This window comes from Panthera onca, chromosome D1 (genome assembly GCF_046562875.1).
Source record: "Panthera onca isolate mPanOnc1 chromosome D1, mPanOnc1 haplotype 2, whole genome shotgun sequence".
NCBI classification, from domain to species: domain Eukaryota; kingdom Metazoa; phylum Chordata; class Mammalia; order Carnivora; family Felidae; genus Panthera; species Panthera onca.
In genome coordinates, this window is record NC_138348.1 from 26,462,694 (window position 1) to 26,606,872 (window position 144,179).

General features: G+C 40.5%; 2 protein-coding genes across 4 annotated transcripts; one reads left to right on the forward strand and one right to left on the reverse strand.

The window, feature by feature from the left end:
- Positions 1–223: 223 nt before the first annotated feature.
- Positions 224–72,872, reverse strand: PDHX (pyruvate dehydrogenase complex component X). Of its 3 annotated transcripts, none has more exons than XM_060606330.3 (12): positions 72,637–72,872; positions 56,231–56,311; positions 43,567–43,667; positions 36,495–36,694; positions 32,974–33,072; positions 24,606–24,780; positions 22,435–22,582; positions 14,867–14,925; positions 11,347–11,505; positions 6,786–6,850; positions 3,445–3,651; positions 224–2,226 (listed from the first exon to the last, which is right to left on the reverse strand). In XM_060606330.3, the coding sequence occupies exons 1-12, from the start codon at positions 72,794–72,796 to the stop codon at positions 2,082–2,084; spliced, it is 1,599 nt and encodes a 532-aa protein (XP_060462313.1). In that variant the 5' UTR covers positions 72,797–72,872; the 3' UTR covers positions 224–2,081. The 3 variants fall into 3 exon arrangements, with proteins under 3 accessions (XP_060462313.1, XP_060462315.1, XP_060462314.1); XM_060606332.3 differs by lacking the exon at positions 72,637–72,872 and adding an exon at positions 72,048–72,132; XM_060606331.3 differs by lacking the exon at positions 224–2,226 and having other exon boundaries at positions 2,612–3,651; positions 72,637–72,870.
- On the forward strand, positions 72,826–96,676 carry APIP (APAF1 interacting protein). The gene is made up of 7 exons (XM_060606333.3): positions 72,826–73,231; positions 83,479–83,579; positions 89,015–89,063; positions 90,149–90,266; positions 91,741–91,876; positions 95,110–95,277; positions 96,357–96,676. Exons 1-7 carry the CDS (start codon positions 73,175–73,177, stop codon positions 96,454–96,456), a joined length of 729 nt encoding a protein of 242 aa, XP_060462316.1. The 5' UTR covers positions 72,826–73,174; the 3' UTR covers positions 96,457–96,676.
- The last annotated feature ends 47,503 nt before the right edge of the window (positions 96,677–144,179 follow it).

Below are 144,179 nucleotides of genomic sequence, written 5' to 3' on the forward strand. Positions count from 1 at the left end.
ACAGATGAGTGATAAAATGTGAAGGTAAGCTTTTCATAGATCAAAAAAATAAAAGACTGCTACTAACAGAGGCTAATCATTTTTCCAAACACATCTTTATGCCTTATAATTTCATTCAATATTACAAGTCTAGACAAACCACACCTTTCCTCCAACCCAGCACCTGTCCCCATCTGCTGCAACCAATGGAAACACTAGGAAGTAAAATTTAAAAGTCCACAAAACTATTTAACATTATTTTATTGGAAGACTGCTGCTTTTTCCATTTACAGAAAGCTTAAATGTCTTCTGAAATATATCATTTGCTGTACATGACTTAATTTTTTGGATGCCGGTGATGTGGGCCGAGGAGGACTGTGTTTTGGACCGGGAAATTACATTACTGTTGCTGCATCATCTGACTGCACACGCCCACTCCGAATATTTGTAATACACCGCAACAAATTAACATGTACACTATTCTTCACCTCCCCCCTTCTTTAACGTCCCCTGACCTAGTGCAGAGTCTAGTTAACTCACTCTTTCGTTAAGGCAAAAGCTTCCAGATGGTTCCTGCCGACTGCTGTCCTCTCCTCATTTTGACCTGCCTTGCATATCATGGCCAGCCTAACCTTACAGCAATTCTACGCCATTACTTCTGGTGACTGAAAAATCAACAGAAGTTTCTCATGAATAAGGCCGTATCTAAATTAACAGTTGTTACCTGCAACATATTTGGTTCTTTTACTTCTTCACATCACCTGAGACGAAGTCCGTCATGATGCAGTTGTGTGATGAGGCTACGTTTCCCTTGAACACGAAGATCTAAATGCCATTTTACTTTTTCTTCCACACTCTAAATATAATCCATTAACTCACAGCACCCCCTATCTTTCAATTAAAAGGTTAGAAAACTAGGCTTGCTTTTAACAGAATGTCTGAATGGCTGGCCTATACGATTTAGCATGAAATTAAATCCGAAACGCAAAGAAGAAGAAAAAAAAAATCTAAAAATAAAAGTTCCATTTGACATTACACATAAGATAGCTGCACTAACACATATAAATCGCTTAGTATTGTTGCAGACAAAGGAGGTGGGCCAGCAATATATTGACGCCACAAAATAGTGAACAAACTCTGTAAGGGTCACCTGGAAATTGCAAGGGGAGAAGCAGGGCCATTTGACTTATAAACAGTCATTGATATTTCTTTTCATGCCCAAGTGTTAAAAGAAATGTGTGCTGCCTTTTCCTTAGAAGTCTTCCCAACATTTTACTCATTTTCCCTGTTTAAATGAGGAAAAAGATGAGCAGATATCAAATTTAATTTTTATATCCTCTCAGTGTGATACCTCTCAGTACTACAAAAACGAGTATCTATTACACACATACAATAAGATATAAATAATACATATAAAAAGAAATAAACATATATACATATATATATATATATATATATATACACATACACACACACACACACACACACATATATATATATGTATCTATAAAAACTGGAGGACGGAGCCTGCCCAAACAGCATTCTCTAGAGCTCATTCTCTAGAATAACCCAAACCGCGTTACTCAGATCAGTGCTACGGACAATTTCCTTACATAATCAGTGTAAGAGAGAAAACGCTTCTAGTCGGAATGAATTTGTACCAAAAGCTGCGAGGTGAACCCATGAAAAATCAAAATGCCTCAAGCGTACACGGTATTTCTGCTGTGCAGTTCCCGACTTTCCAAGGCAGGCAGTGGTGGCTACGAGCGCCCAGCTCCCTGCCGGGGAAACAGGTGCATTACCATGTACGCATGTCCGTCTATGGAAAACAGAGCTCCACGCCAGTGCTTATGGCTGTCTCAAGTTCTATTCCTCAGATATAAAAATTAAGAGAAAACAAATAATTTCAGTTAAAACTGAGAGTAACAACTTGCAAGAGGTACTTTGAAAAGAGCATTTGGGGACAATTTTTAGTGTAACTGTTAATATGACAAAGGTTTTTAAGACTGCTTTGAAAAACACAGTTTGTAAAGAGTAATTGGATTAAGCATATTCTTAACAGCTGATATACTGGGGCTCCAATGGTTTTAGAAGCTCTTCGGTTAGAGCGTAGGCAGTGTGCTGTCAAACCACGTGGTCTGCTTTCTGGGGATTCCGGGTAGCAGACACCAACACAAGCCTTTCTGTGACTGGGTATTTAAATCAGCACCCAATTTCAGGCCAGTTGACGTGCCGATCGTGGTAAAGCTGTTAAAAGAGAGAAACAGGCTCTTCTAACTTTTACAATAATTAGTGAAAAGTTCATACTATTGATGGAATAAAAAGGAGAGTTCCTGCCTACTTCATAAAATTTCCCTTCTACTCTCTTTCAAAGTTTTACATTCCACATCCGTTGTTTTCCTAATGTTAGATCAAGTTTAAATTCTTCCTTTCCTCTTGCAGACTTCCTTATAAGCTGTCCCAGGCAAACTACTAACCAACTTCAAGGATTTGCTAAACTTCTGTGTCCTGACATTTAAAATACAATAGAAGCTTTTTTGTATTTTCTCACATTTTATTGCACAAAACAAACTTGATTCAAATGCACTAAAAAACCAACATTTTGTGTTTAAGTTAACACTAATTCAAAATGTTTGGTAGGAAATAGCATAATTTATTTTAATATATTCCAACTTAATATGAAGGTGAGCAGTTTATTTCAGAAAGTTTAGATATTTTAACTATAGTTTATTACTGAAACAAATGTTTTGGTCTCTCTCTTTTATTTTTGACTTTTTAATTCTTCCTCTTTATAAGTTCACAGTGTCATTGAAGTGAAAAATAAGACTGATAGAAACCACTCTAAAACCTATGGCTTTATATACATAAAAAATTCAATAATGTTGCCACAACCCCTAATACAATGTGATCCTTATTTACTTACTATTATCCAGAATACACTTCTGTACATATTAAATTGTTCAAGTATATCTAGAGCAGTGCTTATGAAAAGTGAGGTCCCACTGCTTAAATTAACGGGCTTCTCTTTGACGCTCACTTCTAATTTCGACATAATTAGTTCTAACAATTTTTCCCATTTTACAATTTATCATACATTCTCAAATAGTCTAAAATGCTCACATGAGCCAAACAATTTAATTTACATTTCACTTTAGAACAGCACCAGAGGTTAAAAATGAATCTGACGAACCAAATGTTCTCTTTCTTTTACTAGTTACGGGTTGTTATTTATTTCTGTAACATTAAACTCAAGCTGAAAATGAGGACAACTCGGAGGACAAACTCGTTCACCCTAAATAAATAAACAACTCATCCACTTCGCGCTTGTATACCTAATTGCTTTCTTACAGCGTAGGTTCTAGTACCAGCTACTCAACTAACTAAGCCAGAGACCAACTTCTCATGTTGGAGGGCTAGGCCAGTCGGATGGGGTTCTCCAGGTTTGCTTTAAAACTTTCAAGAAACCTGGTAGCCAGTTCGTCGTCCACCACCCGGCTGTCACTTGACATGGTGACCGTTATGAGCTGGTGCCGCTGCAGTTGGGCATTCCCCTCTTCGTCCCGCGTGAGCTTGAGCACAGGCCGGAATCTCCCGACGGCCAGAATGCAGGCCTGAGGAGGGTTGATCACTGCAGTAAACTCGTCGATGCCAAACATGCCCAAGTTGGAAATACTAGGGGAAAACAGAACACTCTGAACGTGGCACGTCCTCAGTCAAAGAACACTTTCCCGGAAGCCTACGTTTTTCCTTCACTAAAAAACTGATACAGAACCTAATACCAAGTTATCCAAAGACCAAAGACAAAGACAAACATACCATTCGCAACAGTATCAAAAAACAAGTACCGATACACATATAAATAGTATGTCTAATATAACATTCATTCAGCATTGAACTGGAAGACCTCGGCAGTAGAATATGACAAGAAAAAGAAACGATAAGGTACGAGAAGGACTGGAAAAAAGAAAGAAAACGGTCACGGGACGCCTGGGTGGCTCAGTCAGTTAAGCGTCTGACTCTTGGTTTCAGCTCAGGTCATGAGCTCACGGTGTGCGGGATCGAGCCCCACATTGGGCTCTGTGCTGGCAGCATAGAGACTCCTTGAGATTCTCTCTCTCCCTCTCTCTCTGCCCCTCACTCACTCACACACTCTCTCTCTTTCAAAATAAACTTAAAAAAAAAACCAGAAAAAACAAGAAAATAGTCATTATTCATAGATGAATTGACTGTGTACACAGAAAATCTAAGACTCTACAGATAAAATAGTAGGATACGTAAGTGAATTTAGCTAAGTCACCAGATAAAAAGGCCAATGTAAAACTTCATTTTATATCTATATACAGGTTGCTGTAGTTAAAAATGGAATTTAAAAACAATACCATTTACAACAGTAGCAAAAAATAAATAAAAGAAATACATCTAATAAGACCTCCATGTAGAAGATTATAAAACAGAACTGAATGAAACCAAAGAACTGAATAAACAACGGTGTATACCATGTCCACTGCCTGGAAGATTCAATACTGTAAAGATGTTAATTCTTCTCACGCTGATTAAAAGACTGAATGCAATCCCAATCAAAACCCCAGCAAGGTTTGCATCTATGTGTCTGTATATGAAAAGTGGTAAGTTGATTCTGAAATGTATTTGCAAATATAAAGAGCCAAGAAAGACAGTTTTAAGGATGAACAAAATTAAAGACCTCCCTTACCAGGTATCAAAGGTTACACCTTGGTGATACTGAGCAAGAGGGATGAACACACAGGCCAACTGAAGAGACAACACAGAACAGACCAAACACACACATGGTCACTTTCTCAGTGCTATGGAGAAGGAGTCAGCTCTTCAATAGGTGATCTTGGGTCAATGTAATTAATATCCATGGGGGGGGGGGGGGGTACAGAATCTTGACCTTTATCTTCGTACCATATACAAAATCCAATTTTAGATGGATTGTGATCTACATGTGAAAAGTTGTAAAACTTCTAGAAAATAACATAGAAAAATAACTTCATAATTCTGGGAGAGGCAAGAATTCTAAATAGAAAACAAATAGTACAAGCTGTAAAAACAAAAAAAAAACCCTAAAAAATAGAATTTCATTAAAATTCACAACTTGTGTTCATTAAAAATCCATGAAGAAAGTTCCAAAGGCAAGGGATGCAGTGGGAAAGGATACGTGAAATAATATGTATCCTATAAAGAACTGTGTATCTGGAGCTAAGAGCCTTCCACATACCATTTTTAAAAATGGACATATCAACAGGTACTTTATCTGGTAAGTTACCAGATACCCTAAAGGCTGAAAGATAATGCAAATAGTATTCAATAGCATTAATTTGCCTGACCCCAAAGAGTACCACTACATACCTTAAGAATTGTTACAATTTAAAACCTAATGTTACTAAGCGTTGGTGAGAATATGAAGCAACGAGAATTCTCATGCGCTGTTACCGGAAGTATAAATTTGTATGACTGTTTTGGAAAACTGGCAGTATCCATCAAAGCTTTTAATTCAGGAGTTCCACTTTCAGGTCTATACAACAAATATATTCACCGTAAGACACCAATGAGAATGTTCACGGCACCGTTATTGGTAACAGCACCAAACTGTAAACAACAACATATGCCCAAGAGTAAAAGCAGACACTGGCGTATTCAGACGATATGCTACAAAATACTATACACTGCAAAAATAAATAACTACTTCACATGGCAGCATGGTAATCTCACAGACATTAATGTTGAGTGAAAGAAGTCAGACACTAAGGGATATATATTGTTTACATAAAGACCAAAGGTAGCAAAACAAATCCGTGGTGATAATTTTCGGAAAGGTGGTTACCTTTGCCAGGGGGATAATTAGGAAGGGGTAAAGGGAAGCTTCTGGGATGCTGGTAACAGTCTATAACTTGCTTTGGTTGGTTACACTGAAACCTGTGTTCTTCCATTTTTTGAAACATTCACGCTACACTCAGTGTACTACATACATTGTATGAAGGTGACACTTAAAAACAGAGCTGATAATACCTAAAGGATCCAAATGTTAATATTTTCCCCTGAAGTATCTTAAAATAAAAGAGCACAAGTAGAAAACAAAAGTAGAAGTTTATAAATGTATTATATTTATAATATATTTCTTAATGTTTATTTATTTTTGAGAGACAGAGAGAGCATGAGCAGGGGAGGAGCAGAGAGAGAGGGAGACACAGAATCCGAAGCAGGCTCCAGGCTCTGAGCTGTCAGCACAGAGCCCGACGCGGGGCTTGAACCCACTTACCGTGTGATCATGACCTGGGCCAAAGTTGGACGCTTAACCAACTGAGCCACTCAGGTGCCCCTATAAATATACTTTTTTAAAGCTTCAGAACCTGCATGTCATTCTGAGAGCACACGAACAGGTTAACTAGCTAATACTAGCAGGCTCCTACCAGCCTCGATATTTCGCTTAGAGTAAAACAAAAGTGTTTCAGAACATAGATGAAAAGGACGGACTTCTAGATCTGGTCGTCTGGTTTTGCTTGTTTGTTTTTAATTTTTTTAATGTTTATTTATTTTTGAGAGAGAAAGAGACAGAGCGCGCGCGCAAGTTGGGGAGGGGCAGAGAGAGAGAGAGAGAGGCAGACACAGAATCCTAAGCAGGCTTCAGGCTCCGAGCTGTCAGCACAGAGCCCGACGCGGGGCTGGAACCCACAAACTATGAGATTGTGACCTGAGCTGAAGTCAAATGCCCAACCGACTGAGCCACCCAGGTACCCCATAGTCGTCTGTCTGACGCTACTGATAATTCAGAGTTTAAATTTTACCTAAAAGATCCGCCTTGGTATTCTTCAGGTAACAGTTTTCCATCTCTCGCTTTCTTTGATAGAGCCTGAGAAAGAAAAATACACGTTGAGCACGACAACCAGCACCATGTTATGCAGCTGATTTTGCCCCTTGTAATACTTGTCTGGGGTACACACTCATCGCTGATGTGCCCTCACTGACTCTATAAGACATATATATATACACACACACACATACATACATACATACACACATACACACACACACACACACACACACACACACACACACACACACGTCATTTTCTCTAACACAATTCAAAAATGAACAAGTTAGAGCACAGATCATCTACGAAGCTAAAAATGTGAACTGAAACTCTACAAAACTTACTTCCCTTTAAAAATTCTTCCAGTATTAGAATTACCCCATATACCATAACTATGCAGCATGTTTTCTATAGATACAATGAAATTATTCTGCCTATAAAGATTTTTTTGTGAGACAAAGTATTAGAAGAAACCACTCTTGTCGACCCAGTAGCTTTTAAATAAATTTTGTCTAATGACAACCATCACACAACCAACATATTAGTTTTCATCTTTCAATGTTTCCTTCTTTTTTATAAAACTGAAACATACACATCATATCTATCACTTCAGACAGCTGCAAAAAAAAAGCAGAATTGTATATTTCACTCTCAGTATTATAAGCATCTTCTGTGTTGTTAGTCTTTATAAATGATTTTTAAATGTCTGCTTAACATTCTAAAGACTACATCTGCCACAATTCAGTCATGCCCCCAGTGTTTTAATTTGGTCCACTGGTTTCAATTACTTCATAAAAATCTTCAGAGGTGCAATTACAAAGCTCTAGGACATACACATTTTTTGGGTTCTCGATCTACAGCTGAAGCAATTCCTGAATGAGCTAGTCCAATTTACACCTGCCACGAGGACTGTAAGAATATATTAACTTCATACCACTCTCAGCAAAATTGATTTCTAAAAACTGACAGAGGAAAAGACAGATGACACTCTGAGAATGACGTTAAGAAAAGTAGTTCAGGGGCGCCCGGATGGCTAAATCTGGCTGAGCATCCAACTCTCGATTTTGGCTCAGGTCACGATCTCAAGGTGTGTGGGTTCGAGACCTCTGTCGGGCTCTGTGTTGACAGACAAACCTGTTTGGGATTCTCTCTCTCCCCCTCTCTCTGCCCCTCCCTTTCTTTTTCTTTCTCTCAAAATAAACATTAAAAAAAAGGAAGTAGTTAAATATTCCTTGACTTGCGCTTGCAATTGACTACCCTCGTGTTAATTTTTTGTTTTAATGCTTTAAAGACAAAGAAATGGAGGTGGAGTCATTACGTATGAAAAATTAATAAGGAACTAATTCAGGAGGGGAAGAAAGAGAAAAATGAAGCCACTGTCACCTGGGGAGGTAAAATAAATCTGAGGCTTACTAAATTTTCTGTACTATAGAGCTAACATAGTCACCATCGATGATTTAATTTTTGAAAAATAAAACATTCTTTAAAAGTCTAAAAATGATCTCAACATATCACTGTGACTTACTGACAACCGAGATGACTACATATTTATCAATACTAGTTGGATACAGTTATTTACAAAACTACTTGGATCCAAAATGAATACTGAAAAGATGAACTTAGACTTGCATGGTCCTTGGACTATCAGAAATATCAGAAATAGGACAATCTCCAAATGTGTTTTTTCTGCCTTAAGCGATGTAGCTGTTCACATGATTTAAACAGACATGTATCATGAGCTTTGAAAGGTATCGATTGATTGATTGATTGAAAGGCAGTTCTTTAAAGGCAGATGATCACAACAATCCTGATGAATTACTAGGCCAAAACAAATAAAACACATGTTCATTTTAAAAACTGGACTGCAAGCCCACATAATACACTTAAAAAAAACATCTCTCTATAGACTGTAAACATATCAGCAGGATACTCCTATCAATGAACACTAAAAGCCTGGCATAAGAATAATTCTGAGGAGCATCACTGGTTTTACAAATTCCTAATTCTCACTGGGATTTCCTGGCAATGTAAACTTAAAATCAAAACACATGTTACCTGAAGCCTCGTGCCGAAAGGATGTAATACAAGATGACTTAGGAAATATTTCTAAAATATGTCACATTCCTTACTAACTCATTTAAAAAACATACCGGGTACATCGAGGAAAACTTTGCCTCTGTCTTTTAAAATGTTATAACTAATGAAGCTTGGGATCTAAGGCTTGTTACTATATAACTTTATTTAGGGAATAAAAACTTGAACTTAGCTAAGGCATGCCTTTAGCACCACACAATGACATCCTTAAGGTTCGTGAGGGTCAAGAAGTAAAAACTTAGTGCAGGTATTAACCTGGTCCACAGATGGAGCTCCAGAGACCCGCAAACTCCTTGAAAAGTTCATTTCAATACAAGCTTATCGAAAATTAAACAAATAAATTCACGGAGCACCTACTATCTCCATGCACTCTTTCTTCTAGAATTGGATATATGGCAAGAGCAAGACCGTCAACATCACACAGGAAGGAACAGAGAAGGATCAACAAATAAAGAAATGAGGTGATCTCAGAGAATGACCAACTGCAGGAACACAATAACACAGGATAATGTCAGGAAGCTACTTCAGCAATGGAAGCCACAGGAGCCCTAAGAAAATGGCTCGTGAATTGAGAAAAGCCCCGATTTAAATAAAACCTCACCTCTACTGCTTTCTAGATGCATCACCGTGGGCAGATTTCTTAACGGCACTAAAACTCCATTTCCTCCATTTCAAAATGGGGGAATTAAAGTTTCAACTAAGATACGGGGCTGATTAAATACAGTGCTTAGCCTGGTGTCTCACACATGCTAAGAAGAGAGAGTGGAGTGTTGGTCACAGGCGGCAGGGTGGGAGAGGGTGGGAGAGGGTGGGAGAGGGTGGGAGAGGGTGGGAGAGGGTGGGAGGGAGTGGGAGGGAGTGGGAGGGAGTGGGAGGGGGTGGGAGGGGGTGGGAGGGAGTGGGAGGGAGTGGGAGGGGGTGGGAGAGGGTGGGAGAGAGAAGCAGGGAGAATAAGAAGCATAGAGGAGCAGCCAGCGCACACTGAAACTTAAGGGTTGCCAGGAATTACAGGAAAACCTCAAGGACTGTCACAGAGGCCCTAGAACATTCCAAAGGGTCAAGGCTGCCCTTCCCATTGCGGAGAGGCTGCTCACACTGCTTCCTTACACCTCAACTTAGCTTCTTTCAGGATATAAGAAAATGGGAACGCTAACACTGCTAATCTAAGAACATGTATTATCATAGTAAAATTAGTAAATTGGTCAAAAGCAAAGAGACTTTCCTATAATGCTTAATTTTAAAAATTTAATATATAAGAAATACATAAATATTAAAAATAAGAGATATAAAAATACGTAAGAAAATTCTAACTTTACAGTGAAATTTAACCTCATTTGAATTTCACAAGAACACTAATAATACATGTATTCTCATTGTTGTTGAAAACTTTTGATGACTAAAAGGCACACAACTATCTTAGTAAACCAACGTATCTTACTTTGACTTCTGAATTGGTCGAACTAAGTCACCACTCAATTAAGAAAAACAGTTACATTTTTATCTATAAAAACACATTCTGCTAATCTTTTCAAAGAGGAGCAAAGAAAGAGCTAACAATGTCCATTCCACTAAGGCCAGCATTAACTGTATCTAACTCGAAGATTCTAAGAGTATGCTTTTAAAAGCAGATTAACTTGCGTTCGTGTATCTTGGGCAAGTACATCTACGACGTGTATACTGTCAGCTCCCCAAAGAAATCTTATCTTCTACTTTTAAAAGTATACTTGCTCATCCACTATGTATATACAACTGATCTTGGTAAATAAAAAAAAGAGAAGAATCATTTATCTAAATGAGTCTGAAATGTTCAATTCTAACGCTGTAAGAGAGGTGACACTTCCGTCAAAAAATACCTCTGGAAATTATACAGGCTGTCAGAGCCAATCTATTGCCCGTGTTCCCACGCTGTTCAATGGGATATTCTGGGGGAAATCACACTCCTCCATATTGGAGCTAGAAAAACTGCTTTTAAAGAAACTCAGGAAAAATCCAGTACTTTTGCTTCTGGAAAATGAAGGGCTTTTAGTGGTCTCAATTGTAGAGAGGAAATGAATAAAATTAGTTTTGAAGAATAAAACACTGTGAACAGTGAGATCTACTCACCACCTTCACAGAAATACAGTTTCAGCTTTAACTTTAAAACTATCTAAAATATCATCTTTAGAGTGGAATTCTAGACTTTGGGAAATAAAGCATTCACCTGTAACTTGAATACAGTAGACCCTAATCTATCTGTATGTTATTTCTGAATTTTTGAATATTAAATTTTCTTAAAATGGTTCCTACCTAGATAAAACCTTAAAAACTTTCATACACAATTGACAATCACTTGAAAATACTAATACATAAATATCTCTATTACAGTGTGACTAGATCATGTCAAGACTTTACCAGAGAGTAAATACTAACATTTTGAAAGCACAGGATTTCCTAAGACATACCTTTACAGAGTCAGCAATTTCCCGTATACCCTTAGCGGCAGCATCTTTTATGATTGGCGTAATTAAACCTTTATCTGTTGCCACAGCCACTGAAATGTCAATAAAGGGCAGTTGCTTTGGGCCCTCTCCATCCCAGCTTACATTAACATCTGGCATTTGCTATGAAACAGAAATAGAAAAAACATGTCACTAAAGAAGCAGCTTTAGAGCAAGGCGGTTACAGAAAAATAACTAAAATTATTCTGCATTTTTGAAAGTGAATATAGGTGGACAGAGCAAACAAATGAAGATCTGGTTTGAAACAATGATTTGGATCTCAGTGTTAAATGTCATCTTTGTTTGGGAAGAATAAACATACCATCTTTTTTGAAGCAAGCTTCAGGAAACACTGATGGACCTGTTTTGATCGCTGTATACTAAATCATGGCTAAAAAAAGGTCTCCCTTTGTTAAATCTGATTACTAAAAAGCATTTAACATTTGCCATACTTCCTGCCTCATACAGTGATCAACATGGCCTTAAGGAGAAGAGAAGAAGGGAGGGGAGCGGGTAGCAACATTCAGCCACATAATTCCTGAGGCATGTAGACGGCGCAATTATCTAGCGCAGCCCTGGCGGATATCATCCGGCCCCTAATAAGTGACTTCTGTATTTAAGAGAGATTTCCCAGGCTTCACCAACATATGACAGGTACTGTGTATGAGCATGCATGTGTTTAATATACATACAACTACACAGAAGACGAAAAGAGCAGAGGAAATGGCTAAACGCCTGGAGCCCTGTATACTGACACTGTTGCCAAGTATCGGAGAAAGTGATGGTGAAAAACAGCAAACACAGACGAATTTCTCTTCCCACTCTTCACTTGGGTAACAGCCTACCTAAGTGTACTTCTGAGCCCTCCCCGAAGAGGCCTTTCCCACTGTGCTCCTCCCCGGCCTGTTATGTTCACTCCTGCTGCTTGTTCATTCGAAGTCATCAAAGCTCATTTGTCAAAAGCAGACACGGCGAAGTCGCAAAACCCCCGAAGATTTTAAATTCTTACAGAGGACGCTAAAGTAAAAGAGGGGGAAGAAAAGCCCCTCCCAAGTAAGGAATATCTGGCAAAAGAAGTGTAATTACGCAGCCATGCAACAAAAGCCCAGGGGACATGGTCTCAGTTGTAGGCAAAGGAAAATTCATACCCTTAAACTTTCTTATTCGTATTTATAATCATTATTTCACATTTTCTAATAAAATATTTTCAACCAAAGTCTAATCTAATTCTACTCTGCAGCTAAGGAAATGACGGAAGGAATACATAAACAATATAAAAGACTGAGCACACAAATATACATTAATAACAGTGAGACAGGGTCTAGAATAATGCCAGCCTTGAGGACATTACGATATTAGAAGAAACAGATTTAAATAACATTAGGCTAGTTAAGTTTGGGAATCCAGATGAAATGAGTGATTTTCTGGGAATATAGAAGTTTCCAAAAGTGATTCAAGAAAAAGCTGAAAATTAAACAGCTCAATAATTATGGGGGAAAATGAGAAAGTCATCAAGTCTACCTCCTCAAAACAGAACTAGGCTGAGATATTTTTATTGGTGAATTCTATAAACTTCAAGAAATAAAAATCTTTATAATAAAGAAAAAAGTACAGAGAAAGGAAAGAGAAAAAGGATCCAAATTCATTTTAAGAAACCACCGATTTAAAAAAAACCTGATAAAACTAGCACAAAATTTAAATTACAATCATGATTCCTAATACAAAATTATGAAATGAAATGTAATGACCACTGGAGATTCACTTAAGGAGGGCAAGAATGATTCATAATTAGAAAATCACTAATACAATTCAAAATATTATTTGGTCAAAACACAAAAGCATATGAACCCTTAGATACGAATGGCTAAGAAAAGGCATGACTTTAAAATTCTCCATTACTGTATTGTCCAAGAAATAAAAACAAATTCCTTATAAGCATACTTTAAAGATAGCACTTAATACGCAGTGATCCAGAAAAATAGCCTGGTTATAGAAAGAAAGGCAGGACGGAAAATGGTGCAGAGCAGGAAGGCAGGAAGCCTGGGTTTCCAATCTACGTGTCCAGCCAGACACCCCACCGCTCACCTGCCTTCCTGGCCCCTCCAATGGGACACCATTTGGCTTCTCGAACTGAGTTACGTCCAAATCCAACTCTAGAACTCCTACCTCGAACCTGCTCCTCTCTCACATTCCCAATCTCTGCACGTGGAAAGCTCCATTCCTCCCAATGCTTGGGCCAAAGGCCTTGTCCTTTCTCTCACACCCCACATCCAATCCATCAGTAAATTTTGTTGGCTCTACTTTGAAACGTATCCAAAATCTCACCTTCACCCTAGCCACCCTCCAAGCTGCCCCCTGAGTCCACACCACTGTCAGGGTCCACAGCCTCCCAGGAGAGCACTGCTGCCCCCTGGCCTCTCTACGGGCTGCATTCCTCAAACCACCAGAACAGTCACTCCTTTTTCTTTGTAAAGGTGAAGTAGACCGTCAGTCCTCTCTCAATCCCCTCCAAAGGCTTCCTTCCCCTTCATAATAAAATCCCTAGTCCTTTCCATGGCCACCAAGGCTTCACCTACTTCAGGGCCCTCTCCACATTCCCTCTTTTAATATCATCTGTCCAATCTCATCTCCTACCTTCTCTCTCTGAGGCACACTTTGTCCCTGGGGCCATGTCTGAAAGGCAGCACTCGCCCCTCCCAGCCGTTGTGTCCGTAGTTCCCTCTGCCTGGAGCACTCTTCTACCAGGTGTGTCTGTGGCTCACGCCCTCTTTTTTGGGCCTTGGCTCAGTTATCACCTTGCCAGAGAGGCCTTCCTTGCCTAACTGTGCACAATGACACCCCTACTCCGCTTTCTCTTGCTCCTCAATACTTTCACTATCTGACAAATACCGGTCTCTTCCATCCAGAGTGTAAGCCCCAGGAGAGCAGAAAACATGTAGGCGTTCGTTCACTATTGTACCTCTAATGCCTACAAAGTACTCAGCACAACACCGGGGACCAATTAGTATTTGCTGAATGGTCTCTGTTCCGCTATAATTAGTCGTAAGCCCCACTGATTCTCAGTTTCATTTGTATTACTGAGGGGGTAAGACTACATGATATATTTTTAGCAATAACGTTATAAAATTTTGGGGACTTAAAAATCAGAGTTCCACTTATCATATAAAAATCCCAAGACATGAGACTATTTAAAATTTTTTTTTAATGTTTATTAATTTTTGAGAGACAGAAAGAGCACGACTGAGGAGAGGCAGAGAGAGAGAGAGAGAGAGACAGAGACAGAGACAGAGACAGAGAGAAACACTTCTAATCTGAAGCAGGCTCCAGGCTCCGAGCTGTCAGCACAGAGCCCGACACGGGGCTCAAACTCAGAAGCCATGAGATCATGACCTGAGCCAAAGTCGGACGCACAACCGACTGAGCCACCCAGCCGCCCCAACATGAGACTAAAAGAAGCCAAAATTATTTGGGGTCTGCTACTTACTTTAAGGGTAACAGCTGCTGCCTTGATGATAAAATCGTTTACTGATACTTTAATGTCATCTGAAAGAAAAAGAAGCATATCAAAATTAGGGTTCATAATGAAACTTTAACATTGACCATTATGATTGCAAACTTATTCATTAACAAACCATAATGAAAAATATTGTTAAGTTTTTGTTTATTCGCTTAGCAAAATTTCCCTGATTAGAAAAACTTATATGAGGCCCTGGATAAATAATATTAGCCATACATGTAGACAATTACTTCTGGAACTCGATTATAATTCTTTTAAAGCTTAGATATCATATACAAGAACTTGAAGGATACATTATAACCATAATTAGAAAGAACCAACTCCTACGTCTCTAAAAACACAAATGGTCTCCCTGTATAGATTCAGATGATTCATTTTTTTCTCTTATCCTTTTCAAATGTCTTCATTCTGCATGAGCTTTATAATATATTGATTATACTAGAACAGTGGTAACACACTTTAAATATATCTATATCTATCTATCTATCCATCCATCCATCCATCCATCCATCCATCTAGAAAGAAATTTCTTACTAATGGAGTGGACACCGAAAAAATTTAAGACCAATGAGCTGCTTTTTAACTTAACAAAACAGGATATAGCAAAGGCCAAAGATGAAGCAATGTTGGCACAGGTCCTGGTGCAACGAACAAAATGAAGTTTTCTGTCTAGTTTTATGGTGATTCCATTAAATCAATTTCCTTCCAGTATACATAATGATTTCAAGGTAAAGCTGAGGTCCCCTCCCTTCCCACAGAGCTGATCATAACTTAAGCATTTGATTTATACTTTTGCTTTTCCAGGAGGGTAGGAAAGTATTGAAAAATGTAAACTACACTTGATTCTCTATTGCAATGGCTTCTAGACAAAGCGTTTAAGATAAAGATCTCGTCAATGGTATGTGGCAAGATAAACAAATCCCGTTACTATAGTATCATGGAATTGTATATGAACAATAGCTCATTCCCAAGGCATGCTGGAGATTTCAGAAAGACACTAGATGAATTACCATAAACCCAAATACTGCCAAACTGTCATGGTAAGAGTCACCTGCTCATCCAAATCATTGCTCTTTTAATTCAGATTTCCAGAGACATATTTTTGTTTGCTTGTTTTAAACCTCTTTATGAGTAGAAATGTGAGTGGATTTCCAGTGCTTAGAGAATTTTAATGATAGCCACATATAAAAGACTTGGTCTACATAAATTCCACTATGTGGACAGATATTAGGAACTCATTATGCTTACTCTTCATGGCTCCCTCAACCTCCTTCTCACTTTATCTACTATCCATAGGTATCCACAGTGAAGACTTCCTGAACTATCCACCGGCTGATGATTCCCAATCTACTGCCTGAGTCCACAGTGCTCACCTAAATTCTCTGCCCTCATCGTACTCCAACATTTAGTACTCTTGAGTTGATCACTTTCTTCACCTCAAAACACTGTCTCTTACTGGCTCCTGTGTCACTATACTCTCCATTGTTTTCTTCCACTCTTTACCACTTACTCATTTTCTATCCCTTCCTTTCAAAGGTGGAATCTTCCCAGGCAAGAACTTCCTGTTCCATGACTTTCATACCATTCATATGCTGATGATTCCTTCAAATGCTACCTCTAATCCCCATGCATCAGGAGCTTCAGGCTTATTATATGTCCAATTTCTCACATGACATTTCTCTTAGGCACTGAAAACCAAAAAAGTGCAAAGGAGATTTTTTCAAGTTATTTTATTTTTAACTCTTTATTACGGAAATTTTCAAATATATAGAAAGGAGACTGTTGGTGACATTGACTGAGAAGAATAAGAAATAGTTTGTGAGGGAATATCAAACATTTTCATTTGCCTATCATTACAAAACAGTGCAGACAGGCTTATAGAATACTATATTATAACTATACAAGAAAGAGGACTGGAGATAAATAATGTGGGCTCTAAGAGCCCCTCCTCCCCGAAAATCCTAATTGCAAAGACATACCAAACCTGGGACCATGAAAAGATACTAGACTAATCCATCCCTCCACTGAAATAGTACTGTTTCCTGCCTCATGAAAGGAAGAAACAAGGAAAATTATTCCCCTTATGATCTCTATATCATGACTAAGCAAGTACACTTAATATCTATAAAGAGAGATTCCAGGGTTAACTTTTTGAATACAGAGAATTTTCTTTGAAGTAGCTTTCCATTTATTTCCTTGAACTTTTAAAAGCTGTCAGGCTGTCTTTGTATGAATTCTTCAAAGTGTGTATCTAAATTGAAATATCAGTTCTGTTGTCACTTAACATGTAGAAACCCAGAAGAGAATGTTTTTCCCACCCTAATAGAGCAGAAGAAAAGCAGAAGTTACAAAATCACAACTTTTCTTGAGTCCATTAGGGAGCCAAGGTTACAAGGCAAACAAGTGAACTGAACGTCAAGGGTGATGGCTCCCCTCTGAGGAAGGACGAGCACACAAAATGATTAACCGCTGTTGGAATATGGGAAAGTACAGGACAAAGTATGGGACAATGCGCATGAACAAAGGGGGTATCAGCAGACAGATGGAAACTATAAAACAGCATTCGAACGGACATCTCAGGGAAAAAAAACATGCTATCAAAGATAAAGATTTTTTTTTGTTAAGATTCACAGACTAGACATAGCCAAGAAAAGAGTCAGTGACATTGAAGCTAGATCAACAAAAATTATCCAAATGGAAACACAAAGAGGAAAAAAAAAGATTAAAAAAAAAAAAAAAAAAGAGAGAATAGGGGATCTAAGAGCTTTAGACAATTCAAACAATTGAGTATTTATAATCAGAGTTCCAAAGAGAAAACACATGAAGCAGAACATAAGTGAAATATAATGGCTAGGAGTTTTCTGAAATTAATGAAAGACAACAAACCACAAATCCAAGAAGCTGAGAGGAAACCCCAGCAGGATAAATACAGTATAAAAAAAACGCTAAAGCATATAATAATCAAACTGCTAATGGAGAAAATCTTGAAGACAACAGTGCCAGAGGGGAGACATCATTATAGAGGGGAACAGAGATATTAAGAACGGCAGCAGATATTTGGAAAGTCAGAAGATAACGGAATGGGATCTTTCTTTCAAGTAGTGAAACCAAAAATCTTTTTACTCAAAACTCTATACCCAGCAGAAATACCAAGAACGAAGGAGACACACCCATCAGGATGGTTGCCAACAAGTGTTGGCAAGGATGTGGAGAAACTGGAACCCTTGGGCACACCTGATAGGAATGCAAAATGGTACAGTCACAATGGAACACAGCATGGCAGCTCCTCAAAATATTACAAATAGAATTACCATATGTTCCAGCAATACTTCTGGGATAGACCCAAGAGATGTGAAAGCAAGGACACAGAGAGCGATGTATACCCCCTTGTTCATAGCAGCATTATTGACAAGTCAAAAGGTGGAAGCAACCCAAGTGTCCACTGACATATAAATAAACAAAACATGGTAAATACATACAATAGAATATTATTCAGTCTTAAAAAGGATGGAAATTCTGACACATACTACAACATGGATGAACCTTCAGACAATACACTAAGTGAAATAAGCCAGTCACAAAAAGACAAGCCCTATATGATTCCACTCATACGAGGTACTTAACAATAGTCAAATCCATAGAGACAGAAAGCAGAACGCTGGCTGCTAGACAAAGGCTGGGAGGAGAGGAAAATAGGAAGCTATCATTTTAGTGGGTATAGAATTTCAGTTCTGCACCATGAAGACTTTTGTGGATCAATTGCTGTGATTGCACAGCAACGTGAAAGGATTATTATCCCTAAGCTGTGCACTTACACATGTTTAAGATGGTAAATTTTATGTTACACATATTTTGCCATAATTAATAATTAAACAAAGGGAAATACATGAAGGAGAAATAGACTTTTTCAGATAAAAGCTGAGAATATATTGCCAGCCAACCTATATTATAAGACACATTAAAGGAAATTCTTTAGCCGGAAGTAAATACCAGACAAGCATTTTGTATCTACATAGAGAAATGAAGGCCAAAAAATGGTAAAAAGAAAATGGGCAAATGCAAAAAGACTTTTTTCCCCGCATTTTTAAAACTAAAGTTTATGTTTTAAACATAATTGATTTGCTAAAGCAAAAACATTATCAGACATATATGCTGGTGCTTATACCACATGTGGTAATAAAACATGACAACAAAGGCACAAAGGATAGAAGGGAGAAAATCGAGTATGTTGTTGTAAAGTTCTTACGTTACACATGAAGGGGTGTGATACAAATTTGAAGGTAGGCTGTGATGAGTTAAAGAATTATATTGTAAACCTTAAGGAAACCACCACGTAGAAAGAGAAAGGTAAAACAGAAATAAAATGGAATTAAAAAATTAAAGGGCAACCAATCCAAAAAAAAAAAAAAAAAAAAGGTAAGAAAAAACAAAGGACAAAATTACTAAATGTGAATGGTCCAAACACCTTAATTAAAAGACAGAGTATGGATTAGATTAAAAAATAAGAAAATTATTTGCTGTCTGCAAGAAGTCAGTTTAAATATAAAGACAGGGACACCTCAGTGGCTCAGTCGGTTAAGCGTCTGACTTCAGCTCAGGTCCCGATCTCGCGGTTTGTGAGTTCGAGCCCCATGTCAGCCCCATGTGCTGACAGCTCAGAGCCTGGAGCCTGCTTCGGATTCTGTGTCTCCCTCTCTCTGTCCCTCTCCCACTATTGCTCTGTCTGTCTCTCTCCCTCAAAAAAAAAATAAATTTTTTTAAAAATTAAAAAATACAAAGACAGATATATTAGAAGTAAAAAGATATAAAAACATCAATCAAAGAAATTTGGACTGACTGTATCAATATCAGATAAGGAAGGCTTCAGAGTAAGAAATATTACGCCAGGAATGAACAGGGACATTCCATGACGCATCTATTCATCAGGAACACATAAAATCCTAAATGTGTTCTGTGCCTAATAACACATCTTCAAGATGATATAATACCAACAGTACTCAAAGGGAAAACAGACAAATCCTAATCGTAACCAGGGATTCTCAACACTCTTCTTTCAAGAATGGACAGAACACGTAGGAAATCAGAAAGGATATGAAGACATGAACACTACTCCCAGCCAACTTCACCTGACATTTATAGAACACTCCTCAGAGGTAGAACACACATTCTTTTCAAATACACATGAAACATTCATCAAGATAGACCATATTACGACTCTAAAATCTCAACAAAAGTTAAGATTTACATCATACAAAGCATGTTCTCTAAGCACAATGGAGTTAAGCAAGAAATCATAAAAGAAAGGCTGAAAAGCCCTAAATATTTGGAAATTATATTTACACTTGCAAATGATTCATGGATCAAAAGACACATCACAAGGAAAATTAGAAAACATCTTGAATAGAAAGAAAAATAAAACACATCAAATTTTGTGGAATTCATCTAAAGCACTGCTGAAAGGGACCTTAAAAGCATTATATGCTTATGTTAGCATCAAGGTTTATTATATGATATTGATCTCAGCTTTCACCTTAGAAAACTAGGAAACTAAGGAGCAAATTAAACCCAAAGCAAACAGAAAAAAAAAAGGAATAAAGGTGGGAGCAGAAACCAATGAAAAGAAAATTAGAAAAACAATGAAGAAATTGTATGAAATTAGGTGACTGTTTGAAGAGATCAATAAAATTTATAAATCCCCAGCCAGATTGATCAAGAAAGTCAAAAGACACAAATTACTAACACTGAAAATGGAAACATCACTTCAGATTATATAATGTTAGAAGTACTATATAGTAAGGTAATATTATAAACAACTTTATGTCAACGACCCCTTTATCCATAGTTCTGCTTTTCACAGTTTCAGTTACCCACAGTCAACAGCAGCCCAGAGGCAGATGATCCTCCTTCTGACATACTGTCAGAGGGTCATCAATACCCTAACACTATGTCCCAATGCCTACATCATTCACCGTGCGTCATCTCACCACGTCGGCATGTTATCACCTCACATCATAACGAGAGGGGCGAGTACAGCACAGTAAGATACTTAGAGACAGAGAGACCACATTCGCTTAACTTTTATTATAGTATTCTACTACAGTGTTCTATTTTATTATGATTGTTGTTAATCTCTATGTCTAATTTTTAAGTTAAGCTTTATCATAGGTATGTATGCACAGGAGAAAACATAGTATATACAGGGTTTGGTGCCATCAATGGTTGCAGGCATCCACTGGGGGTCCTGGAATGTATTCCCCGTGGATGAGGAGGGACTACTGAAAATTTTATCACTTAGATGACATAAACAAATTCCTTGAAAGACACAAACTACTCAAGCTCATTCCAGAAGAAATCGATACATCTATTTTTAAAAACTGAATCTGTAGTTAAGTCTTCCCACAAAGAAAATCAAAGGCCTAGACAGACAGTCTCATTGGTGAATTCTACCAAATAATTAAAAAGGAAATAAAATCAATTCTACCCAAACCTTTCAGAAAATAAAGGAGAAGGAAACATTTCCTAATTTATTCTGTGAGATCTGGTAACAAACCCAAGAAAAAAACAAAACAAACATCTTTAAGAAAACCACAGGGTAGTATTATTCATGTGCACAGGTATAACAATTCTTAGCAAAATTTTAGAAAATGGGATCAAGAAATATATAAGAAAATTAGTGATTGATGAGTTTTATACAAGGAATACAAGTTTATTCAACATCTGGAAATCAACCAAAATAATTCATCAAAATAACAGAATGAAAAAGGAAAGATTATCTCAAAAGATGTACAAAAGCATTTGACAAAATTCAACATCCGTTTATGCCTAAAACTCTCAGCAAATTAGGAATATGAATTTCCTCAACTTAAGGAATCTACAAAAAACCTACAACTAACATTAAAGACTGAATGTTTTCTCCTAAGACCAAGAACGAGGCAAAAATGTCTGCTTTTGCCATTTATATTCATCATTGTACCAGAGGTCTTAGCCAGTTCAAAAAAGCAAGAAAATGAAATCAAAGCCATACAGATTGGAAAGAAAGAAAGAAAGAAAGAAAGAAAGAAAGAAAGAAAGAAAGAAAGAAAGAAAAGAAAAGAAAAGAAAACATCAGTTCATGCTAAAAATTCCGAAGTCTCCCAGCAACCTTAGTTTTAACTAATTTGCTGGGAGGTACATTACAAATTTCATAACCTGAAAGTTCATTTTGAAAAAGATATAAAAAATTAAAACTTGTATAAAGAAGAGTGATATCTAAGATATATGTAAAATCTAAAACATTTTTCAATCATTTTGGATTTTTTACTTTCTAAAATGTTAAGGATTGCTTTGTTCAGATATCATACCAAAAACATGATTTACTCAATACAATGGAATCGGTTTGTTTCTTATAAGAAAAGTGAACCAATTCTTTTCTTTAGTACTAAAATACACCCAGATGATGAAACCAAAATAAAAAGCTGCACAATGTGCCTTTGTAAGTAAAGGATTTCACAACAGTTAGCACATGTACTGTATTAAGTAAATTTAACTTTACTAACCTCTGACCAGACTTTGTCTAGCTTTTAAAACAGCTCCAAGGTCACAGTCAGTAGTAGCATATGCATGTGGTACAGTACTTTTAGATTCAGTTAACCTCTTGGCAATAACTCTTCGAATATTGCTAGCAGGGATTTCAGTGAATGTGCCCTGCAAAGAAATTGCAATCTGTCCATTAAACCATAAATGGAAGTGGAAAAAGCAAATTCTAATACTATAATCTAGTCTCAGTCACTTAACTCTTGGTAATTAAAGATTAACAGAGGAAAAATACTATTAAAAATTCTTAGTATAAGGAGGAATATAAGAAATCCAGAGAACTTTAATTTTATAGTATACAACTGTAGAAAAATTGGTAAAATCCATGTCTTAGTTATAAATGAGAATCTTATGTTACTTTGTATAAGATGATCAAAAAGAAATCTACCAGGTCATGAATAATTCTCCCATGGGTGTGTGTATGGGACAGAGACAGACAGACACACACATACCACTGTAAGCACCTTGTTACAAATATCACTTAATAAAACTCAAAGCATCCAACACGTCAACAAACCAACAACAGACAATTCCTACTTATAAAAATGGTGTGCAGTAGAAAAAGATAGTGTACTGGATAATCTGCCAAACTATTTCTATTTTGGTTTGTAATTTAAAAAGAAATCCCATGAGTATATTTCCTAAAAATTCATAATAAAAAGTATAAGTGAGATAATAAAATCTTCCTATAACTTACTATAGCTTTTCCACTCTGTTCTTTGAAACTCTAACAAAAAGCAGGATGGACATAAAACTACCTGTGATTCCTTCCTTGTCCTTCACTCCACTCTGGGACTAGATCACAGTCACTTCTAATCAAGCAGCTAAAAATATACCTGAGTCCTTAGGAAACTAAACACTTTATGTTAGTAAAGTATCTGTTCAGATAGAATGAATGCTCTCTGTATACCATAAAAATTTGAAAGTAAGGTTTACCTTCCTAATTTGAATAACCTACTTCTTAAAAACAAAGATTTGATTACACATAAATTTTTTGTATATGAAGTCACGAATCACGAATTTACATTAAAAATTGTTTCCCATGAAATTTATACTGTTTGCAAATTCTTTAAAATACTATACTGGAATATATTTCTCCATTAGAAAGAGCAAGATAGGTTTGTTTATTTTTTAAGTGCCCAGTTTTTTTTTTTTTTTTCCCTTTCAGTTTTACATGAACCTGATTATCCTGCATTTCTTCTGATGGGAAACAAATGACATGAAAGATACTAAGAAAGGGAGGTAAAAAGAGGCAAAATGGAATATTCTGACAACAAAAAAGGGCTGTTACTGCCTCCATCTGAGAGAGAATGACTAGCTATACAGTCTCTATAGTTCTTCACAGTCAGAGTATCAATTCCCTCAGTCAAGGGGCGCCTGGGTGGCTCAGCCTGTTGAGCGTCCGACTTCGGGTCAGGTCACCATCTAATGGTCCGTGAGTTCAGGCCCCACGTCAGGCTCCAGCTGACACTGTAGAGCCTGCTTTGGATCCTCTGTCCCCCCCTCTCTCTGCCAATCTCCCGCTCATGCTCTTTCTCTCTCAAAAATAAAAATAAACATTAAAATAAAACAGCCACAGATGAGGGCTAGTGGTGGCTACCAACTATTACTACCACACCGGAGAAAAGCTACGTGAAAAGCAGCATGATTAAAGAGCCTACTTATATGGCACTGGACTTGAAAGTTAGCACCACACAAACTGGGTTTGTGCTAGGAGTCTGCACGACATGAAGTATCTGGAGAATTTTTTCTTTACCACTGTTAGCTACTACTAAAATGGATTGGTAGAATTACACGTAAAACAGACAGCTGGGGTGCCTGGGTGGTTCAGTGAGTTAAGTGTCTGACTCTTAATTTTGGCTCAAGTCATGATCTTGCAGTTTCCTGAGTATGAGCCCCAAGTTGGGCTCTGGGCTGACGGTGCAGAGCCTGCTTGGGCTTCCCCCCCGCCCTCTCTCTCTCTCTCTCTCTCTCTCTCTCTCTGCCCCTCCCCCACTCATGATGTCTCTCTCTCTCTCTCCCAAAATAAATAAACTAAAAAAAAAAAACCAAAAAACAGACAGTAATGGTTCTTATTGGGTTCCTAGTTCTCACTTAAGTCCGAAAACATAAAAATCTATTCAAATGATATTACCACTACATTCGGTTGTCCAGGAGTTGAGACCGGTGGGATCATCGGCCGTGTGTATGGTGGCATGGCCATGGCCTGTGGGGGCAGAGGCACTGCGGGAGTAGCTAGAGGGGCTGGGGTGGGTCTGGATTCAGTAATCTTGCCCGTTTCTTTCAACTGGACCAGTTTGAGAGCATCCCTGAAGAGAGAGATAACCACGATTAGCAACAAGGAATAGAAGAGAACGTTTAGAAAATGGAGATAAGGAGGGAAGGTACTGAAATAGAGAGATGTCAAGGCTGTGATGCAAAATGAATTACTTGAGTTACACAAGCAAATCTTATCTGGTCTGCTGATTCATATTATTCACCCAATGGCTACAATATTTGGACATTTTCAAAAAGCAAACCATTTGAATTATATCAAAGTTTTGGGCGTAGATACCTTTAAAAAGGAAATTAGTCCTTTTCTTGGGGGGGTGTCATTTGGTAGACGAACAATTCTCAAACCATACTCTCGTTCTTTATACTTGTCAAATAATTTTCACATGGCATTCAGAAAATGCCAAGTTTCTGATGACTTTTATTAGTATATTTGCTAAATTACTGGATTTTCTAGTGTAAATAACCTTGTTATGGTCAGAAACTCATACCATTTTAAATATTGCTCAAAATGTTAACAGCATCATCTCATGAAATAAACCTACCCCACAGCATCATTCAGAATGAAAGATAACTAAACTAGTAACAGACTTACCCTGCATTAAAGGTATCTTTGTTTTTTAAAAGGATGTAAGTGGATTACTAAACATACCAAGCTTTCAATTCATGCTAAGTTATAGCGGGTATGAAATAGTACATTTTCTTAAACAAAGTGCCTTCTCGAAAATTATAATACCTGACAATTTAAAAGAACTCTTTTCAAAAACAGAATTTTATAGTAAAAAAAATGTTTTAATCTAAAAACTTTTTCAAAAAGGTTATGTAATCTAAAAACAACTTCAGGGTGACACTAATTTAAAGGCAATTTACATCCTTTAAATTTCTCAAACACGGTTAATTATTTGTTATTGTTTACTGAAAGAATTGCTGAGGGCAAAAACCTAGCATCTGCCGGGCATGTCTGAAATTATCCTTCCCCGAACAAAACGTTTTTACTTAATATGGCAACACGGTAGGCAGAATTCTGAGACGGATGACCCCAACATTCTTGTAGACACAGAATTATTATCTGGTTACACACCCTGCATAATCCCTTGTGTGGGCCTGTGAGTATGATGGATGCCGCTCCCATGATTAGATTACATGATGTGACAAACGTGACGGATTTTGTACACACGATTCAGGTCCCAAATCAGCTGACATGAAGTTAATCAAAAAGCAAAAGGAAAATTACCCTGGCAGGATCAGACACATCAGATAAGCCCTTTAAAAGGAACCAGAAATTCTTTCAAGAAGAGATTTGAATGGAGAGAGACTCTCCTGCGGGCACCGGAGAAGCAAACAGGCATTTGTGAACAGCCCGGGGAGATGACCATGGGGCAAGGACCTGAAGGAGGTCTCGAGGAGCTAAGACCAGTCAGTCCTTGGCTAAGACCCAGTAAGGGGCTAGAGTCCAACAGCCCCAAGGAACTGAATTCAGCCAACAACCACGTGAGCCTGGAAGAGGACTCCAACCTTCAGATGAAGCCCAAGCCCTGGGCCAACACCTTGATTTCAACCTTGTGACTATAAGCTGAGAACCCAGTCATGCTGGGCCCTGGCTTCTGACCTACAGAATTGTTAGATGATAAATAAACGTTGTTTTAAGTTACTAAGCTTGTTGTAATTTGTTATGCAGCAACAGAAAATTGACCCAGGCAGGAATGCTCCAACCTGGGGCACATTATTAGAGGAATCCCCCAATGGGTCCTAATAGCATTTTTAGGAAGGAGGGTCCATGCTTTATACCCGGTCGAGAAAGGGGTGCATGGAGTTAACACCAAATACAACTTACTTGCTTCAAAGTTAAAGAGCTGACATTTAATATGAGAGGTCAGCTGACGAAGAAACCTTAAATGTTTTATCATCTTGGATCCCTAACTAAGCATTCAAAGTGGGAGTAAAAGGGGCACCTGGGTGGCTCAGTCGGTTAAGCATCCAACTTCAGCTCAGGTCATGATCTCGCTGTCGTGGGTTCGAGCCCCACGTCGGGCTCTGTGCTGACAGCTCGGAGGCCAGAGGCTGCTTAAGATTCTGTGTCTTCCTCTCTCTCTGCCCCTCCCCTGCTTGTGCTCTGTCTCTCTCTCTCGCTCTCTCTCAAAAATAAACATTAAAAAAATTTTTTTTAAGTGGGAGTAAAAGTAGAAAAATTAGCCTCTTATGTATGTATTGTGTTTATGCTAATTACATAATTTCATACCAGCCTGTGAGGGAGGTATTATTATTCCCAATTCAAAGATGAGTAAGTAGGCTCAGGGAGGTTAAATTCCAAGTCTAAGTCAGTATTTCTCTATCACCTACTCTGTTCCACGTGTCAAGGATACAGTGTTAAACAAGACACTTCCCATCAAACAGCTTTATTCTCTGTTATGTTAATCAGGCAAACAAATGACAGATAGTGATGTACTATGAAAAAAATGAAGCAGAATAACAGGATGAGTGACGGGTGAGGATGGGGGGCGCCTGGGTGGCTCAGTAGGGTAAGTGTCTGACTCTTGATTTCGGCTCAGGTCAGGATCTCACAGTTCATGAGACCAAGCCCTGCATCGGGCTCCATGCTGTCAGTGTGGATTCTCTCTCTCCATCTCTCTCTGCACCCTCCCCACCACTGCTTGCGCTCTCTCTCTCTCTCTCAAAATACATAAACTTAAAAAAATAAAATAAAATAGGGCAGATGGTCAGGGAATGCCTGAGGAGGTGGTATTCACGTGGAAAGACGAAGGAGCAAGCCTCGAGAAGAGCCCGGGGAAGCATGTTTCCAGGCAGGGAGAGCAGCCAGGGAAAAGGCCTCTCTTAAGAACAGAAGGCAGGTCAGCACGAAGAGAGCAGTGAACAAGGGGAAGGGGTTAAAAGATGAAGCTGGAGAGGTGGGCAGCAAGCAGCCACCAGGGCTGGCATCAAACCCAGGTATGGCCAACTTCAAAGCCTGTGCACGTTCTACCACTTTTCTAACACCTCTATGCACATAGTATGCAAATATAAACCACGGCAGAGTCAGAATAATTTTTTCTCACATGAACAGATCAGAATAGAATTCAGCACATCTAGGATTAACAGCAAGTCTGGGACTGAATGAAAAAATGCAATCTATGTAAGCCAAAGCTAAACGTAGGACCTCCTGACCATGGTCTCCAACCCACCACACAAAAAGTTAGCATGGGCATAACCAGAGGCAGTGCTGGTTTTCAGGGCATGGGCCACAACACGGTGACGGGAACAGAAAGGACCGGGGAGAGGAGGAGATACGTGGCCTAGAGAATGACCTTGTGTACCGTTAAGGCCTTGAAGGACAAGCTTACTTCTGTTTGGAAATTAATTTTTAATTTAGATTTAGAACCAAAAGCACCAGTTTCCAGTTAATTATGATAACATTTACATATGAAGTGAATGACTGGCAGCATCATTTCTGGGGATTTATGCCATGAGCCAAAACCCTAGCCAGATAAATAAAAATATGAGCATGGATATATAAGGCCTCTCTGTTGATTCAGAAAAATGCCTTCAATAGAAGATACTTAGCTTTTAAAGGTTCTTACAAATCACAGCTGAACGTTACTAGTCTCTTCCCATCATATAAAATACATCTCTCTCACAAAACCTATTACTAATCTGGGTTTTAAATCAAATTACAGTTTAGTATCAGAGTGGCATATCTAAAATACATTTTATTTTCTTTATATGGGGATCACTAGTTTACTCTCAGTTATCAGTTAAAAATAAGCAGATAAAAATAACAGGTAAAGAGACTAAAGAATCTAAAATGCCTGAATACACTGATTTAAGACTGGTCACACTAAACTGACACATCTTTATTTTTTTTAAAATTTTTTTTAATGTTTATTTTTGAGAGAGAGTGCGTGCGAGAGCGAGCGGGGGAGGGGCAGAGGGAGAGGGAGACACAGAATCCAAAGCAGGCTCCAGGTTGAACTGTCAGCACAGAGCCGGACGTGGGGCTCGAACCCATGAGCCGTGAGATCATGACCTGAGCCGCAGTCGGGCGCTCAACCGACTGAGCCACCAGATGCCCCTAAACTGACTATCAGCATAGGTATTACTATTTTATCAAGAAAAAAAATAGTTTAGTTTCATTCTTGTAGTAATTAAGATTCCTGGGTAGAACAGCTCTTAGTAAAGAATAAAAGCAAGAAGTCATTAATCATAAACAAGAAAACAGAAAATCAATTCTGGCCACTGCTTCACAGTCAGCTTTTATTGCTAATTTCACACTTACATACCTCATAAAGTATAAATGTTAACTATTGTTTAATAACAGCCAACAATTTAGTTTCTATAATGCAGAGAATGATTTTAATGATTCTGTCCATGAAATAATTAATCAGACTAGACTGAAGAATTAGGTAGGCATTAAAAGGTCTAAAAATTAGGAGAAAAACAAATACACCACACACTTCTGCACAACGGCAGAAGGCACCTTGGTGGTTCACTCAGGGTAGAATCTTCTCTACCAGGATCCCTTAGAGAGTAATTCATTTGGGTGGGCAATGACTTAGTTTTCGAAAGAAATACTACTACAAGAATGCTAGACACTTGCCTGTCACCCTGGTCACATTTTTGATGCTGTGATATGAATACAAACATTAACTACAACTATGATTTGAGACACAGATATACCAAAGATGTTAGGTTACAGGCAAAGAACTTAAATATATTCTCTCTAAAGGTGGCCCCAGAGCTCGTTTTCCTAAAATACTACATAACACAGGCAAAACAAAGTCCATAGGCTTTTGCGCAACATATATTCTGAGCGATGTGTTTGAGCAACATTAAAATAGCAACCCTAACACTTAGGATCTACTTCATAAATACAGTGCATCGGAGGCACTTCTTCAGCAGTTGGAACTGATTTTTCTATTCCACTTGCATTTTTAGTTAACAGTGGAAAAAGGTAGGATGTCCCTCCAAATTCCAAGAATGTGCGCTAAGGGATTTGGGGGGAAGCTTATGTCAAAGCCTGCAGTTTTTCAATCTTATCAGAATATGACATTTTTGTAGATGACGGCAAGTCAAAGGTTTTCCCAAAGTCCACCTTAATGTTAAACTTAAAACACAGGCATCTTTAGTAGCATACAAAGCAAAAATCCTGAATAATGCATGCTTTCAAGGATCGGTTTTTCTCACGAAATCTTTTGTAATGTGTCAAAGTTTGAAGACCAAAGGTTGACTCCCTTAGGATGCAGAGTTAAAGAATAAGGACAGGAAAGAGAACTGGATATGAGGAGGAGGAAGATGGAAAAAACATTAAACATGTAACTCTATTTTAACAGTGCTGCCTTTGGGTATACAGCAAGACAATACCATTTTGTTCTCTTTAATAAATGTTACATTACTGTTATATCTTCAACTGAGGTTTAAAAAAAAAGGTATTTGGGGGCGCCTGGGTGGCTCAGTCGGTTGAGCGGCCGACTTCGGCTCAGGTCATGATCTCGCGGTCCGTGAGTTCGAGCCCCGCGTCGGGCTCTGTGCTGACAGCTCAGAGCCTGGAGCCTGTTTCAGATTCTGTGTCTCCCTCTCTCTGCCCCTCCCCCGTTCATGCTCTGTCTCTCTCTGTCTCAAAAATAAACGTTAAAAAAAAAAAATTTTTTTTTAAAAATAAAAATAAAAAAAAGGTATTTGTTCATCGCATATGTATTAAGCACACATGGAAAGAGAAGGGAGAAATGAAGAAAGCACTATTTCATTCCTCTGCTGTCACACCAATGAATTGCCTTCTAAAATGTCACCTGATAACCAACTTCAAAGACTTTTCTCAGATCACACGTTCTTAACTTTTTATCCAGTTCCTAGAAATCCTCCAAAACAGGAATGTCAGCCTTCTAAAAGTTTACCTCCCGATTATCTCAATTATAACTACTGCTCTACTACCTACCAAACCTCCCTCTCTAGTTCCAAAGTGTTTCCTGCAAATAACATTCACCTCGCTGATCCTGATGCCTGCACGGCTCATCAGCACTGATGATAAGCTTCAGAGCCACCCCATCACTCACGCCACTGAGACAAATACTTTCCCAAAGCCCTTATTGTATTTATGGAGCCAAAATTTCATGACCCGGATCAGAATCCCAACTTCAGTCCTTGACTGGTTGCTATCCTGGTCTATTGCTCCACATTCAGTCCTTTACGAAGGCTTCTGGATTCTGTCCGTAGAACACTGTCTGCGTCCGTAATCTCTCTTTTACTTCTTCCACACACATTCAAGCATTTTTTATCTTTTACCTGAATTACTTTATAAGCCTATTAATCTATCTCCTTACCTCAAGTATTTTCCTACTCCAGTTTATCTTATGCAAATTTGCAAAATTAATCCTTCTAAGGTACAGCTATGATTATTTGACATTTCACCAAATCTTAATCGATGATTAATGAATTAAATATAGACTCTTTGTCCCATCCCTCAGAAATATAGGTGAGTATCCCTGGTTATAAAGAAAGATGCTTTATCCCATTTTTACAGGGAGTTTACTGAAACATAGACTGGTAGATTAATAAAATTAAGGTATGAATAGTAGATACGAAATAGGGATTAATGTGGGAGAAAAACTAGGCTTAACTGGCTACCGAGATACTTAATTTTAATTTTTTACGGCTACGTTTTTAGGTCCTTTAACTAAAAATTCACAGCCTAGGATGCTCTTTTTCAGTCAGGAGTCAGGACAGCTGATTTCCTGCTCATGTAGTATGGCAGAACTTCACAGGATGTGTTTAAGAGAACCACAGACACATGTTTGATGAGCAAATCAATAAGGCTATCATACAGATAACTGAGACTATCTAAGAATTAAGGAGGTATCGCTCCCCATAAAAATAATACACAAACATAAACTAATGCTTTAATGAAGACTAAAATAACCAATGGAAAAAAAAAAAAAAAAAAAAAAAAGAAAGGTCCCTTGGTCCAGCACTGCCACTTAATAGTTTCATAACCCTTGCCCCATCGCAACTTAAAAACTTTTAAGCCAGTATCACCGATCACTTTTTATCAATATTATACGAACAGGGAATAAGCATATTGTTTTAAGACATTAACTCAATTTGAAGAATTTAATATTACTGCCATAGAAATATAACATATATCACTACTGCAATTTTACATTAGTTCATATGCCTAAAGGATTAACCTTTGTCTTCCCAATAGACCAAGTTTGAATAGAGCAGGCGCTATCTGTTCTCATACACTCCTGAAAGAAACAAAATTTAAACAAATGGTAAAACATATCAGCGTTCTTGAACAGGAAGACTCAGGATCATCAAGATATCAATTCTTCCCCAACGTAACTTACAATGCGATACAATCCCAATACACTCCCCTGCGGAGTCCCGTCAGCAGGGCAAATGAATGGTTTAAAATTCATTGGAAGAATAATAAAATAAGAATAAACCAAGAAAACTGGTCTATTGAAAAAGAAGAGCAAGGGTAACTCTATCAAATTTTAAATCTTACTTGAGAATATTTATAATTAAGAGTGTGGTACTAAGCAAGTGAGGTACTAACTCATGGACAGTGAGATCAGTGCAACAGAAGACCTAAGAGGGCCAACTGCATATGGAAATCTCTTTGGTCATATCATTGACTAAATTCCAAACAGATAAGAATGAAAGTATTTTTAAAAGTATATATCTAGGTTTTAAAAATTTAAATGTGATCGCTAACTTATTTCAAGTAAACGTAGAACAATACAAAGGTTCACCACTCTGCACTCTAATTTTCTGCATTTATCACCATTTCTAAGGATCTGGCCTTGTTACCAAATTAGAACTGTTCTTCACTAATGCTGTAATTATTCAGAAACAACCCTTGCACAGAATATAATTTTACACTGCCAAAGCAATTAAAAATACAAAAGAACAGTATACATCCTTTTAAATCTTAACACTGAATAAGCTCTTCTTAAAATACTTTCAGAAAAGGATGATCATGATAAATAATGGAATTGGTTGTTACAAAAAGCACAAACAGGGGCACCTGGGTGGCTTGGTTGGTTAAACGTCTGACTCTTGATTTCAGCTCAGGTCATGATCTCACAGTTTTGGGAGTTTGAGCCCCGTGTCGGGCTTTGCGCTGACAGTGCAGAGCCTGCTTGGGACTCTCTTTCTGTCCCTTTCCTGCTTGCCTGCCCTCTCTGTCTCTCTCTAAATAAATAAATAAACTTAAAAAAAAAAAAGCACAAACATACTCTTTAGTGAATATCCCCCGAGGGCCAGTGGCTGTGCCCTGGCTAGCATCCAGGGAGTGTTTTTCCAGAATATTACGGGCAGCTGGACTTAAACGGAACCTAAGAAGAAAACATGAAGAGATTAAGGAAACCAATAAACACTTACATTTGAATCAAATGTACATAAACGTCAACAATTTTGCTGAAACTTAGAAAAATAAAAACTTACAATGAAATTAAAATGACTCCCAGAGATAGTCACAGTAAAATAAATTAATCTGTACGAATCTGGTTTACTTTACTACCAAAACATTTCATACAAATTTACTTAGTTACTATTTCAAAATACTCTTTCAATAAGAGTAAATATTCAGGGTGCCTGGGTGGCTCAATCGGTTGAGTGTCCAACTCTTAATTTCAGCTCAGGTCATGATTCCAGGGTCATGACCCTGTGTCATGAGGATTGTCAAGGATTGAGCCCTGCGTTGGGCTCCGCGCTGAGCCTGCTTAAGATTCTCATTCTCTCTCTCTCTCTCTCTCTCTGTCTGTCTCTCCCCCTCTGCCCACCTCCCCTGCTCTCACTCTCTCTCTCAAAAAAAAAAAAAAAAAAAAAGTAAATATTCAAAAGAGGAGAGTTTCTATTTCGAGTAATAATTTTTCAAATGGTTCCTAATCAAACACATCAATATGGAACTAGATAAATCATTCCTTCATTTTTTCTGTGTGTGGTAAAAATACATAAAATTTACAATTTAAAACATTTTTAGGTGTACAATTGAGTGGCATAAAGTACAATTACACCAGCCATCTCCAGAACTTTCATTCTCCCAAACTGAAACTCTGTCCCCATTAAACACGAACTCCCCACTCCCCTAGCTCCCAGCAGACAGCTTTCTACCCTCTTTACCAATTTGGCTACTCTGGGTAATTCACGTAAGTGGAATTACATTACATCTGTCTTTTTGTGGTTGGCTTATTTTACTTAGCATAATGTCTTCAAGGTTCATCCATGTCATGGTATATGTGTCAGTGTTTCCATCCTTTCCAAAGCTGAGTAACATTTCATTGTATGTATACGGCACATTTTGGACACCTGAGTTGTTCCCATCTTTTGGCTACTGTGAATAACACTGCTATACGTGGTTATACAAATATCTCTGAGTTCCTGCTTTCAACTTTTTTGAGTATATACCGAGAAAAGGAATTGCTTGAGTATATACCGAGAAAAGGAATTGCTTGAGTATATACCGAGAAAAGGATCATATGGTAATTCTATTTTTAATTTTTTAGGAACTGCCATGCTGTTTTCCAGTGATTGCACCATTTTACATTCCTACCAACAGTGCACAACTGTTGTAATTTCTCTGTCAACACATTATTATCATTATTTTTTTTTAACAATAGCCAATCCAATGAATGTGAAATGGTAGCTCGCTGTGGCATTGACTGGCAATTCCCTAATGATTAGGGACACTGAGCATCTTTTCACATGTTTATTGGCCATTCATACATCTTCTTTGGACAAAATATATATCTGAGTACTTGGCCTATTTTTTAAAAAAATTTTCTAATGTTTATTTATTTTTGAGAGACAGAGACACAGAGCACCAGTGGGGGAGGGGCAGAGAGAGGGAGACCCAGAATCCGAAGCAGGCTCCAGGCTCTGAGCTGTCAGCACAGAGCCCGACGCGGGGCCTGAACCTGCAAACGGGGAGATCATGACCTGAGCCAAAGTCGGACGCTTAACCAACTGAGCCACCCAGGCACCCCTACTTTGCCTATTTTAATTGAATTGTTTGTTTTGTTGTTGTTGAATTGTATCCTTTATATATTTCTAAAAGACATTAGTATTTACATGAAAGCATTATTTTAGATTTACTCCAAAGAGTTAAGAGGCAAAACACTTACGTTGATTATTAGACATGGAAACTGAGACATACCAAAAGGCCACACAACTACTGAGTGTCCACTCTTCGATTATGACCTTTAGGCAAAGCAGCAGATACAAATAACTATACAGTTTGATAAAGATGTGACAATTGAAAATTGAATAAAAGGGGCTGGGTCCAGAAGTGTGTAACTAAAAAATGGAGAGGAAGGAACGTGGTACTTGCTCCAGTTTCGGGAAACAGCTCTAGGCGATATGGACTCAGTGCTATCAAATCTTTAGATTTTTCAGAAGAAACTGAAATTTTAGATTTTTTGTAAGATTAACTATAACCAATTCAGAACTTTTATTTAAGAAAATCACTGTGTGGGCCAACACTGTGCGGTTCGCAAGTCTGCTGCTTTATAACCTACACCCCCGGGTCTCAGACTCATTAAGTCTCTAGTGATGGATCGTCACAGAATGACGGAGTACACACTGTGGTCTCTGCAACAGGAGAAGAGCAGTAAACACAGCCAGGAGCCTGCCTCTGGTTTTCATGGTAAATTAAGGGAAGTTAAAGCAAGGAAGTCAGAAGTGCTGTATAAACGGTGACGGGAATTTACAACTCAGCACTTCAAAATCACTGTGGATTTTTTTCTGACAAAAGCTGACATTGGTAAGCTGAAGGAAAAATTTTTTAAAAAGGAAAAATTCTGCACTTTTATTTAAGTCTGAAAGTGGTTCATAAGAGGACCCTTCTCGATGAAGAGCTTTTTCTTATAAAGTAATTTTGTATAATTATAGAGAATGTTAAAATAAATAAATGAACTTGTTAGAATTTTCTGAGTCCATCCATTTAAGCTATGCAAAGCTGAAATGAAATGGTGTTTGCTAAGTGTGTTATACAGGGATAAAATTGAGCTCTAATCTGTGTCAGACACTCACATGCAGAATAGTTGCAAAGAAATGCATGTTAAGATGCTAATTCCATTTTACTTAAAAAAATTGTTTAATGTTTATTTTTTGAGAGACACAGAGAGAGAGGGAGAGACAGAGAGAGAGAGAGAGAGAGAGAGAGAGAAAATGAATGAGTGGGGGAGGGGCAGAGAGAGAGGGAGATATAGAATCTGAAGCAGACTCCAGGCCCTGAGCTGTCAGCACAGACCCCGACATGGGGCTTGAACTCAGGAACTGTGAGATCATGACCTGAGCCGAAGTCGGAGGCTTAACTGACTGAGCCACCCAGGCACTGCTGCTAATTCCATTTTACATCAGTTATACATTTAAAACTGGAATTCACATTATGGTAACTAGAATTCCATGGATGAAAACACGATCTGAAATTTGGTATATTAAATTCCATCCCAGAAGGCTAAAACCCAATTCAAGTTCAACATGGACAACACAGACTGCTTTGTTCTCCACCAGGTGAGCAGAGCTTTCCTACTACCTGGAACAGGGCAGGTATTCAAGAACTATTTGTTTGTTGAATGAACAATGACATAAAATAATCATTCCTAGGCGTCAGTTACCTAAGAGAAAAAAAGGAAGATCTGCCACTTCATATATAAGGTACAAAGATGTTTGATAATGATTAAGATACCCTAGGAGTTGCCATCACTTTTGGTTTTGTTTTGTTTTTTTACATCAGCATCCAAATAAACATACTCACTGCAGTTTTCCCGGTATATGTTCCTTTTTGACAGGAGTAGAAATCTGTGGTTCTGGCGAGGGGCAAGGCACTGATGGTTTTGAAGCTGGTGATGGAGGACCTACATCTTTGGGGATTTCAACATGTTTCCAATCTTCTCCTTCTTCAACTAGCAAACCAATTAGTGCCCCTAGCCGTATATTTTTAGATCCTTCTTCAACCTATATTTCAAAAAGAAAATAACTGCAGAGATGGAAAGGCTCATGACCTCACGAAGTAGTTTACATAATTCTGTACTGATTAGAAAGATCTTAATTTGAGCTAAAATCTGCTCCCCAGTCAGCCTGCCTCCTCCTTCCACCCACCACCGTCCTTTCCTGCCTTCCCCCATGCATGCCTTCCTTCACCATTCTCCCTCTCCCAGTTATTCATGCGACAGCGTGAAAAAAAAAATCCAGAATCTCTTCTCTGACAGCTTTCAAATATGTAAGAGTGATCATACCATCTTCCTTTTGATGTCAATCGTACAAATCCAAACAGGAGACTATGGTTTTATCCCTCAACTACTTGTCTTTCCCAGACAGTTTCTACACAATGGCTTAGGAATTCCAGGAGCTCACGAGGAATTAACTCTCCTAAGTGAGTCCTACTGACTAATGTTAACATAAAATATGTTCAGTGAACAGTCTCTGGAGAAAAGAATATCCCATCGCATAAACAGAATTGGTTAACTACCCTGGTTAATGTTGGTTTCTGTCTTTCCCTATATTTAATTTTTTCCCTATGTATCTATTTACAAAACCTGAGAAATAAAATAAAACCCCACGAATTTTTACAAATACAACAGAAACACACTGGTGACTCAGCTAATCAAACAATTTTTCATAGATAATGTCAATTAAAAGAATAAATAAGATTGAAGTTAAAAAAAACAATGTATTTTAAACATTTCAGCAGCATTCATTTATAAAGGAAGAGTTGCTTTTTATTTAGTTAGTAAGATAAGTCCCTAGAGAACCTTCAGATGACAATGTTTTTAAGTTCAGTACTGGAAGAAAATGTCATTCCTTTAAAATTTGTATTATTCTCTTTCAATTACATTAAATAAAGTTCATTACCGATGTAATGTAGTGAATAATAGAATGCGAGGCTGTAGGATGTTCACTAATAGAGTAATTATAAGAGCTTAACTCCTAAAATGGGCATGACATTTCTGATTAACATTAATTTTGATGGTTATCAGTATATGCACTAGTCTAAAAATAAATAAGGCATAAGTTCTGGAAGTTAGGAAGCTTTCAAAGTTTACTAATTACTGGTGGAGAAGAACAGAAATAACACTTTGATGAAGTGTTATACATATATAAGACACAGGTACATAAGATAAGGACATTTCATGAAGTGCAACCTGTGAAAAAAACACAAAACAACCCAAGAACAATTTGTTTAGCTGTCTGCCACATACTGAAAAGTTTTAGTTCTGTGGACTACTCGTTTTTTTTTTACTATTATGTCAAAAGGATAAATTAATATTATTTCAAATAAAATTTGTGTTTTAAAACAAAAAACACACTCAACATGGATCAAGAGTGGACAGGAGAGGAGTGCCCCATCGGTAAGGGTTGGAAAGTTGCGCTTGAAGGGCCAGCAGGAGGCTGGCAGGACTGGGGAGTGGACAGCGGACAGCAGCGAAAGCGAAAATAGGCAGGAAGGCCTGGGGCAAACGTATTTCTCCACAGGACCACACACCGGCTGCTGAACTCCATCCCCAGACACAGACCCCAGGGATGGGGCCTCTTTCTTTACAAGAGACATTCCCATAGGCTGAAATGAATCACCTGCAAATGTGCTCCATACTGCCCACCGGAGCTTCCTCAGTGTATCCGCTAATAGGAGATGCTGAAGTCAGCAGAATTTCCCAACAGAGAAATTATTTGAGGGGGTTCACTCCACTCAAGGTGCTGGGAAAAACAGTATTTTGATTGTGATGTTAAAAAATAATAAGTTAAGCAATTATTTAAATATTTTCTTCTGTAAAATAGGACAGTGTGAGAGCTGCTGAGCACAGAAGGAGCATGCACTGCGGTCAGTGGAGTTGAGCCGAGTCGCATGGCTGACTTGGTTTGAAAACTTAGTAACAATTTTCTATCATGGTTCAAACCATTATACAGCTTTAAACTGTATTCTTTAATATACACACTTTAACTCATGTGCACAATGAACTTTGGTCTAAAAGGAAGGCACATAGAGGCACCCGGGTGGCTCAGTCGGTTAAGTGTCTGACTTCGGCTCAGGTCATGATCTCGCAGTCAGTGAGTTCGAGCCCCGCATCAGGCTCTGTGCCGACAGCTCGGAGCCTGGAGCCTGCTTCGGATTCTGTGTCTCCCTCTCTCTCTGCTCCTCCCCAACTCAGCTCTGTCTTTCTCTGTCTCTCAAAGATGCATAAATGTTAAAAAAAAATTTTTTTAAAGGAAGACACATAAGAAATACTGACACTGACAAATCAATGGCAAGCTAAAAATGCACAGCGGGGAGAAAAAAAACAGTCATTAGTCTTTGAGTAACAGTTTGGCATTCAATTGCCAGGCACTGTTCTAGCACTGTGTCAACTCATTTAATTCTCCTAACAACATTACAAGGTAAGTGCTATTAGTATTCATGTACAGATGAGGAAACTGAAGCACAGAAAGGTTAAATAACTTGCTCAATAAGGGAGGAAAGGGACCTAACAATAAAAATTATATTGAAAAACTACAGTCTTCAAAAAAACACCAGTGACACAGTATTAGAGTGAGATGCAGCTAAGAAATTGATTGGAGAACACAAATAGTACCAAAAATAATATATCTTTGTTTTTTAATTTTCAGATGATCAAGTAAGCCCTGTCCAACGTGGAGCTTCAACTCACGACCCCGAGATCAAGTCACCTGCTCCACCGACTAAGCCAGCCAGGTGTCCCTACAGCAAGTATGTTTTACAATTTTGCTTTAATATCCATGGATTTCAGAAAAAATTCTATTCTTGAAAATTGTTTTGAATAGTAATGGTCTACCAATATTATAAAATCTATCAGTGAATGTTTTGCTAGTCAATAAATTAAAATTTCAAAAAATTATAGAAGTTCAAATAATCTTAACATCCCCACCCTTTTCACCCTCAAAAGTATCCTGGTTTGTAACAAATCATATAAGAAGCCAAACCAGACGATCTTTAATAAATTCTCCAAATATGTCATCCTAATATGCTATTTTATTAATTTATCATTTAAAACACTTGCTGTCCAATTTACCAGATAAATTTAAGACTAAGCTTATGAACTGGCATGTGTGTAAAAATTTAAGGTTTTCCGCACAGCAATTTACCAGTGATTAAATAAGACTTTTTAACAACTCCCTCATTAACTGAACTAAACTGGAAATGAATCATAAAATTATCTACACTGACAGCAATTGCTCTTTATTAACATTATTAAGAGCTTCTAAGCTTTTTTCTGGTTCTAATTAAAATGTAATAATTATTAGTTTATATCTAAAATGGAAATCAGATGCAAAAATTACGAATGAGAAGAGAATGAAATTGGGCAGGGGGAGGAGAAGAATACAAAAACCTCTCAAAGACTATGCAAACAAACCTCCATGAAGAGCAAAACAGACAATAATTTCTAATTGTTTCAAAAACGTGGGCAAACTAAAAACTAGAGCTTTTTGTCATCACTTGCCTTTTAATGAGATCAATCATCCAACTCCTTGACTCTGAAAGTAAAGATCTCTTATATGTATTCTTATTAAAATCATTTTATTATTTGCTCATATGAGAATTATTCCACAGTGAAAGACAGGTGTAACTGGCAGGAGGGTGGGAGGGCTGAGAGTGGAGTAGGGTGAAAGACTAAAAATCCCCAGTAATATCACCTTGACTTTTTTTCACCAGAAAACTGTATACATTAGGACATGAATATACTCCCATTCCTATTATCCAAAACGCATGTGGAATAATCATAAAGCCACAAGGCCCTAAAATATACATATAATCTTTTCTTTGGCAAGGAAGTAGCCATTTGTGCTGCTAAAGCCCTTAATCAATCACATACTCCCACTAGGCCCCCTACCTTTTCAGAGCATTAGGGGCCAGATGAATAGGCACTACCGACCTATAACACTGTTAGCAATGTGAAATGCATTACAAAGCAGCTAAGTGGGAAAAGCTATCAATTCTGAAAGACTTTCATAGTCAAAGGACCCAGAGCTAGGTCTAAGAACACAGCTTGCCAAAAGCATACACAATAAAACGTAGCTGGGTTTGTTACATATTGTAATTCAAGCAATCTTTTCCTTTTTCAAACTCTGCATAAATTAGTTAGAAACTATTTTTTTAATTTTTTTAATGTTTATTTATTATTTTGAGAGAGACAGAGAGACAGAGAGAGCACGAGCATGAACGGGGGAGGGGCAGAGAGAGGGAGACAATCTGAAGCAGGCTCCAGGCGCTGTCAGCACAGAGCCCAACACGGAGCTCGAACCCACGGACCATGAGATCATGACCTGAGCCGAAGTCGGATGCTTTTGGTATCAATATTTATATTTTCCTTATTATGAAGGTATAGAAATTTTAGTTTTCCATTCATGTTTCCTCCAAGGAAGTATTTTCAACAATGTGCTTTAATGTGGCCGTTAATATTGTAGATGACAAGTAAAGACAGTTTGATAATCAGAATGTAAAAAGCAACATATAAATGACTAGAAAAAAGGGGAAAGGTTTCTAGTAGAAAACACGAATGGAAAACTATATATAGATCTACATCTAAATAGACTGTAACATTCCAAAGTGTAGCCTCTGGATAAAATGTACAAAGGAAGGGGTTATATCCATGCCCAAAACAGAGGTGAGCTGGTGTCTCAGAACTGAAAACCCATCAACAATGGACTACTAATAGATGTGCGGCCTCTCTGTACCAAACTACAGCGGCCCAAATGAATACTAACCATTCAGTCGCAAACAACGAATACAAATTATTAGGTAAAAAAACAGACTGACATGCGAGCTAATGGTCACCAAGAGCTGGGTGAGTAATTGTAATAATGATGAAGACAGCAACATATATTGACACTTGGTGGGCAACAGGTCTTGTAATGAGTATGTGTGTATTATCTCAATCTCTACTACTATCCATGATGTAGATGGTATTGTCATTATCCTCATTACGAGGAAAAATGCACCGAGAGGTTAAAGAATTTGCCAACTATTACATAACTAATAACTGGCAGAATCTATTAGCTATATGAATCAGGCAGCAGTTTAACTCCAGAGCCTACAATCTTAGCTGTTACAACATATTATTACATGTTCTAGAAGAAACAAACACGCTCCATCAGTGAATATATCATGTAACCCTAAGTAGGCTTTAAGCATTTTATTTTAATTTTCACAAAAATGCTACTATTTCATTATAAAAACAATATAGCTATTATAGAAAGTTTAGACAATAAAGAAAAATAGAAAATATGGGGTAGGAGGATCTTAGTTCCATCCCCCAAAAACAACTGACATTTTTACAACACTTTAATCTTTTCTATACATGTTTTTCTTTAAAGTCCTATAAGATTGGGGCACCTGGGTGGCTCAGTCGGTTAAGCGGCTGACTTCAACTCCGATCATGATCTCAAGGTTTGTGGGTTTGAGCTCCACAACTGGGCTCTCTACTGTCAGTGCAGAGCCCATTTCGGATCCCTGTCTCCTTCTCTCTCCCAAAAATAAATAAACATTAAAAAAAAATTTTTTTTTAAGTCCTACAAGATTATAATCACTGCCCATATACAATGTTTTCATTTTTTAAAATGTTTTATTTTTGAGAGAGAGAGCAGGAGCAGGTGAGGGGCAGAGAGAGAGGCAGACAGAAGATCTGAAGCAGGCTCTGCGCTCACAGCAGAAAGGCCGATGGCTGGGCTCGAACTCATGAACCACAAGATCATGACCTGAGCCCAAGTCAGACGCTCAACCAACTGAGGCACTCAGGCGCCCCTGCCCATATACAATTTTAAAAGCGTTTTTTCAAAAAAATTGAAAAATTTTTATTAATGTATAACATGTAAAGAAACTACATTTTTTTCTAGAAGCAATTTTTAATGGCTACATGATATTCCACGTTTTCTTCTGTTAACTAACCTTTCTTTTATTGCTAGACACTTTGATTGAACGTCTGTACTAATAGCTTCCACTTCTAGTAATACCATTACAGTATTCAAGGCATAGCTCCATATTTTAAATTAGTGATAAAGCAAAGATTGCCCAGAGAGGAATATTCAAAATTACTGCATCTATTTAAATTGGGATCTCAAAGGAAATGACTTCAGTTTTGCTAAACCCACAAGTATATATATATCATTAAAAAGCTCATGAAACAGAAAATATACTATCAATAGACAAGACTGTCAACTCAACTGTTTTTAAGTGTGAAAAATACCACATATGTATCTTTTTATATAGGTATTTTTAAATGATTGCAAAAATGTCCAAACTGTAAGGATGAGTCAGAGTTGGACCAGGCCACTGAGTGAGGCTATGAAACCTATAGACAAGAATCTGCACTGGACAACTTAAGATATTCTTGTCTGGAGAACAGGAGCTGAACAGATGGTCACTTTACATACTTCCAATCCTGGGAGTCCTGGGGACAGATGAAGAGGATTTCTTGATTTCGTGTGATACAGTAAAACGTTCCTTCTTTCTGGTTTAACTGACTACAAACTCGGAAACTGCTAGTGTTGAGCTTTAACCTATTGCTTTGTCTTCAAATTCCACCTCAAAGAGCCTTCTCTCTTCTCAGGCCAGAATGCTTCTCATTCTCTATGAAGAAACCCACAACACTGAGTACCACTGTCATGGTTGAAATATTTCCATGTTGTCTGATCATCACTGGCTATTATCAGACCTTAAAACTCAACTATTTTAAACATCTGAATTAAAAATGTATTATGTACATACAGATAACACAACACTGTAAATACAGTGGTAAAAATAAAGGGTGACTCTAATTCAAGGAACTTCCCATTTAAGAGATCTTCATCCTGTTGAAGACATCAAAATATAAACTTACCACTATTTTGGCCAAGATGCCATCATCACTTGCATCTAAGGTAACCACAGCTTTGTCAGTCTCTATTTCACATAAGGCATCTCCAGCACTCACAGCTTCACCTACAAAACAAGACTGGGTTTGTTTTGTTTTTTTTTAAAAAATATGAATATTAGTACGTGGGCTGGAGTGTGCTTAAGTAAAACATGAATAATAAATACCAGGATATTCGGTAGCTAGCTCTAGGCTATAGAATTACAAGTAATTCTCATTGTATATGTGTGTGTGTTTGCACGTGTGTATAAATGTATGGTTTGCTATATTCTCCAAAAGCTCTATAATGGACATAAACTATATCTGTTATAATAAAAGACAATTACAAAAGATTACTGAGCAAATGTTAAAAAATGAAGTTTACATTTTAGAGACAATAGCAACGAATACATATTCTCCTCCAAACAAATCAATTCCAGACCCATTCCTTTCTTTTTAATATATTTTGACTATCATTCCATGAAGAGAAAAGTTTTACAATTAATAGCGCTTCTGGGTTAACATCGTAGGGTGAGTTCGGAAACCCTGTTGGCACTGCAGAGCATAAATAAAGTATATTAAACAAAATGAGACAATGTCATAGACACAACTGAGGTCAAATAAGAAACACGTCTGTGCAACAGAAAGTATGGAAACTCAAAAATGTTGAGCAGTACCTGCCTTGCTGTTTCTGGATCCAGAAGCAGGTGTGTGTGTTGTGTGGAGGGGGTGATCAGTGGGGAGAATGCCGTGGTTTTCTTTGGAGTAAAGAGAACTAAAAGTGATTTGCTGAAGTGATTTGCGAATCAGAATCTCCCCTTAAAGCCAGGGCTGGATCAGTGCCTTTACTCAAAATAGGGGGCTGATTAAGTGGGCAATGAAGACATGTTGACTAGGACTATGGCTTTACAAAGAACTGCAGTAGTCTAGGAGGTGGGGTACAAAACACTGCCTTAGTACCAGGATCTGAGCCAAGCCACCCTCTGTCCATCACTGCATCCTACCAGTATCTCCAATATCACAGCAAAATCCCTAGACTGGGAGTGAGGAAAGGGAGGGCAGGAAGACATTGAAACACAAACAAAAAGCCTTCCACTGAAAAGTAAATTACAAAATGCAATTCCAAAACATTTGAAGAAATTTAATGCTAAGAAAGAAAACCACAAAATCAATCACTGAAAAAAAAATATTTCAGATGCAACTCATTTAGTGCAGCCTGCCAAAGATTTTTAAGTAAGTATTTTGAGGATGCTCAGAAATACAAATGAAGGTAAAAGGCCCATCACAAGAACAAGAGATAAAAAACAGTGTACAGAAATGAAACAAAGTAATATCATGTAGGAAGGAAAGAACTAATTAGAAATCTTGGAAACGAAAAATATAGTCACTGAAATAGAAACAATCAATGGGATGTACTCTAGACTGGACATAGTGAAGTGAATTAGTGAATTAAAGGTGGCATTAAGGAACTACTTGGAACTTAATACAGGCAGAGAAAAAGATTAAAAATAGAAGAGAGCACTTAAGAGACACAACGTCCGTCTAATGGATTTTCCAACGGAAGAGTATAGAAGCAATACATGAAAAGATAATTGCTGAGAATTTCCTACAACGGAAAGGAAATATGTATCCTCAACATGAAAGAGCTCTGAACGAATATAGAGTAATTTTAGCCTATGGTGTATGGACTAGGAGGGGGCACCGGGAGCCTTGTAGCTAGCTAGAAATATTATGAATCTTGACTAGGCAGCAGTAACCTGGTATATATGTGTATGTAAAAATTAACTGAGCTTATACTTCATGCAATTTATGCCTCACTAAAAAAAAATTTAAACAGAAAAAGAGCATTAGACTGTATAAACATGAATCCACATGAGATACACTGTCATGAAATTCTACACAAAAACAATCTTTTTTTTTTTTTTTAAGTTTATTTTGAGAGTGAGAGAAAGAGAGAGAAAGGGTGGGAGGGGCAGAGAGAGAGGGAGAGAGAATTCCAAACAGGCTCCATGCTGCCAGCATAGAGCCCCACACAGGGCTTGATCTCACGAATCATGAGATCATGACCTGAGTCGAAATCAAGAGTCAGACACTCAACCAACAGAGCCACCCAGGTACCCCAAAAACAATCTTAAAAGCTATCAGAGAAAAAAGACAAAAAAACCAAAAACGGATTACTTCAATGGAATGACAGCTCACTTCTCAGAAGCTGTAATAAAGATCAGAAGACAAAAAAGTAGTATCTTCAAAAAGCTGGGGAAAAAGAACTGTAGAATTTTATATGCAGCCAAACCATCATTCACAAATAAAAGGATTCTTTAGACATATAAAGGTTAAGAAAATTTACCACCTATTGATGAACTATTAGAAAATGCAGTTCATCAAGAAGAAAAATAGACACAGAGGGGACCCATGGGCTACACAAAGCAAATTACTAGAGATTCACAGAATGGTAACTATTAATCATTTAAAAGCTAATTTCTGAGGGTTTAAAAAATGTAAAACTCAACTTCTAAAAAACAATAAGCTGGATAAGGGAATGTTTCATTGATAGTTAAAGCATGCTAAGAACTTTGACATAAATAGGTCAAAAAAAAAAAAAGGCTAACTAACTCTAGACTTTATTGGCAAAATTTAATTAAATATGTACCCAAAATACCTAATAGTGTACACCAAAAAAATATACAGAAATATAATCTACAGCATTTAAAAAAGCAGAGGAAAATTTAAGTAAAAACTTCATCCAATTGAAGGCAGACACATGAAAAGAAAAACAACACACAAAAATTGTAGAAATAAGTCCAAATATATCAGTAATTGTAATAAATGTAAATGGATTAAAACAACCTACTAAAAGCAGCAGAAATTATCAAAATGAATAAAAGTAAAATAAAATCTGGAGAAATGTGGCTTACAAGAGACATACCTAAAACCAAAAACACAATAAAAATACAGGTATAGAAAAGCATGTAACATACAAATACATTCCCTCACACATAAACCAAAAATAGCTGGTATAGCAGTATCAATAGGCACACTCAATAAAAGAACATGAAGGAAAATCTAAAGCCCTAAGATGAATATGCTCTGGAAGTTCACTGTACAGAAACTACTTCACTGTATTCCAAGATGTTCACATAGATGGTTATATTATCTTCAGTTAAAACAGTTCAGAACCATCAATACAAACTATTTTAATGAAATAAACATATCGGTTAGATGGTATTTATGAAACACCTGAAAGGTGATTGGCCTAACCCTAAGGAGATTTTTCTACTCAACAAATATTTATTGCAAATGCATGAGGGCATTGAGGATACAGCAGTGGGGGGAAAAACAGTTAAGATTTCTGAGCTCAGGAAGCTTGCTTACTACCTAGTGACAAATTGGAAATTATGGTGGGGATTAGGTAAAGTCAGAATGCTATAGGAACATTCAGGAGGGGTATCAAATTCAGTTTTTGCAAGGTGAAAGGCTTCCTAAACCAAGGAGACATATACAGATTTACATTACTATGTATATTATTTATGTGCATTATGTATACTATATACATATTTGTGTGTGTATGTATATATATATATATATATATATATATATATATATATATATAAATAATCTGAGCCTGAAAAGATGAGGAGAAGACAATCAAGTAATGAGGCAGTGATCCAAGAAGGCACAACATACCCAAAGCCCAGGAGGCAAAAGAGAACAGGAAACTTTGGAGGAGCTGGCTAATAGTACCTGAGAGAAGCAATGAGAGATTAGGCTGGTGAGGTAAGCAGAAATCAGACCAAAAAGGAACCTTGTATGTCATACAGAGAAAGCAGATTATATCACCTTACATGCTTCTTCATAATGACAGATGTTTCCATAGTTAAAACAGATTGTACTTCAAAAGGGAAAAAAAATCACACCCTTGTATGTTTCTGCTGTAACCATGGAAAAAACAGTTGAACTAGGCAACCTGGCCATTAAATACTTCTAGACATCTAGAAATTCTGCCCATAGGAAAATAGTAAAATGATATGTTATTACTTGTGTTCACCTATTGCAAATTCCTTTAAAAACCACAGATCAACCATCGATCAACTCAGATGTCTTTCTTCCTATTCCTGAATTCCTACAGCAGCTGTAATTAATTTGAAATGCATCACAAATTGCATTATAAAATGTTATGTTGCTACTGTTAATTTTCTTTTTCGATCGGGTTTTCCTCTATTTACCAGACTATGAGCTTCTTCACGATAGGAACAGGACACATCTTAAATGTTTTACATTCTACTTCATTACCCTGGACTCCAGCTAGTGCTTCACACATAATGATTTTGAGATTAAAATACTTGAGGACAAAACTCCAATAATTTCACAAATTCTCATGTCATCATAAGGTATACATCAAACTACCATTCACATTTCATTTGGTTCTAATATTTGATTTGTAGCATGCTTCTAACATTTAACATCTCAGGTAGCCTATTTCCTTTTTACGGTGTTCTAATTTTATGTACACCTATTCACATAACATAGACATATATATTAGCTATATGAGAATGCCAAGAGAGAAAATAGAAAGAAACAGAAAAGGATCAATTCGTTATGTGGCGAACTTTCCTCAGAGACCACAGCAAAGTTTAAAACATCATATTATTACATGAGGGCACATTACCCCTCATTTTATGAAGCTAAGCTTTGAGTTATCAATAATCAAACATAATGTAAATGCCAGAAAAATATTTTGAGACTAATAACGAGCCATGATGATTCGAAGTATCCTCCGTTTGGGCCCTGATCAACAATTTAGTGCTACAATTGAGAAAAGCTGCAAAGCAGAGTAGTTACAAGGAACTTTTCCAACTCAGACACAGGTTTGATTCCAAGCTCTGACACTTAATGAGTAATCTTGACCAAACTACTTAATCTCTCTGACTCTCAGGATGGTTTTGTTTTGAATATGTAGCTGCTTTAAAAAAAAGATCATGGAACTGGAAATGTTAGGTTAACGCTTCAAATACATCTTCAAATAACACTTCACAACACGTTTAGATAAAAACGTTAGGTATGTTATTGAGAACCATTAAGAACCAGGACTCCTCCTCACTCCCTATCCTATACTCTGTCATTCCAAACAGATCATTCAACAAACATCAGTATACAAGGCATTATACTAAGCACTGGGTAGAAACGCAACAATAAGACATGGTTCTGTCCACAAAGAGCTTGTATTCTAGAGGGGAAGGCTGAGAGGCCAGGACAGAGCATCATGGATGGTGTGAGGTGACAGACAGCTCCTCAGCAGCCAGGTTGCAGGAGATGGTGGCTCTGCAGTGTTCCTGTGTGTCCCTGCCCCATCTCCTTGTGGTGCACGTCAGCAGCCGAGGTGGAGCGGGCCCGGAGCGAGAGTGCGGGCCCCAGGAGGGGCCAGAGCAGAGGCCCGCCCGGGGGCCGCTCCCCAGCACCGAAGCCAGCATCATCGTCCGTTCCTTTGTCCAGATGGGCGGCTGCCGGAGCGGAGGACTGCAGAATAGAGAGGCTCCCCTTTCCCTTTTTAAATTCTGGGCGTAAAGTAGAGTCTCGATCAAACACAATGGTGATATTTATGAACTAAACACATCCTCTGGCTTTAACAAAAGAATTCTGTCCTGCCACAAATTAGCAATACAAGTCTTTATTTAAAAGGGGTATATAGTGGTAGTGGTGGGAGAGAGCTAGATTTTATCTGTAAGACCAAGTAAATCACACCTATATGGACATTAAAGAAAAACCCCTCTTTTTAGTGCTAAGTTGAAACAGAATGGCAGCTCTGATTAGAAACAAAATAATTCAATTGTTTACACGACAAATACTTACGAGCTGCCCCTATGTAAATGACATACAAGACTGTATGGTAAAAAATAATAATAATAAAATGAGACAGACCTGCTTCAAGAAGTTCCTAATTTGACTGAAGATTACAAACAAGCAGGCCTTGCCAATCCCATCCAATCAGTGTTTCCAGCAGCGTGTGAAGACAGAGGAGGGGGTCCTACTCAAGAGTTTGCCAACCCTTTCCACTTCATTACACCCAAAAAGACATTTGTATGACCAAAGACCCCAGGCAGCTGGGCTCCTAGGCCAACAGAGGAGGTCCTGCCCTGAAGGCTAAAGGCGTGAGTAGCAGTTAGAGAAGGAAACGTCTGGGCAAAATTAACCTTCACATCCTTCTGACCTCTTACGTCTTATTACATGGCCCATTTCAAGTGCTCAACACACATGTGCCTAGGGGTCACTCACTATATGGGGCAGTGCAGATACATAACATTTCCATCACCACAGAAAATTCTATTAAACAAAGCGGTAATCAGTAAGGGCACCCCCCAATTCTAAAATTCTGACATAACAGAAATATTAACAATAAATGTAAAAAAGTGTGCTGACGGAATGCTGTTCAGCAATAAAAGGAAGGAACAGCCTACAACATGAACGAACCTCAAAATCATGCTAAATGGAAGAAACCAGTCACAAGACAGACGACACATTACAGGATTCTACTACAGGAAATGCTCAGGAAAGGCAAAATTTTAGAGCCAGAAAGCAGATCACACTAGGGATGGAAGCAAGAAGTGAACGCAGTCAGGCACCAGGGATCTTTTGGGTGACAAAAATGTTCTGAAACTGGATTTTGGCGAGGTCACACACGTCTTTCTACTTAGTAAAAATTATGGAACTGTGCACTTGAAATAGGTGAAATCTATGGTGTGTAAATCATGCCTCAATAAAGCTGTTAAAATAGTCGTATCCTGGAAAAAAATGGTGAAGCTATTTGTGAAATGCATGTTTCAAAAGTTTTTCATTTTAGCACCACAAACATGGATACAAATCCCCAAAAATAACAGACACCAGAGCTCTTGTACGGAAGCCAGAGACCCGTGTAACTCTGCAATGGGCCCTAGTGATAACACTTCAAACAGTCATCAACCCCTTCAAAAACAGTTTCACTTCGGAATTTTATACTCTGCATTAGTGAGATAAAAGCTACTTGAGATAGTCATAATCCCCAGGAATGTCCACATGAAATGCCAGTCTCTGAGGGATAACATGAAGAGGGGCAGCAGGAGACATCACTGATGAGGCACACGCTACGTTCCAGACACTGTGGCTCAGGAAGTACTTCATGTTACTACTACCTCAACCGAGTTTTGTCCCACAGTGTTTCATGAGACAGTTCATACTCTGAAATATCTCAAGAAAGAAAACAATGTCTTTCACACCCTCAAATATGCGCTCACAAAAGGGGGGGGGGATAAGAATATTTTCTTGCTTTTGTTATTCTAACAGATTTGATTTCAATTGATTAAAAAATAAGTTATATCCATGTTAATTAAACTGAAAATATCTGAAGCACATTTTTCTGAGTAACAAACCTGTAAAATAGATGGGGAATTACAGCTCAGTTCACCTTTCAAGAGATTCTGACGTTGTATGTGTTACCTGTCACTTTTGAAGTGTCTTCTCTACCAATTTTACAGTGCATACTCTTTACATAATCCCAGACTAAAACTAAGTACTCTAATACTCATTATGAAACTGCTTTGCTAACTAACAATCAACAATAGGAAAAATGTATGTGCTATTGAGTATTTCCAAGAGATCCATCAACAAAACGAAATGAAATTGAATTACAGAATTCTAAAGCTAGAGATACTCCTTAGATTTCAACTACTTCAACTCGCCCCCAGATATTTTCATGCCAGAGTGGGAACCCCAAAGGACAAACTGTGATTCCCAGACCAGAGTTCTTCCCACTGCCTTAGCTTAAACACACCCCCACACACCCTTCACACACCCCCATGACATTAGTAATAATAGTTGTGAATTACAGTCTCAGAGAAACATAGGTTTGTAAGACCAAACTACTATCCATTAAAGGTCATCAGATCATTAGTCTTTGCTTAAAAATAAACTAGATTTATAATTAAGCAAAACACTATTCTTTTCTATGAAAAAACATTCAGTCCTCTTCATGTCTGAAGGTCTAAACTCATTGTTTTAAATAACACTGATCATGCATTAAAAAGATCTCAAGATAATTTTTTTAAAACACAGCTAATAAGAAAAAATGGTATAGTTTTATGCATGAATATGTTTTTAATACAGAATGACTGAACCAAGTGATTATAAATGTATCGAGCACCAAACATACTTAGAAATACAGTCACATGTGTACAGTACATAAACATTAATGAAGTTTTAAGTTACGCTCAAAAGATCACAATTAAATCATAAACATGGAACTTAAAAAAAAGAAGACAGCGAATTACTGAATCTTTGGACCAAAGATTAAGATTACTCTCAATTATTTATAGTCTATCAGTAAACAAACATTTCTCTTCAGTTGGCGGAACACAATTTTAAGAGCAACCTTCAGGGAAACATGCTCCAGGGGCTTAAAGCATATCCTGGCTCTTCCTATGTGAAAACGGCACATTGTAAAATCAAAAGGAAAAAAGAACAGAATGATGAGACCATATGTCTCCTGGCTCTTCATCATACTCTCCATATTCTAATGGATGTGAATAACTTACCAGATTGCCAGTGAGCTAGAAGTCTGAAAGACAAATGTGCTCCAAAGAATCCTTCTTAACTAGTTGCCTCAAAATGTGAGGAAATTTAATCTTTTTATAATAACCCTAAAAGGCTGTTCTGTGTCTGAATCATTATGTAATGACACCAACACTCTGTCATATTGAATGTGGAAATAGCCAAAGCTCTGTAATTCATCAGGAACAAGAAACCTAAAAATAGATTCCAATTGATTCCATTATTTATAAAGGTGAAGCTTTCTTAGATACTGATAATTATTTTAAAAGATAGCAGCCACGCAGAGCCAATTGCTCAGAGTGCTTCTTAATGAAGCACTGGCTCTTTCATTTAGTGATAGATGTCCTTCTCAAATTCTAGAAAATTCTCTGCTACTTTTGCCTTGAAAATTACATTCTCTCTTTTCTCCTTCTAGAATTCCTGCTATTGGATTACTGGATGATTTTCATCTTATTCCCCATGTCTCAATGTCTTGTTCATATTTTCTACTGCTTTATGTCTCTGGGCTGCATGTAAGCTAATCTTCTCAGGATAGACTTCTGTTCACTAATTCTTTGCTCAGACACACTTCAACCCAACCTTGAGTTTTTCTCTTCTAATTTTACAGACAATATTTTTCATTCTTAGAAGTTCTGTTTGTCCTTTCCAAATCTGCCTAGACATTCTGCAGAGTGTCTCTTTTCATATTTTCAACTCCTTCTCTTACATGTTTAGTCATTTCAAACATACATCTCCATGTATCTAATAATTCCAATTAACTTAAGTCCTTGGAGATCTAGTCCTGAGACTTGTTATGCCTCATGATCCTTGCTCCTAAAAGACTGCTTCCATGTACAATATTAAATTTGAGACTGTCAACTCTTCGTAAGTGGGACTTTATCTGGGAATCTTGTATGGCTTGGATTGGAGGCTGTGTCCTTCCAGAATAATGGCTTCTGCCAGGTAACCCAGGAAGATTATCAGCCCAGAACCACTTTACCTCTGCCTGTGAGTTCCAGAAAATGCAAGTACTATAAATGTGAACCTCAAAGCCTCATGAGGACATGCCTATGAGAGCAAATTTTCAAGGGAGTAGGCATTCTTATTCCATATCAAGTCAAACAAATGAATTTGCCTGTTATCATATGGCATTAAATTCCATCCATACCATATGGTTTCACTCTTATGTGGATCCTGAGAAACATAACAGAAACCCATGGGGGAGGGGAAGGAAAAAAAAAAAAAAAAAAGAGGTTAGAGTGGGAGAGAGCCAAAGCATTAGAGACTGTTAAAAACTGAGAACAAACTGAGGGTTGATGGGGGGTGGGAGGGAGGGCAGGGTGGGTGATGGGTATTGAGGAGGGCACCTTTTGGGATGAGCACTGGGTGTTGTATGGAAACCAATTTGACAGTAAATTTCATATATTAAAAAATAAAAAAATAAAAAAAAAAAAAAGAATTGAATGCTTAACCAAAAAAAAAAAAAAAAAAAAAAAAAAAAAAAAAATTCCATCCATATGCTGATGACTTCACTCATGAACTTCAAATCATACAACCAGTTGTCCATTCAACATCTTTGCTTGAATGTCTAATAAGCATCTCAAATTTACCACGTTGAAGCCTAAACCTAATTCTTCATTTCTCTTCCTTCCCTCCTCCCCGCTCAAAAACACCTGTTCCCACTCTCATTTATTCTTCTTCCAGCTCAGGCCAAGTGGGGCACATGGCTTCAACTCCCACCGACCACTACGGATGCTGCGGGCATTTGATGACTCCCTTTTCTTGTATTTAAGCGCTACTTACCATTAAGAAATTTGTTTTACAGTTTTTTATCCAGTAGTGAGCAGAGGCCCTACCCCATCTCTTTAGATAGTCATACTGACCGAAAGTCCTCAGGGTTGACTTTTCAAGTGTGAGCAGGCAAAGAGGGCTCTTAAATCACCTATAGTTTGCTCTTGATACCAGAGCGCTGTGAGGACCCGCTCCGTTCAGTGTAATGCTACTAACAAGGCTCAAAAAAGCACACAGAAACCACTTCCTATAAAATAACCCTAAGTGTGGATACCTTGGCTTTAGGATAGGGACCCTCCCAGACTGACAAACTGACGATTGGTATCGATGTTCCTTCCTATAACCTATCTGACCGCACACACGCGGCACCCTTAATGCAGCCTGAGCTACCTGCTGTTGCCAAAACATATGTCGTGATATCTCACTTCCAAGGTCTTGCCAAATCATTTACATTACCCACGTCCTTCCTCACTTTTGTGTTTATTTCTGTTTTTTAAATTTTTTTATTATTTTTTAATGTTTTTATTTATTTTTTTGAGACAGAGAGAGACAGAGCATGAGCAGGGGAGGGGCAGAGACAGAGGGAGACACAGAATCTGAAGCAGGCTCCAGGCTCCAAACAGACACCACAGAGTCTGACACGGGGCTCGAACCCACAAACCGTGAGATCATGACCTGAGCCGAAGTCGGACACTCAACCGACTGAGCCACCGGGGCGCCCCTGTTTCTCTTTTTTAAATAAAACCCCAGTATTCTATAAGGACCAAGGCAAATAGTACCTCATCTGCAAAGCTCTCTTATATCCCTGACACACCGCCTGCTTTTAGCTTACTCTTCCCTCTGCTAATACACTTACTGATCAACCACTTACCGTACTGGCAGGTGTGTTTCAATTACTATGCTAGTCATAACGGGGGAAGGAGAAGTATCAACATGCAGACATATTCCCCACTAAGGAACGGAATTAAGTAATGCTTCCAACCAAGCATGGTCTCTAGCGCGGCCAAGACCAGTCATGGTCATCTGGGTAGCCTCAATGTACCATACCTCCTAGCCTCCATATTGGCCCAAACCATAGTCCCAAGCTCCTGCCGTGAGGTCCATTCTGTAACCTATCGTATTGCCTTTCCTAGCACTCCTAGTCTCCCTCAAAGAAAGGGGGCTTTCTCTCAAAACTCTCAAGCCAATTTGGCTATGTTTCAGAAGTGAATACTTGTAGCCTTCTTCCCAATCCCCGTAACTGTCATCACTTACAAAAGTGACACCAGGAGTGTCCTGGAATCATAGCTTAACTGTCACACTCTGAATTCCTGCCTACCACCTAAATTCTCTCAGTGCCATTTTATAAGCACCAGACTAGACCACTCAATACCAGCATTTGCCTGGATGACATCTGTGCCCACTGAGTCACATACAGACATCCTAGAAGTCCTTGCCAGGGCCAGTCTCTGGAATCAGACATAGCATCCCAAGCCATGTCATCCATTCTGCTCCCCTCTTTCTGTTTTTAACATTTGGTTCACTATTTCTCAAGCTGAAGCATAGTAGTGGCTACGGGGAATTCATCTGGTCCATTTCTCTAACAACCTCTAATAGGGACTGGAGACGCATCCTCTTTCCTCCACAAAACTTTAACGTATTGCAGACCGAGTAAAGCACAGGGAAAGATGGCTGAAAGAAGCTGTCCCCCAGTCAATACCCGCGTGGGCGCAGGTTTTCTACCATCGCACATGGCAGCGGCCAGAGGGGCAAAAAAAGGAAAAGAAAGCAGCCACCAGAAAAATAAAGTCTCCTTCTCCAGATGCCTTCACAGTAATTGTCCCCATGTCCCTGCATGACAGAGGCATAATAACACACTTACTATCTAGCAGGGCTAGACTCCTTCTCCAGTCTCTTCTTTTGGGAGCTTTCTTTATTATCCTTACTTATTTGTTCTTGCCAATGACATTCATAATCAACTTGCTTAGCTTCAGGAAAAACACACACACATACACAGAATCATCATAAAGCCACAGATTAACATAAGGAGATCAACAAATTTATGATGCTGAAACTAAAAACTAAGTATAAGGACTGAAACACAACAAAAACCCCAAAATATTTTGCCATTCTCTGCTTGTGAAAAGATACAGGCTGAATCAGAAAACCTTTGCTACATTATATTGCCATGGGAAAATTTTATCTAAAAACACTTAGATTAATGAGCGGAGGACATGATTTAATTCATGTATTGTATAACACAACTGATTGGAAAAGAACCCCAAATGATGAAATAACACAAGGCATTAGTGGAGTACTTGCTTACCTTCCTTTTTTAGCCATTTCACAATATTTCCTTCTTCCATTGTAGGAGACAGCGATGGCATCAGTATCTTAATGGGATCAACTGGAATTTAAAAACAGAAATATTAGATGGGGTGCCTGGGTGGCTCAGTGAGTTAAGCGTTTGACTTCGGCTCAGATCATGATCTCGCTGTTCCCGAGTTCAAGCCCTGCGTCAGGCTCTGTGCTGGCAGCTCAGAGCCTGGAGCCTATTTCAGATTCTGTGTCTCCCTCTTTCTCTCTCTCTGCTCCTCCTCCACTCATGCTCTGCCTCTCCCTCTCTCAAAAATAAATAAACATTTTGAAAAATTAAAAAAAAAAAAAAGAAAGATTAGTCACGAAAAAAGAATGCACCCTCACGAGGCATCAATAAAAAGGCCAAATACTCTAAAATCAAATTCAATTTGAGAAGGAAAATATTCCAAAACTTAAGACTCCCAAGTGGTCAAATTCAGGGTCCAGTAAATGGCATGAAAACATAAAATTCTTACGTATTTTTTTAAATAACACTCTTACGGAATATTTCAACTCGTTTTTCATAGTTCCCCAGTCCTCTCTGTGTATTTTCAAACCAGATGCTTACAAGATTAAAAACAAAAAAAAAAAAAAGTTGATTTATGTTTCATCTCCTTCTCCTTCATGTTTGTTACCGCAACATACATATATATATATGTATATACATACACATGTACATATATATGTATGTATATTTACAAGTAAAATGATCAAAGGAAAAGATAAATAACAAAAAAAAGAAAAAAAGAAAAAAAACTAGGGTTCTCATAACCTACAACAAAGTAATCAAGATTAGACTTTAAGAAACTGATTGTCTTTTTTAGTTCCCTCTCCTATCACACTATTCAAGAATCAAAGGTTCTTACTGGTAAGCACTGAAGTCAAGACTTGCCTTGTCAAAGATGACCAGGCAAGCGAACCTCCATGGTTAAATCGACCTCAGATTGTGTTCCCCACCACAATTTAACTAGGGACCCCAAAAGGTACACCATTCAGTGAAACACAGCTTCACAGTCTAAAAGGGACACAGTCTCACAGTCTCTATATTTGTCCAGATGTGCTTTTCCAATAGTTGTCCAGTGTCCAGGACTACACTCAAAGAGCACACAGTCGGCACATTAAGTTCACATAAAGTTTATACTAATAAAACAGTTAACAGCATATTCCAGCTATCAGCAGTAGCCATGGTAAGAAATTACATTCCCTGAAACCTTCCACAGAACCTATTCTATCCTCAGATTATTCAACTGTCTGACCCAAAAAAGCAAAACACTATATAGCACATGTAATATTTCAAATGAGGAACAGCACAGAAAAGGGCTTCTTCTTTTTTTTCCCCCCATTGATGTTTTAGGGTTAAAAGCAAGGGAACTGAACACTAATGTTAAAGGAGGTTAAATAGATCCTTTGGGAAACTAATAATTTACTGTGACTTCAAGGGGAAAGTTCCTATAGCTTCATGGTAAAGGAGTTCCATCTCTGAACCATTTGGAGGGAAGTTTCTGTCCTCTCTCCACCAAGCCCACATACCTGCCTCAGCTTCTTCCTCATTTTACCTAAGAATTGCCTTCCTTAGGGAACTTGCATTTTTCTTTCAGCGCTTCCTGTGCTAGGCATAAATGCACATGCCTTTCAAAGACAGAGAGCAGGCCTACCTCTGTTTCTGCCATCAGGGTCCACTGGGTGTGAGGAAGCAATTCAGGTATGCGTGTTTGTGTGTTTGAACTCTCCTCAAACGAAAGCCCAAAGTCTAAATATAGGGTGATACTGGGGCGACTGGGTGGCTCAGTCGGTTAAGCTTCCGACTTCGGCGTCGGGCTCTGTGCTGACAGCTCAGAGCCTGGAGCCTGCTTCGGATTCTGGGTCTCCCTCTCTCTCTGCCCCTCCCCTGCTCATGCTCTGTCTCTCTCTGTCTCAAAAGTAAATAAAACATCCAAAAAAATTAAGAAAAAATATGGGGTGATATTGAGAAGCCTAACTGTAGAGGGCCACAGATCTAAGTCACATTCTCCAATACAACAAAACCGCCAGCATTAAAACTGTTACTTTGATCCCCATCTGACTTTTTTGCCTCTCTCTCAATGGGCACCAAACTCTAAGGACAGAAAAGTAGAATTATCACTCCTTATACCCCAACAATGGTGGAGTCCAAACCAAACTCTAAGTCAATATGCCCATTTCATCAATGAGAAAACTACAAGCCATTGATTAAGGGATTCGAATTCTTCCTGCCTAAACCTCAAGGCTATCCTCTACTACATGGTACTACCTCTCATCATTAATTGATGATCCTCACAAATATAGATCATTAATTAATCACTGTCTCTTCACCCAGAAATTCAAACACAGCAGATCAGACACTGCAAGTCCATGTGAACATTTTTCGTATCTTCAGTCAAATATCCCAATAAGCCCTTTCCCTACCTTAGGCTTAAAGAATTCGGGCATTGAGAAACCACTTTTCGTACCGACAATGAATATTCTGAATGTAGCAGAAAACAAGTAATCATTAAGTGCATTGTACCTTGAAAATAACGGAGTAAAAATAGCCACAATGACTTTCCTAACTCCTGATAAATCCTCATTTATTATTTATTAATAATTGACTTATTATTAAGTCACTTATTTCTTATTAACACCCGATTTATTGTTAAAACACAGTTATCTCAGAAGAGACTGGCGAACGAACACAAGCCATCAACTCCTGTGCATTATGTCTTCCGAGAACTTTCACTGAAAAACGGTTTCATTTAACTTCCAAGCTAGGTTTAGTTGAAATGCAAACCATGAATGTAACACAGCTTACAAAAATCTTTGCATTTTTTCTGTAGTGAAATAAGTCCTCATGGACTAAAAAAGGCACATTAAGATACTGAATGGGTAGAAAAGAACGCAAACTACTATGTACAACCCCAGTGCACTGTTGTCTATAAACACCAGAGTACTAAATTCTGAAGTAAATTAGAATTCGGGGAAGTGCATTTAGAGAAAGCACAACACACACAGGCAAACTTAACATTAGTGATGCACCTCCACACCCGAACCCTTAACAAGCCTATGCTTAATTGGAAGAATTCTTAAAAAGTGCTCAACGCTTGACAAACTAACCACATTTGGAAACAATAAAATGAGCTTTCTAATTCCCTACATTATGTTGTGTATGCCTTTTGCATATTTTTCATGGCTTGATTTAGAAAACAAAAACATTTGTCTTCACAAAGTTAAGCAAGTCCAAGCCTCAGCATTTAATTTTTTTAAGTTCATAGTGACAAAGGGGGTTTGAAAAAAAAAAAAAATTACCTTCTAATAGCATGACGATAAGAGGTCAGCCTCTTCTTGAAAAACACAGCTTTAAAAAAAGTCCTAATACATTGCTTCCATCAAGAAGAAGGCTGGTGTTATGAGACAGAATTATTCATAATCACATATATATTAAATTTATAGCAAATAGATTCCACTTCAGAGCAGCAATATAAATGGACTTCAGTGATTCTACGTCCAGATTCTAATTTATGACAAACCCTAAATCAAGTCTTCCAAAACAAAATCTCACTTCAATATTTTTATACCTTCGTTCTAGTTACCATGTTACAATTCATATTTATTTTATGATTCTAACTCCTATCATAATCTCACACCTACGAGACCTTCACATTTCCATTATTCCTGACGTTAAGGACTATATTACGAAACTTTTGTATTTATTAAGTATTATTTTCCAAATTACCACATCAAGAACTGAAAATTTTCATATTTTAAAAATAAAAAGAACATAATCATTCCTCACACAGCCACCCTTCAAGGATGAATTGAAATTGCTTCTCTGAATAATGACAATAAAATATAACAATTCTATAATAGATCACTACCTTTGCTCTGAAGTGAAGGTGATAAAAGACAAAGAAAGACATTTTGGACATGTCTCATATTTGGTACTATCTCTTGATTGATTACACCAGCTTACTAAAGAAAATAAAATGTGCAATGTATTTTCTGATTAATCTAGCCAATCTACCCTCAGATTCTCATGCCAGAAAATTACGTCAAAACATAAACATTAATTTACTAATAATGGTACGTATTTCATTCTAGTGTATCCTCTTTCGACTGGAACATTATACATACCTTTTCCATATGTATTTTTTCCAGTGATGAAGTATGCAATCATATCATCTTTGAATGACAGGCTGCACATAATTAATACCTGCCCTTTATGGCTGTCATCAATTCTATTCAGATAGTATGGGCTTTTCTAGACTTCTTGGAATTTTGGCCTATACCTAATATTTTTACTTTCATTAGAAATTAAATATAGTTTCTCTTTCCATTCCAGTAAGCAGTCTGTTCTACCTTTTTCCTGTCGAACTGAGGAGGCCTCGAAATGAGATTACATTTCCTAATAACTGGGCACAACTATGAATAAGAATAAAGGAAATGTGTTTTATTCTCCACTGGTCCTACCAGTTATTTCAATTAATACTCAAAAATACACACAAATTTTAGTTAGAGTTTAACTCTCTGGTAGTCATTTTAGTGTTAGCATTTTATTCCTTTGTATCAAACTAACAAATTATAGCTAATAGCTTGTGAAGTCCTTCTGTAATTAAAAAAAGAGGACTGTGGCAATGTACATTTCCAGTTTATATTTAAAACATAATGATTTTAAAAAGTGGAACCTCAAAAATCACTAGAACTATTTTGTTTTAATGTTTATTTATTATTGAGAGACAGAGAGTGAGCATGGGAGGGGCCGAGAGACGGGGAGACAGAATCTAAAGCAGGCTCCAGGCTCTGAGCTGTCAGCACAGAGCCCGACGCGGGGCTCGAACCCACGAACCACGAGATCATGACCTGAGCTGAAGTCAGATGCTTAACCGACTGAGCCACCCAGGCGCCCCTCACTAGAACTATTCTAATCTTTTGTTTTCTTTAATAGAATGACACAATCAACCTTTTTTGTTTAGTATATTGCTGCCTTCCATGTCGTTATCAGGCACACAGCAATCTATCAATCACTGAATTTTACAGCAGTTTCTCTAAGTAATTCCTATATTTCTTCAAATCTGGTCTTTCAATCTTTCTGCAGAATAATTGTCTGCAACTTCAAATAAGGTACACTAATCTACTTCTACTTCTGGTTCCCTAAAGAACTTCTTTTATCCTAAGAACAAAACATTCATACTTCAGTAATTATATCAAAGCTTTAAATTGATGATATATACATCAACTCCAAAAGATCTCCAGATTAAAAAAATAATAATAATATATGCAAACTGTTAAAATATAAAAGCAGAACAGATTGCTTTGTGGTTAATATGAAGCAGATCTAAGCCCTATCACTCTGACAAAGGAAATTAAGGAAATTCAGCAGTTTACATATGAATATTGCTTGAGCATCAGGCTCTGGTCCATTTAAGGGACTATTATGCAAATACACAAAAAATCGTGAAGATAGACCAAATGAAGAAATAAATAATTCAATACTTTCTTAGTGCGCCTCCCTGTTCTTAACACTAATTTGCTTCTTCTCTAATAGGAAGAGATGTTGCTCATTTAAGCGCCTCTCTTTCCAATGCAAGAGCTCACTACATATAATTAACCTTTAGAATTTCTGTTAAAAATAAAACAATTGTGCCACCTGCAGGCTGCATGAGATAACACAGAATGAAGTAACTAAAGCAAATTTTCTTAAAAATGAGTACTTGTCGTAGAAGTCTTCTTTATTCAAACAGTGATTTAGGTGTAGTACCAGTGTAAGAATAAATTGAAAATGTCAATGGACAACAGAAAATGTATGCGTAATAGTTTGTGAAAATGGCATTTACAGGTCCTGCCGTGGTAAAAGATGGCCCACAAACAGTATATGCGGCATCATCCATTTCCCACCTGCTTCGCTTGTACACACACGGACTGAAGGATGTGCTCCAAAATGGCACCAGTGGTTCTCTGGCTGGTGATGGTATATACATGCTTTTTATTTCTTTTGTTTGTTATAATCTACATTTTACTAGTTTTCTCTGGTAAGTTTATCCAATTTCACTCTGTGCCCAAAACTTATCTAACACTGAGAAAACAAAACAAACAAACAAAAAAGTACTTTTGTTTGGTTATTTTTAGATAAACCCCACAAGGACAGGGCAAAAAGGAGGAGTAACAGCACACAAATTTGGAGGCAGAAAAGTAAAGAGATGAGTAATTGTTGTCCAAAGAGATTCCAGTAAGCTGAATCCTAAGCCAGCAGTGGGGAAAGCTGAGATAATCACCCGTTCATGCAACAGAATTGCCCAAACGCCCAGGAACCAGCTGTACGAGGAACTGGGGAATGCTATCTGAATGCTAACTGGATCCCCTCCTGCAGTCCAGTGCTGGGTAACAACCCTTCCTCATTCAACAGAAGACTGGGACACTGGAGACTGTTTCTCTGGAGAAGGCAAAAGAGAAGACCTTTAGAATGAAGGATCAACTTACACATGTGGGGGTATACAGGAAGTGTATAAAGAAATTAGCAGATTATCTGATGTGACTGACAATACGGCAAGCTGTGCTGAGAAGCTATTAGATACTGCGGGATGAATCAGTAATAGTTATCAGAGAAAACTAAAGAAAAAATTTTAAGGCAACAATACAGGAAAAGCCAACAGTAAGAAAGGTAACAATGATAATTTGGGACAATATAGGACAATCTCAAGATGTATTCAGTGTAAACACTGAATGCGGATTTAACCAAGAATTGCAAAGTAACTACACTGGAGGAACGAGAGAGGGAAAACCTAGGGGATGGCACTGACCAGCACTCACCCACAGGTAATATGTAAAACAGAAATAGGAAGACAAACAAACGCTGGAACAAAGAGACAAAACCTGTTGCTTATAAGAAAGAAGACTGGGAAAGCAGGGAGAGATGGGGAGATCTGCTGCATTGTTATAACCTTTCAGTACTATCTGTTTAAACTATATGCATGTATTACTGTGTTAAAGTAAATATTTTATCATTTAATAAACATGTTTAGTTAATTTTATAAAAATCCTAACAAGCGGCAGCAGCATACCATAGTGATTTAGAGCACAGGCGCTGGAACCAAACCGCCCAGGTTTAGTATAGATCCACCACTTACAAGTCACCTACTCCTTCTGTGCCTCAGTTGCCTCTTCTGTAGAACAGTTCGTAAGGACTAAATAAGGTTAACACGTGCAAAGTCTTCATGGGTGGGGGTGGGGCTGGCAAACAGCCAGTCAGTCTCAAAAACGTTAGCTAATTATTACTGACAGGTAGCACAGAAACGGTTAAGAGGGTGAACTCGCACACATCCGGAGTTGGCCATATGTATTACCGTATCGTGCATTACAATTCCTTCTTCAAGTAACGAAAAATAGATTCACTGTTCCTCTCACATCTCAACCCTAAACACGAAGGTTTCCTTTCTACTCTCTCTTTCACCTAACCTGGCCTCATTCTCACAGCTACAATACACTAGCTCTTGATCTCTATTTTAACTGTAGTGTACGTTTGAAAACCAAATTCTCATTAAAATCAATAGGAAATGTGGGGGCACCTGGGTGGCTCGGTCGGTTAAGCTCTTGATCTCTGCTCAGGTCATGATCTCATGGTTTGTGGGTTTGACCCCCGTGTCCAGCTCTGTGCTGACAGTGCAGAGCTTGTTTGGGATTGTCTCTCTCCTTTTCTCTGCCCCTGTCCCCGGCTTGTGCTCTCTCTCTCTCTCAAAATAAATAAATGACCATTTTTAAAAAATCATCAGCAAATGTTTGATCTTCAGTGGTGCTGTCATAACATTCACTACCAAAGCTAAGGAGCAAATCAGGCTCTCAGTAAATGCCTCCTGAGCTCCCATTATCCTAGTCCTAGACCAATATAAGACCAGAATCTTGACCTCCAAAGGATTACAGTTTAAATGGGAAGTCAAGATATATACACAAGTACTAGAGGGTAGTAGATAAAAATGCTCTAAGAGTACTAAAGAACAATGAAAGCTGAGACTTGGGCTGATCAAGAAAGGAAAAAAAAAAAAAAAATCTGCTATGGCTATTATCAAAAAAATCAAAACCAAAACCAAAAAAAAAAAAAAAAACCAACCAACCAAACAAAAACCCCATCCTAACAAATAAAACCCCCAGAAAACAAGTGTCAGCAAGATGTGGAGAAATTAGAATCCTTGTGCACTGTTGGGGAGAAAGTAAAATAGTGCAGCTGTTATGGAAACCCATACGATTCCTCAAAAAATTAAACAGAAGTATTACCATTTTCTCCAGGCCTCCTATGTTTGGGTATACACCCAAAAGAACTGAGAGCAGGGGCTGGAACAGATATTGTACACCCATATTCACAGGAGCAATATTCACAGCAGCCAAAAGGTGAAAACAACCCAAATGTACATCGACAGATGAATGGATAAACAAAATGTGCTATAGAACTACAATGAAATATGATTCAACCTTAAAAAAAGAATGAAATTGGAATACAGGCAACAGGACAGATGAAACCTGAAGCCACTATGCTATTAGCTAAATACAAAAAGACAAACGATGTAGGATTCCAGTTGCATGAGATACTCTGAACAGGCACATTCATAGTGATAGAAAGAAAGTGGTCACCTGGGCCTGGGGAGAGAAAGGAAAGGGGAGATTTTGCTTAGGGGACACAGGGTTTCAGTTTGGGAAGATGAAAAAAGTTCTAGAGATAAAGACCGTGGCGATGGTTGCACAACAATGTGGACGTATTTAATGCCATGGAACTGAACACATAAAAATAATTAAAATGGTGAATTTTATGTATATTTTACTACAATATATATTTTTTTTAATTTAAAAACTTTGTGCTAGGTAAAAAAAACAAAGTGAGAAAATGAACAGACATTCCAGGTGAGGAGAGCATCACATCCATAGAAGGAGGTGGGAATTACAGTTCAGAGTGCCTGGAGAGTGGAACAGAATGAACATAAAAAGTGGGCATGTAAGTTAAAAACGTACGTTACAGCACTATTATAGCTTAACTTGAATACCTCGTTAATGGGGTTGACGTTATTTAAACTGCAATGGAAAACTATGAAAGAATTTTTGAGCAAGAGAAATACCACAACTAAAAACTGAACTTGTTTGCAGTTCCACATAAACAGCTGACCTTCACAAATCTGCAATTTACAGAAAAAAAAAATAACACTGCACAGTTGCTTTGACAGGGTCGCAACTATAAATCTTGCAGAAAAATTAAAATAGAGGGGCTTCATGTACCAAAAAAGCTACCCATGAATGTGTTACCTGTTCTCCTTTACTCACTGAGACCGCTTGGCCTGAGAGACTGAAAAGGCACCTAGGACCTTCCATTAGATCTTCAAATGTCTGGCCTCCATTCTAACAGTGGTAGAGAGAAACGGGAGGCATTTCTGGAAGATCATTTCATGGCAGAGGAGTGGAGTGAAGAAAGGAGAAAGACAAGGACACCTGTTTGTTCATTCACTTGTTTATTCAACAAATATTTATTCAGAGCCTACCAAGTATTAGGTGTTCTTCTAGGGGCTGGAGATATCAAAAGTGAAAACGGACAAAAATTCCTGCTTTCATGGAGTTTTCATTCTAAAGAGGGGAGACAGAAAATAAACATGACGTGTCTGGTGGTGATAAGAAATAAGAAAAGAAAGGCAGGTAAGGGAATACAGTGACAGTGGAAGAACTATTTTATCAGTTGATCAGAGGCCTCCTTTGATAAAATGAGCAGAGCTGAATGGAAGAAGCCATGCAAGTATCTGATGGAAGAGCCTTCTAAACAGAGGAAACAGCAAGCACAAAGAATGAGCAGAGAGTATGCTTGTTGCTATGTTCCAAACACACAGAGAAAGCCGGCGCACGGGAGTGGAGTGAGAAAGTGAGGAGGTACGCGGTCCGCTGAAGTCAGGGAACGGAGGGTTCCTACCATAGGGGGCCTTGTAAACCACAGTCAGAACTTCAGATCTCAGACTGAGTTTAATAAGAAGCCTTGGAGGGTTTGCAGCAGAGAACTGGCATGATCTAATTTATAATTTAAAAGCACTGTGAAAGCTGCATGGAGAACAGTCTGTACTGGGCCAAGGGTAATGGTAGGGATACCTACTGGGACACTCGCAATAATCTAGAGCAGAGATCATGGTAGCTTAGACCATGCTAGTTGGTGAGGAGTGGTCAGATTACATCTCAAAGGTAGAGCCAACAGGAATTTCTGATAGACTAGATGTGCCATACGAAAGGAGTCAGGGATGACTCTAATTGTGATACAAGTGAAATAACAAAAATCAAAATTAGATGCCACAGCTCCAAAAACAAAATCTTTCTACCTGTATAAAGTGCCCAAACAGCCTCATAAACTATATAGACTCTATTCCTATCCAGTTGTTCAAACGTATACAGAAAAATCCCACTAAACATCAGGTCAGTTACACAGACCCTGTGCTTACTCTTGTGCAAGGCACTGGCCTCAGGACACAACCCAGAGAACTTATACTTGCTCTTTTCCCCTCTCTTAGCATGAGAGCCACCATATTTATAAACAATACAGTACTTGGTATTTCAGTGCTCACCTAAAGTACAAAGTGAGATGACTGAAGGGTGTGAGGCAGGAGGGGATGGGAGAGATCTCCCATCTGCCCTTCTGAATCTACCCCTCGACTTTCCCCAGACCACTGTGCGTGCCTCAACAACACGCTTCCTTGTGCCTTGAACCCACCGGGGTTCAGCCACAGGGCAGTAGAAGCAGGAGATGAAGGGAGAGCGGAGAGGGGGGTGGTCAAGGTATTTACTTCCCCAGCTCCCTCCCCGTGTAGCCACCTGGGCTGGTTAGATCCTTCAACTGAAGAACACACCTCCATCACAGGATCCTCCCCGCAGGCTCCCTCCTTTCCAGCTCTAGCAACTGCCCCCTTCCCATGCCTCTTCATGATGCCACTCAGCACCTTGCTCTAAATAGCCCCGCAGCACAGCACCACCTCTACACCCGGAATTCACAAAAAGTAGTCATCTAGTAAACTCTCCTCAAATTACCCATTTTTACGGTGCCATCTATTCCCTGCAGGACCCTACAGAAGATTTAGGAGAATAGCATTTAAGTAATTAGAAAAATTTCAACCCGCAGAAGAGGTCACTCTATTTGAAGAAATAGTTCAAACCAAGATTTCCAAATAACTGGCTTTATATAAATGTATTCGCTAGCCATTTATTTATAATGGGAACCCCTATACAAAAACATTCACTTCTTGTTCTCAGATATGGTAAATATCCTTGCAAAATAGCACTATTTTCTGTAGGAAATGACAGACATGTTTATGGAAATAGGCTGGAGACTAACTGGTGTTTAGAGATAAATTACAGGGAGATTCACAAGTTTCCTGAAACTACATAGAAAATTTTGCACGTACACATTTTTCTGAAGAAGTGGTATAACTTTTATCAGTTTTCAAACAGACTTGTGTCTCCCCTAAAACCTAGCACTAGTACAATCCCAAGGAAGTTCTCCTGAAATGTGCCAACCTTAATTCTTCCCTAAAATTTTTCATGTAATAGAAGAAAGCCCTTGATTGCAGCAAAGTATTGAGCAGATCACTAGCTATAGTAAATGTACTGCTTACCAAGTACAAAAATAAATAAAATAAAATAAAATATAATGAAATAAAATAAAATAAAATAAAATCACCATTCCCTCCATTTTGTTTACAGAATCTGCTAATTCTTTCATACACTTAGTATCCAATGGTGCATCTGTAAGGAAGCTGGCCAGAATTGTAGGTACTCCATGGCTATGGAAATACTTCCTCTGAGTGGGAGAAACTGAACACGACAGAAGAGGTTTCAGCTTGCAATACTGGTCTTCTTGCTATTAAATTATAAAATTAAAATTCTACCTAAATCCATTTATTTTGCAATCTTGGAACAGGACAAAAAGAAATCATTACTTAAGAGTCTAGCAAAAAAATGGACACATGCGTAAGTTTGGGGATTTACACATCGGCTGTAAAAGGCAAATGAAGGTCAAGACATTAACAATTAGGCACACTCAAGAGGACAGTTGATCCTTGAACAACATGAGTTTGAAATTTACAGGTCCACTTACATGCAGATTTTTAAAAAATAAATATATTGGGAAAATTTTTGGAGATCTGCAACAATTTGAAAGAACTCACAAACCACATAGCCTAGAAGTACCAAAACATTTAAGAAAAAGTTATGTATATAAGAATACAGTTGATGATATGTATAACACACAAAATATGTGTTCATTGACTGTTTATGTTATTGGTAAGGCTTCTGGTCAACAGCAGGCTATTAGTACTTAAGTTTTGGGGCAATCAAAATTATACATGGATTGTCCACTGCGTTGGTGGGAGGGGTCAATGCTTCTAACCTCCATGTTGTTCGAGGGGCAACTGTGTATCAATTAGAAACTTGCAGATAGGAAGACATTAACATATACTCTAACTCTTAAAGGGTTCTGCCACCCTTTATACAGTCAGTCTAGAATTGTAACTGTTAAACTGTTCTAAAAAAATAATATCACGACTGTCACTGAGATACTATTCACAATGTAGATATTACTAAAATAGGTCTCACTTCACTTAAAAAAAAAAAAAAGTGGAGGTGTTCACATGGTGAACACAGCTTCAGCATGCTGACACGTTCTGTTGATGGCTACGGCCAGGCCACCACCTGACACTGAGGTAGACTGTGGTTAAGGAAAAAGGTTCTGGTGTCAGAGGCAGAGCCGGGTTGAAATTGGAGTTCTATCACCAGAGCACAGCATCAGCCACTGAGAGTATTAAGTGACTTAAGTCATGTAAAGTGCTGACAAGGGTGCATGGTACATAGTAAGCTCCAGTGCTACTTGTTCTTCTCAAACCCACTTCCCCGACTCCTTTCTTGCTGGAAGAGACCCAATTTTGTTCAATCGTGTACCTTCTTGTGAACACGTGCTCCGAGTTAGTGACCTCATTTGCCCAGTGTTAGTCCATTTGGACAGCTGTCATAAAATACTTGAGGCAGATGGCTTATAAACAACATTTATTTCTCACAGTTCTGGAGGCTGGAAGTGCAAGATCATGACGCTGGCAGATGTGATATGGTGGCTGATGAGGGTCCACTTCCTAATTCATAGATGGCACTAAGCATGGGACACATGTCATTGCTCATAAAAACGTTGCCAACAAACACCATTTAAGGAAACCAATACTCCAAGTATGACTCCCACGGACAGAGTTTAAGATCCTGGATTAGATGTATGAAAAGAGAAATTATTCAGTAAGTGTACTTAATTCCTATAGTCTATAGGTTACCAAATAGTTGTTTAGTTTTATGAAATTACAATTTCTAACAAGCTCAGAGAAAAACAAGCCAACACCATGTAATTCATGCTTTGTAAAATAAATAGTTCAAGGACCACCACCTGTATTTACCACGACAAACAAAAACCTGTATGTGGAAAGTTACGAGACAAATTTTAGCTCCGTATATTAGAAAATAAAAAAACCCAAGATTTCCAAATAACTTAAAGCTACCCAACAACACTGTCAGCTATTGAGGTAGGCAGAATAACAACCCTGCCTCCCACCCCCCACTCCTCCAAGATGTCCCACATCCTAACATCCAGAACCTGCGAATATATTATGTTACATGGCAAGGGAGCATTAAGCTTGAAGAAGGAATTAAGGTTGTTAAACAGCTCATGTTGAGATGGGGAAAGAATCCTGGTGGCCCAATATAATCACCAGAGTCCTTATACATGAAGGAAGGAGGAGCTGGGAAACTTAGCTTTCATGAGATATAGCGATCTCCCTCTTACAGATGATGTTCAGGCCGAGTGAGCCAAGTTGTTCATGGTGTGCAGGGGAGTAGGTAAAATGTCATGATGCATCTGGGGCGCCTGGGTGGCTCAGTCGGTCAAGCGTCCGACTTCGGCTCAGGTCATGCATGATCTCGCGGTCCGTGGGTTCCAGCCCTGCGTCGGGCTCTGTGCTGACAGCTCAGAGCCTGGAGCCTGTTTCAGATTCTGTGTCTCCCTCTTTCTCTGACCCTCCCCTGTTCATGCTCTCTTCTCTCTCTGTCTCAAAAATAAATAAATGTTAAAAAAATTAAAAAAAAAAAGTCATGATGCATCAGATAAGGACTGCCTAAGTGAGTTTCCAGAGGCAGAAGTCCTTAAACTGGTTCTAAAGAAAACCCCTGAAACTGCATGCACCTTTCTGTCTGTAACCACCTATGTTCCTTTTTCTGTAGAGAGAGTCTAAAGCATTCAAAGATTCTCTAAAGAATCTGTTTTCCGGGGCACTTGGTTGGCTCAGTCGGTTAAACGTCCAATTCTTGGTTTTGGCTCAAGTCATGATCTCACAGTTTGTGAGTTCAAGCCCCGCATCAGCCTCTGTGCTGACAGCACACAGCCTGCTTGGGATTCTGTCTCCCTCTCTCTTGACCTGACCTTGCTCTTTATCTCTCTCTCTCTCAAAAATAAATAAACAAACATTAAAAAAACAAAAAAAAAGAATGTTTTGCAAACAAGGTTAAGAAACAGTATGGAGTTTCCTCAAAAAGTTAAAAATAGAACTACCCCACAATCCAGCAACTGCACTACTAAGTATTTACCGAAAGGATACAAAAATACAGATCTGGAGGGGCATATGCACCCTTATGTTTATCACAGCATTATCAGCAATAGCCAAATTATGGAAAGAGCCCAAATGTCCATCAACTGATGAATGGATAAAGTGTGTGTGTGCGCGCGCGCGCACACACACACACACACACACACACACACACACACACACACTGGAATATTACTTGGCCCTCAAAAAGAATGAAATCTTGCCATTTGCAACAACATGGATAGAGCGAGAGAGTATTATGTTAAGCGAAATAAGTCAGAGAAAGACAAATACCGTAAGATTTCATTCATGTGGAATTTAAGAATCAAAACAGATGAACACATGGGAAGAAAAAAAAGGGAGAGAGGGAAGCATATCATAAAAGACTCTTAACTATACAGAACAAACTGAGGGTTGATGGAGGGAGGAGGGTGGGGGATGAGCAAAACGGGTGATGGGCATCAAGGAGGGCGCTTGTTATGAGGAGCACTGGGTATTAAATATAAGTGATAAATCATGAAATTCTATGCCTGAAACCAGTATTACACTTTATATTAACTAACTAGAATTTAAATAAAAATTTGAAAGAAAACAAAAGGATACCTTCCTAAATTATTTGCAACACTGAGATTTTACTATGTCATGATTTTCTAAGGTAGTGAGTCTTAAAGTGTAGCCCAGCAAACACCACCATAAAATATCAAAACTTGAGCTCCATCCCAGACAGAATATCTGGGAGCTACAGGAAAGTTCAATATTTCACAAAATGGAGAAAGGGAAAACAGGGAATTCTATACACAGTTAAAAAAAACCACTACACCAAGAGGTATTTTATGAAATATTCAACTGAAGAAACTGAAATAAATTGTTCCCATTACCAAAGCTTAAAATCTCAGTGTACTCATCTTTACCGTGTGACTCTGTAACTTTTTTTTTTTTCTGAGTCTCAGGTAGCTCAGAATATGTAAGCATTGCCTACTACCCCTAATTTTTTATATCAAAATTCATAGTGTGAAGTGCCAGATGATTGGCAGGTAATACATCACACTCAAAAAATGTTAGCCATATCCCCCCACCCTCATGTAAAGAAAAATAATACCCAGCATACTATATTACGTCCTGTTAAATACTAAAAGAATTATGTTAATTCTGTTAATGTCATTACTTAATGCCTACTTTCTGTAATAACTTCTTGGTATGATTCCCCTCCTAATATTCCACTCTTTCAAGCGCATGTTTTGCTTAAAACATTCTTCTCGACCTATGTCTGTGATGTCATAGGTATTTACAAATTAAGTCTCTTGCTTGTCGTCGCGCGGGGCAACCCGAGAGGCCTGGAAGAAAAGATCTCCCAATAAAGAGGGGCCAAGAGAATGAATAAGAATGGCTACCAGTGGCTTTTGAATCTCAGCAAGCTTCGACACCCTGACAGCTTTAGGGGAACCTGAGACTGGGAAGTGGCTTGAAAGAAAGGCGTTTAGGACCTCTCTCCGCGCGTCACAAATAACCCAAATTCCAAGGCAAGGTCACAGAGAAGCCACACTAACCAGGGGCCCAGGAATGGAGTCAAGTTCTCCCAACTCCCAAGAAAAACCCTTCGCGGCATGCATGCACTAGGCCAAGTCAGCGGACCTCTCCCCGAGAAAAGGCCTTAGGAACCGGGAGCCGCGGGCACTTCCACACCCAGATGGGCCTTGAATCCAAAAGCCCATCCAGGCCCATTACTCAGCTACACGGAGAAGCCGAGCGAGCCCCGACCACTCACCCCGCAGCCACTGCGTGCTGTGAAGCCATCTCCAACTAGCTCCGCGACCGAAAGACCATCCGGAAGCGCCCCTCACCAGCCCCAGTCTTCGGCAGCCGCCGGAGCCCAAGAGGTAGCGTAGCACCCGAGGGTCACAGCCCAGCCTCCAGGAGGCCGCCATCTTCCCGGCCTTGTCGCGGGCTGCCCGCAGCACCGCCTGATCGCCCAGTCATCAAGACCCTCCCAGGCCCCGCCTCTTGTCACGTTGGCCACACCCCCTGGCTCCAGTGGTGCGCGTGAGTCTCGGAATCAAGAGGTTCTCCTAGTCCCGCCTCCAACCTCGTTGGCCCCGCCCCTCAGCCCGGAGGCCGCGCCTCTGGATCTCCTGTCCGCGAGGCCCTCCAAGACCCGCCTTCCGCCTTTTGGACCCGCCCCCGAGCTGCCCTCAGCGCCGCCCGATTGCAGCGGTGGTCACGCCACAGGCTGCTCTTAGCCCAGACCAACCTCGGTCCCGAAGCCGCTCAAAGATAGGAGGCCGTGGGTTCCCCTCATCAGGGCCATGTCGGGCTGTCACGCTCCGGAGGGAGACTGCTGCTCGCAGCGCTGCGGCGCTAAGGTAGGGGCGGGGCCGCGGGTGCCCTGTTTGCCCGGACTTGAGGCACAGGTGGCGTGCGGCGGCGGGAGCGGGGCGCCGACCTGGGGGGCCTGGTACTGGTGTGGACGCCACCCCCGCTACCCGCCGCCCTGGCTCCGCAGGCCGATTCGAGGCCACGGCAGTCGCCGTTCCCGAGGCTGGGCTCCCGATGACGGGCGCTGGGCGCCAAACGCTGAAAAAGGGAAAATAACGGAGGAGAGCGCTGCGCATCTTGAGTGTGTTTTGAAACAACTTACCGGGAATACAGGGCAAACGAGGCAACAGGAGGCACTGGAGTGGAAATGGAGCTAAGACTGCCCTCGAGCTTATTTTCTGCGCCCTGGCAATCAGCCCGACGTTTGGCAGGCAGTAGGCGCTCGGGAGACGGTGGCCAAACCGAGGCTGTGCTTCAGTAGCCCCCACTTTCCCTCTCGGCCTGCCTCAGTTTAGAGTGATTATGGGATGATCATCCTTGAGCAGCAGTCAAAGGAAAATCCACCCTCGGGCTGCATCTGCTTTTCATTCACTGGGTATACACCCCAACAGCTTTATGGAATACCTGTGTGCCCAGGGATACAGCGAGGATTAAGACAAATGGCCTGCGGTCTGGAGGAAAACTAGAGGAGTAAACAATTACAATACAATGAGAGAACCCCTGCTTAAGAGGCAGGGATAGCCCCCTAAAATTAGCCCCCTTATTCCTCCTGTTCTTTCTTAGGACTGACTGAAGGTCCCAGTTAAAAAAGTCGTAACGTGGGAGATCTTATTGCGAAATACTTGTCAATCTTGTGGGAATACTCCCACAGCTTAGCAAAAGCTAAGCAAAGACAGCTTAGCAAAGACAACTGTGAAGATGGAATGCTGGACAGGAAAAATTGGATAGAAAGGGGGAAGATGTTGGATACAGGTCAGATAGCTAGGCAGGCGTGCGTGGAAACGGCAGAATCTCTAAGATGTTTCAATAGCATGTGTGTTCATGCCACCAGTAAGTGAATCTTGGTGAAATATTATCTAAAGGAGCATCAAAGAGAGCCTTTTTCAAGGGATCTTAGAATAAACAAGACCTCTCAAACCAAACGTGGCCAACAGACAGCTGGGCCAACAGCTGTGTTTGCTTCACATTGTTCATAAGAAATATCAGCCAACCTTTCAAAATGCAGAACACTTCAGGCTTCTGTTAAAACTTTGGTACATCTGATGGCATGGAGCTTGTATTCCTTCATGGGATCTGGGTTGAGCTGACTAGTGAGTACCACCTAAATGTGCTTGCCAGGTTACAGAGCTCCCCTACCCACAACAGATTTGCATATGCACTTAAATAAACCACGTCCAGTAAGCTTCATTCGGTCCGTGAGCCACCAGTTCGTAAGCTCTGATATAGGACTTTTCTTAATGTAGGAGATGTGATCTTAATTCACAGTGTTTATTGGGCAAAGCACTATCCTGGTAGGTATATATCAAGAGCATGTTCCCTACTTTGTAGGCAGCTAAGCTTAGCTGGGAAATAAACCAAGAACTACTTCTCTTTTTTTAATTTTACCTTACATATCATAGTGTCCTATATATGTCAACCCTGAGTAAATACTTGTTCTTTGCTGTTATTATAACACAAGGCCTTTCAATACCCTTCCCTTGACCTCATCAGTTCTGTACATCTTTACCCCTCCCCTCCACTCTAGCAACGCATTCCCATGGCCATACCCTTCCCTGCTCCACCACTGCCCCTTCACCTCACACCTTTTTGTGGTGAAGGACTTTTCTTTTTTTACTCCGACACTTCTCTCTGTGTAGCCCCCATCATAGGATCTATCATACTGGGTTACAAATAATTAATTGCCTTTACTTAAATGCCTCCCACGCAGACCCCCAAGGGATGGGCTTTGAGGGAGTGTCCCTCAACTACACACATTTGTGTCTCTACAAATATCATTGTGTCCTACTGCAGCTGGCTCCTGGACACCTCCTGGGAGCCCCCCCCCCCTCCCCCAGGAGCTTCCCTTCACATTACCTGAAGTGACTATCCTCAGACCTCACCATCTCCTCTCATTCTTTCCCCCAAACCTGCTTTGAAGGTGACTTCGCCTCCAGAAACACAAAGAAAATGAAGCTGTTAGTTGTGAACATCTTAACTTCGATTTCTTCCTGTTCCCACCTACATTATAATGTTAAGATTAAGAACAAGACATCTAGAATTTGCCAGCGAAAATTGGTTCTGCCAGTTGCCACGTGGGCAGTTTTGGATGCATTAATCTTTTTTTTCTTTTTTCTTTTTTTTTTTAGAGAGAGCAAGTGAATGGGGGAGGGACAGACAGAGAGAGGGAGACAGAATATGAAGCAGGCTCCACGGGGACTGAATCCCACAAACCTGGCATCATGACCTGAGTCAAAATCAAGAATTGGACCTCCAACCAACTGAGCCACCCAAGTGCCTCAATCTTTCTTAGCATAATATAGCTATTATAAGGATTAAGTTGTATATATAAGCTTTTAGAATACTACCTGGCATAAAATAAGTATTCAATAAATATTAACTATGTTTGTTATTAATCGTATTATTACATATCTTCCTTACTTTTCTTCTTCCTCCTAAGATAAATATTTCCCTGGTCTAATTCCAGCTGCTCTCTCTCCACAAAGATTGACCTATTAGGCTTTTGCTTTCCTGTGGTGCTAATCTCTCCCCATTCCCTAATTTTACCTTTTAGCATGAAAGGAAAACTGGTTATTTCCGAGTTTCCTTGACATGCTAAAACTCTTGTTATTAACCAGCTTTCCCTTTGGTTTCCCCATCTGGCCCTTCATAGCCACACTATTGAAAGAGTCTTTAGAATTCTCTGCCTCTAAGTTCTATTCACTTCTTAACCCACTAAGATCTGGCTTCCACACCCAACCCATTAAAACAATTCGTACTTAAGGTTGACCTAATTTACAAAGATAGTTGGCCTAGCAAAAACCCAAAGTGAACCCATCGTTTTTGTGATTGCACCGAGCTGCATTCCTAGAGAAAATTACATAACTGCACCGAGCGGCCTCACTTCATATTCAAGATTTCAACCCCAAATTGACCCTTAACACTGCCCAACAACCATCCCATGTTTCCCCGGTACTTTACTGTCCCACTCCCTGAGAGGACTAGTTTATAACTTTTATTATCTTTTCAAGCCTCTCATACCCCGCCCCCACATCGTTCCTCAGCTGATGGCTTTGTTTATACTTAAGAAAATAGAAGACACCAGCTATGAACTTACTTGCCTTCCTAGCACAAAACCTAGCGACCTGCTGAAACGGGAACCCATCTTCTCATTTTTCAAGATGGCGGAAGCCCAATCTCTCCTCTTGTGCACAGGATCTGCCTCCCCTCTCACATTCAGAAGTTGTTCCTGTCCCTCTCCCTGTCTCTCTTACTGTGAATCAGCCCCCTCTCGGCCAGACTGTTCTCATCAGCATGGCTTCCAAGGCTCTGCGTGACCTGGCCCCTGCAAGTTCATCCGCCTCTCTCAGCACTTTCCATGTCAGCACTCTGCTCCGGCCACCTGGCCTTCTTTCCATCAAATGTGTTAAGCACTGTCTCACTCCAGGGCCTTTACATCTGCTGTCTTCTCTGCCTGGAGTGCTTGCCGCACCCCAGACAAACCTTGTATGTGCAAGCACATTCATTTATTACACACTGGGTTGTTTGTTTGTTTTTCACATTCTGGCTTTAGATTGTCAAGTGCTCAGAGAGGCTTTCCTTAACCACCTTATTCAAAATCAATCTCTGCTACGTTTCTCTTAAGTTGCTTGTTTCCTTCTTCCTACTTATTTAAAAAAAATATTTTTTTAATGTTTATATATTTTTGACAGAGAGCATGAGCGGGGGAGGGGCAGAGAGAGAGGGAGACCTAGAATCTGAAGCAGGCTCCAGACTCTGAGCTGTCAGCACAGAGCCCGACGCGGGGCTTGAACTCAGAGTGGAGATCCCGACCTGAGCCAAAGTTGGACGCTCAACAGACTGAGCCACCCAGGCGCCCCTCCTTCTTCCTACTTATTATAATTTATTCCTCTCTTTGCTCTTTTAAAACTACCCCCAGAATGTAAATTTCTTTAGGGCAGGGACTTTGTCAAGTGTTAGTGGCTGAATTGCCAGGAAATGCTTGGCATACTCCCACCATCCTTCATTGAGACTTGACTCACCCTTCCCTCCTCTGTGAAGCTTTGCCCGACTCCTGCTCCCTCCCACCACTAGCTTCTTCCTCCCACCGGTAAGTGGCTTCCTTGGACTGCCCTGTATTATGTATTGCTTTGTCCTTTCATAACTTCTATACTAGATTGTAAGCTTCTTGAGGGCAAGGGTTTTAGCTTCTTCCTATTCATTTCTTCAGGGCCTGCAGAAGTTTGCCAAATGAATGAATGAGAAGACTCTATAATAAAAAACGAAAGGACAGGTACATAGAGCAAATGCTGTGGCATGGGATTAGAGGAAGGAGCGATCACTTCCTGCTGGGATGATGGCAGAAGGAATCACAGGGGAAGCGCGATAGGGGGCCTGGTGTTAACGCTGATAAGCAGGAGCCTGACAGCTAGAGTCAGTCGCAATAATTGAAAATCCACCACGAGCAATAACAGTGCAAAGAAAAAAAAAGACGCACTTGGTTAGAAAGAAAATATGTCTTAGTTAACTAGTGCTCTCCATAGCAAGTACCCCAAAACTTGGGCTTAAAACCCAAACACTGACTGTCTCGCAGAGTTTGAGGATTAGGAGTCTAGGGGAGTTTGGCTCAAGGTTCTGGCTCAGGGTCTCTCCTAAGGTGGCAGACAAACTGTCCCCTGGAGCTACTGTCATCTCGAGGCCTGATTGCAGCTGGAGCTGCAGGCATGCCACAGTGTCGTTGGCGGGCCTCCATTTCTCACTGATTATTGTCCATACACCTCCAATTCTTCACCACACGGCCTTCTGTGTAGGCTGAGTACCCTCTCCATGTAGCCACTGGCTTGCTCCCCCAGAGAGCAACCAAGACAGAAGCCATAGTGTCTTTATATCCTAATCTCAGAAGTGACACGCTGTCACTTCCCCTGTCCTACTGTAGTCCGTTGGCCACGCAGCCCTAGTACGATGTGAGAAGGGCCTACACCGCGGGGTGTGAATACCAGGAGGCAGAGATCACAAAGAGCCATCCTGGAGGCTGACTACAACTAAGTTGAATAGAACTGAGAGATTTGTATCAAAATGGACTGAAAGAAAATGGGCGAAAAGTAAAATTGGGGCAAGAAAGCAGAAGGACTTAAATAATAGACCAAGGAGGTGCACCTGAGCATTAAGTGATTGGAGGGATGGGGTGCAGTGATCAAAGCAGTATATTCTTTTAGTGCTCATGGGAGAGAGGAGGGTAAGCTAGAGAAGAGGGAGAGAAAGGAGACATTGTAGGCAAGGAGACCAAATAGGGACAGATAACCTTATTCCTCCCCAAATGAGTCCTTGAAAGAGTTTTTACTCAACTGTTGCAAAATAAGAAAATAAGGACAATCAAAAAGTGAATTTCACAAAATTAACACATTCGGTTTAAAGGACAACCTTTTATTTTGAGTCGAACCTTCCTACTCTTTTCTTTATGTTAAAAATGTACTTTTTGGGGGTCGCCTGGGTGACTCAGTTGGTTAAGTGTCCAACTCCTGGTTTCGGCTCAGGTTATGATCTCTTGGTTTTGTGAGTTCAAGCACTTTATCGGGCTCTGTGCTGGCATTGCGGAGCCTGCTTGGGATTCTCTCTCTCCCTCTTTCTCTCTCTGCCCCTCCTCCACTCACACTCTCTGTCTCTCTCAAAATAAATAAACTTAAAAAAAATTAAATAAAATTTTAAAATATACTTTCTTTTTTGAAAAAGGTGATAGTAGATGGTTAAATGTAATTACCGTTATAACTCGGCAACCTTATGTCAGTCCCTAAAATTTAAACTACAACAGCAACAACAAACCCTGGTTTAAAAAAAAATTTTTTTTAACGTTTATTTATTTTTGAGAGACAGAGAAAGACAGGGCGTGAGTCAGGGAGTGACAGAGAGAAAGGGAGACACAATCCAAATCGGGCTCCAGGCTCTGAGCTGTCAGCACAGAGCCTGATGTGAGGCTCGAACCCACAAACGGTGAGACCGTGACCGGAGCCAAAGTCGGACTCTCAACCGACTGAGCCACCCAGGCACCCCTGCGAACTCTGGTTTTAAAAATCAGAAGTCTGGAAATCACTGATCCAGATTATTAGCATAAGGAAACTGATACCCAGAAAGGGTCACGGACTTGCCTTAGGGCATTCAGCTAGTTGGGGGTCAAAGCTGAAGCAAGCCTCCACGCCTTCTCATTTCTTCCAGTCAGTGCCTAACTGGTGTGAAAAAGAGTTTGTAAGTGTGGTGAAAGTGGAAGGGAGAAATAGGGTCAGTGGAGGTAAAGTTGCAAAGAAAGCCAGTACGCACGGAGAGGAGAATGAGATGTGCAGAGAGAAACAAAGCCCAGAGACTGAAAAAATGCCGACAACTTGGCCGTGTCTGAATCCAGTCCCTCCCTTGGGCCAGTGTCAAGAATTTTGAAAGACTGAAATGAGCAGAAAAGATCACTAGGTGTCATGGGCTATCTTTGAGCTATTGTGCAACTCTGTAATTGTAGAATCCTGACAGTAATGCAGATGATTACTGACCCTAGAAATGCAGGCTGCATTCTGGACATTCAGTTGGTTGCTGCCTGGTAGATATTGTCCAGTTTTTCCTCATTTATAAATCCAGAATTCCTAATTACTTATATGGGTGATGTTTTGCCTTCTCTTTGGACACAGCAGTATCATGTTTCTGGTTCCCTCACTAGCTGATGGGTTAAATAATATATTTGACATGTGTTTATTTTATATTTGTTTTGAGAGTCCCCCAGGCAAACCCCTGTCCAAGCAGTACCTCTCTTATGCTTCAATTGAAAGAAAAGGTGGGGGAGGGGAGTAGAATCCTTGTTGGCTGTGAGCAAGTATTTCAGTGACAGTGAAACTGATTTCCATAAAATAACGGGACTGAAAAATCAGAAAAATTAAGTATTGCTTCAAAAACTTTTTAGGCTTTAATGTTTTTGCTATATACAAAATACTGTTAAATGTTTCTCCCTCACACTATAGGACCTCTACTGTCAGAAGTTGATTGCAATCTATCTTCAGTTATGTCTTTAAAAATTCTTACAAACCCAGACATAATAGTAACAGATAAGTAATATTATTGACATTCAGGGGAGAAGTAAATACTAACTAAGCTTCTTGTCAATTCTTAGTGAAATATACATTCTGATACTTACTTTCTTACCATTCTGAACAATTTAGATGATTGCATTTTTACCAAATATATCTGTTAGTTCCCACTGCTACAATTTCCTAAAATTGAAATTTTGTGGGTATGAACAAATGAATGAAACTTTATTAACAGGAACGGCCTTATCATGGTTATCACTGTAGTATGAAGCTGGCTAGTTGCTACAATAACTCAGGACTGGAAGACAAAAGGGAAAGGGGAGACCCATAATAACAGACTATTTTCTATAATGTTTGCAACTTTCTATGCAAATGGATGGTTTTAAGGATTGGAAAACTGTAGGAGTTTTCTCCTTATCTGTTCTTTAATATATAATTAAAATATCACTTGTATCTAAAAAAGAAAATGGCAAATTATACAAGGCATGGATAATTCTGGCTAGATTTTGTAGGGACAGATATAAAGAAAACCAACACAGCTTTATTATTAGTTTTAATTCCAGAATTTTTAACACTTTAAATGGGAGGGAGGTAAAACTTCCAATTATAAAATAAATAAGTCATAGGGATGAAAAGTACAGCATAGGGAATATAGTCAATAATGTAATAACACTGTATGGTGACAGATGGTAACTGCATTTACTGTGGCGAGCATTGCCTAAATTGTCAGAGTTTATTGTACATTGAAAAAACTAATACAACATCGAAAAAAATGGGAGGGAAACTAACATTGTCACACATTGTCCTGGATGCTTTATCTCCATTTTTTTCTCATTTTTAAAAAAACTTACTCACTCCATATCTGGAAGCCTGTAGCACTGTATCTCTTTTTAATCCTCATAATATTCTCATTTTGTAGATTAGTAAACCGATACCCGTAGTCATATAAGCAATAAATAGTGTAACGAAGGTTTGACTTTATGTCCGTTAACTCCTAAGCTGTGTTGAGTCAGAACTTTAAAAAATTTTAACATTCCCATGTTCTTAATTTTACATTTTGAAGTCTACTCCATCAAACTATTATTTATGATAAAATACAAAGTGTATGTAAAATATTAACAGTGAATCGGGGAAAACACTATAATTTCAGAAAGCCAGTGAAGTAGCTAAAAATTTGGTGTGCTCAAGAGTCAGCCCTCTCTGGGCCCAAAGGTATTTCTCCCCTTTATCCAGTGCCAAGATTTATACAGGCAAGCTTCCCAGCTGTGCTTTTGTGCACAGAGGGTCTATTTCTTGTTTACCCTTACCTGGGGGGTATAACCTCTTATCTGGTTTCAAGCCTATGGAGGGATTTTCTATTAGGTACCCCATTCTGAGCACACCCTAGGGTTTATTTCGTGTTTCTGACAGCTTGCATAGCTATCAAAATTGAAGGTCAAGCTCACCAGAGATCTGCAAATACCTTCAGGGAAATGGCTTCAGAGCTTCCCTCCGGGGTAGACTCACTCTGGTTTCTTTTTTTTTTTAACAATTATTTTTTTTTTTTTTAATGTTTGTTTATTTTGAGAGAGAGAGTGAGCTTGCACAAGCAGGAGAGGGGCAGAGAGGAGAGAGAGAATCCCAGGCAGGCTCCCCGCTGTCAGTACACAGCCCAATGTGGGGCTCAATTTCACGAATCATGAGATTGTGACCTGAGCCGAAATCAAGAGTTGGATGCTTAACTGACTGAGCCACCCAGGAGCCCCCACCCTGGTTTCTTTTATGGCCACTGTGAAGCCTTCTTTACTTTTTTGCTAGCTCAGCAATTTAATTTGAAATTTTGTTTTAAACTTTATTCAGGAAGAAAAAATTACTCAACATTTTCAGTTGTTTTCAAAGTTAGATTTCATACTGCCAGAAATGGAATTCATTGCATTTTTCATTATTGTTTTGGGTTTTATTAACTTTAACTTTAAAAAATGGGGAAACATCATATTTTTTTATTCCTAAAGAAGTAATCATTAGACTTAATAAAAATAAGCTCTTACTTTAACTAGATTTATTGTGCTGATCACTTACAATATATACAGATACCTACTCTTTATGTTATCCACTTGAAACTAATATAATGCTATATGTCAATTATACTTCAATAAAAATACATGAATAAAAGCTCTATGTTCATCCCAGCATATATACATTTGTTCCTATACACACATATCTTCATACAAATGGGCCCAGAAAGTATTACTTGTGATTGCTTCTGAGTGAGTCCTTTCTATGTTTTTTTCTTGACTTTATATTCCATAGTGAGTATATATTGATTTTGTAATAAGCAAAAACAATGTAATCACTATGGAAAAAAGACATTTTAGAATAAAAATAAAATCAGACCAACACAGAATATGAACAAATAGCTGTCATATGTATATCATGACTTAACTGAATAAGATGTTTTGTGTAAGGAAATTTGCTGGACAGACCAAAACATGTTCCTTTCAGCACTAAATTCTATTTTATTTCAGCCATTGCAGTAGATGCTTTGCATTATATACTGGGCATTTCCCCACCTTGTTCTTATAGCCTATTCCATAGTGTTGGACTATATGGCCCTATCCTGAATAATTCCAGGTTGCCAAATAACATAGATCTACTTTCTAAACATCAAAAACAAATTATGGGGGCACCTGAGTGGCTCAGTCAGTTAAGTGTCTGACTTCAGCTCACGTCATGACCTCATAACTCGTGGGTTCGAGCCCCACATCGATCGGGCTCTGTGCTGACAGCTCAGAGCATGGAGCCTGCTTTGGATTCTGTGTCTCCCTCTCTTCTGCCCCTCCCCAGCTCACACTCTGTCTCTCTCTCTCCTTCAAAAATAAACATTAAAAAAAAAAAAGTTTTATAAAAACTTTAAAAAACAAAGTATGTTTTGTAATAGTTTTCTCCCTCATGGTACCCTCTCTATAGTAGATTTTCTTGGCTTCTTAGCAAAGATGTCAGCTAGAAAAGTCACCCAATAATATAATGTCTGTTTGAAAAATCCTTATCTTCTTTTTAAGGACAAGGAACATCCAAGATACCTGATCCCAGAGCTTTGCAAACAGTTTTACCACTTGGGCTGGGTCACCGGGACTGGAGGAGGAATTAGCTTGAAACATGGGTAAGTTTCTGCCTGATGTCATTTCTGAGAATTCTCCATGTAAGTAGCCCATGAAGAGCCTAATACGTGTTATGTACAAAGAACAACTGGTACTCAGTTTTATGTGATAGTGAAAGTATCTAGTTTCTAAATGGAGAAATGAGTATTTGTGTAACTGAATGACAAGTGTGTAGAAGTTGTACATACAATAAATACCTAAGGATTTAAGAATCACAATTTCTAAACAGAATAATTTGGTCCTCGGTCTTTGGAGTCCCAAAGTTAAATTACACACTGCCAAGTATGTTTCTATGTCTGGAATTAGAAAGGGTCCCTTCTTGGGAATGCAAGCTGGTGCAGCCACTCTGGAAAACAGTATGGAGGTTCCTCAAAAAACTAAAATTAGAACTACCCTACGACCCAGCAATTACACTACTAGGCATTTATCCAAGGAATACAGGTGTGCTGTTTCGAAGGGACACATGCACCCCCATGTTTATAGCAGCACTATCAACAATAGACAAAGTATGGAAAGAGCCCAAATGTCCATCGGTGGATGAATGGATAAAGAAAATGTGGTGTGTGTGTATATATATGTGTATATATATATATATATATATATATATATATATATATATATCGTGTGTGTGTATATATATATATATATACACACACAAAATAGAGTATTACTCGGCAATCAAAAAGAATGAAATCTTGCCGTTTGCAACTACGTGGATGGAACTGGAGGGTATTATGCTAAGTGAAATTAGTCAGTCCGAGAAAGACAAATATCATATGACTTCACTCATATGAGGACTTTAAGAGACAAAACAGATGAACATAAGGGAAGGGAAACAAAAATAATATAAAAACAGGGAGGAGGACAAAACATAAGAGACTCATAAATACGGAGAACAAACAGAGGGTTACTGGAGGGATTGTGGGAGGGGGGATGGGCTAAACGGGTAAGGGGCACTAAGGAATCTACTCCTGAAATCACTGTTGCACTATATATATACTAACTAATTTGGACGTAAATTTAAAAAAATTAAAAATAAAATTAAAACAAAAAAAGGGTCCTTTCTAGGTAAGCAGGATTTGTTTCAAGGGTTCAGATACGGATTTTAAAGTCACTTAAACACAGATTACGAACCATCAAAAGTACTAAAAATTACATTTTATTAAGTCAAAAGACGACATTATGCCTTTCTAAGTGCATCATGTATCATCATTCATGGATAGCACCTGCTGGTCTTTGTTGCTCAGAAGATAAAACAAGAAGGACTGGTTGAAACAGAAAGAATTTTACTTGTTCATTAGGTATGTTCAGTGTCTTTCCTCCAAGAAGTTAAAGAAACAAGTGACTATCAGTAATGAAAATACAAGTTGTAGAAACTCATTCTTTCAAGTGTTTCTCGAATAGGATGAATGTTTTTTTTCTCCTGAACTGTTTTAGGAATAGTAATATCTGGAGGCTGAATGTTAAACTGAGTAACTTGATTTCTTTCTTTATCCTAATTCACTTTAACAAAATTGAATTAATATAACATTTATATAATATCGAGTCTATATAGTAATACCGCCAAGGGGGCTGCATTTTGTAGAAAGGAATGGAATGGAAAATTTAATCAGAATGCTTAGAACAAAAGAGATTTTTCAGTATACTACAGGATGATGCCAGTGAAATTTCATCTACTTCAAATTACCGAGTAACTCATGGAATAGTAATTGAACTGTGGGCAACGTCAATAGGGACCCAGCTGTCACAGTTCCATGTATAGGGATGCACGCAGTCTGGAAAGATCATGTTCCTCATGGTGCATCGCACATCCATCCGTGCCTCCTCTCTGACTGTCAACCCAGTGCTCCATCAATCCAATTCAGCATTTGGCAGGTTTTCAGATTATTTTGCCAAAGCTTTCAAGTTGACTGTTCAGACCAAAGTCCTAAGATAATGACATTTGTCGCTAAGATAATGACATTTGTCACTGTTGTTTCATTTATCCATTTAGTTGAGTTCCCAATAATTTGGTTTCTCAGCTATATTTGTAATAAATCATATTCTAAACATTGCCTTTAGTTAACTGCTTTTTATTTGCATATGCAGAAATTTATGTATGTACAAATATGTACAAAATACTTCTATCAAACTGAGTTCAAATAACCATTTTTGAAGTGGCTTTTTAAATAAATGGCAGTGATGGGGCACCTGGGTGGCTCTGTCAGTTGTATTTGACTCTTGAATTTTGGCTCAGGTCATGATCTCATGGTTCGTGAGATCCATACTGTCAGCGTGGAGCCTCCTTGGGATTCCCTTTCCCCCTCTCTCTCTGCCCCTCCCCTGCTCGCTTGCTCTCTCTCCCTCACTCTTTGTCTCAAAACAAATAAACATTAAAAAAATGGCAAAGTGAAAATGGAATGCAAATCTCAAAAGTAAATTTATTTATCATAAAGACATAAAAGACTATGTTCTTTCTAGAAGAACTTTACTAACCCATGCACTGAAAATGTGTGTGGTCACCCTAAAACACTCACGGGGCACCTTTTAAAATTAAGTGGTTTTTACAGCACTACAATCAATTTATGGGGACATTGCATCATAAGCGAAAATGTTTGGTCCTTGGTTAGGTTCTTAATGGGTGAGGAGCTCCTCCTGGGGGTCACGGGTGGAAATAGCCCCAGTTTTATGGCATTGTTTGGAATGTTATTAAACGTGTGCTTTGCAAAGTAAGATGGGTAATTTGTAGTAAAATGTTGAATTTTTTTCCTCATATTTAAATGACTTCATAAACCCACATCATTAACTATCTACTATGTTATTCTCGTGTTATAGGTGAAAGTTTGGTTTTCTTTGATGCTTAAAGCAAATAAATTTGGAATGAAGGACAAACCCAATAGATTATGTTTGGAGATATAAAATTATTTACTGATTCCAAGGTTTGGCTGATACCATTTTAGATTATACTACTTGTGTGTGGTACCAAAAGATGTGTATAAAAGACAGCTTAAGATACATATGAGAGTTAAATCAGAAGGAGGAAATAGAAGAGCAAGAAAATGACAGTAGTCGAAGCAATTCCAAGACACTCAGCAGCCATTGTGTTTAGGTTGGGGCACTACCATTCACATTTAGCATTTCCTGTTTTCATGGTGTGATATTGTAACGTGTCAGAGACACCAGTCCTATTCATGCTATTAAAATTAAATTTGATAAACCTGTAGTGTAGACACGATATGTGAGGTATATTATGATTTTAAATTTAAAAAAAAAAATTTTTTTTTTGAGAGACCACAAATGGGAGGGGCAGACAGAGGGGGACAGAGGATCCAAAACAGGCTCTGAGCTACAGCAGTGAGCCCAATGGGAGGCTTGAACTCAGGAACCACGAGATCATGACCTGAGCCAAAGTCGGACGCTCAACCGAACCACCCAGGTGCCCCTAGATTTAAATATTTTTAAATAGCTAGGCAGTAAATAAAAATAGACGCAACTGAACATAGATGTGTTTTGAACTCTTGAATTTTGTTTCCCTCCTTATGGAATAGTGAAAGAGCAGGCAGTACCGAGAAATAAATCTCAAAACTTAATACTTCAGATGCAAAATGCTTTTTGTTTGTGGCTTACGGCACCAAGTAAATACTTCCCTTCTAGTCTTTGGCACATTTCCCTCCTAAAATAAAGGCTCTCGGGGCGCCTGGACGGCTCATCAGTTAAGTGTCCAACTCTGGATTTTGGCTCAGGTCATGACCTCAGGGTCCTGAGATCAGGCTCTGTGCTGGGCATGGAACCTGCTTAAGGTTCTCTCTCCCTCTACCCCTCCCCCACGCTCTCTCTCAAAAATAAAATAGAGTTTCTATCATCTTTACATTTTTATCCAGGTACCTCCTTCTTTGTAGATGTAAATATGTATTTTTTCTAAAACATATTTAGCTCGTCTTTTAACTACCCAAAGTTGATCAGTTTTGTGTTCACAAAGGGAGCAATAAAAACAGATTCAGATTACGAAATCACTTGAATAAACAGAATACCCTGGATTTTCCCACTTTGTAGATGGAGTATATTTACTAACAGGCTGTTTTAAACTTTATTTGGGTCTGTTCCCAGGACTGCATACATTTCTCCCCACACAAGAAGACTTAGCCTACAAGTCCACTGACTATATATCACACATGAGTCTAGAATTTCTTCCATGTTACATAAGGAAAGAAGCTTTGGATCCCCAGTATTTGCAGAGTCCCAAAGAACTCTGATTCCACTGGTTCCAGAGGAATGCCTCTCTGTTTTCTTATGTCGTGGGTTTTTTTTATGCAACAAAGCTCTTAAGTGAGCTATTTCATGAAAACACCTGAATGTAGCTTACTGTGGTTTGGATTTCACTCCCATTACCAGACATTTCTTTTCCAGATCTTAGTTTACCCGTGGATCCTTAAAGGAACTTTCATTTTTGTCAGTTACAAGTCTATGGGTTTATTAATAACTGGATTGATGGCTTGACTCAATATAGGCCATCATCCTCATTATTCACCAGGAACCAGTGTCCCTACATCCGTGTCTCAGCGGCAGAAGCTGGAGCATTCAGGTGCTGGTATTTCTTTCAATCGCATGTATGTGGCAGCTCTTTACTACCTTCTGGGAGCCACTGAAACTGACAAAGGAGACAAAGGAACTCTGTTGAGGCTGGAGAGAATTTAGAGAAGATCTTGAAGTTAATTTCCCAATCAAATTTGAGAGTACTTTGTGACAAATGGTACATTATAGCATCTCCCCTAGCACAACATTCTGTAACAGACACATCTCCAGATGGAACCGTGCCTTTTATCCATATTTTTAACTTTCCACAGTTGTTTCAGCTTTATTACCAAATAGTTTCACAAGAAAGATGTGCTTTTCAAATAGGAAGCATATATTCCACCCAAAAAGTAGCTTAATGTTAATGCTGTAATTTAATAAGGTGTCCAGCAGGGGTCCCTGAACTTCATGTTTTATAAGCAGAGCATTTCAAGCACTAAAATTAAACTTGATCCCTTGTGAGACAGAGATCATCTGCTCAAGAGCATATCTTCCCCTGATTGGATTTTGTAGTAACTGTTCCACATTTAATGAGGTAAACTGCAATCTCATGCTAAAGATGCCAAAGACTTGTTTTATTTCCCATAATCAGATAAAAATCTGGTTACCATTGATTTTGCACTGTAAACAGAAATAAAGAAATATATATGAAAACTGTCAACATTTTACTGCATCACCAACATTACGTTTGTCATGTAATTACAGTGCGTTAGTAATTTGTTATTCTTTCTATACAGCACACATCAGTAATTAATTCAAGCAGCTTTCTGTGTGATTTGATTTATAAAGAATATTGATGATTGGACTGTAAGAATACACTTGCCTTTGTTCAAAAGCAGAACAGTAGAGTTAAATACATACCAATTTCTACATTTTGTGTTACCAGCGATGAGATCTACATTGCTCCTTCAGGAGTGCAAAAGGAACGGATTCAGGTATGTTAAAGGTTCCTTCTTGACCCCAAAGCTCTTTTCTTCTCTACTTGACTATTATTGTTTTGTGAAATGGAATTAATTTTAAAAGAAGTTTTGAGGGGGGGTTATATTGATAATTTAAATGAATAATCAATAAACATTTCTTAAGTAACTATTAAATTTTTTTTTTAAGGTGAACCTCCATGCAACTAATATTTTTGAATTGTCATTCATCCTCTAGAGGGCACAAGTGAATGGCACAATCTTAAGTCCTACTACAAAGTGATTATAATTTTTCAGCATTATAACACTGTCTTTATCAGGCTGGTAGGGTGATCACGTTGATGGTCTCAATGGACCAAACTGACTCATATTAAACAATAGCAAAGCTATTCCAATCTAAGTTATAAAACTTTATTTCAGATTTTTGAGAAGTCTCATTCCATATTAATGCTGGAGTGCTGAAAATTTAAACATAACACTTAACTCCTAAGGCATAATCCTTCATTAATAAAACATTTATATTGTAGTTTGTAATAAACCCTGGCAAATGAAAGTCACAAGTCAGAAGTATGCATGCACTACTAGGAAAAATCTGTGGATCTGCTTAATTACTTCAACTTTAAGAATAATATACCTCACTGAGATTAACATGTCTGAGTACCAGTTCACTTTCTCAGGAGATAAGAAAATTCTACTCTATATTTTTCCTCCTATGATGACATATGAAGAAAAAACTGTAACCCCCATCTTAGAATGATGATTTCTTTGTAGAGTTTCTCTGAAATATAGTTGTGAAATGACAGGGGAAAGCCAAGAAGCTAAGTTGATGAAGTATCATTACATGCATATGAAATTTTCCATATCAATTGTTTATTCAAATTCTAAAGGAAGAATTACAGCTCTCTTGAGAATATTTTTATCAGTAGAAAACAGTTTTTATTTCTCAAAATGGCTGAAACATTTTGGAAGAGAAACAATTATATGAATATTTAAAAGATGGGTTAAATATGCATACATGCATCTTAGCACACACCAGAAAGGGGACACTTCTAATTGATATCGTATAAGCCTTTTTTTTCTTCTCTGCCCCCCTCTACAAACAGCCTGAAGACATGTTTGTTTGTGACATCAATGAACAGGACATAAGTGGACCTCTGCCGCATAAGAATCTTAAAAAAAGCCAGTGCACTCCTCTTTTCATGAATGCTTACACAATGAGAGGTAGGCAGAAAATGTATTCACCATAAAGAACTATTTGCTACAGAGTAGGTTTTCTAAATAATTGTAATTATTGTTGTAGTTAACATTTCTCGAACACCTACTGTGTGCAAGAACTTTAATTATGTTAACACTTTCAGTGCTCACATCAGCCCACGTGGAAGGCCCATTGTTACTCCATTTTGTGTTCGAGAGGACAGAGGCTCTGGGAGATTTTCCTAAAATAAATAGCTAGTGAGTCCTGGGGCCAGAATTCCAACCTAGTATGACTCCACTAGATTGTCGGGTTGACTGACAACACTATATTTACAATCAGATGCCTACTTCTAGTGTAGAGGTCTACCTCCGGGAACTTGTAGAAGGTAAGTAAGATTACAAGTGAGGGAAAATTGTGGCCTTTACTTTTAGTAGGAATAGTGCTGTCTCTCTCTCTCTCTCTCTTTTTTTTAGTGTACCATATGATAAAAGTAGGAGTCTTATTTCAATTCCCAGAATTTGTAATAGCAAACCAGTCTGGAAAGGTTGAGCCTAGAGGACGGTGTGAAAATAGAAAATTATACCTGAAACACCAGAGCAATAAAGTCATTACAACCATGCTTTTTATAGCCCCTGAATGAAATCTGTTCTGAGCATGGTCTCATGCTGTGTTCTGTTCCCGGACACTGTCAGCTGCTCCCGACAGCGTAAAATCTCAGGAACAGATGCTAACAGCATGAAACATCTCTCCCAGCATAAAGCGAAATAAACTTCCAATTGCAAAAATAGCCATTACTGAATTTTATAGCATACAAATCCTTTTTTAGGTAAATCCATTAAAACCCTGCAACCCCGATGCCACCGAGACATGGCCCGCACTCTGAAGCCTAACTCCATGATTAAGGGTCACCATGACCGTGGTTTAAACCCAAGTGCCACTACTGCTATCTGTGAACCGCAGACAAGTGATTTAACATCTCTGAACCCCCGTTTCCTTGACCATTAAGTCGGGGGCATAGAATTTACATCTCTGGTTGTTGTGGGGAACTGAAGATCAAGAGATCACACGTAATGGGGATTTGCCCAGTGCCTGGCACAGAGGAACTCCTAATTAAATGGGAATATTGGACTATGATCTCCATGATTATTCTAGTTACACTTCAGACCATCTAAAAGCTATTTCTTAAGCATGTGTATTGTGCATTGCCCCAATGCTGATAAAGTTTAAATGCTTTTTGCAGCTTTGCAGCTTCTGTTAGTATTTCTCTCTTCCTACCTCCATCCCTCCCCTCCTATCTACTGCCAACTTATTATTCCATGCCAAGAAAAACAAGGTCATCATCAGATACAAATAAATGTATGTGATATATAATATATATATGATATGTGATATATAATATATATGTTATGTATATATACTATATATCACTTATCATATATATATTTTTAAAGGTATCGTTTTGTTTTCCCTGAGTATGTGACTTTCTTCTCCCTCCTCCAGGAGCAGGTGCAGTGATTCATACCCACTCAAAAGCAGCTGTCATGGCCACCCTTCTCTTTCCAGGACGAGAGTTTAAAATTACACATCAAGAGATGATAAAAGGAATAAGGAAATGTACTTCGGGAGGGTATTACAGGTATTTTTTTCTATTTTTGCTTAAGTAATTTCAAAAGTATTTTTTCTGTCTTTTGATAAAGAGGCTGCTGATCTTTTTTATGCCTTTAATGAGATGTTGTGGGATCTATGTTAAGTAATACCCCACTTAATATTACACTTCCAGATCTGTTCTCAGTGACACAAATCAGACGCCACCCTTCCTCCTCCCCACCACCACCCCAGCCTTGGTAAATTATTAGCAACATGAATAATGAAACCGTTTGTCAGAGTTAAGTGGAAAACCCTTGGCTGAGCTTTCTATAGAGATGGAAAGATTATGTTCCTGTATGGAAGCACCCTGAGAGCGTGGTCTCTTCGTGAGTTCAAGACCCGTGTCGGGCTCTGGGCTATCAGCCCAGAGCCCGGAGCCTGCTTCAGAGTCTATGTCTCCCTCTCTCTCTGCCCCTCCCCTGCTCACACTCTGTCTCTCTCTCTCTCTCTCTCAAAAATAAATAAATGTTAAAATTTATTTAACATTAAATAAATGAGTTCAAGCCCCACATCGGGCTCTGTGCCGACAGCTCAGAACCTGGAGCCTGCTTTGGACATGTGTCTCCCTCTCTCTCTGCCTCTCCCCTGCTCATGCTCTGTCTCTCTCTCGTGCTCTCAAAAATAAAAAAAAAAAATTAAATTAAATTAAAACAAATTTTTAATTTTTTTCAAATTTAGTATTTCTAGAATATTTTCATATTTACAATTATTTCAATTAAGTAGATCTATGTATTTTTATAATTTTTCAGTATGGAAAGTGGCATTAGATGGTATAGAATGGAGGCCTTCTAGATAAAATCAACCAAATCCGCCAGCCCACCAAAATGTTCGCCAATCTAGAATACAGGGATGGGAAGAAATGCGTTCTCGGTGTTCAGGTACAAGCTAAGCATTTCATTTGAATGTACTGGCATTCTTATTCCTGAGCTGCTTAATTTGCCCGAGGGCCTGATCCTACCTTACCTTGCTTAGAGGAAACGGGTGCCAGTTTTTCTAAAGTGTTCTTAACAGCAGTATCTTATTGTTAATCCACGTAGTAGAATCCATGTACATGTTTAAACGAGTGTGCCGGGAACTCAATATGACTTGATTTTAGTTACTATTTATTGTATGCCTACAGCATTACTCAGCACTGCAGAGTATCTATTTACAAAAGTGAAATGTTTAAATTATGGAAGTGTACATACTAAGGAAAGGATAGCCCCACATTGCCTTTCCATTCTGGGTCTCCAAGGAGAGGCATTGTGTGTGCTATTAATTTCATCAGCGTTTGGTTGCTTTGGTGAAGAAATAAAAGCAGGTGAGAAGGAGGCGTGAAAGGGCAGGTAGAGGGACAGCAGAGAGCCTTCTGGAATTCTGTGAGAAAAAGAATGGCCCGAACCAAGACATGCCACTTCTTACGCATCATAACAGACACGCTTCATAGATCACTTTAAACGTTTCTGATTTTAAAGAATACAAACCTTTTTGAAATGTCTTTTGCAATTCTATTTGATCCTGGCTGGGAAGTCAGTAACAGGGTCATTATCACAGCTCAGGAGGCAGTGATCTTTCTTCAGAATTTGGGGAGAATCCTAAGAGTCCAGTTTTCAAAAGAAGGGGCAGTGAAGGCTGGGCGAAGGAACAAAGGAGGGTTTTGATACTCTGTATTTTTTAAGTCCAGCTTGAAAAACAAAAACTTTCAAATACACACCTAATTCTCCTCAGGGGAGGTTACCGTATGTATGTAAGTGTGGTTGTCCTTCCTTCCGGCAGCAACACGGGTGGCCTGTGGCAGAGTGAAAAGCACACTGTTTAGAGGTCAGAGGACCATCTTGGCTCTGTTCCTCATTTGACTCAGAAGGAATAGTGTTCAGTCTGTAAAGTGGGTGGCTTGGGTTGAATTTCAGGTCTCATTTTGCTGTGATATTATTTTACTCAGGAAAAGATGTCTGACTTTTCAGTGTATGCTAGAGGAAAATATATGTTTGTGATTCTCTTGGCCAACATTAGGAAAGATCTGGGGGGCGTCTGGCTGGCTCAGTCCGTTAAACGTCTGACTTCGGCTCAGGTCATCAACTCGCATTTTGTGAGTTCGAGCCCCACGTCAGGGGCTGACAGCTCAGAACCTGGACCCTGCTTTGGATTCTGTCTCCCTCTCTCTCTGCCCCTCCCCTGCTTGCACTCTGTCTCTCTCTCTCAAAAATAAGTAAAGATTAAAAAAAAAAAAAAAGAAAGAAAGATTTAGGGCTAGCAATTCATTCTTTCCATATTTAAGAATATCCTTCAATTACCTCCATTTCACTTAAGTGAAATAATAAACATCTCCATAATGCTGCTGGTAGTGGTTGGCCAGGCTCTTTATCACGTGACAGCTCCTTAGCCTATACCTGCCCTAAAGTAGCAATTTTTGGTAAAACTTTACTTAGAACTTCTTTTGTTGTTGTGAAGTTTGGCCATTATAGAGGTAGCGAAAAAGGAGATGTTACTTTAACAAGGGAAGAGAAATTTATGTAAAAGGGAAAACACGTCCGAGTTTGACTGGGTATAAATGACCTCAGAGATAGACTTAATTTTACCAGTATCTAAGTTATTTGCGTAAATATTATTACATGAACAGAAAGGAAATGCATATTCTGATTTTTTCACACGTATTTACTGAAAACAGGTGGAAGTAAAAGAAGTTCTAATGCCACAGACTTGAGAATGTTCTGAAAGTACTATCACACCTTTAATAGTTATTTCCAGAAGGTTCTTGCTAACCCAGTACTATAAACCACACCCGTATGTATTTATTTGCCTGAGACACTTCGAGGTCTTGCAGAGATAAAATAAAATGGTTTTGTATCTTTGGAAAATCCATACTTAATAAGTAGTTCAATTGTTAATCCTTTCTATGTTTCTGGTTCTCGGATCTATCATTTCTTATCTCCTATTAAAAATACTATGATTGTCTCTGCCTCAAGGAAATACTTGTATGATCTTGATAATTTCTTTGTTAGGTTTTGGTATCCTATACAAATTTCTGCCACTTAGAATAATACCTGCCAGATTCCCAAGGCGTCTTTTGATACAGCTCTCTATGCAAGATATGCAGAATAACATGCAAAATCTTGTTCATAACGTGGAGTGGCTTTCGGATACAAAGAGGATGTCTAGTTGGTCCGTGAAAAAAATTGTAAATTTTACATATGAATACCTTTATTTGTTTTAGCGGGAAAAATGGCTTGTTTTGTCCCATAGGTATGATGATATGTTAGTGGTACCCATTATTGAGAATACACCTGAGGAGAAAGACCTCAAAGAACGAATGGCTCGCGCGATAAATGAATACCCAGACTCCTGCGCGGTCCTGGTCAGGCGTCATGGAGTGTACGTCTGGGGAGAAACCTGGGAGAAGGCCAAAACCATGTAAGTATCCATCAAAGGGCATTTGGGACAAGTCACTATACTCCAGATGTGAAGAGGGAATGAAGTGTGTTTTATGATTTGAAAGGAAGTACGACTTTTTTGTGTGTTATTGGTCAAAGTGGTTTAAATTTAAGTCATCTGGGGGTGCCTGGGTGGCTCAGTCGGTTAAGCGTCCGACTTCGTCTCAGGTCATGATCTCGCAGTTCGTGAGTTCAAGCCCCGTGCCGGGCTCTGTGCTGACAGCTCGGAGCCTGGAGCCTGGAGCCTGCTTTGGATTCTGTGTCTCCCTTTTGCTCTGCCCCTCTCCTGCTCATGCTCTGTCTCTCTGTCTCAAAAATGAATGAAAACAGGGGCGCCTGGGTGGCTTGGTCGGTTAAGCGTCCGACTTCGGCTCAGGTCATGATCTCACGGTCCGTGAGTTCGAGCCCCGCGTCGGGCTCTGTGCTGACCGCTCAGAGCCTGGAGCCTGTTTCAGATTCTGTGTCTCCCTCTCTCTCTGCCCCTCCCCTGTTCATGCTCTGTCTCTCTCTGTCTCAAAAATAAACAAACGTTAAAAAAAAAAATTTTTTTTAAATGAATAAAAACATTTAAAAAAATTTAAATTTAAGTCTGTTATTTCTAGATACTTGATTTGCATTATGTATTCATTTATTACAAAATATTTATTGGACAAGCTGTTATTTGGCGAGATACTATGCACTTGATACAAAGGAGAAGGAAACAGCTCTTTTTCTCCCAAGTGTAAGGCTAGAAGGGAGAATAAGGCTAACCCAAGTTAATAATGATTTGCTACATTTATTTCAAAAAGTGACACGGAGTAAAAAATTTAAATTTATGTAAGTAGTATATTTTAAACTCCCTTTTATTTCCTGAGATGCTTGTAATATGGTTGCATGATTCAAAATGATTCCTTTCCATGTTTTAATAATGCTGGGGGCAAAATGAGAAAAATCTGGCCTGGAATTGAGAAAAAAACAATGCACTAGGAGCCGGCTTAGCCTGATGGAGAGGAGAAATGTGGGAGGGCTGGAGAACTCTCTTTCACTAAGACCTTCCGTTCTTTGCTTTTTCTTTTCCAGGTGTGAGTGTTACGACTATTTGTTTGATGTGGCCGTGTCCATGAAGAAAGTGGGCCTGGATCCTACACAGCTTCCGGTTGGAGAAAATGGAATCGTATAAGCCAAGTGAAAATGTAATTCTGTACACCAAGCCTATCTTGATTATTATGCAAATGAAACTTGATTATTCTTTTTAATGAATTGAACCTTCCCATGATACTAGTAAGTCACTAAACACTGAAGATGGTCACCCTGAATCTACTTCTGACGTTGGACGATATTTGCTTGTATTCTTGGAATTTTAAATGGCAATGCAGTGAAATAAAAAATTTTATAATGAAGGTTTTTTTTTATGCTTACTTTTAAATCCTTAACAGCAAAATATCCTCACTTAAATTAATTCCTTTTTTACGTACACTCCCAGAGAAACCCTTTTATTCTCTAAAGTTGCTGAGGATACCCAATTCGTGAGAAAATTTCCATTCATTATGAAATGAGCATTTTCTTATTTTAATATTGGCATCATGAAACGTATGTGAAAAGTTAAAGCCAAGTGTATCTCTCCATATTGACGTCAAAACAATTTACAGGTTTCCCCTGTTTGCTGTAGTGCTTCCTTGTAACAAAGCATAAAGGCACTCATTTCATACCGGAATCAACTGTGAAATTCCCACCGACTCCAACTCTACTAGCCAAACCAACCCTAACCAAACCAGTGATATAATCAGAAAGCGTTTTCCTTCAGGAAGCCAAAAGCAACATCACCTTGATCATAAAGGTTTCACTTGGTTAGTGCTTTTTTCAGTGGGGGGAGAAAATCAATAAGGCACCATCTGCACAATCTGAAGCTCATCTACCCCCCTCTCTGTTTACTGCCCTCTCCCCTTCAAGTACATTGACCCTAGTCCTCTCACTCCAGGCCCTCGACCAGACCCTTTGTCGTTATCCAGGACCCCCTTCATGCCCTTGCTTCCCTCCTTTTGAAGCCCAGATGGCGGCCCCATATTTGCAGCATTTCATTGCAAACATCCCAACGCCCTGGGATGGGGATGGCCCGGTGGGAAAAAATTACACAACTCTGTTGATTGATCCCGCTTCAGATCTAGGACCACACACGTCAGGTGGACCCTCAATACTGCCAAGCAAACTTCCTATGATTCCGTAGTAAATTCATTCTCCCAACCTCAGGACTGTCTCTCCTGGCCCTTATCTTTCATCAAATTTCCAATATTCACCCCCCTCCCCAACACACACACACACACACACACACACACACACACACACCAGATGACAACCTCTCATACTCACAGAGATAAAATAGATCCATTCCAAAGAGAACTAATCTTTCCAGTTAACGTTTCCACCAACCTTCCTGCCTACAGCCTTCTTTGCCACTTTTCTTGTACAAAGTTGGTTCTAAGGCCAATTCTTCCACTTAGGCCTTGGATCCAATGCCCTCTAGCCTTCTCAAGGACTTTGCTTCTGCAAGGATCCCCACATCAGTCCCTTTTCTCTTTTGTACTGGCAATTTTTTGCTCTCTTAACTGGCTCTTTTTTATTGGTATAAAAACATGCTGAAATATCATCTATCTTAAGTCACACACACACACACACACACACACACACACACACACCAGCCTTCAGTTCATCCAGCACCTTTAGAGCAAAAATTTTTGAAAGAGTTGTCCACTTTTCTGTCAACCATTTTCACTTGTTCCTGACTCCCTCCAGGCAGGCCACACCACTCCACTGAAAGAGATTTACCAAGAATAACAAAACCCCCCACCTCCTCAGCCTCTTTGAATGCTTTCTTTCCTTCTTTGTCTTGAATTAAACCCTTTTCTCCCCCAAGACACAGTTTTCCCTGAGGCTCTCAAGTGGTGGTAATTCTCACTTCCTCGTACCCCTAGGCATGGAGTGAGTGAATTCCTTGAACACTGAATATTTTTCCCCTGCTCTCATTCCGCGGTACTCAGCAAACCTTCAGCCACAGCTAATTCCGGCTCTTCTGACTCCACACCTGTACCTGTGTGCCTTAAGGTGCCTGAAGGAAAACACATCACCACCTTAAGGTCAAGTGGGCCTTTAGAGCTGTTTCCGCCCGCCGCCCGCCCCCCCCCCCTGAATTTTACTGCCTTCCTCCATTCATTCCCCCACTCTCCTCAACAACTGTCTCCTCAAACTTCAAACACCTCCTCCCTGCATATTCACTCTGACGGATGACCCCGAGTGCTCTTTCATTGAAAAATAAAAGCCGTCCAGAGAGAGCATAGCATAATGTATAGAGTTGTCCAATCGCTGAATCACTATGTTGCACAGCCGAAGCTCATGTAACATTGTATGTCAACTATACTTCAATTTTTTTAAAAATTTAATTGGAAAAAAGAGCCTGTATGGGCTTGCACCTTTCTGCTTGTATTCTGCTGAGGAGCTGTCCACGCCCCCACGGAGGCTGGCCCCTTCACTGAAGCAGATCTCCGCCCCCCTCTCATGTTTAAGGACAATACCCACAACAGAATCTCGAATTTCCTGAAGTCCTCCTCGACCCCATCCTGCCAACTGCTCAGGCCCATCATCTCGATGTTACGCTAGGTGGTTTCTTTCACATGCTACAGACGCACACACCCAGCTGATCAGCAAATCCAATGTGCTTTGGATCCAAGGTGTATCCAGAGTCTCTCAACTTCTCACTGGGTTCACTTTGACCACCTGGCCCAGGGGACACCATTTCTCACCTAACCTATTGCAGTTGCCTCTTAACCAACTTCCCTACTTCAGCCTTTGCTTAGCACCCCACTCCCGTCCCCAAGAGTCTATTCCCAACACAGCAGCCTGCATGAGCCTGTTAACAGGGAACTCAGCCAGTGTCACTCCTCTGCTCAAATCCCTGGCTTCCTGTCTCACAGTGAACGCTCCCCACAGCCTCCCCCATGCCCCCGTTTGCCCCCCCTTGATTACCCTCTTCCTCACGTACTCTGCTCCAGCCAGGCCAGTATCCTGGTGAGTCTTTGTACTTTCCAGGCAATTTCTTTGGCAGGTGTTCTCCCCCTTTAAGGGCTCTTCCTCCAGGGCCCTGCATAGCTCATTCATGCCCTCTGCTCATTCAGGTCTTCAAAAGTCACCTGTGTGGTTCTCCCTGCTCACCCTATTTTAATCACCACCCTGCCCTACCCACCTCATCCTGAACTCGCTTCCTCCCTGCTTTAGTTTTCTGCAAAGTGCTTATCACCAACCAGCATGCTATTGTGAAAATTAGTAAGGGGGAACCTCCCTAAAATAAAGTCGGGAGGTTTCCACAGGGGGGAGCATTGACACCTTACCACTCAGTAGTCAATTGCAGGCCCAACAGGAAGAGACTGACTTGACCCTGCCCAAGACACTCCTCTACGTGGCCTGCTGAAGGAGGACCCGCTTTCCTTAACCCTGCCCCTCCCGCAACAGCTCAGCCAATGAGAAGCCACCGCGCTTGAACTCCCAGTTTACTCCAGGGGACTGTTAGTCCGTAATAGCCTTTCCAAATCATCCCTTTTCTTCTTAAGCATGCCTCTCCTTTGTCCCTCCTCCCCACTTGCCTAGGGTTTTGCTACAGCTAGTTTGTCCCAGATTGCAAATCCTCTTTTACTCCCAAATAAACTCTTTTGCAGGTAAAACAACAGGCAGGTCTTACTTTTAAGGTTAACAGTGTGATTTAATTGTTCACCTTCCACCTCCCCCCACCAGATTATGAACCCCAGGAGGACAGGGATTTTCATCTGTTTTGTTCACTGGTCCCTTGAGCAGTATCTAATACAGAGTTGGTGCTAAATAAATATTGAATAAAAGACCAACTTTTTGCCAAAACTAGGGATCAGTTCTCTGTATTTTACATGACTTTATATCGTAGCTTTACTAGTGATAATTCCCTCCATTTTTCTCTAGGTTTCCATGACCTCAAACTCCCGCGATTTTCCACTCACCTCTTTGGCCATGTCCGTGGTTCTTTTCTCGAATATTTCTCCTCTATCACACCACAGTGTTGGAGGGCCTCAGGGCTATCTGCCCTTAACCCTGTGCTCCATCTTTATTTTTTTCCCCCCCTGGGAAATCTCATTCAGTGCGGCAGCTTTGAATATTATCTATATGCTGATGACTCAGTGTTCTATCTCCAGCCCCGACCTCTCCTTTACACTCCAGACTTGTCTCTCCACCTCCTACTATTCATCCTTGGATGTCTAACAGGCATCTGAAAACCAGTATGGCCCAAAACAGTGCTATCGATTTTCCTTCCCTATGAGCCATCACCCTCCCCTCACCCCCAAACATTTTCTGGATGCTTATGGTAAAGATCTCTCTGAAACAGAGATTTACTACAACCAAGAAAAGTGCCTGACACATTATAAGCACTCACTAAGTATTTATTTTCTGGGTGCTAGGTTCTAGCTTTGGTTACTTCAGCTTAATTTCCTCATTAAAAAAAATTTTTTAGGGGTGCCTGGGTAGCTCAGTCCATTGAGCGTCCAACTTTGGCTCAGGTCATGATCTCACGATTTGAGAGACTGAGCCCGATGTCAGGCTGTATGCTGACAGTGTGGAGCCTGCTTGGAATTCTCTCATTCTCTCTCTCTCTCTCTCTCTCTCTTTCTCTCTCTCTCTCTCCCGCCCCCTGCCCCTCCCCCACCCAGTCTCCTTCTCTCTCTCTCTCTCTCTCTCTCTCAAAAATAAATTTAAAAAATGTTTAAAAATAAAATGAAGCTAATGAATGAGATAAAGCATTATCTCATAATAAACCTACCTTTAGTAGGTATTCTGTAATTCAATAAATATTAATTACCCTCCTTTCTAGAAGTCCCATTTAATTCTCATGAGAGTGTTTTGAGGGAGGTATTATTGTTCCATTCTTTTTTTTTTTTTTTTTTAGGATGAGGCAATTGAAACTCAGATAGGAATAATAAATATGTACAATTTACGAAAAAGTAGGTAAACATCTTACCGCAGTGCCTCAAACTGTCAATGCACCCAAGCACGCTCTAAAATTTCTCTCCTAAACACCTGTCACTTAGCTAGCCTCCAGGTAATTGTGATGCAGGTAAGTCCGCGAAGGCCTGTGACACTGTAGCACATCTCGGATTGTATGTTTCTTCCCACCAGAAGTGCAGAAAGGATTTGCAAAACCTGACTGAGCGGTGGAGAAACAGCTGGTGGGAGTTTGGGTCACCTAGTTGGTTTTTCTAAGATCCCTACGATGTGGATCGATGTGGATCGCTATGCTAGAAGCCCAGGTTCAAAGGTGAATACAGACACAGCCCTGAGAGTATTTGTGCAGGGAGGCAACAAGCATCCTTCTAACGTCCTTGTGACCTGTTCTCTCCATGATTCCTCCTTCTTCAAATAAGGAGGGGGAAAGGTCAGTTATGAATGAAGGATTCAACTGGCAAGAGATCCAGATCAAACACGTTCATTTCGTTAAGTGCGGGACATTCCATTCACTCTCCAACTGAATGAGGGATTAACGTATTTTAGTCAAGAGGATGTCATTCTTTCTCAACTGATTTCAGAGCTGTTTTGTCCCACCCAGCTCTCTTTTGTGAGAAGTACCTCAAAATGATATAGTTCCCCAGAAAAAGTCATAGGTGAAGTCCTAACCTAAAACAGAGTTTCATCTTGTATTTCAGTTTGTTCCGATACTGCCCCTGTGATGAAGAACATTTTTATCTCATCAGCAATTCTGGTCAAGGGGGTCAGATGTGGGACTCACTATTGGGAGCACGTCTCGAGACGCAATTGAAATTCTCCCTCCAAGATTCTTTAAATTTTTTTTTTTTTTCAACGTTTATTTATTTTTGGGACAGAGAGAGACAGAGCATGAACGGGGGAGGGACAGAGAGAGAGGGAGACACAGAATCGGAAACAGGCTCCAGGCTCTGAGCCATCAGCCCAGAGCCTGACGCGGGGCTCGAACTCACGGACCGTGAGATCGTGACCTGGCTGAAGTCGGACGCTTAACCGACTGCGCCACCCAGGCGCCCCTCCAAGATTCTTTAAAACAGGACTCCGAGAGAAAGAGAATTTGGTTTTTAAGTCATTGATCTGTCATCAATAATCATCGAATCAACACATTTCGGATGATAATCACAGAAAAAAAAATGTTCCTCTTGTGTGGTTATGCGTTATAAACAATGTTCATCTCTGGCTCTGTCACAGTCCTAACTGGGTAATTCTGTTGTTGGAAAGTACATTTTCTGAAAATTAAAATAAACGACTTAAAAATAGATGCAGTTTTCCTCCGTTTACTGCTGTTAAATTACAAAAATTCACCTAAGTAAATTTTAAAGATCCAACTGGCTTTATTAATTGATTTATGAATTGGGCAGCATTCCATCTAGCAAGCAGAGGGGAGCTGTAAGGAGTTGTTAAAAAAAAAAAAAAGCAGATTTATATAGGGAGAAGAAAAGGCAAGAAGCTATTGATGAAAGAAAATAAAGGATTGTTACAGGCCAGATCACCTTTCCTTCAGGGGAAGGGCAGGGGGTGTCTTATCAGGTCCAGGAATGGGGAGGCCCATGTGACAGATTGCCTCATCCGTGCTGATCAGAACATTCCTGGCTGAATAGTTCAGACTACATTTCTGGGACCATTGAAACTGAAGTTACGTTGGGTATTAAGCCCAGTTTGATGATTTGGCCTAAGTGACACCATTTGGGGCCTGTGGATTTCATTTTAATACTGTCTCCTTGTTTAAAATTCTACAAGTTTTTCATTATTGGACTTAAACAAATTTTTTAATGTTTATTTTTGAGAGAGAGAGAGGCAGAGTGCAAGCGAGGGAGGGGCAGAGAGAGGGAGACACAGAATCTGAAGCAGGTTGCAGGCTCTGAGTTGTCAGCACAGAGCCTGACGCGGGGCTCGAACTCGTGAATCGCGAGGTCATGACCTGAGCTGAAGTTGGACGCTTAACCGACTGAATCACTCGGGCGCCCCTCATTACTGGACTTTTAAAAGCCAGAGAATAAGCAAGGCAATTCTTATAAATATTGTATTAATCTCCTGTATGATTGTTCTTGAAACTTTCCCATTTACAAGTAAAGGTTGTAAGGATAAAATGAATTTATTCATGTAATTAGAAAGGCCAGGTACAATTGTAGTAATGATAGCAATTTGTATTTCTTAGGAGCCTAAGCAGTACATATGGTAAGGACCTTTAAATGCATTATATCCAATTTTTATAATAGCCCTTGAAAGTATTATTACCCCTCATTTTACAGATGAAGAAAATGAAATTTAGAAGTTAAATTACCCAAATAAAAAATTTACCAAGATCACTCAGTAAGCCCTCGGCGCTTTCCCCCATTAATTAACTTTATGTCATCAATGTAATACCAACTGTTCCTTGGGTATAAAGGGAGTTTGCCTCTTAAAGTATATGTGGCTTCTGAGATAGGCATTAGGGACTTAGGAGTCTAAGAATTTTCATATGTTTGCAAAGAAGCATCTTTAGCTTTACTGACTTAATACTTTCCAAAATTTCTTTGGGGATCATTTATTGATCATGCATTGAATTTCTTATTATTCAACTGTATGATTAATTTTTATCCTTTTGAATATAAATATCATATTCTATTCCTTCTATTAGTTTACTTATACTTTTACTAAATACCTTTTACTTTCCTACTTAATATTATTTTATCGCAATAAGGGCCACATTTTTGCAAGTAAAACCAAGGAATCATTTCTCAATATACAGTAGAGCTACATCTTAGGTTTGAAAGTTAGGGGTGCCTGGGTGGCTCAGTCGGTTAAGCATCTGACTTTGGATCAGGTCATGGTCTCACAGTTCATGGGTTTGAGCCCCACGTTGGGCTCTGTGCTGACAGTTCAGAGCCTGGAGCCTGCTTCAGATTCTGTGTGTATGTCTCTCTCTGCCCCTCCCTCACTCTCTCTCTCTCTCTCTCTCTTTCTCTCTCTCTCAAAAATAAACATTAAAAAACTTACAAGTTAATGAATAAAGTGAAAATCTCCAATAGTCAAAATTACCTTAAAATACCTTAAAAAATTCTTTAAGGGGCGCCTGGGTGGCTCAGTTGGTTAAACGTCCAACTTCGGCTCAGGTCACGATCTCGTGGCCCGTGAGTTCGAGCCCCGCGTCGGGCTCTGGGCTGATGGCTCCGAGCCTGGAGCCTGCTTCCGATTCTGTGTCTCCCTCTCTCTCTGCCCCTCCCTCGTTCATGCTCTGTCTCTCTCTGTCTCAAAAATAAATAAACGTTAAAAAAATTTTTTTTTTAAATTCTTTAAATCACCCATCAAGTATAGTACTATGTATGTGATTTGTGAATTTAGCCTAGTTTTTTTTCATTCTTTCAATAGTAAGTATTTATATATGGCCCTCATCACACTTATTTCCCATCTTAAGGATATTGACCGAGCCTATCACCAACCATTTATCTACTATTTGAACAATGTGTTTTAAAGTCACTCAAAAATTTTTTCCATTGGTTTCACAAATCTTCATTATTGGTGTTAGGTTTCATTGCATACATCACTTTTAATGTAAGAAAAAAGAGATACTGTCCTGGTATACAAGCCCTTTAAGTTAATTTGAACGTGATTCAATACCACTGTAATTGGAACTTGCTAGCTGGCTAAGATTTCTTCCCTTTCCTCAAGTATGGATGAACTATTCAATTAATAAGCTTTTCTTTCCCATGCTATAAATATAAAGCGATTGTGTGTGCATGTGTATGTGAATGTTGTGTATGTGCATGTGTAATCTTCTGCTCATTTTGGCTTCTATTATTTTATAAAAACTGGGTAAAAAGCAAAATATCCTATCCCAAGGAAATCCAATATATTAGTGCAATAAGTTCTCTCTCGAAGCAGGCAGTTCTGTTGGTGCTCAATGCATGGCTTTCTCACTTGAAATACTGGTGGTCATCTGTAAGTCTATCAGTTTGATATAAGTCAGCTAAAAGACACCACAAGATTGATACAGCAGTCAAAGGAATGAAATAGATAGACATCCTCAGGGTACTGAATGTTCCTGCCCAACACTGGGTGGGAAATCTTGACCCTTCAAATGATATGGCTACAAACCAAGGATGGTAAGTAGATGTCAATAGATGTTGAATGAATGACACTTGCCCCGTCTCCCCCATAGACATTAAAGCAGATGGGAATTAGGAGTCATGTGAAATGTCTGCCTCACCTCCTTCTCCCAATTCCACTGGGAGAGAAATGAGTCTAGGAAGAATGAATGCCCTATTAGCTTTTATATTATGGACATAATTGGTCATGGTAGTTAATGGAATAGGACTGGAAAAGTCTTAAATCCCTGGTTGAGACAGCATTGGGAGGGGGGTTATAAATACACAAATCAGTCATATATTGCATCGCAAAAGTGGGGATTAGAAAGACTAGGATTATAAAATCTTGAGTCAATGAAGCTTATCTAATATCTCCTTATTGAAATGTCTTTGATTTTATGAGTCCTCCCATTAGCAAACTATGAATCACTTTGTTCATTAACTTTATTTAATAATAATAGTTGCATAAAATCTTGTAGTTCAGCAAACACTTCTACTCTCCTAGTCAGCTTCTCAACAGCTCTGTGATTGTAGCATTACCACCATCCACCCACTCATAGAAGCTTCCAGGGAACTAGCACCCTGTCCTACTGATTTCTATAGCGCTGTGCCCACACGTAGCAGGCAATCCTTGTTTTTTTAATGTAAACCTTGATATTACAGATGAAAACATGGGTTTCGAAAGATTAACTTGCCCAGTACTCATGAGTAGCAGCGGTAAGAATATGTCCTAAGCCTTTCATTCTACATTCCGTGGCATTTGTCCAACCTGGATGAACAAACTTCTCTCGGTAAATACAGATAGATGCATTTGATTTAGACATTTTTAAAAAAATTTTTTTAAACATTTATTTATTTTTGAGACAAAGAGAGAGCATGTACAGGGGAGGGTCAGAGAAAGAGGGAGACACAGAATCTGAAACAGGCTCCAGGCTCTGAGCTGTCAGCACAGAGCCCGACGTGGGGCTTGAACCCACGGACTGCGAGATCATGACCTGAGCCGAAGTCGGACGCTTAACCGACTGAGCCACCCAGGCGCCCCGATTTAGACATTTTTAAATTATTCAAGACTTGGGGAGCCTGAGTGGCTCAGTGGGTTAAGCGTCCAACTCTTGATGTTGGCTCATGTCATGACCTTGTGGTCCATGAGGTTGAGCCCCACCTGGGGCTCTGTGCTGACAGTGCAGAGCCTGCTTAGGATCCTCTCTCTCCCTCTCTTTGACCCTCCTCCTCCTCTCTCTCTCTCTCTCAAAAATAAATAAATGGGTTTTTTTAATTATATAAATTGTCCAAGACTTAAAATGCACATAGGGGCCTTTTTTAGGTCGACAGCTGTTTTTATTATATAAATTTCAGGTAGGGACATTTTTAGGTTGACAGCTAAGTTTTTATTCCTTATTTAAATTTCAGGCGTATTCTTTCTGACAGTTTAGTAAAACTGCATACATATTTTAACAATATTCATAGAAGTGATTAACATCACAGTACTAGAATATTAGGGTATTATTAAAGAAACAATTATTTTCCTTTCTCTACAATTGCTAACAATGAACTTACGCTAACCGGTAGGTCTGCACATTTCTGCCCTTTCTCCTCTGTTCCAGTAGTTTTTCACAGATACGTAGATCCTGATAACCTCTGTCCCATGTAACTTAGAAACGTGTTGATTCTGTTCTAAATTCAAACTTCTAAGGGCCCTGCACCTAAGCGACCCTTTCCAACGGCACTTTCAAAGCCATTCGCTTTACAGCATGTCAGGTCGAATTCTGCCCTTTAAATGCTCTTATTTTCAACAATTATCTCAGTTAATTTAATCGCATGGCATCTCTAACCGGTGATTTTATCACACGACGGAATGAAGTAACTCATTCCAACCCATACTCAGCAATGTCACAGCAGCAACCCTTGTGCGTTTTTTATAGAAATTCTCTGAAAAAGACTTCTTTCCTCCAGCCTCCTAAATTTCAGAACCTGCTGTCATTTTCCCCTTTGCCTCTTTTTATCTGGGAAGCAACACTGAACTCTTACATCACATTTGCTGATTTCCCTTCCCAGCCAAGAACGACTGTTAAAAAACCTCACTCTGTTGTGAAAGCTCGCTGCTGTGAAGGATATTACTTCGGCCAGGGTGACTTCCCGAGAATTACCTCGTAGCATTTACAATGATTCTGACTCACCAAGCTTACACATGAGTGTGATTTTTTTCACCCAGGCCTTACCTGCTTCTAGCTGTTAATCTTCAGTCATTCAATGCCATTCACATATTCATCAGGCATTTTTCCTATTTACTTGAGAAACAAATCACCGCCTGTAGTCCCGATGTGAAATCAAAACTTTACCCTTAAACCAAATCCACAATACACTAAAGTACGCATGATCACTTCTAATCTTTCGTAATGCTTTCACGTCCTGAGAATGAGGTTTTCCTACTTGGTCTGCTTCTCTTTAATGTCTTCTGCCCACCCATTGTTAATAAAGGAGATTTTGTGTGTTGCTTTATTCTATCCCCCCTCCTTTTGGGGGGTGTTTTTTCTTGTTTCGCTTCCTTTTTACTCATTAAACATGTATTTTTATTTTTGTTTTATTCCTTTAAGCTTCTCTCTGGGCTACTTTCTCTCCCTGACATTTTTATCTCTCAGCGGCTAGTACTTTTAATATTTTACACTGACCTTGAGCAGAAGTACTTACGTCCACTGTTTGGCTGACATCGCCTAAGGCTCTTTTAACTAACTTCAACTATTCTTTTTAAACATAGTGGGTTTTTTTTAACCTTTATTTCTGAGAGAGAGAGAAAGAGAGAGAGAGAGAGAGAGAGACAGAGTGTGAATGGGGGAGGGACAGAGAGAGAGGCAGACACAGAAGCCAAAGCAGGCTCCAGGCTCCAAGCTGTCAGCACAGAGCCTGACGCGGGGCTCGAACCCACGAACCGTGAGATTATGACCTGAGCTGAAGCTGGACGCCCAACCGACTGAGCCACCCAGGCGTCCCTCAACTATTCTTTTCATACTCAGTACTTCCTCGGTACTCAGGTATTGGTTTGCAGGTAGTGGTAAGCTGTAGTTCGAATCTGCCCCATTCTCCTCACTTCCACCCTGCCTGCTACCCCATGATATTCTGGAACGACGGTCAGTCACAAAGTCCTGCCTGCCCTCTGGGTGCAGGCGTGAGTACATAACCCAGGCCTGGCCAGTCATAGCACACCACTCCCCTGCCCACAGGGATCGCTCCAAGTTTGAGGTTCCTGACTCAAGGAGAGCTGCTGGGTCTCATCTTTCCGGCCACACGGAGGAAATCTGTCTCTGGTTGAAGAGAATGAAACCAACACAAAGAGCAGCATAAAAAGCAGATATGAAAATAGAGTGCTGGGGTGCCCGAATGGATCAATCGATCAAGCGTCCGACTTTTGATTCTGGCTCAGGTCATGATCTCCTGCTTTGTGAGACTGAGCCCAGTGTGGGGCTCTGTGCTGAGAGCACAGAGCCTGCTTGGGATTCTCTGTCTCCCCCTCTCTCTCTTTTTCTCAAAACAAATAAACATTAAAAAAAAAATGGAGTTCTAATAGGGAACTATCTACTGAAATAGTGAGTTTCAGTACCTGGATTCAGCAGTGCCTTTGGCTTTACTTTCAGCCTTTGGAGTCAGAAGGGATGAACAAGTTTGCTTTTTTTAAACTTCAGTTATTTGGAGATGTATTCTTTCATAACAAAATCTTAACTGATCCCGTGTCTGACTAAGAGGAGAGGCTACGCAACTGTGTGAGATAAAAGGCTAACTCACACGAACGCCGATGAGTTACAGGCTTCTAGGCACATTCCTTCATACAGAAAGTGGCAAAAAGAGAAATGAGGCCCGTGCACCGGCGTGGCTCGGAAGGTGTGTCGGTTCACGCACAAGTTTTCTCTGTGCGTTGTTTTCAAGCAACCAGGGGAAGCTCTCACAATGAAGGAGAACGTCTTAGAAATGCATGAAAACCTTGGGTAAAAAGCTGAAAAGCTGCAAAAGTTCATTCTTTAAAGCAGAGGGAAGAGGGGAGGGGGCGGATAAAGGGGAGGCTAATGGAATTGTTTCGCGGGCCATCGGTATTTTCACTCTGTTAAGCTATCCAGGGCAGGTGTGGATGAAGACGCAAAGAAGAAATTTCCCCTGATGTAACATAATGGATTAATGGGGAAGGTTTCAGACTGGATCAGATTTTCAATTTGATGAAAATAGAGTCTTTTAGAAGCGAATGCCTCATAAGAACTACATCTTAAAAGAAGAAGGGCAACCCCATGGAATTCTAAGGAAATACATGATTAACGGTGTTGCTCAGTGCAAACACTGGAAGAGAGTTAACCCTGCTAGCCTTTTTACTAGTGATGTTATTGTTTTTATTTGTATTCTGGTGCCTGGTCTCATAAACATGCTAACGTGTTTAGTGGTCTGCCTCAGCCCTGTTGGCCCCATATGCCATATATATATATTATACATATATATATAAAAAATATATATATACACACACATACATATATGTGTGTATATATACGTATGTGTATATACACACACATATATGTATGTGTGTGTATATACATATATATATACATCCACATATATGTATGTGTGTATATACACATATATATACATCCACATACATATAGTGTTTTATACGTGTATATACATGTATATACATATTTATATGTATATATATACATATACAAGTATATATATACATATACATATAGTAGATGGCATTTATATTTTGTTTATACATAGCTACAATCATTCTGCAAAGGATTGAGGACCATATAAAAATTGACATAAGAAGTTGATTTGTGGGGAAAGGGAAGGGAAAGGAAGAAATAGAAATGGAAATATTAATACTGAAGGGTAAAGTTAAGGCTAAAACAAAATGAATGTGGAAAGCCCAGTGTTGGTGGATACGCTGTTCGGAGTTCACGTAAAATCAAGTGGCAGTTCCATCACAACCCCGTTTGTTGATGTTACCGTTCATCTCTTGCTGGCCAGCTGGCTATGCGGGTTTAGGTTGAAAAATAAGAACATAGGGGCACGTGAATGGCTCCGTCGGTTAAGCGTCTGTTGATCTCAGCTCAAGTCTTGATCTCAGGATCGATCATGAGTTTAAGCCCCGCATTGGGCTCTGCCTTAGCCATGAAGCCTACTGAAAAAAAAAAAAAAAAAAAAAGAACATAAACTTGGTGGAATCTAAATATTTTTACCCATTTGGTTAACAAAAGGTGTGGTAGACTTTTAGATCTCTAAGAACAGCGGTTTTATCAACTTTTCATTTTTGGAACTCTGGGATCCTGGGACATAGTAGGTGCTTAATAAATATTTGTCAAATTAGTATTTTTTTATTTATTTTAAATTTTCTTTAAAATTTATTTTGAGAGCGAGAGAGAGCACAAGCATGGAAGGGGCAAAGAGAGGTTAAGAGAGAAAAATCCCAAGCAGGCTCCATGCTCTCAGCACAGAGCCTAACATAGGGTTTGATCTCACAAACTGTGAAAGCATGACCTGAGCCAAAATCAAGAGTCAGACACAACCAACTGAGCCACCCAGGAGCCCCAGAGTGGATTTTTTAAAAAGACATTTTATATCCTTAGGAGTTGAGTTATTTCTTAACTTATTTCCACGTTTATTTATTTATTGCTTAGATTTTTCGACCTAAATTCATGTTTGCGAGGTTCGTATGCATTTAACATGATAAAAATATGCAAAATGTGCAAAGGTGCGTATCATTGGAGTATTTCTTTCTCCCACTTTGTTCTCCTGGTTGCCTGGTTGCCTCTCTTTGGAGGCAACCAATGATACAAAGGTCTTGAGCGTCCCTCCACGGATGTTTATGCAGATATATGAATATGTTTACATAAATTTGTATTGGACACAGGCCTGCAGCCCCAGATCCCTTTCCAGGGAAGGACTTGTTGCCCCAGCCCATAGGAGTGCTGTCCACAGGCAGCCTTTAGCTGTTAGCCCCATTCAGAGATTGTCTCTGCAATAGAGCTGCTCTCCCAAGGCCAGCCCACATCTAATGACTGAGGAAGCAGACCCATTCAGCCTGATACTGGACATTTCTGATGGGCCAACTTAATTCAAGAATTCTTTCTCCACGGGGTCAGCTGAGGCCATCAGGCCTGCGTTACAGCTTCACTTATCCCTCCGTTCAACCCTGATTCTGCATCCTCCCTTCTACAGATCGGGTTGCTAATAGTCTTGGTTTTCCAAGGACACAGGGCGTTTCTAGGAGGCTGGATTTTCAGTGCTACAATCAAAATGTCCCAGGAAAACCAGAATACATTGGTCACCCTATCCACACGTGTTGATCCCAAGGACACCATCAAATAGCCTGTATACTGAACTTGGTCTCAGGGTCCGCTTCCTGGGCTACTCAGCTTGTGGTAGTCGCAAGAGTAGTCTGAGAAAGCAGGTGTAAAATAGAATTTGGGAGCTGTATCTCTTATCCCCAAGCTGGCATTGGGAAAGTGATAGGTGGAGTTGATAGCCCCTGGCACAAGGGGATGGCCCAACTGGGAAGACTTTCACCAATGGTAGACTGGAATAATATATTAAGGAAGGGAAAACACTAGCACACACAGTTTATCAGGCTTTTGAAAATGATGGACACAGTAGTCACTACAAGGACAGTGGGCTGGATGGCCCCTGTGACTGTTGCTCTGGTAACAGGAGGCTGACAGTGATTAATGGACAGCTGAAAGCCAACAGTGACAGTCAGAGGCTCCCTTGGCAACCAAGGCACCCTCACCTCCTTCAGTAGAAGAGCCAAGAAGGCTGAGGAATAGGCTCAGGTTTTAATTAGCAGAGGATCTGAGATGCAAAGAATGTTCAACTCCCAACTCAGGCCAGTCTGCCATAACAAGGCCAAGGTTCTTGTCGGGAAAAAAAACAGACCTGGATATAGTGGATGGGAAATCAGCATAGAAATCAGCCTTGATGTCCCTGAAAATCTTTAATTCCCAGATTCCCTGAACGTAACGAGCCTGCAAAATTCAACTCTGCTTCCTATTAGGAGCAAGCCCTCCTGCCTGCCTCTCCCCCTCAAAACAATATCCCTCAAGATCTGTTCCCACCTCCCCTTCTGGCCGTGAGGTGCATAACTAGGATGGAGTTGTGGGATGATCCAGAGCCAAAATAGTCCTAGGCACCATAAGAGAGGAAAGGGACCCTCAGGAAGCCACGACACCCAGCTACAGGTACAGGCAGGAGCCAGAGGAGTTCTGTGGGAGTGAGTTCTAAAGACCGACGGCTGAGACATAAAGCTGGTAATAAGAGTTCATTTATTTTCCTGGGCTAAGCGGGTACACCCACGCATTCAATAACTGCTAGACACGGGGTCTGAGATGACACTGATAGATGGAGACCCAAAGTGTCATCACGATCCTCTGTTAGAGTGAGGTCAGAGGGAGTCAAGTTATAAACGGACCGTTGACCAAACTCTGGCTCACAGTGGGCCCGTAAGTCCCTGGACCCACCTACCAGTCATTTCCAAATGTGTAAGTGGAGTAGACGTGGTTGGTAGTGGTACAATCCCCACATTGGATCCTTGGCCTGTGAGGTAACATCTGTCATAATGCAGAAGGCCAAGGAGCAGCCTTTGAAACGACCACTTGCTCCTGTCCTGCCCCCGGCCAAGATGCTAAATAAAAACCAAATTCATCTCCTTAGAGGGATAAGAGAAATGAATGCTACCCTTAAGGATCCAAAAGAGGCATTGGTGGGGAGCCCCCATATTGTCTCCACTTAATTCACCGGCTTGTTCCCCTGCAAAAATCAGGCAGATCTCTTGGAAGATGATAACAGACGATCACAAGCCCAACTGCACCTGTCATACCAGATACAGCATCCCTGCTAGAGAGAATTAACAAAGCCTTAGGTACATGGTAGGGAGCCATCGATTTCTCTATCTCACAACACGATATTCATCCGCTACACTGATGACATTATGTTAACTGAGCTGAAGGAGCAAGAAGTAGCTAACGTCTGTCCGGGGGGGACTGGGAGATAAACTAGACTCTGGGGCTTGACACATGAGGGGAAAACTTAGAGGTCCAATAGTTAGAGATATGTTAGGATATCTCATCCCGAGTGAAAGACAAATGATTACATCTTGGTCGTCCTACTAAAAAGGATGCCCAGGAGATTCCTTTGGGTTCTGGAGGCAACATATTCCACACATGGAAATACTGTTCCAGTCCATATACTGAGGGTCTCGGAAGGCTGCCAGCTTTGAGCGGGTCCCAGAGCAGGAAAGAATTCTGCAGCAGCTCCAGATCGTGGTGCAAGCAGTGACAGTGCTTGGGCCGTATCACCCAGAAGACCCTGTTGTATTGGAGACAGTAGTGGAAAAGATGTCACGGCTAGGTTATGGCAAGTCTCCCTGAGAGAGTCACTATGCAAGTCCTGGGATTCTGCAATGGAAAATTATTTGCCTTTTGAAAAATCTTAGCGTGCTCCTGGGCCTTTTTAGAGAGGTAGAACTTGTCTACGAGACACCAATGGTGATGGTTAATTTTATACATCAACTTGGCCAGGTTATGGTGCCCAGATGTCTGGTCAAACATTAGTCGAGATGTTTCTATGAAGGCATTTTTTTTTAGATGTGATTAACATTTACATCGGCACACTTGGAGTAAAGCAGATTATCCTTCATAATATGGGTGGGCCTTATCCAATCAGTTGAAGGCTTTAAAGGAAAAAAATTATGGTGCTCTGAGAAAGAAAAAATTCTGCCTCCAGACTGCTTTCAGTCTCTAGATTGCACTGTTAATGTTTCCTCTTGCCTCTAGGCAGCTGGTCTGCTCTGCAGATGTTGGGCTTGCCAGGCCCACAGTCACGTGAACCAGGTTCCGTAAAATAAATCTCTTTCTCCGTATGAATACGTAGATATGCATGCGTGTGTGTGTGTGTGTGTGTGTGTGTGTGTGTGTGTGTAAGATATAAAATATATAACCAATGTTTCTCTCCTATTGCTTCTGTCTCTCTGGAGAACCCTGACTAGTATACCATGTGATCATGCATCTAGAACACCCATCACTCATCGTCATGTTGGGTTTTTCAGACCCACCAAGTTGAAGTACAGACAGGCCCAGCCACAATTCATAAGATGGCAGTGGGACACCTAAGGTCAAGCATGAGCTGGCCCAGAGGTCACAGGAAAGCTGCCACAACAGGTAGCTCAGGCTTTCGTGCCATTTATTATTGTCATATGAGCACTTCTGCCTTTGCTCACACCTACGGTCATGTGGTGGATTACTTACAACCAACTGACAGCGAAGGAAAAAGCCTGGGCTTGCTCTATGCATAGGTCTACTCAGTATGTGGATAAAAGCCAAAAATGGCCAGCAGCTGCACTCTCTTCCCACCCAGGGTGGCCTTCGAAGACAGTGGCGAGGCAAAAATTCTTCCAATGGGCAGAGTATCCAGTGATGAATTTGGTCACTGGCTTTGGGTGGACAAAAGAAGTGGGCCAGCAATAAAATATGTCAAGAATCATTGGCAGATGCCCTGACTGGCTGATGCGGTGCCTGGAAGGAGAAAGATAGGAAAATTGGGATCATATTGGTCTGGGATGACAGCATGAAGATAAACACATGAGAGCAGGCATGAAATGTACAGAGGTTTGCATCACGTGTTAATACCCACCAGAAGCACATGATACAGGAAAGGCATGAAACAAGGGGAGAGCATGGCTCAGCCAGTAGATGTCATCTAGCCTCTAAGTCTCTCTCTGATTATACCTCCCACAAGTTGTTTGATTAATTATTTAAGAATGAACAAATCCTCAGTGGACCACACCCCTAGTAACTTAAGGCCAGCCACCAACTTTGGCATCCACAGCCAAGTTTTATGGGAATATTTGAAGACTCACAACAGGAAGAGGTAACCAAGGGACAGATCTGGAGGCTCTGATAGGATCGTGACCCTTCATAGCTATGAGCTCATTATTCTTCCATGCCTAGACTTGACCTGGAATTAAGTCTCCCTGGGCATTCAATACAAGGACACATTTACCCAATGAGTGTGGTGATATTGTCACCTTCTAATGAGTGACCAGTGGCTTTCGATCCAGTGATCCTTCTTCATCCATGCTTACTTAGCAAGGACTCCACCCAGTAGCTGCACCGACACCTTCTCAAGGAAGCTCCAACTCACATCGTTGGAAGGAACCAACCTTCTCTTCTCCCGTACAGAAAGTCTATATAGCTGCCTTCAATGGGAAAAGATGAGAGTCCAAATGGTATGGCTGCCCCAGCAAACTGTCAATCAGTCTACTAGACTCTTACCACCATTTCATAGCAATGACAGGTAGCAGGAAATATTTGTCTAGACTTTGGAAAAAGAGTATCTGAAAAATCTAAGCAGGTAAGTGACTCACCCATTTAGGCATGCATTCATTCATTCAACAATATTTATTGAAAATCGACTATATATCATGCACTCTGCAAGAAGCTTGCAAAATAGGACAGATCTGGTCTTTGTGAGTCTGGCATTTACAATCTGTTGAGATCATAGAAGGGTTAACGGAAGCCATGAGTATAGGTAGTCTTTCCAAAGGTGAGGAGAAAGACTAAGCTTTGGGGCACATTCTAGGGTCTAAAAGAGATCAAAAAAACCAACAATAGAAACAGAAAGAGGATGTAGGTGAAAACCAGAAGAGCATGGCATTTCGTTTAAAATGTGAGAGTTTCAAAAGGAAAAGAGAAGGCTTTAAAATGTCATCTGCTATAAAAAAAAATCAAGAGTAAGACTGAGAAAAGGAAAGTATAGCATGATACTGTTAAGAATGTGGACTTAGCTTCAGAAAAATAAACTTTGAGTCCTGCCTCCTCCATTTACTGGCGATGTGACTTTGGTGGGGATTAAAACGCCTCCTTTAAGGGCTATATAAGTGAGATCATGTATGCAAAGTATCCAGTATACTGCTTAATAAATAGAAGTTTGGTTTTTTATTTTGCTTTGCTTTTGTTTGTTTGTTTGTTTATTTGTTTTGGCACCTTTGAATTTGGCAAAAGGGAGAATCAGTACATTCTAAAAAATGTGCCTGAAATCTTCAAACTTTAAAATCCAACAGGCTCTTCATAAAAACCTTCCAAGCTCTGTGTATCTCAGGCCAATAGTCTTTCACTACACACCCCTCTGATAAGATACAGGAAGGAGAGTCATACAGGGGACATTTGTGATAGTAATTTAGGTGCCCAGATGCCTCAACCTTTTAGCTTAGAGGATGTGGTCAGACACACAGCTGGATATTTAAGCAAAGTACATAGCCACACTCTCACAACTCAGAACTTGGGGCTAAATTGGACTCTGTCTCAATACCATATGGTTTCACTCTTATGTGGATCCTGAGAAACTTAACAGAAACCCATGGGGGAGGGGAAGGGGAAAAAAAAAAGAGGTTAGAGTGGGAGAGAGCCAAAGCATAAGAGACTCTTAAAAACTGAGAACAAACTGAGGGTTGATGGGGGGTGGGAGGGAGGGGAGGGTGGGTGATGGGTAGTGAGCAGGGCACCTTTTGGGATGAGCACTGGGTGTTCTATGGAAATGAATTTGACAATAAATTTCATATATTGAAAAAGAAAAAAAAGAAAAGAAAAAATGAAAAAAAATTGCCACAAGTAAAAAAAAAATTGAAAAAAATAAAAAAAAATAAATTGGACTCTGTCTCACACAGCCAGTGTAGCCCATGAATAAATCAAGCATGAGACTCGCTCGAAGTGAGAAGGCTACAAAATATTTCCCTCTTGCCTGTACTTGGACTCTGGAGGTAGGGACAGTGGCAGAGAACCATTAAAAGAAATGGCAGGGTGACCACGGAAAGCACTGACAAACACAGATCCAAAGGGGGAGACGGTCGAGCTTGGGGAAGACTGAAAAGTGAAAGCCTAATAATGTTGGAGGGTTAAGGAGAAGACCCTGAGGAGCACGCATAGAACACTCATTGGAAAATTCTGTCAACTTCAGCCCAAGCTTCTCCCACGTCCTTTAAGTAAGTCCTCCTTGATGAGTGGGTTTCTCAGACAAGCAGTTTGTCTCAGCCATCACCCAGGACCTGGCTTTCTCATGTTCCATAAGCAGAGAAGATCATAATCCCTACTGAGATGTCAGTAAAGACTCTCCTTTCTAGTATGCCCAGTCTGCAGATACTGATCTTGCCTAGAAGATTTCCAGGCCGTTAAGAGCAGTTAGGATGCCAGGTCACACTGTCTGTCCTTCTTCCATCTGGGGAGAGAGCATTCTTCCTATGCGTTCGCTTAGGCAAAGAAAACAATCGCTGAAAGTCCCGCTCTCTGCAGTGACGCCAGGTTTCATGTCAGCTCCTCCTCTGGGATACAGGGAGAGCAGCATCTAGGCCATCTCTGAGTCTGGCCTTCCAAATCACTGACGGGCTATGGCTGAACTCTAGGGTCAGATCATGTTCTCAACGAGGACCTGGTCAGTGATGGAGGATGAAGACTACGGTTTGGCTCAAAATTGGTAAGACCCTCCTTCTCATCCCAAATCTATCGCAGAGCCTCTTCTACTGTGGGTTCAATTGCTCCTAACCCTGACCCTAATAAACTGGGGGAGACTGGACCTTCCATTTTGGCTCCTACTTCCGACCCTTGTCCTCATTTGCTGAAGTAGCTCTAACAGTCCGTGTTCACACAGCTGGATTTACCACTGGGCCTAACTTTTGACCTGTTGTGTGCCTGTCTGTACCAGCCGGGGCAGTGAGGGGGGGATTTCCAGAATGTTCACCCCAATAGTTACAAAGCGTGATGAACAGGTGTTTATAGTGATGTCTGACTGATGGATTTTAAAGCCCCTATAGCTTAAGGTCCAAATTTCATTTTATTTTTGTTTTTATTTATCTACTTTTTAAAAATTTTTTATTTTTAAGGTATCTCTACACCCAATGTGAGACTCGAACCCACAGCCCCGAGATCAAGAGTAGTGCACTCTACTGACTGAGCCAGCCAGGCACCCCGAGGTCCAAATTTTAAGTTAATCTACATATTAGCCTCATGGCCATAAAGAGTCCTTGCCAGGCTTTCTTCTGAGTACATTTATACCTGGCATAGGTCGTTGGCTGGCTTGAGACAGCCCAGCCTATCACAGTGATAAAGTGGGATGTTTCTATAGATGCCCATTGTGGGATTTAAATAAAAAAAAATTTTTTTTTTTGACAATAGGTTCCTGGACAGTGAGGACAGGACTAAAACAAAGCATTACATTTTTGTTTTTGTTCATTCATTCGCTCAACATGTATTTGTGGAACGCTTGCTGCTGAAAACGCAGCGTGAATTTTGCAGGTTCCTGCCCTCATGGAGCAGGAAGAAACAAGGCAAATCATCTTACAAGTAAATAGAAAAGTTCAATACTATAAGAGAGAGCTATGGGGTGCTACGAGAAGGTATGAGAAGGAAGTTTGACCCGGTTTTGGTGGGAATGATGGCTCAGCTAAGGCATATCTCAAAGTTTAATCGCCAAGAATACAGAGGCCAGTAATCGCTCACAACGCTTGGTAGCCTTGGGAAAGTCTTAGTTATGGCATCCTTCCTCTGTTCTCCTCAAACCGTTCCATGTTTCTTTTTTCCTTCCGGATGGAAAGAGAAGACTAGAGAAATGACACAGGTTTAGGGGATACATTTGGACAAAGAAGTAATCCAATAATAGAGCACGATTTCTCAATTTACTAAGTTCAGGGCCAACTATGTTCATTGCTACTTTCTAAATGAAAACCTACCAGGGGCGCCTGGGTGGCTCAGTCGGTTAAGCGTCCGACTTCGGCTCAGGTCACGATCTTGCGGTCCGCGGGTTTGAGCCCCGCGTCGGGCTCTGGGCTGATGGCTTAGAGCCTGGAGCCTGCTTCAGATTCTGTGTTTCCCTCTCTCTCTGCCCCTCCCCCATTCATGCTATGTGTCTCTCTCTGTCTGAAAAATAAATAAACGTTAAAAAAAAAAAAAAAAAGAAAACCTACCAGGTAGAATCACAAGACATCGATTATATTCAATCTTTTTGAACCATAATTGCAGCAAATTCATATGGTTTGGACTACCTGTATAGAGACTTCAGATAAAGACCTTTAAAGTGCTGATACTGGAGAACGGGACTGACCTTAAACCACACGATGAGGAACAATGCCCACATGGTATTTTTGCAATACGAGGTTCAGGGAAACTCTGCAATAATAAAAAGGTATAAAAGACCACTAGACTGGGTCAGGAGACTTTGGTTCTAACTCCAGTAAGACTAGGAACATTTCCTCTGTGACTTCGCATAAGTTGCTTTCTGTCTCAGAAGCAATAGTTCGCCATCTGTGAAATTGTGGATTTGACCTATAATATATAAAGTCCCATCCCTTCAAGACTCTTTCCTACTCCTTGTGACTATAAGGAGTCAAGACTCTTTCCTACTCCTTGTGTTACTTACAGTAACACATCTTTATTGACCCCAGCTCCGAACACAAATGCCTCTCATTTCCTATGCCTCCCTCTACGGAAAGGTGTAGACAAATGGCGATATGGCCCACATCGGTCTGTCCATCACATGTGCTCCATGTGGACCAAGAGAGAAATAGATTTACCTTTCTTGGTCAGATGATTTGTGAGTTAAGAGCTCAGATTTGGATCCAAGTTAGCTAGCTTTAGCCATTTCTACCTATGGACCTCTGTAGCTTATTTCAGCTCTCAGGGACTCTATTTGCCCATCGGTAAAATGGGGACAACAATCATCATGCTTCAGGGTCGTCACATGTCTGGCATATAAGAAATGGAGGTAGATAACTTTGTGGTTATGTGCTAAAAATGCTGGACTCATATACCTGGCTCTGAATCCCACATCCACCACTCATCAGCCCCGTGCCCTTGGTTAGATTACTTAGCTTGCCTGAATTTCACTTTCCAACCTATAAAATGGACCTGATAATTACAGCGGTGGGCATCAAATGCAATAATCCATGTAAGCACATACAACGGCACCTGGCTGTTGCTGGAACTCAATAAAAGCTACCTGTTATTATTAATAAATGGTGGATAATATTTTTTATACTGGAGTGCGCGTTAGACATCAAAAATGTAAACATCGAGCAGGAAACCATTATGGAGAACATTATCCAAGGAATCAGAAAAATAATTGACCTAACCACTAGCTACATACAGCACACACAAATTAAAGCGTTTTGTTTTTCACGCCTGATGAGAATAGAGGCCGTATGACTCAGGCCTCAGAAGGAGAATCGAACAGGAGATGCTTTCTGAAGTCCAGCTGGGCCAGGGGCACACGTCGTCTCCACTCTGCTAACCAGCACGATCGCATGCCAGCAGCCAAACCCTCGTATCCCCCGGCAGAGGGGCGAGTGGTAACCACACAGGACTTAGGCCTGCCGAAAGTGAGGTCATGATTCAGGGTTTTGACTCTGTCACACAGTGCTGACAAAGACACACTGTTTTCCCTGACGGTACAGAATCGTATTACGGCACACACAAGTGTCTCACACCTGGGAAAGATGAAATTACACTGAGCTTAATCCTCCGAAACCAGCTCGACAAGAAGCCACTTAAACATTTAGGTGAGGAGTTGTCTCCTGGCAAAGAAAATACGGCGAGGCCACTGGGCAGTTTTCACTAATTAGAGGGGCCTGGCTCCGTCAGTCGAAATCATCTTTGATCCTTTATTCTCTTTATTAATTACACCTTGAGAGGCCTGAACGCGGTCTCTTTTCAATGGACACTTGGATCTTCTGCCCTCGTCCTTACTAAGGGAGGAAATCAGTCCTTCGGGGGTTACTTGAGCCTGTGAAAGACAGCACGTTGATAGCAGATATTTCACTAAAAATAGATTAATTCATTCCTTTCAGCAAACCTGAGTTTGCTTCGATTAGGGCCAGTGAAGATTATTCACATGCTGGAAAGTGTTCATGAGTATAAACCCAAGGTTGTAACCAAATGTGGCTAGACAGAAGTTTCACAATCTTTATCTCTGGGTTTAAGTCACGCTAAGGTGGCTTAAGGGTATTTAAACAAAAATCTTCCGACGAGCTTTGCTGCACGCCTTTGCCCAGACACACAACCTCTCCCACCTGCCTGTGCTGCCGGGAGGCCGATGACCTGGCCTCACATAGAGAGGTGGACAGAAGGGTCTCCTCCCCAGGCCACCGTCAGCCAGCAGCTCCAGCTTATGGCGGCCGAGTTCCTCCCTCTGCTCCCTCTTATGGGAAGATCATTTAGTTTGGAGATTTATGGAAAATTAAATCCATGGAACATCTATCAGCTGATGCGATACAATGCAAGTACAAACCAATGCAATGGTGTGTGTGTCCGGGGGCAGGGGGGAATCAACCACTATTTTAAAACTTAACAGTTAAGAATTGGATAATACAAGGCAACGAATAAAAATAAAAACAGGAAACACATGGCAAAAAAAAAAAAAAAAATCAGAAGATACCAAACCCACACGATAGTAGATCTTCATAATCCCTCTCTCCCCAGCTGCCCCATTTCCATTCCTAGAGGCACTCAGGGTTATTAGATTCTTTTGATTCGTCCAGAAGTGTTTAATGCATATTCAAGCCTCTATGTATTCATTTCCTGAAATGTACACGCACATACAAACGGTGAACACCTAACCCAATATTCTATACCCTCCTTGCCTTTTTCAGTCTATGTGGGAGATTCTGCCACGTCAGTAGGCGAAGAACACGCTTACTCTTTTTAAAGACAGCAAAGAATTCTACGGTATGGATGCATCATAATGGACTGAACTTTGCAGGTTTTTCCCTTAATCTTTCTCTGTCACACACAATGTTGTAACACACATGTCCTTGCACGCACACCATATCCATGTGTGCATACTTGCAGAATAAATTCCTAGGAGTGGAAATGTCAGGTTAAACAATACGTACATGCGTAGTTTTGAAAGATATTGCCCAATTGCCCTCATAGAACTCGTGCCAAGTTACCCTCCTACCAGCAACGTATTAAAGTGGCTATTTCCCTAAACCCTGGCTGGGCCAGTGTGTTACCGAACCTTTTGATCTTTGCCAGACCAACGGTGACAATTATATCTTACTCTTGTTTGCATTTGCCTTTCTCTTTTAAGTAGGCAGAGCGCTTTTACAGATGTTTAGTCCTTGGTCACTCGATTTGTTGGTCTTTTTTCCCCTTCTTTTTAATTTTTTTTAAGATGTTTTTATTTTCAAGGAATCTCTACACCCAATGTGGGGCTTGAACCTGCAACCCCAAGATCCAGAGTCACATGCTCCACCAATTGAGCCAGCCAGGCTCCCCTTTCCCTTATTATTTTTTTTTTTTTACATTAACACATAACATTACATTGTTTGCAGGTGTACAACATAATGATCCAATATGTGTATCTATTGCGAAACGGTCACCACAGTAAGTCTAGGGAACATCCATCACCACACAGAGCTCCCTTATTGATTTGTAAACACACTTAGCCCGTCGGAAAAAATGGACTGTGCTGTGCAGTGCAAATATTTTATCCTCTTGTGTTGTTTGACTTTTGACTTTGTGTCATTTCCTTCCATGCACATTAAAAATTTTTGTTTTGCATTGTTGAGCGTATCAAGCTTTGCTTTTGTGGCTTGGGAGGGGTGGAAGTGGGGGGAGGCCATCGACATTTAACTGACCAAAGTCAAAACTGACGAAAAGCCAAACTTCTCAAAAGGACGCCCGCGTTGATGTTTTCCCTGCTTCCCTTTCAAGCCTCTGTATCTCTATAAACCCTCCCCCCTCCGGCACATTCAATTCCATCCATATAAACTATCCGCATCTCCCAAAGCCAACCATCTTACCTGCTTGTTTCTTTTATACATGAGATGATGGTATTCGCTATTCTTTCTACTTGGGATCGATTTCTTCGTACTCTGAATATATCTGTTTGATACAAAGCAATTCAAATATCGTCTCCTTTGTGAGATGCCTGTTTCCTCTTACCTGTGCATAATCAGATATGTAGCATTTTCTATGATCCTCTCTGGTACTGGTCATAGGGTTCCGTTTATACCTTAAATGCCAGTAGCGTGGGCTCTCGGGCCAGGCTGTCTGGGTTTAAATTATGCCTCTGCTACATATTTGCTGTGTGACTGACCTTGAGCAAATCCCTTATTTGTAAAGTGGGGATAATCATAATAGGGGGGAAAAATAAGATAACAACAGAGAGAGGGAGGCAAACCGTAAGAGGCTGTTAAATACAGAGAACAAACTGAGGGTTGCTAGAAGGCAGGGGAGGGATGGGCTAAATGGGCGATGGGCATTAAGGAGGGTACTTGTTGGGATGAGCACTGGGTGTTAGATGTAAGTGATGAATTACTGGGTTCTACTCCTGAAACCAAAACCCACTGTAGGTTAACTAACTTGAATTTAAGTAAATAAATGTAAAAAAATCATAATACCTCATAGGATTACTTTGGGAATTAAATGGGTTAATATTTGCAAAACTGTTAAATAGCACCTGTGTTAAGAACATACCTGTGTTACTTGACACACAGAAAATAATAAATAAATAAAAATATATTGAACCTAGTGCTTCTCTAAGCAACAGAGAATACCTCCAGAAGGCAGCTGTGTTCTACTTTATCTGCTTTCCTGTCTATCTGCTTTTCTAAGACGGTGAACATCTTGAAGGAAAGGGCCAGGTACTATGCTTTATTCGACAAAGTCCTTTCATGTGCGATTGCTATGGAAACAGTCAAGGAGACACGTGGGGTAGAACCAAGCAACGTTCTTGGGAACATTTCCCATAAAGGTTTAAGTCAGAGAAAGAATATGGATCATAGAGACATTTCAAAAGTATCCCGAGGAGGGGGAAATGACACACACACAAGGCCACTGGAGCCTAGTAAGTCCCAGTTAGCTCTTCTTAAACATTTCATATATATCCACATCCATAAAAATTGGGGAGCAAAAACATTTGAAAGGCATTTGCTAATTGGGCTTTCAAAATTACTTTCTACACGTAGCTTCTTTGATTCACACCCATCGTAATTTCTCAGCAATCGCTGGGTACCCAGGAGACATTTTAAGAAAGAAAATCCAATCTGCACATTGATTTTCCATTGTAATGAGATCCTTCTGAATATAAAATCAAATAATTGATGAAGTTGACATATGCTGTAATTTGCTGCAATATCAGTAAACATTTTAAGATTCTGATTTCACCATTTCCATAGTTTGGAAGTGTAACATTTCTTCCTTTCTCTTTCTTTCTTTCTTTCTTTCTTTCTTTCTTTCTTTTTTTCTCTTTCTTTCTTTTCTTTCTTTCTTTCTTTCTTTCTCTTTCTTTCCTTCTTTCTTTCTTTTCTTTCTTTCTTTCTCTCTTTCTTTCTTTTCTTTCTTTCTCTTTCTTTCTTTTCTTTCTTTCCTTCTTTCTTTCTTTCTCTTTCTTTCCTTCTTTATTTCTTTTCTCTCTTTCTTTCTCTTTCTTTCTTTCTTTCTTTCTTTCTTTCTTTCTTTCTTTCTCCCCAGGTCTCAGGTATTTTAATTGGCTCTTGCAATGTTCTTGGGTGCTAGCCTAGACACTATGCCTATAGTGCCTGATGCCCGGCTCACTCAAAGGCCCAGAGGCAAGTGCAATCAAGCTTTATGCCGAATATGGCAAACTTATCTTCTCTGTTGAAGCTGAGCATTTACGTGGAGGATTAGTTAGAAATATCCTTCCTAAGGGAACCAGATATTTTTGTGAGTAAATGCCTGTTACAAAAAAAAAACAAAAACCAAAAAAACCCCCAAAGAACAAAGCCTATTTCATTTGGGTGGTGGAGGTGGAGGGGAGATATCGTTTTTCTGATCTGCCAAGAACATCATGCCCTCATTTCATCTGGAAGACTATTAACACTCAACACCAGATACAAGATCCAGGATCAAAACTACTATTTTCTGTGATAAAGCCAGTTCTCATGCCTTTTCTAGAACGAATGTCCCAGCCTCTTTGGCATTACTTAGACCCTTTTCTTTTTCACTCCCAGGTCTCCCTTGTGCCAGACGTTGCCCATCACAACCCTTGGTACTGGCCGAAAGGTCTTACCTTTGAATGATGATCAGGAAAGGGTAAAAGTAGACCGAGGTGAAAAACATCACTTAACCTGAACCAGGTGGTGGGAATGCTAGAAGGAAATATCCAGCTGGATATGAGCATCATTTTTGGCAGGCAGTTACAGGAATAGCCCCACTAGAAAGGAACAAGGATTGGTATCCTGCACAACCCTAGGGTGCAACGTTCACATGGAATTGTGAGATCTTCTGGACCTGGGAACAATGGTCACATGCCTTTCATATCCAGGGAAAGGAGAGCAGAATGGTCCAGGACAGGGCAGAGAATATTCCACCAAGTTGCCTGTATGGCACAAGCGTTCCAAAACTGCCAGTTGACTTCATGCCCAGCTCTTGCTACACCTAAGATTTGCATAACCCAGTCCTGGGGAGGTTTAGGGGGAAAACCAAGATTCCACCCCTGAACCCAAGCCAAGCCTTCAGCGACTGGAGACCGGGAAAGTGGCATTTTTTTTCCATTTTAATCTAGCTTCTCTTTCCCAATAGCATTTAAAGGACAAACATGTTCTGTTCTGCAGCCCTGGAACTCACTATTCATGGGTAAGTCATTACCTGTGAGGACTTTATAAGGGTTATTGGAAGCTTAGCTTTACAGTAAATAGAGTGTAATTTACACAATAAAATGCCGTCCCTTGCTTAATTACTCACCTCACCTATCGGGAGTTTTAACTCATTTCTCAGGTCAAGGGTTTTACTTAGGGCCATAACTGTGGAGTTGACATGGCTCCATGAAACACTTTTGAACCCCTCAGAATAAGACTTCTTGACTACACCTAAAGAGTAACTCGCCAAAAACAATGAATGGTGTTTCACAATCCAAGTGGGTGTACTTCATCTAACTAACGTGTAAACAAAGGAGCGGTGAGTTAACAGCTCGGATGTGGGGGAGCGGCCGGGGGGTGGGGGGTGGGGTGGGGGGAGGCTTGCAAGCATGCTTAGCTGCTGGAAATTAAGGGCAACTTCACTCAAATCCTGTGACACTGCAGGATGTAGGCACAGGAAGGTGGCTGGGTCTGGACCAAGGGGAGGACAAAAACCTCCTTTCTGTCTCTGGAGCTCACCCGTGTCCATAAGGATGTGATGCCCAATTAGGCCAGCATGACTTAAGGCAGCAGAACTGCCCAGGCCCAACCAGACACAGAAAAACAGAAGCCTTGGAAGAAGAAAAATAATATTTGAAGGCACTAATGGAATCACGATAACAATAATGATTCAAACGTCAGTAGCTAGCACTTACTTGTCCACACTTGCTTCCACAGGGACCTCAGGGACCTAGCAAATTCTGCCCATCTTCCGAGGTTTCCCGGGAGTCCCCACGTAACGTTCCTTAGGCACTTATTTTCCACTTCCGGCCTCTGTGTTGATGATGTTTGGTTCCCAAGATTCCCTCCATGGTCTCCATGACAATTCTGGTGACTGGGCTGAGGCTGTCTCATGCTGCCGCCAGAGCTGTTAATCTGAAAGGGGCCAATGTAATACTATCTTTTCACCCGGGCATCAAAGCATCCCAGGTCTCATGGAGCCCGCCGTGAAAACAGCTGCTTCTGCTTCTCCTGAATCCCTTCTCTCTGGAAGAATTCAGACCGGACTCCCAAGGGGTCAGATGGGTCCATGGGTGGACTGATAGCTGGGGCAGGCAAGATTCTTGTCTTTCCTTGTCTTACCCCTTCTTCTCCCCCAGCCTTCCCTCTACTCCTTTCAATATACCAGGGGGAACCCCAATAATCTACATTTTAATGAGTCCCCACAGGGCTCAGATACGACCTTCTGGGAAGCAACACTTGTGTTCATTAAAAGTCTGGATAGCATGGTGGCTAAAGGTGAGTCATACCTAGATCTGAATACAGGCTCTACCACTTACTGAGTCCTTCAGCAAGTGACTTAATCTCTTTGTGACCCAGTCTCCTCAATTATCAAATGGAGGTAATAAGAGGACTTAGCTCATAGGGTTGTGGTCAGAATTCCACAAGATCATTCATTTATGTATTCCTTGTATAAATAGCTTATTGAGAGCCTGTAATGTTCTTTTTTTTTTTTAATTTTTTTTTAACATTTATTTATTTTTGAGACAGAGAGAGACAGAGCATGAACGGGGAGGGGCAGAGAGAGAGGGAGACACAGAATCCGAAACAGGCTCCAGGCTCTGAGCCATCAGCCCAGAGCCCGACGCAGGGCTCGAACTCACAGACCGCGAGACCATGACCTGAGCCAAAGTCGGACGCTTAACCGACAAAGCCACCCAGGCGCCCCAAGAGCCTGTAATGTTCTAAGCACTGTTCTAGATACTGAGGATACAGCACAGATAAAAACCCCAAAACCTCTATCTTCATGAAGCTTCGATTCTAGTTGGGGAAGCAAACAGTAAGTAGAAAAATAATAAAATGTTGGGTAGTGATGAATTCTATAAAGATAGAGCCTGATTTACGGTATGGAGAGTAACAGGGGCTATCTGAGATAGGATAGTCAGGAAAGGCCTCTCTGAGGAGGTAACATGAGCAAAGATCAAAATGTAAACTATTTATTTATTTATTTATTTATTTATTTATTTATTTATTATTTTAGAGACAGAGAGCACGTGTGAGTGGGGGAGAGGGCAGAGGGAGAGAGAGAGAATCTTAAGCAGGTTCCATGCTCAACTCAGAGCCTGATGAGGGGCTTGATCCCACAACCCTGGGATCATGACCTGAACCAACATCAAGAGTCAGACACTTGGGGCACCTGGGTGGTTCAGTCGGTTGAGCGGCCAACTTCGGCTCAGGTCATGATCTTGAGGTCCGTGAGTTCGAGCCCCGCATCAGGCTCTGTGCTGACAGCTCGGAGCCTGGAGCCTGTTTCAGATTCTGTGTCTCCTTCTCTCTGACCCTCCCCCATTCATGCTCTGTCTCTCTCTGTCTCAAAAATAAATAAACGTTAAAAATAAAAAATTAAAAAAAAAAGAGTCAGACACTTAACCTCCTGAGCCTCCCAGGTGTCCCCCAGAATGCAAAATCTTTAGCACAGATCAGGCATAGAGCGCCCAATACATGGGACCATTCACAATGCTACTTTTCAGGTTCTTATCCTCAAGAAGCTTATGGACCATGTACCTACCATGTGGCAGGTAATATATTTTATTTCTAAAACTACATCACTAAACATTAAAAACTAGTCAGCTCATTTCACAAACACAAACACTCATATTTTAATTATTCTATCTCATTAATTCTTAGTCTCCCACCCCTGGTCACCTTTCTACTAGGTGCCACAGCAAGGTCCAGAACTGGACCACTGGCCCATTACCTCACAAAAGTCTGCCAATACTTGAGAGGGGTAGCAATATACTTTCCAGAATGGAGTCACTGTTGGCGTTTGTGGAAGCTGGACTATAGATGGGAAGGAAAGGATGGGGAAGGGAGTGAACTACATTTAGTAGATTGCTCTGTATATCACTCAGGAGCATAATTCTGTTGGTAGTGGGTAAGCCAGTGTAGATGGTATCACTGTGGCATTAACTGAAATTACTCGGGTACCATTGAAACCTGTCATTGCTGTAAGATAGACTTTTCCAAAGTGTGTTCCTAGAAACATTTGTTCTATGGAGTTCCATGTTCAAAATCTTTGGAAAACACTGCAGACTAAATTTCTCTCCTGGAGATTCACAAGGCATATTAACAGAGTAGACCAAAGGACTTGAGAATGTCTGTGGTAAAGAAAGCTGATGAACCTTAACTGACCTAAATTTCTCTGGCCACAGTACCCCTTTCTTTCTCATTAACCTACACTTTTTGAGAGGCTAACATAAAGTAAGGACACTAAATTTTAATCAACTACTCCCAACCTACCCTTCTAAAATCTTAGAAATAGCACAAGAGTAGGCAACCAGTAAATACAGAGTGAATGACTCCATATATAAGGGTCATGATAGGTATCATGTATCAAATACACATCCAACTTATATTCAAATTTACATATACAAGGAGTTCTCTTGCTTCAAGTATCACAGTGACGCTTGATATTATAGAAAGCTTTTGGAACTCCTTTTTTGGGGGACGCATTCTCAGAATTTAAACTTTGGAGGTGGAAAGTCATTTTAAAGAGCCTTTTAAGCCACCATGGCTGAACCATGTTGTCAAAACATTGTGAAATTTGTTAAAAGCAGTTTTTTAAAACACATGATAGTATTATAGATTGTGAATGATGGTTAAAAAATGAATTACAACAGGATCAAGGTTATCCCTACCATATTACCTCCCTTTTGCCAAGTTGCATTCCAATATTCTTTCTTGAGTGGGAAGAAGGGGTGGAGTTAGAGCCAGCCTGCTGGGAATTGCCTATAACCCATAGCCTCTCTTACGGGTGCTAAGGGACACACCCATGGGAGTGTATCATGCGTGTAAATCTTATCTGTCTGTTATCTGATGTCAGAAGCTGAAAAAATGCTGAACCAACATAAACCCCACATTTTACACATGAGAAGATGGAGGCCTAGAGAGGCAAAAAAAAAAAAAAAAAAAAAAATGTACCTAGATCATTCAGTCAGGAGAAAACTCTAGAGAACAAAGACCCAGCCGTTCTGTGTTCTGGCCTCGGACAACTCGGTCTGTTTGGAAGAAGCCGTCCCATATCAGGCTCCTGACATGAGAGCCTGAGATAGGAATTATAGTATTAGAGATGTATTGACTTATGTTATGTGTTTTCTAACATAAATATCTTGTTCATGCAATCCACACAGGATCCTTCTGTGTCACCCAAGAAATGGCCCAGTATTCCAGTGTGGAAGATGCTACCCCCTAAACCCAAAGAGCCCTATCAAGCGCTGCACCCCTTTCTTTGTTGTATAAGGTACAAAGCACAAAAATGTGGCCTTTACCTTAGAGAGGATAATTCAGCATGCCCCAAATCACCGGATCCCTCAAACCCTCACCGATGTAGCAAGTCCCTGAATTCTTTTTTATTTTATTTATTTATTTATTTATTTAAAAAAATTTTTTTTCAACGTTTTTTATTTATTTTTGGGACAGAGAGAGACAGAGCATGAACGGGGGAGGGGCAGAGAGAGAGGGAGACACAGAATCGGAAACAGGCTCCAGGCTCCGAGCCATCAGTCCAGAGCCTGACGCGGGGCTCGACCTCACGGACCGCGAGATCGTGACCTGGCTGAAGTCGGACGCTTAACCGACTGCGCCACCCAGGCGCCCCACAAGTCCCTGAATTCTTGAAGCGCGTGTATCTTGCCAAGTTATCCAGAGACTCTGTCACTTCTCATCAGGTTTGATTAATATGGTGTCACCAATAGAGCGGACAAAGGTGATGTTCTGCATAATCATCAGATGGTCCACATTCCTTTGGGTTACACTAAGACAGAGATGTGGTCTTACGGTAAAACCGTGAATGTGTATTGCTGTTCATCACATGTGCATGTTATCTGCTTCTCATCCTCCTTTCTGATGGGCATTGAAAACCACATACTTGCCCAGGAATAGCTGAATACCATGCACATAAGGATGTGTTTAATCTGCTCCAGTGAAAACAGCTGAAGTTGGAGGTATTCCTGGGTTAAGTTTTCAGCAGTACACAGTTATACCCCATGATACAGTTTTTCAGGGGCCAGACTGATAATTTAAATGAGGATATAGTGCGGACTACCACCCCTGCGTACTTTATGGCTTCGAGAGTCTTCGAGGGAATCTGCCATTCCCTCTATGAGGGAGAGTGGATATACTAAACTCTCCAAAGGGTGTCGTTTGGGAGACTGACGCAATCGCTTTTACTCGACAGGTCAAAGGACGAATACAAATATTCTGCAAATTGCTAAGAATGTCCATTCCACTTACATGTTTGGGAGCTGAGACGACGACCACCGGGTGGGTTCATGAACTCAGTTTACCAACTGTGAGACAAACCTGGGTCAGGACTCATCTTATTACCTGCCTTGCGTATGTCTCTACTTTAAAAGAGGTCCGATGCCACTTTGGGTTTCTAGCATCAGGATCATCTTTGGACTTGTATCCGACAGCCCTTGAAAAAACTGGCTATTTCTCTTTCTGCAGTGTATAATCGCCTGCATAAAGACCTGTAGGTCTGTTTGGAGAAGGACCTGGTTGAATCATTACAGTACACACTTGTTACGATGCTTCCATACCTTCTCTCACGAGACCCCAACCCCTCTTGCAGTCAGTGGACTCTGGATCTGAGAACTGACTGAGGTCTGGAGCCCGGGAAAGAAATCCTGATTTTCTTTTGGGAGCGTTGACCGTTCTTGATCCCTTTTGACTTCGCGGGTTAAGTGAAGGGCATTGGCTATAACCTATCTTGGCTCTAGGGCCAACATAACCTTTCACCCGCCTTCACAGATAACTTCAGGTGGGCCCGCCCTGGGCGCCATCCCAATGTTGCTGCCCATTACAGGAATTACATTCACCCTTGCTTCTGATAATTCAGTGTTACCATCTGGCCTCTGCTTTTCTGGGACTCCATTATTATCGTTGATACTAGGGAGCCTGGTTCTGGAACAGCTCCTTCTATTTTCATCCCCAGCCTACAGGGGGCAGCCTCTGCAGAGCTCCTCAACAGTACTGGTACCTTCCCCCAGCGTTCCCTTTCACATTGGTAAATGGAGCAACAAAGTCAGTTTTGGGATTTTCAGTCTCATGTAGTTGACCTATTCGAGCATGCTCAGTTCTCAGGGACTTTTAATCTCTTCCCCACAGTCTACCAGGCAGTCTGGCCTCTCCATCTCATTTAATGCAACTTATCACTTATTCCAAGATACTAACAACCGCCTCAACGGTACACTAGCCGTGTCTCCTGAAGCCCTTCACCCTGTCATCGACAAACGTTCCCTCATCCTCCCGCCTCCCACCGTCCTCGTGACCCACTCCTAGGCATGCCCACCCCGTTCCTGCTGGCACACCGTAAACAGTTCTTGAACCCTCTCTGGCATGTAATTCCTCTACACTCTTTGCAGGTTTGGCACCTCTCCAGCGGTGTCACGCTGAGATTTGACCTTAATTATAGGTCTGGTGGCCAGGAGGGGGAAGGTGGCAGATGATCTTAAGAAGGGCCAGTATTGGGGCACCAGGGTGACTCAGCTGGTTGAGTGTCCAACTCTTGATTTCAGCTCAGGTCATGACCCTCTGGTCGTGGGATGGAGCCCCGCGTCAGTGCTGAGCATGGAGCCTGCTTGGGATTCTCTGTCTCTGTCTCTCTGTCTGTCTGTCTCCCTCCTTGTGCCCCTCCCCTGACCATGCTCTCACTCTCTCTCTCTCTCAAATAAATTAAAAAAAAAAAAAAAGAATAAAAAGAAGGGCCAGTATTATCTTACAAAGCAGTAGCCTTACTCGAGGCTCGCCATTACCCTTCAAAAAAAAGGAAGAGGGACTCTATCTTCTGACAAGCGGGAGTGGGGCCATTTAGGCATGCCAAGGGGGTTCAAGGTTGTCAAGTGAATGTCCCCAGATACCTGTATTCCAAGTCTTAGGATCCTATTCTTTTCCTATCAGAGTCCTATCTTTGGCACAGGATATCTGCCTAAACTCTGAATTCAGCCTGCTTTGAAGTTCTGCTATCCTTTCCATTAGGTTCTGTGTTTCCTCTTCAGCTCTGCCTGCCCTCTGGCTGCAGAAGACGAATCTCTAAGTGCCACCAAAGAGGCTCTCTGTTTTCTTTCTTTCTTTCTTTCTTTCTTTTTCTTTTCTTCTCTTTATTTTTTTTTAATGTTTATTTATCATTGAGAGACAGAGACAGAGCATTAGCATGGAAGGGGCAGAGAGAAGGGGAGACACAGAATCTGAAGCAGGCTCCAGGCTCTGAGCTGTCGGCACAGAGCCTGACGCGGGGCCTGAACTCACAAACCGGGAGATCATGACCTGAGCTGAAGTCGGACGTTTAACCGACAGAACCACCCAGGCGCCCCTATTGATTTCTTTATTTAAAGGTTTATTTATTTTGAGAGAGAGAGCACGCGCACATGAGCAAGCACGGGAGAGGCAGAGAGGGTGAGGGTGAGGGAATTCTACGATCTCGGATTTACTCTTTGCTCCCTACCTTTCAAATGCCAGAGGCATTGCCCTAAAGGCTGCCCCCAGTTCACTGCAAGTGGAATTCTTAGCCGTTGTATGCTATAGCATGGGACAGACCATCCTTAGCCCGCCCGCTGCCCGCGAGGTCTCTGGGGTCATCCAGTCGGTGAATGATTCACTTCTAGGACCCCATCTTTAGAGTCTATTTCCTGTGACCACTGCTGATGCCAGCTGTCTTATGTAGACCTCCCTGAAAGCACAGCCTAAGGTGGGGATTCCCATGAAAGTAATTTATTGAAAAATTGCTCTCAAGACAAAAGAACCGAGGGAGGCAGAGCAGGGCAAGAGGAAAAGCCATGTATGGATGTGGTCGCAGCTGAAGACTAGCGTCGGTCTGGTACCGCAGAAAGCTCTAGAGCACAAATTAAACCACATAGTTGGGTCTACCTTGAGGCAAGGATGTCAGCCTTTTTTTTTAATCTGTGTGTCAGTCACAGGCTACTGGCTGTCTTTGGGGCGTGAGGGGGTAGAGAAGCACATGAGCCGTTAGAGCAATGATGGCATCACATGTCATGTGCCTTCTGGAAAACTCCACCATACACTCATGAGAGAATGAGAGTGAACCAAACAAGTAATGGTTTGGAATTATTATTAAAAAGAATTCGGGGCACCCGGGTGGCTCAGTTGGTTGATCGTCCATCTTTGGCTCAGGTCATGATTTCACAGTTGTGAGTTCAAGCCCCACGTCGGGCTCTCCACTGTCAGCGAGGAGCCTGCTTCAGATCTTCCGTCTCCCTCTGCCCCTCCCCCCAGTCTCTCAAAAATAAATAAACATTAAAAAAATTAAATTACATTAACATTTTTTTAATGTTTATTCTTGAGAGAGAGAGAGAGAGAGAGAGAGAGCATGAGAAGGGGAGGGGCAGAGAGAGACAGGGAGACACAGAATCTGAAGCAGGCTCCAGGCTCCAGGCTGTAAGCACAGAGCCCGACGCGGGGCTCGAACTCACAGACCGCGAGATCATGACCTGAGCCAAAGTTGGACGCTTAACCGACTGAGCCACCCAGGCGCCCCCTAAATTACATTTAAAAATGAATGAATGAATGAATAAATAAATAAATAAATAATAAAATTCAGACATTTACATTTAAAATTACATTAACAAAGAAAGAAAGAAGAAAGAAAGAAAGAAAGAAAGAAAGAAAGAAAGAAAGAATTCAGACTCTGTGGACCCTCTAAGAGTCTCAGGGGCCCAAACCATTAATTGTTAGTATAAATCATTTACACATTTTTTCTTTAATGTCTTCTGTATCTTTCCACCTCTCTGCAGTGAGCATAAATGAATTTATATGCTAAGAACTAGTGGTTCTTGCAACGTGGATGGAACTGGAGAGTGTGATGCTAAGTGAAATAAGCCATACAGGGAAAGACAGATACCATATGTTTCACTCTTATGTGGATCCTGAGAAACTTAACAGAAGACCATGGGGGAGGGGAAGAAAAAAAAAAGAGGTTAGAGTGGGAGAGAGCCAAAGCATAAGAGACTCTTAAAAACTGAGAATATACTGAAGGTTGATGGGGGTGGGTGATGGGCATTGAGGAGGGCACCTGTTGGGATGAGCACTGGGTGTTGTATGTTAACCAATTGGACAATAAATTTCATTAAAAAAAAAAAGAACTAGTGGTTCTTTGCAATTGACTTTATTTGGGATGCTTTGTGCAATCACTTAAAGAAAATGCTTTAGAAATTCTCAGGAGGAAGCCAGCTCATAGATGGTAGAGTGGCTAACGGCTAGTTTTTTTTTTCTGACGTGCTTATGCACAGAGTAGGGCTGCGGCTCCTTATATAACAGGTTAGCCACAGAGCAAAGACGTTCTGGACGTCTTCACACATAGTGATTGCATGGTCACGATGATGGTCACCTTGTTTGATTCACTCCTGGGTGCTCAGGGCCAAGCACAGCATGTGATGCACAGGAGACATTCAATCTTTGCCAGACGAATCAATTGGGAGCAAGATCAGCCTACAAGCTGCCAAGGGGTGCTGTAATAAGAGCTTCCATATCAAGCGCTTTACATGCATGGTCCCATCTCAACCTCCAGGAACTCTCTGAGGTGGTACCTTGATCATCTCTGCCTTCCAGACAAGAATACGGAAGCTCAGAGAGTGCTGGTCACCTGCTCGAAGACACCCAGCCAGGAAAGAGCTCAAATTTGAGCTCTGGTTTGTGTGGGTACAGAGCCATATTCCTAATGCTATGCAGGAGCATCTTCCTAACAGGCTGCTGTGATGTCAGGGGAGCCAGAGGGGGCTCCTACTCCAGGAAATGCTGATGGAAAGACTACCTGAAATCCTGATATTAAAACCCCACCCTTAGAAATCCTTGCCTCTGACCGAAACCTCCTGATAGGTGGCTTTCTGAATATAGGTTACAACGTGTGTGGGCACTTGGAGAAGACAGGAGGAGGGAAGAAGGAGCCTGGAGTAAGTTGAAAAGCAGAGCTGGGAGGCTGGGACCCACAATGGAGGCATGGAAAAGCCACTAAAGCCCCGCACAGCCACCCCCACACCCAGGTGTGTGTCCTGACGACTGAAATCTGGCCCAACAGGAGGAAAACGTCTCTTAACTCTCTTAAAGGGGCAAGTTGACACCAGAGCTGCCTGGAAGCTGTGTGTGGGAAGGATGCAGGAAGCAGATGGGCTCAGCCTTCCTTAAGTAGATCAAAGTCCCCGCTAAGACCTCACTCACTCAAGACGACAGCTGTCATTCACCCAACAGCTCAGCAGAACCTCACACAGTACGACACCCATTTGGCTTTCATTGAACTCAAGCAATGGAGTCCAAGGAACATGACAGAAGTGTCTCCTTTTGAGACAGTAAGGAACATTCTCCATAAACAACTAGGGAAGGGGCAGAGGATGTAGAAGTGGGAACCAGACCAGAGCAGGTGAAAAAGGCAAGAAGAATGTGATCAACAAATTGGCTGAGTGACTAGAAAGGTTTCTTTTTTCAGGCACTATAGGAGGAGAACGCACTAATTTGGTGACAAATGTTTGCTGAGTGTGCATTAGAATGCTGCACTGGAGCCAGTACCTATAGAGTATATGCTCGGAATGTTACTTTGGCCCTACCTCCTGGCCTTTGCATATGCTGTGCCCTCTGTCCGGAAAGCCTTCTCCACTCTTACCATTTGCGTTAAATTCACCCTTTAAGATCAAGCTCACCGATTGTCCCCTCCAGCCAGCCTCCTGTGATTCTCTCTTACCCACCTCTCCAAAATACCCAGCCAGATATGGATTACGCTGCCAAGTATCCATAATATCCTATGCTGGGCAGCCATAATATTTATTCTTTTTTTTAAATTTTATTTTAAATTTTTTAAAATTTACATCCAAATTAGTTAGCATATATTGCAACAATAATTTCAGGAGTAGATTCTTTAGTGTCCCTTACCCATTTAGCCCATCCCCCGTCCCACAACCCCTCCAGTAACCCTCAGTTTGTTCTCCATATTCATGAGTCTCTTCCGTTTTGTCCCCCTCCCTGTCTTTATATTGTTTCCCTTCCCTTATGTTCAGCTGTTTTGTATCTTAAAGTTCTCATATGAATGAAGTCATATGATACTTGTCTTTCTCTGACTGACTAATTTCACTTAGCATAATACCTTCTAGTTCCATCCATGTAGTTGCAAATGGCAAGATTTCATTCTTCTTGATTGTCGAGTAATACTCCATTGTGTGTGTGTGTGTGTGTATATACACACACACACACACACACACACACACACACACACACACAAATATATATATATATATATATATATATATATATATATATACCACATTTTCTTTATCCATTCATCCATCGATGGACATTTGGGCTCTTTCCATACTTTGGCTATTGTTGATAGTGCTGCTATAAACATGGGGGTGCATGTGTCCCTTCGAAACAGCACACCTGTATCCCGTGGATAAATGCCCAGTAGTGCAATTGCTGGGTCGTAGGGTAGTTCTAGTTTTAGTTTTTTTGAGGAACCTCCATACTGTTTTCCAGAGTGGCTGCACCAGCTTGCATTCCCAGCCACAATATTTATTCTTAATGAACCAACTCAAAATAATTTGCATCTGTAACTATCTCCCTGGCTAACCGGACGGTGTCTTACTCACCTTTGTGTCCCCAGTGCCTCGCACTTAGTAGAGGCTCTGTAAATATTGTTCCATTAATTTGGTTAATTCTCCATTTCCCTTACCGCACACCTTTGACTAATCATATACATTTAAGTGAGAGGCAATTCTTACAACATCAAGAATAAAGTCTGGGAATCCAGAATTCTAATCCTGGCTCCACCACTTTCAAGGTCTGTAACCTTCCGGGAGTTACTCAACCTCTCTGAGCTTTAGTGTCTTCATTTATAAATGGGGTTCAAATCCCCTATCTCAAAGAGCTGTTGTAAGGATTTAATGAATTAATTTAAGTTCTTGACAGAGATCCTGGCACATAGTGAATACGCAGTACTACTCGTTCCTTTTAGTAATAAATTATTGGGGCGCCTGGGTGGCTCAGTCGGTTAAGTGTCCGACTTCAGCTCAGGTCATGATCTCATGGTCTGTGAGTTCGGGCCCCGCGTCACGCTCTGTGCTGACAGCTCAGAGCCTGGAGCTTGTTTCAGATTCTGTGTCTCCCTCTCTCTCTGCCCCTCCCCTGCTCATGCTCTGTCTCTCTCTCTGTCTCAAAAATAAATAAAACATTAAAAAATTTTTTAAAAATAAATAAATTATTGTAAAAGGTCACACAAAAGTTGGCAGGGATAGGCAGCTGTCTGGGCCTTGACAGGGAACAAAGTCTACTTGGTGGGGGGGGGGGTTCCATAAGCAACTTGGGTCTCCACAGTGCTGTATGTTCAACTAAATTGCAATCTTTAATGGTACCTGAAGGGGGCAGTGGAGATCCTGTCCTGGAACTTAGCTGAGAACCCACCACCCCATCCTTCTGGGGCAGGCACACACCAGGACAGGCTAGTGAGAGGGAGATTTGTCAAAAGTACCTCAAGGTGGAGAAGACACTGAGATGACCTTGTGGGACCACAGGAGTGGCTAAGGGAGTCAGCTTCCATGCAGCTGGCACATTCAAGTCTGAAAAATTCTGGCGGAGGCTGGCCCTTGGGGCCCGGTTTACCTCATTTTCCTCCTCTCTGGAGCATGGCTATCCTATGGCTTTTCCACCTCCGGCCAGGGAAGGTGACCACAACACTGAGAAGCGAATGAAAAAGAGTGGCTGAACAACAAAACTTAAAAGCCAAGGAAGGGACAAGGCAGAATGAGGGAGAGTAGGAGGGTTTAAGGGGTTCAGGGCCCAAGGGAGGTATATGCTAAGAGGTTCCCCAGAAGACAGTGGTTCCCTGAGGGACCAGGAGAGAAACCCTTCAACTGGTGGCTCAGTCAGAATCCATTCCAGATTTCAACCCAAAGGTGGACTCAGGGATCACAGTGGTCAGCTCAGACCAAAGGAGACAACAGTTCTAAATGTCCTTTTGTGTTAGCCATTAGCTATCAGTGAAATACTCTGGGTAATGAGCTGTGCCTTCCTGCCCTGCCAATGTTAAGAGCAAAGTCAGGACAATTGGTAAACTGCTAATTGTCCTCTTAGAAAGGTTTTTTCCTTCTCGCCTTCTTCCTAAGTAATAGACTTCCCTCCACATTTCAGCTGAACATGAAGCTACTCAGAGTAAAGACTACATTTTCCAGCCTCCCTTGCAGCTAAGTCTGACCATGAGATTAAGTTCCGGCCCAAGGAATGGATGAAGAAGTAAGCATGCCACTTCCATGACGTGCTCTATAAGGTAGAGGGTGTGCCATCCCTCCAACTGGTGATGGCTGGAGCTAGAGCAGCCACACTGGGGCCATAAGGCAGGATCTTCATGTTGAAGACAACAGGGCAATAACCTCGAAGAATTCTTGGTCTTTGAGGACTGTGGAGTTGCCACACTAGCTGGCAATGCATAGCACCAAAGGGAAATAAATTTCTACTTCTTACTTGGGGTCTTTTGTCACTCACAGTCAAGTCTAATCTTAACCGAAACAAGGGATTCCACAAAGTTTCAAAAACCGAAGTCCTCTATTTCCCTGGGGAAAAAAAACCATGCAGGTTAGTGATACTGAGAACATCTGTTGAGTGCTTACTATGTCTCAGACACTGTCCTAAGCCCTTTACATGCATTAGTTCATTTAATCCTCACAGCAATCCCGTGAAGTAAGTGTTATATTATTCTTGGTTTATAGATGCAGAAACAGGAATGAGGCAAACTAACTATAGCTTGCTCAAGTTCACATGGTGAGCAGTAGAACTGGTACCTGAGCCCAGATAGCCAGGCTCCAAACCCAGACTCTTCACCACTATGTTAACTAAAATCTAATCATATCAGAAATCCAAAGCAAATAAGTTTTGTGTGTTCCCTGTCCTGCTTAAGGTACCCCTGGCCTGGGTCCTCAGAACCTCATTTCCTTTCCCTTTGCGACATTCATCACACTGGTGGTAACTTGTTTCATGACTGTCTTCTCTAAAGACTGACAGTCAATGAAGTCGAGTTCTGTGTCTGTCTTGTTCATTGTTGTATACTTGATACTTAATCATTTCTGGTATTCAGTAAGTGCTCAATAGGTATTTGTTTATTGGGGAGGAAAAAGGGAAGGATAAGAGGGAGAGAAAAAGGGAGAGGAATAGGGAGAGAGGAGAGAGAAAGAGAGAGGGAAGAGAGGGGTAAAGAGGGGAAAAGGAGAGGGTGAGGAGGATGGAGGAGAGGTACGGAGGGGAGGGAGGGAGGAATAGGGAGAGGGGAGGGAAAGGCTTAATCAGAACCCTTCATCTCCCTGCACCCCCACCCCAGCTCCCAGTGGTACACACCGGCTGAGCCCTCCCTGAACTATTTCAGTCCAGCAGGTCCCAGGGGCTGCCTTGACCCTGCTGAGCCCTCTATGGGGACTACAGAAGTAGGATATATCCATTGGTTAATCAGTAGATCCAATAGGATTTACTATGCATCAATCATCTTGCTCTGCTTGGGGGATACTAAGGTGAGAACAGACAATGTCCCTGACCTTGTGCAGCTTAGAGCACGGGCATAAACATAACCAAACAGGAGCACAGAAACATAATGACAAACTAAGGTCAGTACTCTAAAGAAAAGAAGGGGCACATGCTGAAAATGGCATAGTCTGGTGTGCATCTGGGATACTGGCCGGGGGGTGAGGATGGCAGGAAAGTTCCTTCAGAGAGGGCTCCCCCAGGGGAGGAGGTGAGGCTTGGGCTACGGCTGATGGGTCTGGTGAGCTGGGGCAGTGCTTGTCAACCTTGGGACTATTGACATTTGGAGCCAGTTCATTCTTTGTCTTGGGGTGCTGTCCTGTGCACTGTACAATCTTTAGCAGCACCCCTGACCTCTACCCACTAGATGCCAATAATACCACCTCAACGGCCCAGCTGTGACAACCCAAGTGTCTCCAGACATTGCCAGATGTCTCCTGCGGGGCGGAATCTCCCCCAGTTGAGATCTACTAAGCAACCGGAAGAGGCCAGGTGCTTGGGGAATGGAAAAGGGCAGCAAGGGGAAAGGTATGTCAGAAAGAATGAGCCACATCTGCAAAGGCCCCAGGGTGGGAGGGCAGTGCAGCTGGAGGGCTGGGGGGAGGAGGGCGGCATGCACTCTGAGAGCAGCACAGGCCAGACCCTGCAGGTTGCGAAAGAAGGAAATGAATTGTCTGCTCCCTGGTAAAGAAAACATGCAGAGGGAGGATGGGAGCCTACAGGTCTAGTGACACGATCTCATGACTCTAATCGTTGGGATCCAAAAATTAAGAAGCCACCATAAATCCGGAGCCCTGAGACAATATTAATGGAGCTGGGTTGGCACATGCAGCCCATCCACCCAGCTCCCAGGGCTGATGAGGGGATGACAGATGAATCCAGTGGAGCGCTAGGACATGCCAAGGGCTCCATTTAATAAATCAACTGACACTCCCCTGCATTTGCATTGCTAATGGCGGTACCTAAACCCCAGGTGTTGCTGTAGGGACTTGTCCCCTGCTGCCTCCCCATCTGTAACTTCCCAAGAGAGTTGGCAAAGGGCAACTGGGTGCTGGGAGGTTAGGTCTGGAACACATTTTAAAATCAGCCTGGGGCCGGAAGGTGGGTACAATGTCCAAAAGATCTGGTCACAGATGTGCAGGCTCGATGTCCTAAAGAGCACCTCAAAGCTGAGTCACAGGGCCCCTGAGGCTGAACTGCCTTGGAACAGGACACCGGGGCAGCCAGCTCCCAAATGCGCCCTGCTCTGGCCATTGAGTAACCAGCCATTCTACCTGGAATTCTTTTGTCAACTAGCTGTGACCTCCAGCCAAGTCAAAGTCAACCACTTTGGATATCAGTTGTCTTCAATACATGCTGAAATTTTTCTTTTCCTTTATTCGGGGTGGGGGGGGGGTTGGGTGGGTGGGTAGGATGGGGCAGAGAATGCTGAATATCAGAATCATCTAGGAGATTTTTCAGTGTATACTCCACGCCCCATCCACCCCTATGATTCCCATAAGCTCCCGAGGGGGGTGTGTCCACCAGGATCTGTCCTGCCGATTTTTCCTCCTGCCACAGACACCAGGATAGTCTTCATCTTCCCCAGCTGAAACACTATATACCCATTAAACACAACCTCCCCACCCTCTCCTCCCCCAGCCCCTGGCAGCCACCGTTCTGTCTTTATAAATTCGACAACTCTAGATGCCTTACGCCAGTGGAATCATAGGGTATTTCTGTTTGAAACAGGCGTATTTCACTTGACGTGATGTCGTCAAGCTTCATCGATGTTGTAGCACTTGTGAGAACCTCTTTCTTTTTCCAGGGTGCATAATACTCCATTGTGTGTCCATACATTTGCTTATCCATTTATCCATCCACGGGTACTGGGCTTGCTTCTTTTTACCTTTTAGCGTTTGAGAACAGTGCTACTGTAAACATGGGTGTACAAATATCTGTTTGAGATCCTCCCTTCTATTCTTTTGTATATACCCAGAAGAGGAATTGCTGAATTATGTGGGAGTTCTATTTTTAATTTCTTGAGGAACTGCCATACTGTTTTCCACAGCAGCGACATCATCTTATATTCCCATCAACGGTATACAAGGATTCCAATTTCTCCTCATCCTTGCCAACACCATTATTTTCATTTTTTCTTTCTTTTTTTTTTTTCTTTTAAAGTTTATTTATTTATTCTGAGGTCAGCGGGGAGGGCAGAGACAGAGGGAGAAAGAGAATCCCAAGCAGGCTCTGAACCTCCGGCACAGGGCCTGATGTGGGGCTCGATCCCACAAACCACAAGATCACGACCTGAGCTGAAATCAAGAGTTGGACGCTTAAGTGACTGAGACACCCAAGTGCCCTATTCTTTTTTCTTTTTTAAGTATTAGCCATCCTAATGGGTCTGACGTAGTAGAGCTCCTTCAATTCTGCACAGGAGGAGATGTCTCGCTCACCTCCGTGCAATCCTGCCCTGCCCTCTAGTTATAAGTTGATACTAGTAGGCCTCTAATCTCAACAGATGTATTTTACATCCCACGGGTGGGCTGGCTAGAAAAAAATACTCTGCAATAGATTAGAAGCCTGGCTCTAGAAGCCTGGGCCTTAGTTTCCTCATCGATAAAAGGAGGACAACAATTTTTTTTAAAAAAATGTTTGCTTATGTATTTATTTTGAGAGAACATGAGAAAGCAGGGAAGGGACAGAGTAAGAGAGAGAGAGAGAGAGAGAGAGAGAGAGTGAGTGAGAGAATCTCAAGCAGGCTCCATGCACAGAGCCTCTGACTTGGGGCTCGATCTCATGAACTGTGAGATCATGACCTGGACCAAAATCAAGAGTCAGATGCTTCACCAACTGAGCAACCAGGCACTTCAGGAGGACAACAATTTTATCGTCACAAGGAACATTCTGATAGAATGGTCACAAGGATTCATTGGATTAGTATACACAAAGCTCTTAGACACAGTAAGCCTCATATCTGAATAAGTGATAGCTACTGTAATCATAGATCTCACCTATGATGTGGCTGTTTTTTAAAAAACAAACATCATTTTGGAAAATAATTTTAATTTACAAAAAAGGTTGCAAAGACAGGAAAGAGCGTTCCCATATCCCCTTGGCCCAACCCCCTCTAATATTAACATCTTAGGCAATCACTGTACATTTGCCGAAACTACGAAATTAGCATTGTGCATTACTACAAGCTAAACTTCAGACTTTGTTTGCATTTCACTGGTTTTTCCACAAATGTCCTTTTTCTGTTCCAGGATCCAAGCCAGGATACCACAGTGCATTTCAGACGTAGCTGTTCATATTTGCTTATTTCACTTTGCTTGTGTTTCTGCTTTTTTGCCTGAAGAGTGTTTCCACGGCTTTCAAAACTTCAAAGTTTTCAAAATTTGAATGTCTTTAGATACAGCCTGGCTGCCCACGCGGCCACAGGTGTCACGTGTCTGCTTCGTACATCGGCATTTACCTGCCTGCCCCAGCCTTGTGAACCTGTATCATCCAGCTTACGTGATGGCTCGCCCTTCCCCTCTGCGTGACTGTCATTCGATGATTAATTCTCCTGGATCTCCAAAACTCTTCTATTAAAATTCAAATACGGTCAGGTAGCTAGTCCACATAAGCCAATTCACAGACAAACATCTT

Excerpts from the sequence above, each read along its gene's own strand:
- PDHX (XM_060606330.3), bottom strand. The coding sequence starts at position 72,796 with ATGGCGGCCTCCTGGAGGCTGGGCTGTGACCCTCGGGTGCTACGCTAC. Across the intron at positions 43,668-56,230 it reads GAAATGGCTAAAAAAGGAAG|GTGAAGCTGTGAGTGCTGGA; the intron begins GTAAGCAAGTAC and ends CTTGTTTTGTAG. Across the intron at positions 33,073-36,494 it reads CATATACCGGGAAAACTGCA|GTTCCGTTTAAGTCCAGCTG; the intron begins GTGAGTATGTTT and ends TTTTCTTCTTAG.
- APIP (XM_060606333.3), top strand. The coding sequence starts at position 73,175 with ATGTCGGGCTGTCACGCTCCGGAGGGAGACTGCTGCTCGCAGCGCTGC. Across the intron at positions 90,267-91,740 it reads GAATGCTTACACAATGAGAG|GAGCAGGTGCAGTGATTCAT; the intron begins GTAGGCAGAAAA and ends TCCCTCCTCCAG. Across the intron at positions 95,278-96,356 it reads TGGGAGAAGGCCAAAACCAT|GTGTGAGTGTTACGACTATT; the intron begins GTAAGTATCCAT and ends TTTCTTTTCCAG.